The sequence below is a fragment of the Thunnus thynnus genome, chromosome 4, assembly GCF_963924715.1.
Source record: "Thunnus thynnus chromosome 4, fThuThy2.1, whole genome shotgun sequence".
In the NCBI taxonomy this organism is placed as follows: domain Eukaryota; kingdom Metazoa; phylum Chordata; class Actinopteri; order Scombriformes; family Scombridae; genus Thunnus; species Thunnus thynnus.
The window spans coordinates 23303974-23405281 of NC_089520.1; the positions used below are offsets into that span (position 1 = coordinate 23303974).

Sequence of the window (101308 nt, forward strand, 5' to 3'; positions counted from 1 at the left end):
AAACAGAGGCAAAATGCAACTTCAAAGCAACAGCGCGGTGTGCTTGGAGATGCTGGAAGTCACTGATTTAATCAATCACAATGATATGCCTGAAGTAAGAAATTAAATCATGTGAAACCATTTGAATGATCAACAAAAAGCCCTTCCTTTAACAAACACACAGACAGACGCACAGACAGTAACATACAGAGTTTATCTTGTTAAATGTAAAGGTTTGCCAGATTCTGCAGTGCTACGTCTACGGGACAAAGAGGAAACACAGCCAAACCCCCCCCCCCCCCAAAAAAATACTCAAGCAGCTGACTTTGCATTCATTTGGCTTTATCCTGAGACTCCATCACTGTGGCAGCCTATTAAAAATACAATAACACTAAAGGCATTAATGAGGTTTGTATTGAACTGCTGTACTCAGTCGTCAACCACGTACACACACACACACACACACAAACACACTGACAGAAAAATCCATCAGTAGCATTTCCTCTTTTTCCATCTTATCTCTAAATTGAGATTTGTCTTCAGTCGCTTCCTTTTCATAAGAAAGACATAAGATCCAGCACAATGTCCATAACTGCTCATGAGTGGCAGTTTAAAAAGATGAGGTGTTTGTCAGAAGGAGTGTATTTGTGAGTTGAGATGCAAAGACGCTGCACTTGTGTCACAGTGTAGAGGGTCTGGCCAAGCTCGGCTCCAGAGCGGCTGCTGCTGAGTTCACTGTTCCCAGACTACAGAACAAAACAAAGAATAACATCATTCTGTATCATCTGTTGACTTATTGACATGTAAAGACAAGAAGTTGGTTATTGAACTGACCTCTCTATAATACTGTTGTTACACTGTAGTTCCCTGACCAAAATTTCCATTTCTTCCTTTAGATGGTGCATCCTAGAACAAAGATAAATGTTATCAGGGCAACTGTCTCTATCTTGCACGCACACATGCACATGCACACGCACACACACACACACACACACACACACACAAAGTCACACCTGGATACCATCTGCTCCTTGTCCCTGGGTGCGATTGCAGGCTGCTGTCCTGCTCTCTTGGACTGCAGAGTGAACAGGTTTCTGTCCAGAGCCTGAGGTGGACATGTTGAGACATTACATCATCACATCACCGAGATGCTATGTGAGTGACATCACTAACATGACCACTGAAAAAAATACACTCACGAATCTATCGGACAAAAAAAAAAATTAAATAAAAAAGATATGTTAGTGGAATGCTAACAAGTGTATATTAAACTGCACGTGATTGTGCATAATGTTACAGTACAATCTTCCACAGACTAAAAAGGCACAGTGACCAGTTTCGACGGGGATAAAAATGAATTGTTTACCTTATTCTGGCGCTGCTCGCTCATCTCCAAGTCTGCCAACAAGCCTACGGAGAAAGAGCTGAAGTCCTGCAGTCTGGTCTGCATCTCCATTAAAACACTGCAAATACAGCAGGGACACTTTTCAGTAAGTCAAAGCTACCGTCTTTACAGTGCCAGTACCTGCTTGATTGGGAAAACAATTCAAAATGGTAAATTGTTAAATTTGTTAATTAAATGTGAACACTGAAATCTGACATGACCAATTATGAATTAGAAAAGGTGTGTTGACAACTAATCTGGATACATTATTAATAGCAATCAAATGAAACTAAATCTTCACCATAACCTTGGACAGTATATGAATTAGTAAGGCTTTAATTATTTGTTTGATTCAAAATTGGGGAATCCAATCATTTGTATCTGTTAAATATAGAGGTTTCTTAAAATTGGTGGAAAAAAGTTTAAAAAGGAATTACAATATATTTGGAAATTTGAGAAATAATGTATTTAGTGTTGATCATACTTACCAGGTCATATATGATATTAAAATTTAAAATATACACAATGTACATATATTTCCATGTACATTATCCACAGATCAATATGATGAAATAGTCTATTGTCTAGCTGATCAAAATTGAAAGGAAAGGCAAGATTTAGAAAGTAAAGTGTAACCAGATGTACAATCTCAATGTCACTGGGTAAACAAATGTGAAGTGAGATTAATGAAACAGACTACCAACTTAATCTGTTTTGAGAGGGACTGCTGAATAGCAATGTCCTACTGTCCTGTGTTAATCTTCTTCATGTAAGCCTCCATCATCTGTATGTGAATGGCTGTCGAACCAAACAAACAGTTATCTAACACAGGCGAAGTGACTCTGGTCCAAAGTTTACATGGTTTCTGGAGATCAAGGGCCCTTTCACACCGATCTTGTTTAGTCCAGACTTTAAAACTTTTCAGTTTGATCAGAACCAAAATTACAGGTGTGAAACCTCCCTCACACCATGGTCTGGACCAAACTGCACCGTGGTTCGGTTCATTTCTAGCGTGAAAACATTTTTTGGATGGTTCAGACTTTTGGACTAATTACAGGAAGTTCCGGCAGAGTATCGTCAGAAGTGGAAAAAGAAAAAATGAACCGCGGCAGCACATGGGGAGAGGAAGAGATCAAGTTATGAAAAGTAAACTTTCCAGGTATTTTTGGAGAGGATGAGAGAGAGAGGATATGACCGGACAGGAGAGCAATGCCACCTGAAGATAAAGTAGTGCCATAAAAATATTATTATAGTGGCAACTAAATGAATCTGTTCTTTCATTTTTCTACATTAATTCAAATGGTGATAGAAGGCTACCTGCCGAATTGACATTACATCTACATCACATGCACGCCCACCTACAAAACCAACAATGTCAAGTATAGGGGAAAGCAGCCCACGTAGGTGATGATAACAGGATGTAGGTATGTCTTGTAAACTTCTTTAGTGCGCTTGCATAATTGCCATGTGAAACCTAACCAAACAGGATCAAATGTATACAATGTAACAAAAACATGAACCTTGGTTTGGACTTTCAGGTGTGAAAAGGCCTTAAAAAAATCTGAGTTGAGAGCCTGCTCTGACCTGCTCCATGTCCTTGTTGAGGCCAAAAGCTCTTTGTATCTCTGCACACAGTCCTCTCTGAAGAGAGACTTCACTCGCTTAATGTGGGATGACAGGTGGATTCTGGGAAGGAAGAGTGACAAGCAGATTACAGGAGCTCAGAAGAACATCCTTTACTGGCTGGGTGAGCAGGACAGCAGCTGCGTGGACACATACTCACTTCTCAAACTTATGAATTTGCTCATCATTATAAGCCAGCTCTGAGGTGAAAATAAGAAATGAGTTAATGTCGGTAATGTAAACATGACAATGCACAAACAGAGCAATAAATATATAGTATATTAAACAAGAGAAGCACACATACTGCCGGTGAGTCTGTCTTTACGGTAGTGCTGATGAATTGCTGTTATCTTCTGGAGCAGCATCTCCATCTTCTGACAGCTGTAGGAGACAAGAGGTCAAACTTCAAACATCACAAACCAATGAGCCTAACCTGAAGCTGTGATTCCCTGCTTTCCTGGAGTACCTTTTGTCATTGGCCAGGGTCTCTGCTAGTTTGGCCTGTTCTATGTGCAGGTGATCCAGCCGGTTCTGAAACTCTTGGATGCCAGCAGTGTATATAGGCAGGTGCTCGTGGACCTGCAGGGACAATTGCCACAGACTCTGATACCAAATAAAACTTACTAACGATGACCAGTAAACTGATCTTCATGTGTTAAATGTGCAGTGCCCCTTTAAGGAGCTATGGGATACAAATGTGAAAAAAGCAACATCCAAAGCCCCTGTCCCACCATAAGCAGGTTTCTGTGATGCGGCTCCATGACGACACTCACCTGCTGCAGCTTGTGACTGTTATCAGCTGAACCTGGGTTTTCTGAAGGATAATGTTCTCTAAGAAACAAAAAGATATAACAGATTTGGAAGGAGAAAGGGAAAAAAACAGGAGGAAGTTATAGGGTTGGATTATGACAATACCAGAAATGTCAGAGACGTTTTTGTCAACAAATCTCAACAGATCTCAGAATCTATATTCATATAACAAAACCAAGTTTTAATGTTGACCAATTCAGTCTGTTGAGCCTCAAACAGAAACTATAGCAAGTGTGACATAAAAGATTCCCTTTATTAGCTTCAAAATGTGTGTAGATAAACTCACAGCATGTGAATCCTGTGTTCTGTGCTGAGACAGGACTGCAGTCTAATGGTGATCATTGCAATACTATGCATGGCCTCTCCGCACTCCCTGCGCAGCCTCATCCTGAGGAACGATACGAGCGTGAAAGAGGGAAACATGGAGGAGAAACGGAGGGAAGAAGAGTTTGACAAGAGTCATTACATAACCACTGAGATGCATCATTCAATTCAGTGAAAAAAAAAAAATCCTTCTTTGAGTATGTATGTCTCACATGTAGCTGTAGTATCCATGAAGTAGCTGCTCTCGATGTGTGTGCAGCAACTGTACTATCCTCAGATACTGGTGGACCACTCCCACTATTACCTACAAAGAAAAGGGGATTAAATGAGATAATGATGAGGGGTAGGAGGCTTATGATACATAAAATAAAGAAAAAAAAATAGTGTAACATGGGCACTACCTTGGAGAAGTTGTAGTCTGCTACAACGTCAAACTTGCATGGGATGACAGGAGTCTCTGCTACAGAGGAGAGAAGAAACAAATACCCCAAAAATGAATATTCATGTGTGTGTGTGTGGCTGCACATCAAAGGTTAAATCTGCACATATTCTATATTTTATTGTCATGAAATCCCATAAAAAGACGTACATGAGTCACACCGCTGCACTGGGTGACATGTTCCTTCATTATGATGAACATGGGCACTTTTACGTTTACTTCAAGTCAATCCCACATCATCATCATCATCATCCTGTTGTGGTAAATAATCACTGGAGCACCAAATCAGCTGCTGAAAATAGTCCCCAACAGATGCACTATTTACTATTGTTTGAGTAATGTTTGCTAAAAGCTACAGCGCCCAGCTGTTCAAGTAAATACATTTCAATTTTCTAAAACTGAGAGTATATGTAACCCCTTTTCAAAGACTTGTCTTCAAATATGCTGAAATTAAACAAAGTAAAGACGGGCTATCGAATTGTTGGTTGTGGTATTTTCATGGGATTTGTTGACAGTAATAAAACTATGGAATCATGCCAGCCTTATCCATTTATAATTGCAGCAGACATTATATGAAATATGATTAGTGGTTTTTTTTTAAAATTTTGTCTACATTTGGGATTGCCATAAAAATAAACCTGACTCAATACAACCAGTGGAAAACAGCTGATTCACAAAGATTCTTATTTCTTGTGTAAGTGAGTGAGTTTCTGGAAAACACCTCAGATCATCATATCACAACTCTTTCATATCTCCAAAGGGGAAGCAAAGAATTAAGAAGAGTAAAGCTCCAGAACTCAAAGATGTGTGTGCGTCTTTGTCTTACGTTCTCTGAATGGCAGGCTGGTGTTTGTTTCAAGCCCGTCACTGAGCAGAATAAGGGGCTGGTCAGGTGAAGTGCTCGGGAGGTTGACCACCTTCATACTGCCCTCCAGAGGAAGGTCATGGCCCAGATACAACAGATGTTGCTGCTGCACTCCTATACCAGTCTGAGCCGCCACCTCCTCGAAGAAGACTGACACACTGGGTGGATTGAGAGGAGAGAGAAAGTATTTTTGGCCATTAGACGCCTTTTTAAATTTCTGTTTTTTTAAGATCAGTATCATCAGTATCATCTTGCACTGCTCTGCACAAATTTACTGGTGCATCCACAATGACCAGCGCAGGTGGCTTTTAATTTGAAAATATGTTTGTGGAGATAATCAAAGTGTGATCGCAAAACTTATTCATGTGCAACGATGCATGGAAAGCCGGTGACCAACAAAATAAACACCACTAACTCTGTACTAAAAGAAAAGTAAAACTGAACATGTTTCATTATGTAACGGTTGCAATTAGTTTGTTTTACTACAGTTAATTAATTTTTATTTAATTTTTCTGTTTAAACCTTTCTATGGTTGCATAAACAATTCAACATAAATAATAATTCTACTTCAATGATTATCCAAATAGAGATGTGTGTTTTTAAATAAAAATTGAATTTTAATCTTAATCACCTCAATCAAATTTAACCTAATTATTTACAGCCATGATTCAGCTCACATCCCATCATGTTCCTCAAATGATCAAATACTATATATTTTCTCTATTATTAGTAACTCCATTCTTAGTTGAATGCTTATCTTACATTTGACTGTCAAAGCAGAAAGCATCCTGAACCCTTGGAAAGCAGACTATATATTACCTCTGCATAAAGGGGGTCAGCATTATCAGTTTAATCTGAAACGCCTTAACTTTATTGGATTTGATGAAAAGTCATGTAATTAGTTTGGTTATCTCAGTAATAGATCTAAAGCTGTAGTAGCTAATGGCCATAAGTCCAGTTTTATGAATGTGAACAAAGGTGTATGACAGAGCTTTATTTTAGGGCCTCTTTTATTCACAATTTTTATAAATGAATTAGGAGGAAACCTTAAGGGTAGAACTCATCTGTAAACAGATGACGCTATTCTCTATACAACAGCGCCCTCTGCTGCTCAAATGGCACAAAACATTCATTTTGACTTCTGTGTTGTACAGCAGCAAAAATACAAACCTGCCAGGACACTGCTTCAAGTCTGTTACATGGCATGAAACGCTCACATTTTAAACAGTCCTCTAATCTGTAGACTGCTTTATTGGTGTTTCATCAGAGTAATATGTGTGACAATACGCCTGTGCACACTTACGTGTTGTAATGGTGTATATAGATACTGTGTGCCATGGCCTGTTGCAGAGCAAAGAGGTGAACTGGCTGCCGCTGCAGTATGTCTGTGGTGGCTGTGAAGAACTGATCAAAACCCCAACACCTCTCCTGATCAGCCTCAAGTATACCTGCAAGCACAGGAACCAGCTGCACCCTCAGACCCCTACAGAGAGAGAGAGAGAGAGAGACAGATGTGATTAAGTAAAAATTAACATTATTAAATAATGACTGTGCATAATCATGTTCACACACTCTTTATGAAGTGACATACTGTGAAAGTTGGCAGCTGTGAGGTAGGTGGTAGCTCCACTCTATCGGTCCGTTATCAGCTCGTTGTATTCCAGCTATTGCCCCCATAGGTTTCTCTGTGGTTATCTTGTACCTACACAACAAAACACAGAAGCCAGGATAACGGATAATGGATGGACAGTCAAATTGAATAAACAACAGGCATCAAAACTTTTTTCTCTAAGGGCAGATTCTGAGCACAGTTAAAAAGCGAAGTGGTTCTTTTATTTACACAGAAAAAATGTTAATTAGTCTACTACTGACTGCAAGGTCGTATGCGTACATGGTGGGCTTGTTCCTGCGGGGTCCTCCAAACGGCGCAAAGGGGAGACTCCCAGTAGCAGCGTGGTAAAATGTCACACCAATACTCCACAGGTCTACACTCACTCCATAGGACTTCTGATGAGGCTTACGTAGCACTGCACGCTCATACATGTCTGGGTGCTACATAAATACACACACACACACACACACACACACACACACAGTAAGACACAAGCAAGTCTGCAGAGGTGGATATACAGTCGTTACACCCTCATATGTTAGCAGGTAGCAGATAAGATCTACCCTTGAGTATAATCTAAGTGTCAAATGAAAGCAATGTTTTTCACCACCCTGTATACTTTCCACAGGAACCTCTTTCTTGTTATCAGGGAAGCTCATATTAGAAATGACAGTATGCAGAAATGTAACAGAGAAATGTATAACTGCTTTAATGAATAGGCTTACACATGTCCTACTTTAAGAAAGACTGTAAGTAGGTAAGTATTTATATGTACTACATATACACTTTTATGACATATAATATATTCTTATTGTTTGTTGATGTGTCAAATTGTTCTCTATATGCATCATGTCCATGTTCAGTTATTTGATATCCTCAGAACTAATATGTTCATCATTGGTCCACTAGAGGGCTTCCTAGTGTCGTTAATGCAAATTGCTTTCTAGGTATCAAGATCTGGGCTTTACATGGCTTTTCTCACAAAGTCAGTTCAACACAGTCAAGTTGTCTTTGCTGTGAAACTTTACACTGGTGATCCTTAGCAACACAGGATTTTCAAATCAAGCTGGAGTAGATTCACATGCAATGATAGGGTTCATAACAAACCACCAATCACATGCAACAGATAGAGATTTAGATCCGGATGGAGGATAAGCAATATCTCAGTGAGGAAATAGGGCTTTTATAGTAGTAAAGGTAGCATGATTTAGTAGGTTATAGCTCATAAGCAGAGTATAAAAGGAAGAAACTGAATTAGTAGAAAAAATACAACTATAGTGATGGCACCCTTGACTGTAAAAATGGGCACAGTGGTGAAATGTATTACTAACATACATCTTTTATTATTATTATTGCCAAAAGAGGTTTCCCTGCAGGATAACTGCAGATAGAGAAGGTTAACTAATGTATAATAATTTTATAACTACCCATCATTAGGACACATTGAGCACACTTTTTATTCATGCACTATTATTTAAATTTCTTTTTCATTTGACTTTGATGTCTTTATTTATCTAGGGCATTAGTTGAGGATGAATACACTCTCAGCAACGCCCCCCTCCACCGAAGCAATAAAATAAATATATAAAATATAAAATAAAAAATAAATAATAAACAATAAAAAGACTTTCTGTTCATGAAGTCACCTCATGTTCTTCGAGGCAGCAGTAATAGAATATGAATACAATAGTCTGTGCAAAGGTTGGCTGTAAGCTAACCTGTAGTAATGATGATATAAGAGAACTCTTGGTGCACCATATGGTGGAGACAAATCTCAAAAACACAGCTGCTGAGACATTAAAGTGGTTTATGAAAATCTAATTTCCAACAGTGGGCATCGCTTTTGTTGTTTATCACCTTCACCCTGTGAGTTATGTTTCTGTGTAAGTTGTCAGATTTTTAATTAAATTTGGAGCAAAGTTAAGGGAAATTCTACTAGCAAAGCAGCAAAGGCTTTCAAGATTTTTTTTTTTTTTTACATCCTTTTCATGAATAATCTTATAGATTCTTCTTTTATTTTTACTATATTTAGTACATGTTATATTTGGATTAACCCCCCCAAAAAACATATTGAAAGGATTGTGCAGCTTTTGACAGTGATATGCACTCAACTACACTGTCAAAGTCACTTTACTGGAGGAAGTAATTTTTGACTGCACAGTGAAATTTATCAGTGTCCGTGTTTTCTTACCAGATACTCTTCAGTCCCATAGACCGACACAAACTTCTCATCATCCTCCAGCTCTCTTGCTGCTCCAAAGTCAGTCAGCTTATAAACAGATTTGCCGTCCTCCCCGACCTGACGCATGATGTTGCCTGGTTTAATGTCCCGGTGCACGACTCCGTTTTCTCGCAGGTGGTTCATTCCCTGCACTGAAAGAGCAGAGACAGAGGAATAATTCATTTTAGGTATATGAAGTTATTGAACAAAATTAGATACACACACCCACCGACACACTGCAAAACGGTGAGAAACTCTGTTTCACGCAGGCCAAAGGCGTTTTCTGGTTCCTCAAGCAGGCTGAGCAAACTTCCTCCTGAACAATATTCCATCACCAACACCTTCTGTTTAGAGGGAAGCTAGAAACAGAGAGAGGTTAAGAGGTGAGCCGCACTTCCCTATACTGCAAACATATTGGGATATATATATATATATACAGACACACATACATATACACACATGTTTTTTTTTTCAGTTTTTAATTTTTAATTTTGATGGACAGACTAGAGGAACAATAGAAACTAATCTGATCACAGTGTCTAAAAGTGTAAGACCAGGAGCTTAAATGCTATTCCTTGTAGATGTTAAATTATTATGGAATAAAGCTGGAGTCCTGTTTTACACAGTGATAATTACCTCATCTGACTGTGTTTTTCCCTTATCACTCCTTTTCATCGTAACCTTACCTCCTCCACAGTGTACAGCTTGACGATATTGCTGTGGTTGAGCTTCCGCAGCATTTCAAACTCTCTCATCTGGACCTCATGTGGGCGGTGGTAGCTGACTATGTTAAACACCTTGACGGCCACCAGCTCACCTGACCTCTGAACACACACAAAACATACGCACATTTCTATCAGCATTGACGAATCACAGCGTCATGTCAGAATGTCACACAGCACATACATCAGCACTTGAGTCTTATCACACATCCTGGTGTTGCCAGAAAGTAGGCCATCTGAAATTGTGGTGTGGTGGTGTGATGTAGATGAGCTTGGTGTAAAGCAACTTGATATAGTGCATTGTGATGATAAAATCATCCAGTGTGGCTACCTTGTTGCGTGCCTTGTAGACACTGGCAGTCGCCCCCTGACCAAGGACATCCTGTATAGACCAGAGGTAGTTTGTTGTACTGGCTGTAATTCCTGACATACTGGAGAAAAGAGAATAATTAGCACATAGAATTAGAAAAATATTAACAGAAACAGGAAGGAGACAAGTCCTTCTTTTTCTTTGTGTTCTTTTAGAGATAACAATGGACTCAAAGGCAAAGTAGGTAGTTAAACTACTATACATACTTACAACTTTAATTAGGAGGACAAAAATACCATGAAATACAGTGAAAAAAAGATCACAAACTCTGTTTACAATGACTAGACAAACTAAGTCCCCATAGAAATGAACAGTATGCTGTAATGATTTTCTTGAGCCACCATCACATATAAATCTCTTGACTTTCCACTTTAATAACACAACTAGCACATTCTGTTAGTGACTAACTTAACCTATAGCTTATTTAACCTAAGTGCTAGTTAAAGGTTCATTTAACCAGCTGAAATGTTAGCTGTATGTTAGCTTTGCCTGGACAGTAGCTGCAGTTAACAACTAGCAGTGTTTTTATCTAATTTAAGTGACTTTAAATCAGAAAAATTCCCTTACAAACCTTTCTGCTGAGCCTCTACTGGTTACGCAGGCTGCCGCAGCACAACAACCCGGCGTAACAATAAACGTTGGCGTTGTCAGTTACCGCACGAACAGCTCCGTGGATTTACCGTAAGTCTTTAACTTGTCAGAAAAACAAAACACGCCTACATCTGAGACGTCTTCCGCAGTGACAGAAAACGTTGCATATTTGCAGAAAGGCTGCTTTTCTGAACAGGTAAGGCCTGTTGTTGGAAATAATTACTATTTCCTTAAATGTCCTTCTAATGTGGATGAAGAGAGTTCACCAGTTTCTTTACAGGCAGCAGCTCGCAGCGCTGCTGTGCGATGGAGGAAGTGTCGGCTGCATACTGGGCGGAATATATGGCCTTAATTTGGAAGGCGGAAATGCAGCGACATGTGAACTTGAACGTTTCCGTCTGTGCCAAAAGGCAACAACCATGGCTTGAAACTAAAGCCAATGCGGAAATCCCTTATAAAGCAATCAGTGTTGCCAACTATTTTCAGTGGAAAGTAGCTAAAGCCTGCAGGAAAAGTCGCTAGATGATGTCACGTGCCATTTTGCATATCTGTGACGCAATGACGTAATTACACACATACAATATTTTAAAAAATCAAAATAAAATTAAGTTAAATTAAACTAAACTGTCTATAAATACCAATATCATTAGCTATTTTCTTTCAAGCAGCTCCTCAATGTGCATCTACATCTACCTCTAATATTAAAAAACTGTTTTATGCAGGCTGTTGTATCAATTCAGGCTGTTGTATCATGAATAGAAAGATGATCATGCACTGGAATACATCGGACTATTGTCACAATATTTCAGCAAATTTAATGTTACAAATTCAAAAATCCCACCTGTACAATACTATTAAAAACACGGAATGTTATTATAATCGTGGTATTTTCATATATTAAAGGTTCCCTTTACCACTGGCAACTGAAACCACATACTGATGCCTATTTTATAATAGTTTTAGAGGACTGACTGATATATATGACAAGAAAGGCAAAAGGTGCATGTGCAGCTTACACAAAAAATAAGAAATACACTGACTGGACTGTTGACCTTTGGGGGTTGTATTTTTCTCTGAGGCTGTTAAAACCTTATTGCTTTGTCATGCATCTTACAGACAGACTGGAAAACTTATACAGATTCTTATTTAAAATACCACACTGTGAAAATACTCCATTATAAGTAAAAGTCTTGCATTGAAGATATTTCTTAAGTAAAAGTACACTAATAGTAAAATGTAATCTATGTATCTATGTTTTACATAAATTACCTTTCTGTTGTAATGTCATATGTTACTGAATTCTCATTGTTAATGCATTTATGTGAAAGTAGCATTTTACTGTTGAAACTAGTTGAGATGGAGCAAATTTTAACTATTTTATGCACTGCTGGGTAGTTTAATCTATAAATATGCATCATATTTTATAAACTCATATGTTCCGTATGCAATCTGCAAAGTAAGCTTTAGTTACTTGTATTCACTACTAACTAAAGCTGTCAAGTATGTCAAATAAATGTAGTGAAATAAAATGTACAATGTGTCCCTCTGAAATTTGTACTTGTGTAAATGTACTTAGTTACATTCCACTCCTGCAGGCAGCCATACTTTGCTGTGAGATCCACAAGTTAAATGATTTTTCTAACTACTGTGAGTAAAATTCATGTATGTTCACGTATGATTTAGTATTTGTGTGTATTGACTGTCTGGTCTGTTTCTGCAGATACTGTACAGTATGTGTCTAAATGTTTGCCTGCGTGTCCGTTTTTAGTTGGCTGACAGGCTTTACATGTACCTGTACTCTGGTTGTGACCTGAGTTTTGTTTGAGGCTTCTCTTCTGTTTGTACAGCTTGAGTTGTTTTGTCATATATAATAGTGCCTACACTCTTGGTCCCTCACATAGTAATGCTTAAAAGTTTCTGTACTTTGAACAGACTCAAACTCTATCATATCATTTTTATTGACGTTTACATTGATGATTTTCTGAAATTGCAGTGTAATTTTTCTCTTTATTGTCAGAAACATCAAAGAATTCAAGAATCGTTATAGCAAGCAATGTTTATTAAAAAACAGATCTACTACAAGAACTACACATAGAATTATATAAGGCCTATTTGATTAAACTACTATTGCTATTACTGTACAATATTGTACCAAAAAAAGAGTGTACCTCTGTAATGTACAACATTGTATATACAAAGTACATCTGAACACAGGATTCTCCAGTAATACAGAGACAACTATAAATAGATTTGACATTACAGTCTTTTTTTTTAGTTCTGCTGTTTTCAAATGGACACAAAAATGCATATTTAACATTATTCAATTCTGACAAATCATCCCCACACAGTTAGTCCACACGCAAGCCAAGTTGTTCAAGTGCACGATGATTGATTTGAGATCGAAGAGGGTCCCAGTTCCCCCCTTGACGAAACAGGGGGAGCTGGGACAAAACACACCAACCACCCACATGCATGTCTGTATGTGTGTGAGTGCGCGAGTGTTGATAAGGTGAGTTAATCTCTCACCATCAACACACACACACACACACACAGTCACAGTCCCTCCAGTTGTCGAGATGAGGTAAGAGCAACACAAATACACCAGGTAATACACAAACAGTATACAGAAATAAAATAAAAAAACTAAAAAAAAAAAAACATTTACAGTTATAATTCATTACCTGGTAGAGAGCATACAGGAATGCAGTATGTTGTAATTCTGGGAGAGAGGTCGAGGAAGAGGGGAAAAGTGTGATAGAGTCTTAGGACGTCTGGGTAGAAGGAGTTCAATACTTTTTCTAGAATGTGAAATACAACACAAAAGACCCAGTTTACCCTGAATGGCATGTGTCCGCTTTTGAAGTCAGTGTTTTCAAAATTATTCACATATTCCCTAATTCATCATCAGATCTGATTTTTTGAAGGTACATATTAACAAATAATATCAGAAAAAGAAAATAAAAATGGCTCCTGTGGTGTAAGTCCTTGTATTTGGGCTTTATATATGGGTCAAACACAGGGAGTAGTGTATTCCCCTGTGTCTCCTTGTTGTTTTGTGGCATACCCTTATGATGGGTGGGCAGTGGTGGGGTGAGGTGCATACATACTCTACATCCACGCATGCTCCCACAGGCGCACACACCCAGACTGCTACACTATTCCACATTTTACCATAACAGATTCTGACCATTAATAAACAACGGGGAAGAAAAAAAAGTCCATAATAAAAGCACACTTTGCTTAAGAACGCGTCGGATGAGGTGGTTGGTTGTGCTTCTATCTAAAAACACACTCAGGAGGATCCTCAGCTCCATGCTTCCAGTTATCATCATGATTATTAAACATACATACACACCATTAGAATTAAACCCCTTTTACTGTAAAGTCTGAAGTATATAGTTAAAGGAGCAAGCTGTAACTTTTTTTTTTTTTTTTTTTTTTTTGAAGCTGACCTATAGCTGGTATTGCAGATACATAAACTTGATGCAATCAGCCAGCTTGCCATTGTGGCTGCTGTTTATGGCCCCAGCATGCAAGGAAAACCTGAAAGGCGTATTTAGCTGCCACAAAACTCCACACACACACACAGATTTGGAGAGAGTGTGCGTGTGTGTGTACAGTCCAACATTACACATAAAAATGCTGGGTTTCAGTGGTCCCCTACACACAGAGTAGAGCTGCAGGAGAGAAACAGCATAATGCCTCAAACTACCAGCTTTCATTATTTTTATTGCTATATGTGCATTTAAGAATTTCTGTTGGATGTTAGATTTTGGAGAGCACTGCTCCTGTCATACTCCTGTTGTGGTACTAGTTCTGAACAGTAATAATAATTAAAAAAAAAAAAAATCACCAACATATCTAGAGAACACTGGAGGAAGAGATAATATAAAGCTCTTGATCACATGACTTACACTGATATTTGGCCCAGTTTTCTTTCTTCCTTTCATCATCTCAAAAGTCCACCTTTATCTTCACTCTTCTGAAGCAGCAAGTCAGTGTTTCATTTGTACACAGAGTGAGAGCTTAACATTTCACAGTCTATTCTTAGGAATCAAACACTCCCTTCCAGCCCCGGTAGTCATGGGGTCATTAAAAAGGAAAAAAAAAAAAACGAAAACTGTCACGTCTACTATACAAAATCAAACAGTGCTTTTTTTTCCTCACTTAGATCTGTGTGTAAAGGCAAGTAACACTCTTGCACGCCCACTCAAACACAATTTCAAACATCACAAGCTAGTGTATGTAAGCTCCAGGTGCGATAGGTATGTAGGTGTCCATCCTGAGTCCTGTTCCCTTGGTAATGATTTTAAAATCCAGTGATCCCTGGAATCTCTGTGGTGGCAAAGAAAAACAAGTGTCTTTGAAGGGCAGAAAAAAACTGTTGACACTCTAAAGGGAACATGGCGTCTGAGAACTCGCCTGGACACCGTAAGTGAATGCTACACATGAGTAGTGGGTTAGGGGTCTTATGTGAAACAAACAAAGTGCTTCCAGCACCTGGTAGAAGAGCTGTAAGAATCTTAGTTTGTAAGAATCAGTATGGTGGTTCAGATTTGAGCTAGGGTGGTGGTGAGGAGGTCCTAAGCTGGGCAGGATTTGTCATTAGACTGGGGTGGAGGTGGAGGAGGAGGGGTGTGAGGGAGAGAATGTGTGTGGCCCGCAAGTGGAGGAGGAGGTGTAGGGGGCACAGTAGAGGTTGGGGAGCCCATGGCTGGACTGCCACTCCCTCCTCCGCTCTTTGGGAAAACTACCGGCTTGGGCCTCGTAGCTGGGGGGCGCAGCTCTCTAAAGGAAGGGACAGATGAGGAGAGGGAGGAGGAGGACAGAGAAGGAGACGTGGCAGAAGGCAGGGGGCTCCATGGCTGGCTCTTGGCGGGGCGGAAGGAGGAGGGTACGTCGCTAGCCGAGGAGGCGCTCCGCTGAAGTGGGTGGGCGTGTGAGGAGCCCCCCTCACTGTCCCGCAACAGACGGGAGTGGAGTGGACTGGAGGGCTCTGAGGCTCCTCCTCCTCCACCACCACCCACACCTTTCAGCTGCTCCAGTGTGTCCAGGACCACGTCAGGGGTGTGTGTATGTTTTGAGGTGCTCTGTCTCTCCAGCTCCCTGAGCTCACTTAGGGCAGAGCTCATTGCCTCGATATCCTGCAACACAGGAGGCAGACATTAAAGTTAGCATACTTTAGCATACACAAAAATGCAGACAAGGTGGTAAGTAACTGAACTGAGAGCTGTACCTGTGAGCTGTGCTCCACCTGGGCTATGACCTCCGGGTCCAGTGGTCTATGATTGCTGAAGCTCTTGGAGCGTCCTGCTGTAGTCGTCTTGCGTAACTGTGGGCTCTCCACCTAAATGTTCAAAATGACCTTGATTATATTTTCTCCCTAAATCAACTAAATATTCTATTTATTACATTAACTTGTATCTAAAAGATTTCACAGTACCTTGGTCTTGAGTGAGGAGTGGCGAGTGACTGAGTTGAGGATGCTGTGAGCGCTGACGGGTCGTTTGTCTCCAGTTTCTTTCACCAGAGCCCCGCCGACAGGAAGAGAAGCTGTTCTCACCCCTCCTCCCCCTCCTCCTCCTCCTCCACCTCCTCCCCCTCCACTGGCTCCTGGACTTGTACTTTCGCTCTCTGAGCCCCGGAATGTTCTTCGGATGCTCCCAGACTCCGGACGTTTCCTCATCCTGAATGAGAGAAACATTTCAGTAATGTTACATGTTTTGTGTCTAAATGGGTCAGTAAGAAGACAGTCCAGGACAAAAAAGTCTAAAAAAAAAACTACAACAGCAGCAGCAACAAAAACACTAACAAGAAACCAAAATCACAAACTAAAAAACAACTCTTTTGTTTAAGATTTTGGGTTTGGTTTCTTTTTTTGGCTTTTACACTTTTTGGACCCAAACTGATTTTCATATGTGAAAAATCTTATGACTATCTGCATTAGAAACTCACTTGTTCAGGTTAGCCAGGTATATGTCAGCCACATGAGCTCCAGTAGGAGATGCAGCACTGCCTCTAGTGGACACCCTCTCCTCCAGTAGGTCCCTGGAGTCCACATCAGGTTTTGGACTTCCCCGACCCCCATCAGACCTGAAACAATCAAACCTTAGTTTATAAATCATTGCTGTGCTCTATAAAGCCAACAGAGAAGGGACTGACTCACATACTGATGCATTACTTCTGAAAGACAAAGCTGACTGGTGCCATTTCACTTCTGATTAGCAATTATTGTCCAGGCTCTTGACTCATATCCAAACAGGCCACAGTAGAGTGGTCTAAGGAAGCACAAGCAGTAATGGAAGCTATCTTTCTGCAACAGGAAATGAATAATACAAACACTATTTCTGATAAACACTGTTTTACCCAGAAGAAAAGAAACAGAAACTTAAAGCAAAATTCCTGCATTTGTCATCCCTGGTGTTATTCCTGTATTTTTGTCCATTATGACTATGCGTCGAGGTAACTTTTTATTCACCACCTCTATTGTAGAGTAATGGGAGATGCAGTCTCTGTCAAGAATAAGAAAGGTTAGTACAAGGAGCATAAGCCTCCTACAGTTTTACAAAAAACTTAAAAGACAATTTCTGTTGAATCTAAGTATTCCCCTAAAAACCCATGGTGTAATAAACTGAATAGCTGCTGTAGAGCAATAAGAAAACTGGAACAACTGGAGTCTCCCTTTATCTTATAGTGACCTTCAATGGGTCACTATCAGGTCAGGGTGGCCATGTCATTTTAGTATTTCAGTTGGAATACTTGCAAACATAAACCATCCTCTTGCATTTGTTACTACCTCTCTAGTATGCACAAAAGCATAAATAATCCTCACTCTAATGTAAACAAACTACTGCACCCATATGGATATGGCAGTAAAAGTTGACCAGGAAGTTGATCTGCTGTCATTTCTAAAATGGCTATGGGGATTTCCAGAGGAACTTTGGGGTTTTTTTCCCCTAGTCATATTAATAAACAAATGTTTGAGATAAGTTCTGTTTTATTGTAGGTCCTTTGCCCTCTTGGACATCATTCTTGTCGATGCCATTTCCAGAAACTCAACAAAAGGGCCAGTGAGGAAAATATTATCATCATCAATATTCATATTAGAAAAAAATAAGAGACTAAAACCCAGGCAAACACTGGAATTTCCCTTCAAATGTTTTTCTGTTGCTTATGCAGATATTTGATCAAGATAAGCCATTGGAACACATCTTACATGTCTTGGACCACGATATACTGGTGTGGCACCAGTCCATCCACTCCGTTGTGTCGTCCCTCCCACCAGTCATCAGAAGCTCGGTGGAACAGAAGCAGGGAGGCACCCTTCTTGAATGATAGCTCCCGACTGGTGCGGCCAGAGTAGTCGAACCGAGCGATGGCTTCAATCGGGTCGGACTCTGAAACAGCCAAGGAGCCTGAGATTCAGAGAATGGTGGACAGACACAGGAAGTGACAGAGAAACAGAGGGGCGGCAACAAATAAGAGAGAAAAAGAAGGTGGTGGAGGAGAGGGGAAGCCAGATTAGTGCATAGCTGGTTAGTGCTGCTGTATTTGGTGACAGCACAAATGTTAAAAAACGGCTGAGCAGTAACAAAGCAGCATAAATAACAAGTTACAGGTAGCAGAATGTGAGCTGGTTTAAAAGGTTAAAGCCACAGTAACTGGTGAGAAAAGCAGGGTGAGATCTCATAAACTGGTGACAGACGGAAACTGGCTTCATCAAGTTAATTATGTATATGCAGTACATTTACTGTATTTACGTATATGTGTTTGTGCACGTGTGTGTGTGTTATGCACCATCTTCGCTGTTGTGGCTGACAGACACAGTGTCAGGTGCCGGTTCTTCCACAAGGGGGGGCTCACAGTGTGGACTGTCACTACAGTAGACACAGAGGGCAGATGGGGTTAAAAAGACAGAACTACAAGAGTCTTAGACTGACAACATGTGTTGATGACTCACAGCCTGAGCTCATATTCCTCAATTCAGTCACATAGGCTCATATGTACCACACCACCGCTAAACGCTGAGATCATGACCATCTTACAAACTTGTACAGTCCTTGACATAACAGTTTGAAAATGTAGCTGAGAGCACTGCAAGATCTAGAGATGAGTTTGGGTGTATCCAGGTTCATAGCCAGGATTTTATTTATGTTCTTGTTCTGTAAATTTTTGGTCCCAAAATGAAGATCTAAATGCTGTTTCAAAGCCTTCTCTACACTGCCAGGAATACAAGTGGAATAAATAGTGAATCCATCATGTCGCGATTTATTAATTTATTTTGTTGGCTTTAAGTAGTCTTTTTTTGCAGTATATTACTGGAATCAGTCAAATAAACACCCACCATGTGCATTTTTTTTTTTTTTAAAGTTGTAGAATGTAAACTCCTCTGTGGTAGCTATGGTTCTGAGTGCAACAAAGCCAAGCCAAGTCAGTGTGATGATATTTTTCTGTCTTCACTTTCCACAGCAGAGACTGAGAGCTTCGCCTCTTGTGTGGCTTACAGTCTTAACAACTACTCTGACTGGCAGTAATCATAATAACTGGTGCCGAGGCTTGTCGTTACAATAAAATTGAAAGTTGGCCCTTGAATGCGTTGTGGTGTGTGCTGTGCTCTCACAGGCTGATGTGGTCAGGCGGTACTTTAATCTCCTGTGTGAGGGAGGGTAAGCTGATCCTCGTGGCCCCCTGGCCCTGAGCAAGGCAGACAAGCTGAACCCCCAATCAATCCACGGCAGCCTCTAAATCAACCACCTGCCCGCCCTTTTTCTGGCCTCCTCGTCATCTCTGAGCCCCTTCTCTTCCCAAGCACTCACCAGAAGTCATCACCAGCTCCAGGGATGCTGTAGATGGGGCCCTGCAGGTCCTGCTGTCCAGGGAAGATGGTGTCGTGGTGGATGATGATGGTTTTAATGAGCTCGTTGACGTGGGCCTGGCAAGAGACCTGGTCGTGGCCCTCAGGGACAGACATCAGGGTGGGACCGAAACAGATGGCAAGGTTGTAGGGGTCCATCATGTTTTCCTCGCTGTACTGAGACAGGCTGGGGAGGAAGGGAAAGAAGAGTCATCTAGAGGGCATTATATCATCCATCTCTCTTAAAGATACACTAAACTGACTATGCACACAAACAACCATGAAATGTCATTTTTATCCTGCATTATCTGCAAATGCATAACTGTATGTGTCGGATTGCTTGAGGTCCAACAGTAAACTTCTAAGCAAGCATTAATACATCACTTCATTTGTGAGCTGTGGGGATGGAGAGACTCTGATGATGTGTGTGCGTGAGTGTTTCGGTGTGTGAGATGACGCAGGAGCATTGGGTTGACTGTAAATCACTTCACCAAAAGACGAAGCTCCTCTTCTGTCTCCACATGAGCTGTCTGGGACCACTTGGTTTACCCATGAGTCTCAAGTTTCAGGTCTCCCACATCCCATTTTCTTTTTTGTCTTTTGCTCCTTTTTGCTATGTAACTTTAATTAAAAGGCTTCGTTGTGGATTTTAGGGAGGGTCAGACAGCGTGGAACGTGTGTCTATAGTCAACCAATACTGCACCACACAACGTACACATGCAGAAAAAAGTGTTTTCGGATATTACTTTTGGATTAAAACCATCGCCCTGGATTAGTATGACTCAAGCCCTCCTATGGCTCCTAATGTACCCCCTGCTGTCAGAGTAGGGGGTGTCTCTATTTGAATTGCCTCCCCTGATGCTTATGCAAATACTCCCTCATGCACCAATGCTTTTTTGTGGAGTTTGTCGTCATCTTTTCAGAGAGCTTGGGTTTGTAGCTGATGCAAGCCCGTGCAGCTCATTGAGACACTATATGGGATGTTGGGCTAGATAAATAAACTTGACTAGAAGTGCGAAACTGAATCATTTCTCAGAGAAGAAGGCTTTCAGCTCCTTAAGGAATGACATGGTAGAAATACTCCCATTGGGGTTCTTCTTTGACTTTTCACAAAGGCGAAAGGATGTTTACATTTGGTGTATGAGAAGGCCAAATGAAGGCTTTTAACCACATCCTGGTGTTTATGAGACTATTTTTGTATTTATTTAACTGTGTGTGGGGCAATCATGACAGATAGGAAGAGCATGACGGCAGTTCTTAGCTGCTGAAAGGCGGCTTATCAAGCAGTTATTTTTATACATTGATTGAAGTTTCAGATTTTGTGCTCTTCACATGAAATTATGCATCATCTTGTATCAATCTTGGGCACAGGCAGTTTTAGAATGGCAGTCCTGCCAGAAACACCAGATTTGAAAAGTTCACACCATAATTTGTTTCCTAAAACTGCGTCAAAATGGTGTTGGTTGAATTCTGTGGTTGGTGTTAAGAACATAGTCTCATGTTTCTCTGTTGCAATGTTACTTTCCATCTCTCCGTTTTTCTAAGCTTCATGAATCATTCACTCCTGTTAAGCACCTATGCTATCACCATTTCTGAAATTTGTCACATGAAAATTGGCATATCTTGTCACTAAAGAACCTGCAGTTCAACAACCGTTATTTACCTATTTTGAATTTTATGCCTCGCCCTCAGGCCTGAGGATATTCTGAAACTCAAATATGTCATATGTCATGTTTTTTTTTTTTTCAGTCAGTCCAGGAAATACATGACTTATATAATAGCACTGCCTTGATTCAAGAACCATCTATAACCATTTTTTTTGGACACAACAACTACATATTGTTGATTACTTGCCCACTTTTCTTCTATTGTCTTTGTTAATGTGTCTTGCTACTCACTGGTTGAGGAAGGCGAACAGGTATCTCATGATAATGAGGGTTTTGCTTGGCAGAGACTGCAGAACTTTCTTAATGTGGACTGCTCGCTCCTGGAGGCTCTCCATCGCTGGAAAATAACACAGCCATGACACCCAGGGGATTACTCACACAATAAAACACATAAAAACACACACACACACAAATACACAAAGAGACAAAAAGGATGTGACACTTACACACACAGGATATGAGGTCATGGAAGACTTCCTTAGGGAAAAGGGCGTGGTCCAGTCCTCTAAAGTAGAGCTTGAGGACACCAGCAATCGAGTCCATGTCGTGGTCATTCTGGTCCCCTGCCAGCGGGTCCTCACCTACATCCGGACAAGAAGACGGTGGGGTGGGAGACGGAGGTCAAGATGGAAAAGAAAATAAAGAACTGGACATTCTGTTTAAAATGCTCATGTTTCCTGCCGGATTACAGTCTTACCTCTCTCAAATGCATTCTTGATGTCATTGACTTCCACCTGAGAGCCTGATACTCTGAAGATGCCCTCATGCTGCAGACCTGCACAGACATAAACACACATGATAGTTTTAATGAAAACCCCTTATTCATTCTCAGTATTATATAGTTTAATTGTATTTTGGTAGTTTCAAGTTAAGAAGTCCTGGTGAAATTCCAAATTTAATTTTATCCAGAACCAATCACACATGATACAACAATGTAACCAATCAGCGCACAGTAAAGGCTGCTGCTAAACCTATCACTTCACTGGAGAATTTCCTCACCATGGCGACTGATGAAGCGAATGCAGCTCTCGACCATCAGAGGAATGGCTTCACCTGATTCCTAAAATAGGGGGAGAGGAATTACTCCCGATAGAGGAAGACGGACAAAAGAGCTGTGTGGAAATACAGCACAGCACACTTCATGTCAGGAGAATTGTCGCACATACATCTGCACACGCACATGCATCGGTGCACACATTTAGGAAGAGTGGGTATCAGACATGGGGGAGAGAGGGTGGGTGTAGCTGTTGCTAGGAGACGGTGCTTTTCCCTTTTTCCCTTTGTTTGTTTGGGGGTTTCCAGAAATGTATCAGAGGTGAGGCTGTAAAATTTATGCTGGATGACAAATGTACACATTGATAATGTGAATCTCACTGTGGTTTTGATATGTTAAAAATCTGATTTGAAATCAATTGATGAATTGATTTCTCTGCAAAGTGAAAGTTGATAGCCACGACACAAGCCACCCACAAGGGGGGGCCACAAACATGAGATTCCCCAATGGAGCAGTTGCTTTTGATCATTATTGTGTTATTTCATATTGCATGAGAATGTACCAACAGATTGTACTGACTCTACTCTCGATGTAGATGTATATATGTGTGTATTTGATTATATTAATCTGAATTATGTGATAATAATGAAAGTGCTATCAACATCTACCAGAGGTGCCCATACATCCTGTGGGCGGAGGATACTGCGTGAAAACATGTGGCTCGAGTTAAAAACAAAGCTGCAGTGTCTCTGACTGTAAATCTTACAGCCACTCAGAAACAAACACAAACACACATGCACACACACTCATGACAGATATTACCTGCTTCCGTACTGTCGAGTTTCTCCGGCCACTACACAGAGGGAGAGAGGGGAGAGAAAGGAACGGCACTCTATCATTATGTCTCCAGAGAAAGTCTATTTATACACAGAACTCTGGTAACGCTCTATTTGTACACACAGACACATATGCACATGTGTTGAGAATATCTATAAACAGTGACAGGGAAAATAATACCCCTGGCTGCCAAGAAATCAGGCTTAAACACTGCTATGGTATATGTGTGTGAGAGAGAGCGAGTGTACTCGTGTGTGAGCCTACTTCCTTCCTTCACCACACCTACCTGGCAAGGCAACAGTCAGTCTTCTGACCTAAAGGAGGGAGAAACAGGAAGAGGGGGAGGGGAGAGAGGGTATGACAGTAAAGAGGGAGACAGAGATAAACAGTTATAGTACAAGCATGACACATGAGAGGACAACTTCAGGTGGACAGAAACAAGGAAACAAACTTCCCACTTAAAGTAGACACACACACACGATCTAAGGAAAGATTTTCCTATGAGGTTGTGGAAATGTGGATGCGTTCGGCCCTGAGGAACACCCCCCCCTCACACTTAAACACACAGCTGCATCCACATATGGTTACTGTCACTGTGACCTAGCCCTCCACACACACACACACAGCTAGTGACTATTAGATATATTAAACTCATTCTGCTTCCCTGCGTGGGTCCTGATGCGCCCCTCTACACCACTCATCTTTCAGATCTGGTCCCTATTCGCCTCTGGTCATCAGACCTTTCCTGAATCCACCTCCCTACAACTGGAGGGGGGGGGCTAATAACACATACACGAACGCACACACACACACACACAGACAGGATACAAGGACGATGTCTGAAAGGTATGAAGGACACTCTTGCAGTCCCACTCACTCTCTCCTAGGGTCTTCTGTATGAGGTCATGCTTGGCCTCCAGCTTGGTGATCAGGTTCCTGCCTTCCAGAAACTCCTTCAGCTTCTGCAACACACAAAGACAGACACCAGAGTCACAACGTGTGCAGATTATGCTCATATATAACTGCAGTAAGCCATACAGCTCTGTCACTTCAATCTGCCTTGGTCCCAATATTGCTCCAAAGTAATTATCTATGACCATAACTGGCACTGACCGTGAAGTAAAACTGCTCCGTCTCCTGCTGATTGGCCCGTCGCTTGGCAAGGCTGGGCTTGCTGAGATAGGATTCGCTGAAAGTTGACTTGACCGACTCCATGCTGTTGCTGTGGTGGAAGCACTCCGAGACGTCGTAGTCCTCCACCGTCACCATGTCTTGGATGGTGGACAGAGTGGCCTCCATAGTTTTCTTCACCTGATGGGCAGTAGAGAAGATGAGATAAGATGTACAACAAAGCTGTGGTTAACAGATCAGTGAATGGATAGAATGAAATATGAAGCTGAATGATTACGACAGAAGACAGATGACAGTTGTAATGGGTAGGAGATGAGTACAAAAATTAGAAGAAACAAAAAAGATATCTCACTTCTTCATTCTCAATCTTGAGTGTGGAGAGGCGGGACAGCAGCTGCTGACACCTCTGGAGCAGCTCACCTTCCAGTGGCTGTTGTGCACACATTACTCCCATCTATACATACACAGAACAATCATTAACATATTAAAATACTGATATTTAAAAATGTCCTCGCGCTGACACACACAAACACAAACAATGGCACTGTACCTGGTCTCCCATGTGGGACTGGAAGTCAAAGCGAGCTGGGGGGCAGAAGACATTGTTGTAGGTCTCCATCAGTTTCTGTTTGTCCCCATTGGGCTCCAGACTCTCAGCTGCTCCCTCCAGTGTCTCCAGACCAGTGTGTTTAGATGTCTCTACATTCTGTTCTGCAGATAAGTAGGTCCGCAGGGCGCGATGTAGGCTGGCATGGTAGCCAAGGTCACAGCACTGCACACACACACACACAAAAACATAAATAAATACATGCAGTCTGTAAGCATTGTTTTTGTAAGAAACTTAAGTGGAAAGAAATCATGTCAGAGTGATGCCCCTCATGTTTTGTCTCCCTGTGTTGACGTGTACTTTTAGTGCTACTAAAATGAGCTTAGTCAGTCGCGTTCACACTCTTTCACAACCACCAGTGTCTAGACTCCATCGGGGGGGATATTCCTGTACGGCTCATGGCATGACTACCCCCATATGACGATGATGTCATAATGGGGTCTAATGGCTGAAGATTCCTCACATATGTTTTCAAATTGTACACACTATATCAAAATATGCACACTATGAAAATGGGAATCTCTGTTCATCAGTTCTATTTATCTATCTATCTATTTTACTTCGCACCCTGTCAGGCACTGTCACCAGCACATACTCATTTTGTCAGACTGGTCTAAAGCAAAATTGTCTCAATTTTCTTTTATAAAAAACTACAATAGACAAGATTAATAACACAAGAAACTAATATTTGTAGTTAATACCATCGACAATTTATTAGAGCACCGTTTACTCAAGCAGTGTGTCAGTGCCATCAATCAGTGTGACAGAATGAACACTTCCTGTTGACTGGTCCATCAGTCAGCAGGCAGTGAAGTGTTATTATCCCGCAGGGAATGAACTCCGTGTTATCGAGATGTTTTGGCCACTTGCAGTCTACAGGGGGCCACAACATCACTCTAATCACAGGAGTGTTTGGAGGGGGAAAAAAAGACTAAGAAGAGAAAACATGGAGAGAGGATGTCCAGTCTGCTGCCTTCATTAAGAGCACTGAAGATAATGTGAAGAGACTGACCGAGGGGCCACCACTGGGTAGAACGCAGGGACACTGGGATACACACTCACACAACTACTGTATATACCCACACACAGGCACACAATCTGTCCACATATGTATGCTCCCACAGCATAACAGGATGTGTTTATACTCACGTCAATGATGTCTGAGAGGTCATGGATGTAATATTTGAAGACACAGCTGTTGGTGGCCTCAAGAGCAAGCAGGTACTCGTTTCTTGCCTTGATGGCCTTCAGCTTGTTCTCTGTGTACTTGGCTTGTCTCTGATTGGAGAGAGAGATATAGAAGAAACAGAGAGATTGCAAAAGAGACAGTGGAAAGAAATCAGGAGAAAAGCAAAGAAGAAGGGTAATGACAGGTAGAGAAAGGGGAAGGAAGGGAGAGGGATAATAGGTGTTAGAGTGAAACGCCTCAGTATTGATTGTGGATAATAAGATGTGGGGAACCGTGTTGCTGTGACAGGCCCCAGCTGTAGTAGACAAGGTTAGCAATAAGCCAGGCGTGCACTCATAAATCATTCATGAGACAGACACACACACACACACATCATAAGTCAGAGTGACAACAGGTGGAGCACTCTGAAACAGTCTTTCTCTCTCTGCTCGTTGCCCTCCATCTTCCCTCCCCCCACCTGCGCCGACCCTGCTCACCTTCTCCTTCATCTTCTCGATTTTTTTGACACTGGAGCGTCGGACGGGTTTCTCGTCGCTCTTGATGCTGGCCAGGGTGTCGGGCGAGCGCGGCGTCTGCCGGTCATCTTGTCGGCTGGAGCGTCCCATCTGCTTCTCCTCCTGCTTCTCTGCCTCCTTCAGCTTGGACTCGGCATTGATGCTGTCAGTGTTGTACATGTGGTACGTCTTCATCACCTGGGAACAAGATTTGCAGGAAAACATGAATGTTAGTTTTTTTCCCCCCCACTGTGTCTCTTCCTTTCCTGAGTTCTGGCTCTGGATCAAAAGTGTCATTATGCTAGTCAGCATCATGAAAAGAATGGAGTACTGCAGCACAATACGCAGACAGTTTTTTTGAGGTTTTTTTGGCAATCCCAAATATTGCAGGGAATGAGTCACACACAAGCAGCCTCCTCTACTGTACAAGACTGCTGTGCATGGACATGGGGGTACGACTTTAACATGAAGAGTTAAACACACATGAAACAAGTGTATGTGTGCAGTGTCAGCCTTATTCCGGTGACCACCACCAGAGCTATCATTATACTGTTCTCCTCAAAATACTGCAGTCAGACACACTGGGCTGTCTGCAAGGATGCATGTGAGCATGTGTGCGTCACTCAAACCAGATCTATTTCTATCACTTACTATATACTATAATTACAGTATGAGACTAACTTTTATGAGCCGTGGCTGCGCTGAAGCTATACTGTTCAATTCTGCTCAGAGCAGCACTGTAGTAAGAAACATTGCCCACACACACAGACGGACAGTGAAATACAATTTGATTTGGCAGTAGTATGGACATGTGTAACCAGACGCTATGATGCCCCTGACAGCGTGAGAAGACCAAAACAACAGACGGCCAGAACTGATGTCTGAAATTTCAGCAATCAAATCAGACTGCCCAACGTGTTTTTTTTCCTTTAAGCTATCCCCATTGAGCCATATAAGATGAAAGAGATTACAACACATTATTATGGATTCACATATTGTGGAGGTGTAATGGCAGTGGTTTCCCTTACCGTATAAAGCTCATTAAGAACTTTCATCAGGTCCTCTTGCAGCTGTACACCAACCTCTTTGCTCTGGAGAGACAAAAGTTAGATTAATGTGAATAAAGAGCTTTAGCCATTAGCTCCGTGTTGTTAATACCATTACTACCGTTAACCTACAACCAGTAACATCCATCCATACCCACTCAGCCATGTCGTTAACCAACTGCACCATCATCAGTCAAGACTAGAGTATCAAGCAGAACAGGAGTGAAGGAGTCCAGATAAATGAGCAAGGCAGTAGTGGTTGGACTTGATGGATGTGGGGTTAGAAGGGGAAGCTACAGATACTGATCTCTGCGTGATGGAAAGGAAGCAGAGGGAGCAAGACAGAGAAGGTAAGAAGACCAAAGAGCTAAAGGAAGAGGGCAAGATGATGAAGTTGCCAGAAACTACTGGTGACTGATGACTCCAAGCAACTCACAGATCAGTAAACATTATACACATTTGTGATTTGGGGGTATGTACAGTAAATCAAGTTTAACTTGAAAGCAGACAGGTAAGAGAAAGTAGGGGGCAAGCAAACGGGAAATTAAAAGAAGGAGAGAGAAAAAAAAGGAGAAAAAGTCAACTGAAAAAAAAATGGATAAGGAATGCAGAATGAAAGCAAGAACAGATTTTGCCAGCGCATGTTGAGCATCTGTCTTCTCCTGGAAGAGGGCACAGAAAGGGAGCGGGGCGGAGTGTAGTTGGGTATCAGGAGGTGAGCCAGTAAAAAAAAAAAAAAAAGTGAAGGATTGTAAGATGAAAGGTGTCTAATGCGGTAAAGGTGGAGACTTGCAGGTAAAAAGGAGGGAGAAGAACCAGTTTACATGGTGGCAGAGAGTGCTTGAGGGATTATAGAAGAAACTGAATCACAAATCGGGATGATTAACCTATTAGGTGGAATTACAGAGAGCAGAAAGGTCAGGAACAGAGGGGTGCGTGCTGTGGAGAAACAAAACGACAGGGAAGAGATTTAGGATACCGCAGCAAACGAAAGAGGTAACAGGATAAGTGAGGTCGCCCCACCTTCTTTCTTTAAAGTGCTGTAGGAGGCTCATATTAGGTGACAGCCAGCCAGACTACAGCCAATCAAAAAGCAATCAGCCATGGCTGAGCCCCCCTATCCATCAACTGTGGATCTTGACCTTTGGACTACTCATCTTGCCTGTGGTCGTCTGTCTGGCTCAGCGAGACCGCGCGGTAACACAGCTAACACGCTTCATTAGCCCTGACGTCTGTTGTCCGAGTTGAGACTGTGTACCCATCAATACTGTTTGACTCGTTAGCGCTTCCTTCCGACAGTTACTAGATCTCACACACACCCACAGTATCATTCTGAACTACTTTCAACAATGGATGGAAGTGTCTGAGATGAATGTGTTGACTTCTCTAATATGGGTTGTCTCCATGAGTTGTGTGTGTCATGGCCCCCTGGCACTGCTGCTGTTCATGCCACTGACTGGAAATGTTATAAATGAACTAATTATCTACTTAATTAGCCATCAGAGCCTTCTCTGTGTGTGTGTGTGCAGTATGTTTATGACCCAGACATGATGGAAACAGCCCTCATGCCAAAGTACAACTAGTGTTTGAGAAAGATAAAAATAGAAATAAACGTCCATGACCTGGCCAGCAGAGAAGAGAAGAAAAAGGGAGAAAGTGTGGTTTTTTGGACTGCTCTATCAGTCAGACAGTGATATGAGGGTAGACGTTTGTGTTCTCATCGCCTGCGATCAGACTGTAAATGTAGTTCAAAGACGACCTATCAGGTTGGAAATCAGCAGCCTCTGCCATGACATTCCAAACACAGACTGCTTCACTTTGCCTTCCAAACACACACACAGACTGATCTTACTTATACTTGCGAGGGCTTTCCACTGATAACATTCCTAAACCCTATCCATAGCCCTCCTCGACACAAGATTAACTTTGATCCTTACCTTAAACTTAACCCTTAATATTTTAACCCAAACCTCAGTCTAACTTTGAATCCGGACTGAAGCTGTATGAGCGCAGCCTTTGAAGTGGTAACAATCAGCCAAATTACCTCACCTTGCAGATATGTTATCCCTCTGAAACTCATACCGAAGATGAAAATTAAGATGAAAACGATGAAAATGCGTAAGATGTAAGAACACGCTGCATTCCTGCTTGTTGCTCTGCCCCTCTCAGCTTGTGTATTTGGTCTGTCTCCCCGACTGTCTCCTCGGGGAGGACTCAGACTTGGTATTTGTTCTACAAGGTCACAGTAAGCTCTGATCTCCAGAGAAATCTCTTCATCCCCTCTCTCTTTCCTCCCTTGTCCTCTCATGAAGCCCCCTCTGTCTATCAAGTTTAATTTTCTCTTTCTTTCCTTCCTTCAGGTCTCCTCTTTCTCTCCATCAGCGTGTTTTTATCTCGGACTAGCGAGGCAGAGATCAGAGGAGACAGGACTGAGGCTACTGTATGAAACGCAGACAGCATGAACTCTCCTGGACTGAGGTTCAGCTGACTTGCTGTCAGTCAATAAATCAAACAAGACAGACAAGAGATGATGGTAAGGAGGATGGACAGGGCAGAAATATTAATGGGTTTAACAAACTGGGCTGTTACTGATGTGATGTGAAAAAAACATGTGCTCAAACAATGATAATATTATCCAGAGGATGCTACCATTTAAAAAGACACAACCAACTTCACAAACTCACTCACATAAAATCTATTAAGTAAATTGTAAAGCAAATTTCACATAAAGTAATTAAAATTAAGGAGTATCTATGTACCAGTTACACCAAAAAATGATCACTACACTGCAGGTTCCATACTCAATCTTATTAGAAACGAAATCAACATCAAATCCATTAAGACAACCAATTAAAGTAAAGCCCTGCCGCGTTTGTTTGCTTTACCTTCTTGAAGAGGCGTCCTGAGTCCTCGCTGATCTGTGCGAAGCGGGGAATGATGTTGTTGAGGTAGAGGTCAGACAGAGTGGCGTGGTCGCGGCTCTCCCTCTTCACCTGAAGCAGCAACAGGTTCCAGCAGTTCACTGGAGATAAAATGCTCTGCTCCTTCCTACACAGAGAGAGAAAGCCAGAGCGAGTCTTAAAATTTACTCAAGGACCCCCCAAGCATATTTCAAATAAATGACAAGCATTAAGTCTCTTTCATCTTTTGAATCCCCCCCCCCCCCCCTTTCATCCTGCTGATAGACGCAGACACAGGCCTACTTCGTGCTAAATGTAGAGACAAGCACACTCTTCACACGCTGTTTTTTCATAAAGATGAAATAAGACATTAGAATAACCAACAGAAAGGGAGAGAATGCCCAGACAGATTTACGTACAAAACAGCCACCCTCCCTCTCTCCTTCTCTTACACTTACACACACACACACACACACACACACACACACAGTGTCAGTGAGCCAACCCAAACAGGGGATTCAGCCAGGGTACAAAACCCAGCAGGAAGAGGTTAGACTCCCCAACAAGCACAGCTGTCACAGAAAAGGAATAAGAGAAAAAAGGAGAAAGAGAAAAGAGAAAAAGAGACAGAGAGAGAATGAGTTTAAAGACTGTAATGATTTTACCAACAGTATAATAGCTCAATACTGTTTCATTGTCTTTGCTTCAAGTGCCCATAAAGCCATTACACAAATGCGAGGCTGTCAATGCTCTGGCTATATTACAACACAACCCCTTTCAGAGTGTGTGCACACAGTTTTGTGTGTGTGTGTGTGTATGTGTTTGTGTGTACAGTATGTGTTATGGATGATCCATGGATGATCTAGTGGGTAAAATGGATTATGAGTGAGTGTAAGTGGATGAAAGAAGGTCTTTCTTCCGTTAAGAGCAGCTTTGACTGGATAGAAAGAGCGAAGAGCTGCAAGGCATTTACATCACACACACACACAGACAGATAGAGGTCAGGAAAAGTAGAGCAGTGACCCAAGTATACACAAGGTCAGACAGACACAGAGAGTCTTTGACCGAAGGGTATAGAGTGAGGCTGGTGTCCGCGGGGAGATGTCTGTGTGTGTGGGTGTGTGGGGGATGGGGGGGCGCGGTGGCAGGAGTAGGATCTGATGAGATGAGTCATAAACAATGATGTGATATGCTGGTACTGGCTACCACTGGTCAGATGGTCAGATGACTAACACAATGTAATAACAATAACAATGTCAAGACAAAAGAAAAAAAAAAATTAACCTCCTACACATATTACAATGCTGAAATCCTGAAACTCATGGTGCATTGAGAAATGAGAAACAGTCATGTGGACACACGTGCATTTGTATCACTTTACTCCGACTTCTCTGTGCTGTCCGTTTCTTTTCCGGTGTGTCTGTCTTCACTGGTTGCACAACATTTTCCTTCACCAAAACAAGGCTGCAGTTCCTCTATTTGCTCAATCAACCAGCTTCCTTGCTTCCATGTGACATGTCACCCTTCACTGATCACCTAACTCTCTCTGACCCTCAGCTATCACAAGGTAAACACTGAAATGTCATTGGCTCCCAAAAGGTCACATGGTCTTCAGGTCGCGTGCTGCCGGCGACTCATGTTGGAGGGAAAATGCTAAATGGTCATGTATATTCAGGATCAAAGCACACAGCATTAAATGGAGCATCACTGCTCGCTGCTTTTACAACTGAAGCAAACTCAACAGTCACATTAAATATCAAGTATAAGAGTCATAAAAATAACTTTAGTATTGTCCCTTGATCAGTAACAATTGGATATCGATTTTTATTTTATCAACCCCGATTTCAGTGCTTCACTTCTCTTTATCAGTTCCTGTTCTTATTGAATACTTCTTCAAATATATAGCACATTATTTAAGTCAAAACAGAAACTAATGTGTGTTGAAAGCAAAGAAGTAAGATAAAGACAAACAGATATATAGACTTTATTGTCCCCCAGGGGGATGTTTGTTTCCAGAGTGTGCATTATGCATGCCTCCAGAAGTTAAACACACACATTGACATAAAACATCCAAAACAGTCTGTCTTAGTTCACTAAGGCATAGAGTGTTTTTGTGATTGTGAAAACAAAGATGAAGATATTATCCATCCTGCCAGGTTCAATGTTCACTCTTCGACACCAGTTGGTTATACTAGTACTAGCTGATTCAGGGGACTGATAACGACGACTTGGAAGATTAAAAATACTGTATTCTTATACATACTGCAGAAAATGCTACCTCCCTGCATGGAATTATTGTGACTTGCTGCTTATAATTTGCTGTATTAATACAGTTTTATAAAGTTTCGCACCACATTTTAAGTGTATTGATGCAGGTGAAGCCAGTGAGTAGACACTTTGCTTTCAGGAATCTACGAGTGGAGTCATTCAGCATGTTTCTTTATGAATCCCCAGTTGAGTGTCCCCAATTCAGAACTGATTACTGAGAAAAAGTGGTGTATGATTTTTCTCAGTACTTTCCAGTTCTATTAGAAACGTAAATATATAGAGGAAGAGTAGGGAAAAAGTACTGGTTAGGTTTAAATGAATACAGCCACAACAGATGCAAAACAGCAATTTTCAAGCCACGTGTGGTCATACGACCAATGTGATCTTTAGAATCAGATCCCAAAACCCACATCGAAATAATACGTAGCTGTAGCCATGGGTTGTGTAAGGGGCTGCAGCTTATTAACAGTGAGACTGGCCTAATATTTAGCATAAGGGTAGGCTTTGAATCAGTGTGCAGCTTGTGAGGGCCTCTCCATGTGACCAATCAGCCTGTCAGCCTCAGGGCACACACACACACACACACACACACACAAACACAAACAGACACATACACATGGACACACACAATACGGTTAAACCTAGTAACCCCCCACCATTGCTGTATGCAGTCTGCCAAATAGCAGGAATACCAGGGGTCTCCACGGGATCAACACACATACACAACCCTCACACCCCACATTGCTTGGAGCAGCATCAACGTTTGGCTGTACGGAGGAACAGCCACAGGCACACACATACACACACCTACATACAGACACACAAAAAAATACACACACATAACCGGAAAATAGCTGAAATTCCAACGTGGCACCCGGACTGAGCAGCAGCAGATGCAGGGGGAATGTTAAATACACAGATGTTGGAGGAAGAGAAAAGCAAAAAGAGAGTGGGAAAAGAGCAAAAAGAGAGATGGAAAGGAGAAGACAAACACTTGTCTGTCAGTAAGGTGTATTCTTTGTTGCCTTATCTGTATAGATTATGACGTGAACAAACCTACTGTAACAGCTGCAATAGCTGACCTGTTCAATACATTTTATTGTGTCCTTTGCCCCCCCCCCGCGCCCGCCTCTCCTCTGCTCTCCTTCCCTCCCCCAATGTGCAACACAGGGAAACACACACTCTGCAACTGTCTCAGCATTGATCTGAGCTGGAGGGGGTCTGTGTGTTGGGGTTTGTCCTCTTGGCTGGAGTGGGGTTTCGTTTAGAGGACTTATCGATCCCTTTTAGTCTGTGTGTGCCTCTGTGCGTGCGTGTGTGTGTGTGTGTGTGTGTGAGAGTGTGTGAGTGTGAGTATGCATGTGGGTTTGCCCCCAGCAGAGAAATTATCAGAGAGTGTCTCTGGAAAAGAACATGATGCATAAAGAAAGGAGAACGAAAACAGTGCAGGAAAAAAAGAAAGAGGAAGGGAGACAAAAGGGGAAACAAAAGGTGACTGTAGAGGAGGTCATGGTTTACAGGAAGTCAGAGAAAGATAGAGAAAGACAGAGATAGAGAGAGAGAGAGAGAGATAGAGAGACAGAGAGAGAGAGAGAGAGAGAGATAGAGAGAGAGAGAGAGAGAGAGAGAGAGAGAGAGAGAGAGAGAGAGAGAGAGAAGATGAGCAGAAGAGGAAAAAGTCCAGTCCTTCTCAACAGTTTTGGTAATACTGGAAGATCCAGTCTATCAGACGATCAGATGGTGTTTCCTCTGCAGTGATGGGCTAACAAAAAACTCCAAAAGGTGGTAACCAAACCTTTTATGTCTGCTGCTTGTCTATACCTACGATTACATTAACCTTAAAATAAATCTAAATTAATCTAAATAACCTGAACCTAAATCTAAATCTACGTAACATTAAATAAATTCAATGTTATGTAGACATGACAAGCTGTAAAGGTCTATGTGACAATTTGTGTTTTTGGCTATTAAAACAGATCTCCGTCGATCAGGTGATGCCAACCAGTTACAGACTTTCACATAAGATACACCTGGGTTTTCTTGCTCCCGCTCCTCAGCAAGCCACCCAGCTCCTCTGAGATGCACTGAAGGGATTGGAACATCCTCAGTGACGGTTGGTCTCTGACAATTTTTTAAGTCACAGGTTGGAAGAGGACGCGAGGAGGCATTAACAGCTAAATAACAAGGACACTCTGCCTCCACAGAATTTGTGAGTGTGTGGTTTATGATTAGCTAGCAGTTCAGTGAATCCTTCTTCCCCACAGGGAAACAGACCTCTCTCTCTCTCTGTCTCTCTCTCACCAAAATCTGCCAGATAAATTATACAAGAACACACCATGCTGCTAAAGCTGATGAGCTCCAGTGCATATTTGGATGCACCATATGTATCTCTGATGGAGTGAGTGGGAGAGAAAAAGAGAGAGACAGACACACAGTAGAGGAAGAGAAAGAGAGCAAGATCGGCCATCTTTGGTGAGAGAGAATCCCTGTTTGGGCAAGGTTATACACAGCAAGCTACTGCAAAATAGTCAGAGCACAAAATCCCCACCTGGCCATTTCTGGCTAAATTTGAAGTTACACACACAGTCTCATATGACCTCAAGGGTAACAGAATGAGCATGTTAATGAAATGTACAAGATATATAATTGGATCGAGCTGTTTCATTAGATCAAACTGAGAAGCAGTAAGTGAGATGTGAAGTCTTTGAGATATGCTTAAATGTAGGTCAGTACTTTACAGACTGGAACATACCAACATGACCTCACTACCCCTTTCAGCCATCCTTGTGTTTCATTTTCTTTGCCTGCCTCTACTTCTCTTTTCCCAGGAAGGAAGTCACCAGCAACCAAAAGGTTCTATGCTATTTAGACAGCTAAATAAAGAAAGTGTGCTTCTGCATATTTACATCTTACTTGGAAAAATTAAAAAATATTTGCTGTCTTTGGCAAAACTGATAAGATTGTGCACAACGACATCAGTTGTTACAGCACAGTGTGGTAGTGAACTATGAGTGCTTGTGACATACTTGAGTAGATGGTCCTTAGTGCTGCGTGTCTTGGTGAGGAACCTCTCTGCCAGCTTCTCCAGGTTGCGGCTGTAGTCCATCTCAATCTCTGCCTTCTTTCTGAAGAAGTCCTGCAAGTCCTGAAGCAGCTGCACCCTCAGTTCACACTGCTGGTCCAGACACTTGAGCTGCTCCACCAGCTGGGCGCGGATCTCTGCGGGGGTGGAAGGAAGAGTGACAGAGAGATAGAGATGAGTTTAACTTAATCATGGCAACCACAATCCAGGTGTTAGACACACTGAAGCCACAGAGGACGTCTTACGCAGAATGTTTGTTCCCCTGCACTTCTAAAATCAAAGGCCTCTTTCCTGTAAAAAAATTCTAGCTACATCCAATTATCCATACAACTAGGATGTAAGCTGCATACATTACAGTTGAAGATGCAGTGCTATTATTAAGATACGTGCCACAACAATGTGTAAGATATTAACGTCTTAAGCTCCAGTGAAAACACCTGGCAGAGCTGTAACACATCAGCCTGGAGTATTGGCTGGAATCCATTCCCCTCCCACCATGTATGTACATTACCACATTTTTATGCATGTGTGCATGTATATGCACAATCATCTATCCTCTTCCACACACAGAGATCTCCAGAGGCAGCCATTTATCCCAGCTTATCACTTTTCATTTTCCTCCTGCCTCCTTCCCCTCTCCCTCCTCCATGCTGCTCTCCAGTCTGGCCTCAAATTAATAGAGTGCACTCAGTACAGACACACTCAGTAACCATATTCAATCACTGGCTACAAAAAGTCCACTGGAGAGTCTTGCCCACTGCAGTTATAGAGGAGGACACACAAAGAGTCCACACGCACGCACTCACACGTACATACACACACACACCAAGGACACACACACACACACGACGATGATAAGCTGGATCAGTGCTGACAGCTGACAGATTAATGCTATGCTCTCATAGCTGCCTGCCAATGCTGAGTACGCCACACATACATCCTTTTAAAGAGTTAACAACACAAACACACGATTCTCCGATCTGTAACCTGTGCAGCTGCATCGTGGCTCTGTTTTAGGCTGGTGTACCACAGCTGTCCTACCTTTACAACGCTGGCTGTAGAGGAAGCGGATGGTTTTGGCCTCCATCCTGGCTTCAGTGCAGTATAGACTACCCTCACACACATACACTTATTAAAACACACACACGGGCTGGCAGAGAGTCAGTTGTCTGTCGAGCCGACAGCGACTGTTGATGCTGCCTTTGTGTTTTACAGCTGAGGGTGCAGTTTCTCATTACGACAAAGAGAAGTGGGATATCTAAATGTGTCTGTGACCACCCCGCTCCTCCCCCTCGTCTCCCACTTCTCTCTCTCTCTCCCTCTGCCATAAACACAGACCTAAACATGGTGCTACTAGCCGAAGCCAGTGTCCCTCTCACAGTCATTCTTCGCTGATTAAAAGGCCAGAGCGGAGGAGTTTTTGGCGTTGTGACGCTATGGCACAAAACACACACACATACGCAACAAATAAATGCATACACACAGTCTGTGTCTGAGCTAATGACCTGTTGTGGATATTTGCTTTGACAACATGTGTTATTGTCTCGTGGTCTGTGTGTATATGTATGTGTGTGTGTACACGTGTTTGTGTATAATTTGCTCATTGCACAGCGCTGTCAAATGACTCAGTTTCCTGCCTCTCAAGGCTGCGGCACGAAACCCCCGAGATGGCGGCCTTATAATTAGCCGGCCTGAGACGGCAACACACACACACCACATGCACAAACACCTCAACTGAAAACAAGCGCTCCCAAGATGGTGATAGAAGGCATAAGGTGATCAGTGTGGAAATGGCTTGAGGGGTGTAGGATACACAGAGCAGAAGAGGTGACAGCTGTCCCATGTGACCTCTGTGTTTAGAAAGCAGGTTTAATGGGGGTAAAATTAATCTAATAGAGAAGCTGTGCCCTAAGCCCCGAAACCCCTCTCGGGCCCCTAACAGTCACATTAGGATGAAGAGTGATTCTGACAGCACGCTCCATTTACAAAATATATGGCTGTGTGACTCAACCAAAGCTAACCTTGAGCTCTTCACACCATACCCTGTTGATATTGGCTGCTAAACTGGATTTCATGGAAGGATTTCTAAAAAAAAAAATTAAGTCTTTTAATCTTTGTCCATCTAGACGCTGTTATCGCCAACAGGAGAGGAGTGTTAGCTGAGAGACAGGGAGCTTGGTACAGCAAAGAGGAGAGAAACTGTCAGAAAAGATCGATGTAGGTCTTCCTCTCAGTCTCGTCCCTCTGTAATGGTCATCATCCAGTGAGCCAGTGAGAAGTGGGATGTGAACTGGAATGTGACGCCTCCAAACCCCCCCCCCCCCCCCCTCCAGACAGCCCAGTCACATTTTCCAGGCAGATGAGAGCAGGTCTTGTAATCAGGCTCTGGGATTCTACTTTACTGATGCTCTCCATTCTCTTTTCCCTTCCTCCTCCTCCTCCTCCTCCTCCTCCACTTTCTCTGTCTGTAGTGCTGAGGGGCTGTCTGGCTCTGTCTGCACTGGCCTCACATTTTTCACCAGTTCCACCAACACCACAATCAAACATAAAACTATTGGCAATAGGAGATGGTTGCTAATCTTTGGAGCATGTCCCTGTACTTATCTACATATAGAGGGCATGCACGTGATGTCACAGTACACTAAAATCACCATGGTCACTCGTAACAACATCTGCCATACTTCACATGGAAAGAAACTGATCAAGCTGACAAATCCAGCTTTCAAGTAAAACCTACGTGCCTATAGGCTTTATTTAGTGTAATGGTACATCCTTGGTGTAAAACTACATACAGTATAACTAGATACATACATGTGCACATACAGTATGTGTCATTAAACTCTATTTCTGGCTATAATTCAATATCCACAGACAACTGACAGTGACTGCATGTTGCACGGATCACTGTTGATGTTGATACTAATGTCCTTTACTTTTTCAAGAACTTCGTTTTTATCGCAGCTCACTACCCATTCATAGCAGCCACCTGTTTGTTTTGCATGCATCAGTGTAGGTGAGGGGGGTGATATTATGCCGGCGTGTATCCTGCATATATCTGAGTTTACAAATGAGCATGAAACGGCAGTAATCTGAGATGTTTTTTTTCCCCTCAAACCATTTCACCCAAAACTGCTCCTCCCTATCATCCATTATTGATTAGTTTGCTTATTCTGACCCAGAGGAAGGAAGACTAAAATAGAGAGTTGATGGATTGAGACAGAGTAACCACACTATAATGGCATTTCCACCATGGTCAATGCCTGCTGGGGTTTTTTGGGGGTTTTTTTTTGCAGTGGGCTGAGGGTGAAGGCAGCTGCCTCAAATCAAACCAGTCTGACAAGTCATCACATTCAAAACGTGTGGATAGATAATCACAAGGAAATGTAACTGGAAAAGGAAATAATGCCACAGCCAAAAACAGCAAAACCAGTCACATAATCCTTGAGTCCCATTTTGCCAATGCATAAAGTGAAGCCCACAACTCATGTTTTTCCTGCAATAACCTTTTGTAGTGAAAGTTAGTTTTTGCAGGAAATACAGCACCAGCTTCAGGCTGTTTTTTTGGTAGCTGACAGAAGTGATGGTTGCCCTGGATGCTCTTCTGAGCTGGCCTAGATACAGGAGTCACACATACTGCTGCGAGTACTCATTATACCTGAGAACACCCTGGGCTATGGGCACAACACACACACACACTCTTATAGTGATGTGACACAGAAAGTCCAAGCTGTCACTCTGAGCTGTTTTGATGGCAGCTATCCAGCCCAGTCTTGGAAGCCCCACCCTAGATCTGTCTTCCTCTATTACTGGATTTGATGGTAGAGACACACACACACACACACGTATATGCATGTACACGCATGGCAACTGTTTACAAGTAGACATGATGGATATTCGAGAAAAAGCTTGAACTAGCTGGATGGAGTGGGTGAAGGATGACAAGGCTGTTCATTTAAAAGATAATTCCAGTTTCTTGCAACATGGGTCTTGTGTTCACAGTTTCAACCATCATTCCTGTCTGTAATAATAAGCCTTTAAAACAGCTTTCTTGTGCCATGACATGACCTTTCAGGCGCACTCACATTCACCTTTTACCTCCTCGATAAATGGTTTAACTGACTGGGTAAACTGTTGGCTTGTTTACTTGTTTTTTTGTCTGACTACTCATGCTTCTGTACAATGTTATCTTAACTGATTGAAATGATGGCCACAGCTACAAATTAACACCCAAGTTTAAAAAAAAAAAAAAAAACAGGATTATCCTTTAAAACCAAGCCTCTCTGCCAGCGCTGGGGTGAGTGCCCAAAACCTGTGCCAGGTAATCAGTGAAAGCAGCGGGAAAACAAGAACACACATACACCAGTTAACTACTTCCGTGAAATCCAAGACACCCAACCAGGAGATCTAGCTAGTGGCGAGGTAGAATATTACCCATTCTTCTTATTTCATTTGTGTGTGTGTGTGTGAGCACGCGCACATGATGTGTTTATGCAGTAAGGCCTGGTCTTTGTTGCTCCAGGGGCTGATACTGCAGTACAGAGCGGCAGAGAGGAGGGAGGGGAGCAGAAGAGGGTGGTAATGGTTTTGAGTTGTACCACTGTGAGCTCATACTATTGTCCTCAGAAGAATGAAAGAAGCAGAAAGAAAAGGAGAAAGAACAGAGAGCAGTGTAAAGAGTGAGTAAAGGAGGTGGGGGGGCACTGCGTCATTCTGAATAATATGTCCATTCATCCCAGTACACACAGGAAGAGAGGACAGAGAGACAGGAAGTCAGTCGGACCAGTTCATTGCCAGCAGGGAGCACACGGGAGGGGAAGGTCATACTAAAACAACTACAGGAAGCGTGTTTGTGTGTGTGTGTGTGTGTGTGTGTGTGTGTGTGTGTGTGTGTGTGTGTGTGTGTGTGTGTAAAGACGGAGTGCTGCAGGATGGGGGGTTGGCCTGAGGTGTGTGTGAGTGTGTGTGTATATCTCCAAATGAAAGGGCTTGAAGAAAAACAGGCAGCTGTGGAGTTCACCAATATAACCCTCCAAACCTGAAACCAGGCAGGAAAAGAGAGCAGAGGGAGAGAGGCTGGAAAGGAGAAACTGGGCCAGGGGTTTGCAGGTTGAAGAGGGGGAGAGTGTGTGTGTGTGTGTGTGTGTGTGTATGGATGGTGGGGCTACGGGACGTGATTTTCAGGCAGTTGTATAGGTCGGTAGTCTGAAGCCTCAGGTTGCAGGTAGTATTTCCTAATAAGATTCTTCAGCAGGGTGGAATCTATTAGTTCCAGACATGCCTGCCTAACACTGCTTCAACATACACACACACACATACACACACACACACACACATACACACACACACACACATGCATGCACAAGTGAGTGAGGAGGGGAGTAGAGGAAGAGATAGAATTACAGTACAGTAAGTGTTGGAGGGAAAACTATTGCTGGAATGGAAATATTCCAGCCAATGTCTTTTCCTTGGGTCTGGACCTTTCCTCTGAAAACAAACACACACACGGACACACACTAAAACTTATATAGGCATTTCCTCTCTCACCCAGAGCCTGAAACCTTTAGGAAAAGCAGTGTCGTCTTTAGACGGCAACTTAACAAGCTTAGTGACTTTTAGACATGGAAAACCCGGCTAAAGCCAAACCACGGCAGACCTGCTCTGTGTGGCAGAGGAGGGGAGAGCTAAAAAGACGAGCAGAGAGCAGAGGGTTTTAGAGAAATAAGGGCTCCTCTGTGCTACAGCTGGGCATAAATAAGTAAAGGAGGAGTGAAAGTTATTTAGTCTTTCTGGTACTTTAAAAGTTTCACTTTTGACCCGAGACAATAATGGAGAACAGAGTACTAAGGGATGCTTTCAGTCAGGCAAGGAAGCAAGCCTCTGACCATTCAGCTTTCAGTTGTCTCTCACACACACACACACACACACACACACACACACACACACGCAAACAAACAAACAAACACTCCACATGCAGTAATTAAACCAATGACGATGAAGGAAATGCAAAATGGTTTGTGAAAACAGATATAAAAGATCACAATATGAGTTTCAGGAAATGAGATTAGACATCAAATCAGAAATGTTCCAACTATTTCAAGAGACAGACTTCCTAAAAATGTTAAAATATTTTGGGGCCTACTAATAAATCTTGTTCCCCTCCCCCCAAAGTATAAGCTAAGTGTGGGAATCACTATTTCTTGTCCATGTTGGACACTTCATGATAGCAATGAGGACAGAGTGAGGAGGCCGGGTGAGCGGAGACAGAGAAAAGGAGGTGACAGGGAGGGAGAGGGGGAGTTATTGTGGGGGTGGGGTACTCAGTGGGGGTACATTCCTCCGCACTACTCTGCACCTCTCCGTCCAGATCAGGAAGTCATTAACCCTTTACTAGTTAGAGAGGTGCTTTATCTGCAGCTGGAAGAGCACAGCAACAGGAAAGGGAGAGGAAGATGAGAAGTGTGTGTGTGTGAGAATGTTGATGTGTGTGAATGTGTTGATGCATCTGTGGCCCACAGTCGGACCCATGTGGGCTCTCGTTGGGGTTCCTTGCACTAGTTGAGCTGGGAGCACAGGTCAGGGGTCAGGGGTTGCAAAGCTACTGGAGGAGGTCAGTCTCCCATGTCAACCAACTGGTGGAAAACATCAACAACAATAGAACTAGAAGTAGTTTCAACTATTCCTGCAGCCTGAGTGTAGTTTTCTACCAAATCACCGTCTCTTCTGGTATAAATATCATCACTCTTTCCAGGAATGTAATCTAAGTAAAACACTTACCCCTCCTGACACCCTCTCCAGCCATCACATTGTTGCAGTTTCATTTGGCAGACGCTTTTATCCAAAGCGACGTACACATGAGAGTTAATACAACACACAATACATCACACGCTCTGATTCCTGTCGTATGGTGGCAGAGGGTTTGCAGGGTTGGGGATTGGGGGTGGGGTGGGGTTCCCTATGCATAATGAAAAAGGCCGCTTATCAAAAGTTAACTAGCTCCTCACCCATTTACAGCCTCAGTCTGCTCTACTAACCCAGTCTGGAAAAGGCACTCATGGGGTGTGTGTAGGGGGAGGGGGTGCGTCTCACACAGATGCAGGGACTGTAGATGGATTCAAGGACTTCAAATGAAATTAGGGCTACGACTAATGATTATTTTCATTATGAATCAATCTGTCGACTATGTGTCAACCAATAAATGAAACATTTAGTCTATAAAATGCCGGAAAATAGGGATTGTTTATGAGGAAAAAGAGATTTATGACAATATAAAACTGAGAAATGTAGCAAATCCTCACATTTGAGAAGCTGGAACCAGAAAATGTTTCACATTTTCCCTCTTAGATCACATAAACAACTAACCAATAGTCAAAATTGTTTTTCAGTGTATTTAGTAATCAATTAGTTGACTGTTTCTGCACAAATTGAGATCACATTATTTTACAATTCATCGGCATGATTTGAAACAGCCCCTCCCAAACTGCAGGCTTCTAGGCTAATGTGTGTGTGTGTGTGGTGTGTGTCTGCGTATTCCACCCTCAAGGGTACCATCCACCTGGTGTCACCTCTATTTCCTGTCTCTGCCGGACACAGCCATCTGGGCTTCAGTCTGTTCCAACAGGCTTCATTTCTGTCTCTCTCTCCATCTCATTTGCTGTGCCTCTCTCTCTCTCTCTCTCTCTCTCTCTCTTTCTCTCTCTGATACACACACACACACACACACACACACACACACACACAGTTCGCAGTACGGATGCAAACCATGACCGTGTAGTGATCTACGCCATCTGTCTGAGAAAGTACGGAGAGGTAAGAGACAAAAACGTGCACACATATTATACCATCCTGGACCAGCAGGAGAGACAATATTAATCTGAGCTGTCCCACTGTGTTTGTGTGTATGTATATGTGTGTGTATGCACTCTTTCCAGTGTTTCCAAATGGCCAGTGCATAACACCCCTCTTAATCAGCTTAGCAGCAAGTCAGGGGATTTGACTAATCCACAACACAAGCATGGGAAGGAGCCTGCTGAGTGTGTGTCTGTCTGTCTGACTGACAGACAGTGTGCGTAGTAAGTTAAGCCAACCTCAACAGTGTTAGACAGCAGTCTCTCTAAGCATCAAGCATTACGAGAATCATCCAAGACATGGGACTACTTTCAAATAGCGACGGATGGGTGTGAACCTCTTTCATGTGCAGACAAATCATCTGGTGGGTAAAGGGTCATTCACATCTTTATTAACACTTGTCATAATTCCAGCGAATGAATGACGGTTTGTAACTCCCTACATCTAGATTAAACAGTCCCTCAGTCATCCCCTCTATTTTTCTTCCCCTCATCTTTCTGTCTCTCCGCTGTCAGAATTAGATCGGTCAGCACCAATGATTCATGGGGACCTTGAGGGCTGTGTGTGCATGCATTTAAAGCCCACTTCCCCGGGGAAGCGTCAGCGGTCTGAAGCCTAACACAGTGTGTAATAGCCTCCCTTTATCATCTAATAGTTGTGCAGGACAGCTTCAGTCACACAGAAAACTGTACACACACACCCACAAAGACGTCTCTCTCCCCAGTGGGAGAGAGATGCATGTGTACGTGACAACTGAACTGGCATGTGTGTCCTTATGCAGCAAACCCTTATCACTGCATTCCAAGAGACATCAGTGGCACGCCGAAAATGGCCGAGGGAAAACGGTAGAGATGGAGATAGAGGGTATAGTGAGAGTTGAGAGGAGGGGGCGGGCAGCGGCAGCGCGAGTTAAAGGCTGTATCTGCTGATGGCTGCCGATCCTTATCTGAGTGCCAGTGGAAGGCAGCGAGGCTGGGGGGGGGGGGGGGGGGGGGGGGGGGGAGCAGGGGAATATGTTCCATCAGACAAAGGATGAGACCCAGAACAGCAGTCGATAACATGAGATACTATCACCGCATCCAGCTCGAGGTCATGTTGTCGCTGTCATCAGGTACAACCTTCTTCCCAGACATGGGAGGAGAGGACTGAGGAGAGACTTTTATGGGGCATGCGCACAAGAAATAGTGATGCAGTGAAAGGAGTGCCAAGCACATGCAGATGTATCTGACTTTAATATAGTCAGCGTGTGTCCAGAAGTGTGTACCTGTGTGTTTTGAATCCTGTGAATCCAGACATACTGTCTGTCTCATCTTGCATGAACTCATTTAACATCTGCTGCTACCGCTTTCTTGAGGAAGATTAAAAGATAATTGGAGAACAATTGTATCACTGTTGAAACTATTAGGCAATTAATTAGTTCAACAACAGAGACTCGACAAACAATTTTGATAATTGATTATTTGGTTAGGGTTGATTTATCAATCAATCTTTTCTGTGTTTCACATCACTGCACGTTCAATATCTTTAGGTTTTGACTGTTGGTGACACACACAAAAAACACATACCTACAGTATTGACCTGTAAAAACTTGCTTGTGTGTGCTAGGAAAGTACAAGTTGTACAATAAAGCTAAGCTTATGCTGGAGATAAAAGCTGCAGGTCATAATTAGAGTAACAGTGAGTGTAGTAAGTGAGAACCAGACAGGTACAGTGTTTGGCTGTCATTCCTTCGTCACTGAAGGCAGAAAGAGCTGAATCAGGATCAGCCTATGCAGCAACTGCAATCTCCTCCTCCCCCCCCGCCTCCACTAACCCGCTGTTCCAGAGGTATAACTCATTCTCATGCCTGCTAATGTGTGTATGTGTGCACATGTTTGCACACCATGGAGAAGTGGCCTTGCTGTGTAATGAGTCTTGCACAGGCACAGCTCAGAGAGCCAGGGTTTCCAGCAGTGACAGGCTAGCCAATGAAATATGGCCACCATTTCAACCAGGCGACAGTCTCTCACAACAACCCTCGGAGATATACCAAGCCTGGGTACAGCTAAGATGAGCAAACAAGATCCACAGCCCCACCCTATCTAACCCCCGCCACATGGAGAATTTAGTGCTGCGGTATATACTATCACTGAGAACTGCAGAGCTAATAGAGCCATAAGTATGATTTCAGTGCTACTATGCAGTTTACTCATTTACTTTTTCCACAGTGAAGATCACATTCAGCCTGCTAGTTAAATTCTTCCTCGCTTGCAATCCCACCCGCTCACATACCCACCCAGGCATCTGTCTGACTGCTGCAGAGACATGGGGGGGGGGGGGGGGGGGGGGGGGGGCAGGGGGGAGAGAAAGTGGGCCAAGCTGCATGAAGTGGCTCCCAGGGAGGAGGACAACGCAACACTTCAGCACAACAAACCCCTGCAATAGAAATTTGTTGAACTACACAAGGGACTCGACTGGGAAAAAACTCTTTCTGCTCCACTTTCTTTTACTCTCTCTCTCTCTCTCTGCAGCACTTTTGGGTCTTTACTCTTCAGCTGTTTTTACATTTAGTTCCTTTTTGTCTTTTACAAAACAACCATACTCTCTTGAGGTGAACCAACAAGAGGAGCGAGAAAAGAAGCCTAATGTTTTTCTTGCTGTCACTTTGTCTTCTTTCTGATGGCATCTTTAACACCAAGCAAAAAGTCATTAACTGGCTGAGTTAGAGCATGTTATGAGCTCTATTGGTCAACAACAAAAACTTCCATCATTGACAAGAAGGCCTGACTATAATTTCCCTTTCATTCCACTAGAATAGAATAAAAGTGCTGCGTGAAACTTACACTTTCACTTCCAAGTTGGACAATTACATGAATTGAATTTCTTCACATACGCTTTATCAAATTTACAAACACTCACTAAGAGGTAATAAATAAAATGTACAATAAATTTTAGATGATTTTGTTGTTGTCATGTGAGGGCATAATGAGATGCATGCAGCATCAAGTGGGTTGCATTATCCAATCAGCAATAAAGACTTTTTACGGACTGCAGATACATACACCTCTACTGGTTTAGTTTACGGTTAATTTAATACTGCAGCTACTGTTTAAAGTCGCTTTCTCTTATTCACCTTCAAACACGAAGACTGGGTCCTTCATTTTTACTACTGAGAGGGGTCTTAAGCTGTGATGATCACATTCAACAGGACATAATGTGATCACAGTAATCCTCAGACAAAAGTAATTACTAGAGGAAGTGTCACAGGTGTAGCTGTATATAACAGCAACTAATATACAGTAGTGACACACTGTCTGAACTGCTGCAACTTGGGACACAGAGATATCATGGGTCATCACGTTCGGTGCAATGGAGTCCACATGAGATTAATATGTATGCTTGGTATAAAAAAGGGGGGAAGCATGAAAGAGAACTCAGGTCATTGTTCAGTTCAGCACACTCTTAGGTTAAAGCCTGCTTTCTATCCTGACTCTTTTCATTGGAGCTTAGCCCTTTAATGAATATTTTGGGCTTCAAGTCACAGTAGGAAAAGTAGGAAAATGAGCTTATAGAAAATGCATAAGACAGCTCATTTCATTTCAGCAGGCTTAATAACAGTAACAGTACAACAGATTACACTCATCAGTGTCTGCATGCTAGTTGGACAAACTCATTTCAAACCAATTATTTATATATTTTTTTTTTAAATTAAATGATACGTCCCTGCATAATAGGTGTACCAAAGTGAATAATATGACCAAAATCTATTGTTTAAATTGGGCTGAGCAGCTGCCCGAGTGAAGCAGGGTTGAGAATTAGCGCACCTCGGTGTTTTTTAAATCCTCTAACAGGATGAGCTGCAGCATAGACACACACTATTAAACTTCATGAGGTTGTATCAGAGATTACCTCTTCGCTTAGCAGCCTGACATCACTGAAATAAAAGAAAAGCACAGGGCCTGGAACTTGCATAAAGACCTGGCCTGCAGTGTAAAAAAACAGGATATCGTTACACTTTTCACACTACTTTACAGCTTGGTATTCTGCGACAGCATGAAGCCAGTAAAATGTCGGTAAAAAGTACAAAACCAGACATGAGGTTTGGCTTGTGTTTTTGCTTTCTGATAGCAAGTTTCAGTTGCTTTAATATGAGCATTTCTTTGCACAAATGTATGAATTTGGAAGTAAGAAACTGACACCGATTGTTGCCTACACCGGCATATACCAGCATATCAGCAAGAGCCTCCTGTAAAGCAGGTGTGTGATTTAGTGTACGCTCATTTAGTGGGTTTCATTTAGTGGGACACTAAATTAATCTCTCTGCAGCAGGGCGAATCGAGGTCAGTTTGAGCTCACTGCCCAAATAACTCTCTATGTCCTTGTATAGTTTAGTGTTACAGGCTGCATGTTTTCCGCAATGCAGAATACTGAAGTAAGCCTTGAGCAAATCTTACCAGTGCTTGGAAAGTTAAAACTGGAACAACAACACTCTTGTCAGATATGGGACTTGATCAAAATAAACTACTTCATCCAGAATTCTCAGAGGATGTGTTTGTGAACCACTGCAGGACGAGGAACGCTCACCTGAGGTCAGCCCGGGGACACCCTGACACACAATAAACACAGCCTTTGTGCCGGTCAAACACACAAACACATACACGCCATTGTTTTGCATTCTCACACATAACAGCCTACTTTGCAAGCGTTACATACCACCCGCATGACTGTCCCTATAGCTCAAATATCAACATCTCATGGGTCAAAACAGGCATCTTCACAGTCTGATGATCGCCACAGTCAGCTAAGAACAAACTATAGGCAATGCTCCTGGCTGCAGCCTGACTCGCATTATGACAGACTCTACTAACATACCATTTACTGAACCAAATGAGTGCTAGTTTAACCGGTAGTACCAGTCATGTTTCGTATTCAATGAGGCGACCATGTTGGCGCTATGGGGCCCCACCGCAGAGGGCTCCATCAAAGAAATGCAAAGTCATCAAATGTTGATGAGCCTGGCTCAACTTTTGCCGCAGACCAGTACGTCATTCAGTAATGCATTGTGTTGGCAAGTTAAAATACACTGTAGTATTGTGCCAGTTCTTCCATTTACCTCCTACACAAAGTGACAGAAGAAAATTAATGCTGCCATGATACATTTCTAGCGCTGTAAAATCTTCCTTCAAAAAAAGGAGAATAGCCTGCTTGGCAAGTGTTTTTTGGCTTCTCATAAGCCTTAAAACTCATAGAAGTATTATTAAAACAGGACTTCCTGGTTTATATTTCACCTTCTCACCTGTACCTGCAACAACATGCTCACACCTACACAGCCCCTTGTGTTTATTTAAAGCAGTGCTGTTGTCAGTCTGAACACAGCTTAAATGATTAAGTAGACACAGTTAACTCAGAAGGCCTGTGTTCAATCTTCATTGACAAGCGAGCAAGGATTCATCGGAATGTGCATGACCAAGATGATGAATAGAGAGTAGCTGCTCTCTAGCTAACCCTGAGCTTTGACCTCCCTGAGGAGGAGGGTCAAGGATGAGACAAATATCTACTTCTGGAAGCATCGGACTATCAGATTAAAAAGTCTGACGTCCTCTTCCTGACAGCCCTATGGCAGGCCCTGTGGTTAAGTCTTCTACTCTCAATCTTTCTGCCCTTTGACACCATAGGAGCCTGGTGTCTGGTGAGTCTTGGACACATGATAGAAAACAAAGCTATCTGTACTCGGTAACGGACAGCCCTGATACCGAGAGAATACGCCTCTCCAATGAGTGGAGAGTGGAACACAGGGTCGATGACTCTTCACAGCGTGTGTGTCCTATTCTGTGTGTATGTGTCAGAGAGAGGACGTGTCGGAATCAGTGCAAAACAATAGAGTGCTGCAGTGTGGGCGGCCACACCCTTTCCTCCTAGCTCCCCTCCACGGCCTCCTCTCCGGCCCCTCAAAACTGCCTCAAAGAGGTTTTAAAAGAAAGGGACAGAGGAGAGAGAAGAAAGGGAGTGGACACACCAGGAATGAAATCTTTTATATATGGAAAAAAAAAAAATCTGAAGTAAAAGAGTAGGGGAAACGGGAGGAAGCGCAAAGAAAATATAGACACTAACTAGTGCGAGAAAGAGTGAGAGGTTTGACAGGTTCTCAGCTCCAGTAATGGAAACATGACAGAGAGCAGAGAGAGACAAAGTGGGCAGGAATGAGCAGATTGGGGGAGGGGGTAAGAGAAACAAAATGGGGGCATAAAAACAGTCTAACAGGAGGCAGATAAATACTGAGAGGAATCTAGCGGGAGAGAAAGGGAGAAAACGCATCGCTATGTGTAGCACTGTGTTCTGCAATGTGTTGCTGAATTATTGATGCTGCCTCAGAGTTGAAGGGCGCGAAGAGGGAGCACTTTCACACGCAGCGTAACGTCTGCATCATAAACATGCATTCACACATACGCGGAATTGTCAGACTTTGGTAAATACATCTACATAGATCGTTCCCTCTTGACAGCAGGCTTGAGAGTCGTCAGCAGGTCCCCAGACAGTGTCTATGGCTGGTAGGGAACAGAAGAGGTCTAAGGTCATAGCAGACCAGAGGGAGACATGTGGCGCACACCTGTCCTAAACTTGCCTCAGTAGACTCACGCACGCAGATCATCGGGAGACAGAAACGAGCTAAAAGGAGACAAGCAAGGTGGTCATTAGTGCTGTTTATTGTTTGACAATTTGAAAGACTACAAAGAGCTCTCTTCTTGCTTTCCTTTATCCCTTCCCTGCCTGTGTTTTTCTCTCTCCCCGGCTGGCTCTCTTTCTTATCCGCAGAGGAAGCCTGTTTGATCTAGGAGAGTCCTGCTGTTCTGACTCTTCAGCTCCCAGACATCAGCTGTACACTCCTCTCTCACTCACTAAATAAGAAAGCTCCCTCCTTTTTTTTTTTTTTCCAATGCTCCTTCACACACACACACACACACAAAAAAAGAAAATCACAGACTCTCCCTCCCTCCTCTCCCAGCAAGAAATCGGACACATTCTCCCTCTTGTACCAAAGACAACAAAATAATTCACGAATTCAAAATGGCCTCTGTACCGTACAGTAGAAGCTGTGCTGAGGCCAGCTGTACCGTGTGTGTTTGGATGCATGTAGAATTTAAGCTATGACAGCGATGTATTTCACTCAAAGGACAGTGGCCATCATTGTCATCTGCAGCAGGAGCGGGACACAATGGAGAGGGATACAGCTAGGGACCTGACTCACACATACTGTAAGCCTTCCTGGCCATTATGGGTAACAAAGACACTGAAAACAATGGGCATTAAGTGTCAGCGTGTTGTGCAGAGATACAATAGCTGCATTAATAAAGGGCTGCCATGCAAAAACATTACGGTAATTTTGTTTTTCTTTCTTTTTAATGGAATTCAGTGTGTTTTTTTTGGCACGTCTTAGCTCATTAACTACAGTATTGACATGTTTTTGGATGCTGAAATTCAATCATTCATTTCTTGCATTATAATTATAATCTTTTAAGCAATAGTTTGATACCAGGGGGGAAACAGCTAGCCTTGCTCTGTCTACCGGCACCTCTAAAACTCACTAATAAACACATTATATCTCATATCTTTAAATTCAAACAAAAATCAAAACATAAAAACATCTTTAGTCTTCTTTATTACAACAATAAAAAGTTTGCTCATTAGTTTTGCAGTGCTGTAAACAGATACACATAATGCTCTTCTCCATTGCATTCGTGACAGAGTAGCCACTCTAAATGTGTTTGCTGCCCCTAATACTCGAGTCGTTTCGAACAAAACTCTGCGACCTGTACAATTAAAAACGCCCTTGCTGGAACCACCAGTAACCACAGGTGTTGCTGAATAAACCAGTACAGAAATCTTAAGGATTGCTGCTCAAGGGCTCCACCAACATCATACGTTTTCAAAACAGATCCTACTTGCCGCTGCACTGATTGTGACAATTCATCCAGTTTGATTTTGGCATGGACAGAAGTTGTTTACACTGACATTTTGCTGCTGATAGGACATTTTCAGAAGTTATGTACAACTGATGATAAAATGAATATGTAAGACAAAGACACCCACAGTGATTCAATAAAAGCTCAGCTCCAGCAGTGGGAATCCACCACTCCAGACTGGGAAAGTCTTTCCTCTACATTCCTCAGAGGGAATACCACCAGCACATGACAAGAGCCCTACTCACACTCAGCCACTTAGCCTGCTGCCTCCCACTGCAACCTTTACACACAGAGAATGTCTGTGTGTATGTGCATATGTGTCATAGACAGCAACCTTTAACACGCAACACTGCCCTCAGAAAGAAAGAAATCACAGAGAGAAAGGGAGTGGGAGAAGAAAGATTTGGGGGAGAGAAAAAAAAAAAAAAAAAAAAAAAGAGTGATGGGGGGCACCAGAACATGTTTGTGTCAAGCGACTATGCCATCAGTGTGATGACATGATTGATGGTGAGGGTCTTTGTGCTAAAGGGCATCCCCTTCTCTACCCTCTTTTCTTCTCCATCACCTCAATACTGAAGGCTCCTCGCTGTGTTTTTTCCAAGAAAAACCACTTGGTCTAACTCAACTTACAGCTCAGCACAAGTCTAAGCAGATGTCTACTTTCTAACAAAATGACTAGACAGAGTGTGCCGCAGTGTGTATAATCTATATGGAAAGCATACTTCATCTCCACACCAACCCATGTCCTGCATGGGCTACTGCACAACAGGAATTAGTATGTGTGTGTGCATGTATAAGGGGAGGGATGTTCCCATTTCCACTCTGTTTGAAGCACATGGACTGAGTCGGAATGTGAAGGGGGAGGGGGTCTTCAGAGGGAGGGTTGAGGGGAGAGGCGAAGGCTGTAATCTGAGAGGGGTATCCCACAGTGCAGGCCAGCACATGGTCTATACAATCTACTGTGGGCCTGGCCAGCGCACAGGGAGAGGGACACTGACAGAAAAGTTTTCCCTTTCAATCACAGGCCTGAGTAGAGCGATACAATAGTGCCTCGTAGGTGTCGCCATATCAAAATGTACCAACGGATGATGATGACGACATACGATGGTGTCATTGCTTCACCTGTTGAAAAACATCTAGCTTCAGTTATTACATAGCTTAGCTTAGCTAATTTTGAACCTCAACTCAATACGCTGCTACATTGTGCATATGTGAAAATATAGTGTGGTTTGTACTCCAGTTATTAAAAAATTATACCAGATATGTCCTTGAACACATTACTTCATTCTGTTGTCAGTGATGATGGAATACTACTGGATTGTTATTCATTAGGCGCTCTGTAAACTCTGCTTTGCCGTCTTGCTCAATTAAAATACTTTTACCGTGACTGTTTTGGAATTCATAATGACAGTTTTGTTCTGTGTACTCACACCACAAAACATCTAAACGCTCCTGTATTGTGGGATTCTTGCTAACAGCCTCCAACTCTGATATTGGCACGCATAACCAATACTCTTCGGAAGTGGTGATTGTACACGGCTCGTCTAAGATTAGATTTCAGTGTGAAAACAAAAACAAAGAAAGAAGTATTTAATTAAAATGTCCCTTACGTTTTGTCCATACATTAAAATACTTAATATACTGCAATTGTTGGAATCTCATATCACATTTATAAAGACCAGCTCCAGTTTGGATTGTAAATGCATTACACTGTATTTACTGTGGTTCCAACACACGGATATCACTGCACCAGGTATATGACAACTTGAGTGGCTGTTGATTCAATATTGAATGAACACATCACTAATACTGTGTCAACAAAAACTGAAGCCTCACAGAGGTATGATTTATTGCAGGGCTATTGTATTGAATGACATTAGACAGTACAGGTGAACTTAACAAAAAGCTCACTCAGTTTATGTGTTTGTCTTCAGTATCAGCTGACAATAGTGTCACAATTGTCACTTAGCGGTCGGTTAGATGAAATCTATCACGCAGCATCATGGCAGAGATGCAAACACTACCTGTTGTCTTCGTACATGACAGGTTCAGAGAAATACTTTGACAGTACAGTATATTCCGCAGCCTCAGGACACGCTAAAACATGCATGAGTGAGGAGCACATATCAGCATGTTTTTCACACAGACACTGTTTCCCCCTGGCCACACTCAGTGAGCAGCAGAACAAGAGAAAGAGTAGGCTAACAGGCGCCTGCAAACCAGGGTGATAAATATCAGGCCTGAGGTATGTGCTGCTGCTTCTCAACAGCTCCAGCACGAGGTCTGCTGCAGGTAAACCACATTTTCAGGTTGGGCTCATCAACATCAGACATGGCACCAGCACTGACATGTCAATCCAACACACACAAATACAGTACTGCATCCAAAAAAAAAGGCAAGCAATCCAACATAGTCATGCAACCACACCCTCCAACACGTACTGATATGAGACTGGAGACGAGTATGTACATGAGGCACATCCTCTGAACGCGTGTTTAACTCATGTTTGACATTCATATGAAACTGCTGTCACTAGTCGTCTTCTCCTTGTCACCATTCACAGAAACTCAAACTCGGCAAATAAAAGGTTCCTTACACATCAATCGTTAAATACATTTAGTTTACATAATTTAAAGTTATAATTCAGTTCCAGTTCTCTCTACAAACTCATACACTCTGTGCACTGTCTGTCTTTCTGTTTGTGTCTCCTTCTTGCTCTTTCCATAGGTCATTGTTTAATGTTCTTTAAATATCAAAAACATTAGATTAAATCACATTTCCTCATAGATTCACTTGTTTATCAAAGTCAGATAGTGCCGGATTCATGCTCAGCGAGCAGTGAAACCAACAAGAGTGCCCTTGAAGCCATTCAGATCAATGCAAGTTTGACTGTCATCACTGTGTCAGGTATGACATTTAGCCTTTATTGCTTTTGTTCTGCACACACGCAGTCCTGTTTCCTTGTTTGTACACAGCAGGGCCGCCTATTAAAAGTTCGCCTGCATGGATGAGTGAAAAGGAAGACGACAGAAGGAAGCTGGATCTCCACATCAACTTCCTGCTGCTCCATAACCAGCTAACAGTGACCTGAATGTAACCTCCAGCTAAGGTCAACATGTTAGCGGTACACACACCCAAACATCACCCGCACAGCCAACATGCTGTTTAAGTGATGAGTGTGTGGTTGTATGTAGAGCCAGTGCATCTGGTTTGAGTGTGAAGTGAAGGAATATCAGGGGCCCAAAGAAGGGAAAAGAGGGTCTGACTCTTCCTGCTTTTTCAGGATCAAAAAGCAGAGGATGCTGAGAGTGTGTGCTGTTTTTATCATCCTATTGTACAAAAAGTGTGTGTGTGTGAGGTGACTGTGGGAAAGAAAACTACAGCATTCTCACATTCAAAGTAAGGTTTAAAGTAAAGCTAGAACTCAGCACTTTAAACGAGCCTCTCTCCGAGGCGGCGTGAGTACGGCAACAAGCACAGGGAGAGTATGGGAGAAAATCTCCACCAGAGCAGCTTTGATGCTGGGAACAACTAAAATAGAACTGGTGCATCCACATAGCAACCAGGGGGAAGAACACCGTGTCCTCACACACATTTATGCACAAGAAAAGAGGAGAGAAAGCAAGAGGCGGTGTGTGTGAGAGTGTGTGTGTGTGTATGTGTGTGTGTGTACTGCAGATTCAGCTGAGAAGGGTTGATGAATGGCTTCATTAAAACAGCATTAGCAGAGGTGTGAACCCGAATGGTGAGTGCCAACATGCAGTGATTGCTCAGTTCCAACACACACACACAAACACACACACACACATAAACTTGTCACAATACTGAAATTCTCTCTTTGATACCAGCACAACCCACCCATCCTCTTATCACTTGGTTGCTACTCATTTACAGTGTTTGATATTTATGCGACTTTACAACACGACCTCAGGCTTTCATAAATATCAAGCTTAAAGTGACAAACCAAATTATTTTCAGGAAACAACAGTGACAGTTCAGAATTGCCTTTAATCAAACTGCTCTTCCCTTCATCTCAGCATACCACCCCACAGCCTGAGGGAGATGAAGAAACAGCAGCGGTGACACCATGGAGCAAGAAAGCGATGAAAAGGAGGAATAAAAGGGGGTAGAGAAGAGCAAATAAGGAGAACAGGAATGCAAAGCAAAACCCAAAAAAAAAAAAAAACCTGAAAAGACCATAGTCTTCAGGTTCAAAATTGAATTGAAGTGTGTGCGTATGTGTATAGTGCTAACCTGATTAGCCAGACATGGGAGACAAATCTACATTATTCTTTCTCATTTTCCCTCTGCTCCTCACAAACCCAGAAAAATGGGGGCAATTCAGTAACCCTAGCAACCAACTCTGCCTACGTGCAGAGGGAAGCTGCTGATGGAGGGGGGGAAGGAGAGAGGAAGAGAGAGAGGAGACGGAGATGAGGAGTGAAAAGGCTAATATAAGTGCATACTGTACACACAGAATTGAGCAGATGGATCCTACAGTCTAGTAGTAGCGGGGTTTCTTCCCTCCTTTATACCACTCAAAAATTCTCTTCTATTCAGGCCTCCTCTTGCATGTTTCCCAGAACCCTCCTCCTGCCCCCCCCCCCCCTCCCTCCTTCCCTTCTTTTCCCTCCTTGGTCAGGCTCCTTTGCTTTTTCTCCTCCTGCTCTCTGGCCACGTATGAGGGCTGTTCAAACACAACCTGTTTCCTCTGGTGTCCCGCGGGAGCATTGTCCAACCTTTCTACTGTTGTGTTTTCTCTCTCTTTCCCTTCGCTCTGCCTCTCTCTCCTATTTATTTACAGCTGGATGTCTGCTCTATTGATTGTTTTAGAGGATATGAGTGGGATTTGTCGTTGCCCTGCTCGGCTTTATATAGATCCCTCTGTTCTTAAAGATGTTCTCATCATCACACACAGACACACAAACATCCTCTCTCAGCTGGTTGTGAGTCAGTGTCCGGTGTAGAAGCTCATGTATGCACGCACAATATATGTTTCACAAAGGCTGAAATTATAAAGTGAGGATTATTGGTTAAAACTGTCGTAGGAGGCAGTGTGTGTCACGTTTCATCACGACTGACATCTTGAGAGAGAGGAAGGAGAGAGAGAAAGAGAGAAAAAAAAAGAGTGACAGAAAAGAGAAGGGGAGAAAGAAGGAGTGAGAAAAACAGAGCGTTTGAGTTGAAGACCAGCGGTTCTTTTCACAATGGTCTGATTGTTCATTGGATGTAGGCTGAGAGAAAGAGAAAGATTGAAAAAGAGGGAGAGGGAGTAGGGGATTGACAGAGAGTGTGTGAAGGGGGGAAGGCCAAAGCACGGTTCTGCTTTTTACATTCTTACACACTCTCACCGGTTGCTCTGCTGTTGCTGTGTGTGTGTGTGTGTGTGTGTCAGATAAAGAAAGTGAAATTTGAATGAGGCACCCTGACAGAGGTCAAGACCTCTTTATTAACTATGGGCTCAGGTCACACACACTTTAAAGGTGCAGTGTGTCGAATTTAGTGGCATCTAGAGGAACAGGCAGAAATGGAATGTAATATTCATTAGTATGTTTTAATTATAGTATAATCACCTGAAAATATGAATCGCTGTGTTTTCATTACCTTAGAATGAACCCTTTATATCTACATAGGGAGCAGGTCTTCTTCCACAGAGCCCGCCATGTTGCACTGCCATGTTTCTACAGTAGCCCAGAATGGACAAACCAAATGCTGGCTCTAGAGAGGGCCTTTTGTGTTTTTCACAAATTTCACAGCCACCGTAGTTTCTCCTACACGCTTGGAAGGGGAGGGGGAGGCGAGGGGTATTCAGTTGGTTGCAATCTGCAGCCTCACCGCTAGCTGCCTCTAAATCCTACACACTGGTCCTTTAAGTTGGATAATGTGAGATGACAAAAATGTGTCCACCATCAGATTTTGCTGTGTACTTTATTCCCAGCTAGCTATCCCTTAAATGTATCTGGTTGTTTTAGGCCATTGCAGCGAATCAATGAGAAAAACTGCTTCAATACCTAATATCCAGTTTCCCCCTTTTATTTCCCCCAGGTAGTTTTAATGTTGGAAAATTCATCTTATTCCACTCTGTCTGACTGCATGATATATTGTGTGTCAGCTTGTTCCATCACTGAATTGAAGCAAAATGATTTTTAAACTGAGTGAAATAGTCATACCTCATCCTCCTTGTTTTTTATGGTTGAATCGTTCCATCAAATGGAAATATTCTAGATGTCTTGTTCATCATTTTAGACACATTTCCTTAAAATTAAGCTCGACAGATATGGTATCTTCGGAAACTTTGGGAATCATCTCCATTAGAAATGAAAAACGTTTTGTGGGTTTGAACAATGTTTGGCTCGACCTCATGCATTTGTAATGACTGACCCACCTGTAGGACAGTTTAAGAGACTAAAAAATACTGAATTAACAGGATTTTTGTATCAAGGTAATTAAATAACTTAATTGGTGAGGTGTTTAAATCACTCATCCCATGTGGTTGTTTTATCTGTACAATGCTTCACAAGCAAATTTCTAGAAAGTTTACAAGAGCACGAGATATACTTTTATTGGGGACATAAAATCACATGTACTGTAATAATTTTTATGCATATCACCCACTCCTACTCCAACACACACACACACACACAGGCAAGAGAGCAATAACCTCCTCTCCACCACAACACTACTCAACTTCACCATCCCACAGAAACCAACTGTCTGAGTGGAATTTTACAGTTGACATTATGCAAAAAACCCACAGAAGGTAACTACAAAGTCTTCCAGGCTGAAGAGGTTTGTGTTTTGTGTGTGTGTATATGTGGTGTGTGTGTGTGTGTGTGTGTATTTTGCATGAATAAATTTGACATCAGCTTCATTGTATTTCAAAATGTCAGCACAAGAGGCAATCCTTTGACTGGGCATACAAATCAAGTTCATGTGGGTGCACACACACACACACACACACATATACATACACACTTCTACATCAAAAGGAGGAACACCTGAAAGGAGGGAGGGGAGATTTCAGCCAATCTCAACATGTCTCTGTGCTGAAGGCCTCATAAAAGGGGTGGCAGCCAGAGTGTCAGGATTAGCCAACCAGGGCAGACAGAACATATGTTGCCCAATCAGAGCATCTGGAACATCTGGCACCAATGAGCAGCAGTCATCGTGCAGCTGAACTCTGACCTTACCCACTTGGCTCCACCGGCTGCGTTTTTCTTCTCACATGTTTATTTCTCTTCATCATTCACTCTCCACCCCTCTCAATCTATTCCTTCATCTCTCTGTCACTGACATTAATCAAGCAATTGTGTGTAGCATCTGATATGCCAGGTGGGTGTTGATGTATGACTGTACCAGCTCATCTGCATATTATGCTGGTAGAAGCTACACTTATCATAGCAGACATCCTTCTTTTTTAGCTCTCATCTATTGACTGTATACAGACTGTGGGAGAGTAGGCACGGGTGGATTAGACGTCTAAATCCAAATCGCAATAATACACTCAGACTTGTAAGCAGCGCTCTGTGTATGTGTGCACCCACACTGAAGGAGGCCAACTCAGCACTTACGGCTTTAGTAAATTTAGCACTGTGTTGTTGTTTTTTTCCTCTCAGGTGCCACAGCAGCTTTGGAGTGAATTATCATATCGAATACTGAAGAATGAGGAAGTGGATAGGTAGAAGGGAACAGAAAATCAATGAGTGTTTTCAACCACATCGTGTCGGTTGCTGACACAGCACATGGCGAACGCCACTGTGTACACACACAAACCGAAAAGATGGTGGGACACCTGGTATAGAGCACATTGTTTTATTGTGATTTTATAAGGGAACAGAGGATATCCACTTCTTCAAAATCTCTAACTTTATCTCACAGATCCTCTCTAATCTAATAGGCAAGTGTATTGACTGCAGAGCTGAAAATCCTAACACCCTGAACACAGTCGCAATGTGTGTTGTGTGTGTGTGTGAAAGGCAGTTGATTCCTTTGCCCAGACACAAAGCCGTGGGCCTAAACAGGAAGCATCACACACTCCCTGTACAATCTGTGTGTGTTTGAGCCTGACTCCTGAACCTCAGTTTCACACTAACATCCTTCCTGACTGATTATTTTAAGCTCCGTCAGCAATTTTAATTCAGCTCACAATATAAACACATACTGACACTGATCTGCCGCCCCCCCCCTCCTCTCCTCTCCGCTCCACACGCTGACAGACCTCCACCCACTTGTACAGTGCGTAGTGAGTAAATGATGTCGTTCAGAGTTGTGGGATTGACTTGTGGTTGGTAATTGCACCACTGGACTCAGTCAATACAGTCCAGCTCTAATTGACAAGGAGTTGTTAAAAAGATCACACATGCGCAAAGTCCTAAAAGTACCTTTGATTGATTAGCTTAAAGATGTCTTCCCACATCCTTCCAACCACACGGCCGATGTTTTCTGCTGTGAAGTCAACCACAGAAAGAGGGGTCCGTGTTGCAATAACAATCATGCTGTATCCATCTTCCCTCGGTTTGATCATTTCTCTATTCTTACAGCCTCCTGCTATCCACGTAGTAGTTGATTTAACTGTTAAAAGCTGTTAATAAATGAAAAACAGAGCCTCCCTGCCACTCATGTCTGAGGACCCTTCTGCAGTGTCCCTGCTCCTCCTGATCAAATGTCAATCAATCAAACAAACACAACACACTCTCAAACAGAAACATTCAGCTCAGGTTGATAGCCTCACATATACGCATGCACAGACCCATAAGCCTGCTTGCGGACAAACCTACTGCTGTGTCACCACCTTTTCTATTGTGTGCTAGTGAAAGCAGGCATTTATCCTAAATCATGTTTCTCTGGCTGCCTTGTAAATGTGCAGCTTAGTAACGTACACGTAGGCAGACAGTTTTATTTTTATTGCCACAGGCACACATCCCTCCTCAGGGAGACCGATCAACATCATATCGGCAGAGCTGAATGAGTTTATTAGCCAGTCTGGAAAATTATAATAGTCTCCAAACATCCGTTTGGAAATACTGCTTGTGGACGCCTCTTTGTGCTTGTATGTCTGTGTGTGCTGAGCATAAAAATCAATACAAGTTATTCAGCACACCATCAGATTGGATGGTCATACATACAGTATCTCACTATATATTTCTCTGACAGACCACAAAAACACCATAATCAATACGTTTTATCAGTGGCTACAGTGGTAGTTTTTTTGCAAAGGCAGCCATTTATTAATGTTCCCAGATGGTTAAAACACTGACAGATGCTGAAGCACTGAGCCAAAATGAACTTGAAAAATGAAACATGTGTCAGATGTTTTTTAAGACTCAGCACTGCCGAGTTTTCCACTAAAATGTTTCCCATTGCCTGAATTAAAGACTTCAATTTAAAGAGTATGGCGAGCTCGCTGATTGGTGAACGAGGGATGTTGATAGCTGCTCGATGTGCATTGACTGAATAAAAGGCTGCACACGCTGTATGGAGACTGTAATTGTGACAAAGCTCACAGTCTTTCTAAAAGCAAAGTAGCTTTCTGGATTCAATTCCAAATAAGTGCTCTGTGAACTACGAATGTTAGGTGATAAGCTCATTCCTTAACTCCACTTCAGCGCCGTGTATAACCATTTACATCTGTGTTCGAACATTCCTACGCTTTTTATATTGTGCCCCACACACACACACACACACACACACACACACACACACACACACACACACACACACACACACACACACACACTTTCTCTTTCAGGCTTTTTAGTATCTCTCTCTCTTTTCTTTCTGGCTCTCTTTTGCTTTCTTTCTTTGTTCCTCTCTTTGGCATTCATGCTTTCATTTTTCAGTCACTCTGTGTCACTGTCTCGTTCATACACACATACACTGATACACACATGCACACTCTCTCACACACACCCTTTTACTGCGCAGTAGGAACATTCCTTGCATCAGCCAGAATCCCATATTAGAGTATCAGCACTCTGCCTGTGAGAAATAACGCAGACTGAGAAAAAGATGGTGGTATTCAAGCGTTAGTGTGCATGTATGTGTGTTTCTGTAGGTGTGTGTATTTAGAAAAGCAATATCCTTTAGTTCCCATGTCAACAGGTAAGAAGACAGTGTCCAATAACATCCCTGCACCTACTTAGTGGAATTGTTTAACATTAACTTTGCAGTTTTTTTTTACTACAAGAAAGGTACAGAAGGTAGACAAAACAACACAGATGCATCATGAGAAATACCTTAAATTGCAGTGTAGTTTCAAAGTTTAAAAACATGAAACAACAAGGCCAAAATATCTCAGGAATCTGTTCTGAATACCTAAATGTGTGTAGAACAAGAATACAAATCCAACACTATTGTGAAAGTGGTACAATATTGCTACAGCAGAATTTAATGGTGATAACAGAGAATGATGATGATGCTGTGCCATTGTTCATTGGAACAATGGCACAGCATCATCATCATCATTCACAGCACAGCCAAACAAAACACCAAATTACAGACATTAATGTGGCTATGAGTCTTAAAAATCATCAGGACAAATGCTTAAACCCTAATATGACCAACCTTTGTGTTTCAGACAGACTGTTTTATTCACAGTCTGTCTGAATGTGTGCGTCATGTGTCGTCCCCTCATGCTGCAGAGCTTTATGAATGTGAGCCATGAGAAGATTTGCATTTATTTTTCCCTGTGTTGCTGCAGTGTATGGCTGCAGCATGTAAAGACTATTCCTGCTGCCTGATTAGAGCAGAGCAGACCTATTCAAGATTTGGGGAAACAAGACAAACACGTGTTTAGGAAATATAGGGAGACAGAGACGTGACACGTATAGCTGCCTCATGTATTTCTGCTTTATACCCTCTATTAGAGAATCTCTAACAGCAGCGTGCAGGGTAATGACAGACTGTCTGTGTCTCTCAGGGCAGGCAAGACTGCTGGGAATGTCACAGTAGAAACTCAACATCTGGAGACGCCTCCACACAGATGGAAAAAACACACACACCTCAAACAGTTATGTGGATGCACAGGTTTACCCTTTCATCTGTTCCATTCCAGATAGGGGAATGAGGAAAAACCGTGGACAGACAGAGCAAGAAAAGGAGTGATAGCACAACACAGCTGTTCACCAGGGAGCACTGAAGTAACTGACAGGAGGAATCAATGCCAAGGGTCGATGGACAAACATTAAGTCCACAGTCTGACAAACACGGCAGACAGCCCTCACAATGCAGCATGGACAGAAAGCCTTTACACAGGCTGCCAAGCATAAACAGCAGTAAACAGCGGCCCACCGGGACATTGAAACAACAGCGCTAATGTCACTGTGGTGACAGCCAAAGGAGTTTCCAGATAAGCAGGTAAACAAGAGGAAGCAGTTAAAAAAGAAGTGGTAAACAGTGAGCAGAGCCAAACCAACATGGACTACCTGTTAGGATATGAGACCACATCAACCCCCTGCCCAAACTCCTAAGTGCACTATGCAGATGAGTGACAAATTAAAATAAAAACCTGGATAGGAGACACATAATAAATGCAGACGCCTCCTTCCACACAGGGCACGGTGGGGGAGGTGGAGGGGGGCACTGAATGGTTTTATGGGCATGAAAGTGACGTGAATCATATGCTGTGGTCTACACAGTCATCAAATCCCAACCCAAATGAACACCTATGGGAGATTTTGGAATGACAAGTTGGTCAGCGCTCTCCACCATCATCATCATGACACAAAATGAGGCAATATCTTTTGGAAAAACGGTGTTCATCCTTCCAGTAGAAAGCAGATACTTGCCACGGGACATTACAACCTTTCTGGAGGCTTGTAGGGGCCCAACACCTTCCTCTGGCACTTCATGTTGGTTTTATCTTTAATTTGTCACCTATCTGTATATTGACACCAGCACTTCCAGTTTGACAACATAGATATTTATGATAACGCTCTCCACAACTCCTTTCTCTAACAAAATCGCAGCATGAGGCAGCGTCTCCACGGGTGGACAGGAGGGCTACAAGGGTGGCAGTTTTGGAGACAAGGATGGGAAGAAGATGAGCGTCCTGTTCTTAAACAGACATGAGAAGCGGGTGAGGATGAGGAAGGTAATGGCCCATTTTATCTGGTGATCTGGCATTGTAGCAACAGTGGAAACAGGCTGTTCATGAGGAGGGCAATATCCTGTCCTGTCTTTCCCCTTCCTGCCACCTCTGTGCTTTTCACAACCCTCCCAAACCCTACCCACCACAGTACCAATAGATCTGATAAGCACTCACTGTCACTCTGACTGACAGTGCCAAGCTGAATACGGTGTGCCTGCCTGATCCACAAACACACCAATCAGCCAATAAACAGTTAACAACTGAACACCCCTCTCTAACCACTACAATCTGCTCTCCCACCCCTACTGCTCTCTCATGTCCTTGATCATCGGTAGGGGCGACACCAATAAACTGTGATCAATGGGAAAGCCTTTAGCACAAATTGATCATTTAATTGCAATCTGCATTGAAACCACACACACACACACACACACACACACACACACACACACACACACACGAACACACATTTGCAGCATGAGCGGACGGCAGCGCACACCAGCAGCACAGACATGCAGGAGACAGACAGAGAGGGAGAGAAAACGCCCTGCCTTGTTCCATGTCGAAACCCCAGCCCTCTGGGTAGTCTACCCCACCAACACACACTCCACTTTAACATAAGCTTTTCTTCTAAAACCATATAGAACACACATCTGGACAAAAACACTGATTTCTGGGCGTTTTTTTCCTGTCTTTGTTGGCCATCTGTGTGCTGCATTAAAGCCGAGAGACCACACGCTTGAAGACACGCTGATCATGATGATCTATTCATGATTGCTTTTAGCAATCTATTATTGATCTGCCAATGCCGCATTATGATAATTAAACTTCATAAATGGTGAAATAAAAGAGAGAGCGACCCTGATAGGATAGGAGAGGCGAGGAAAGAGAAAACCATGCAATCAGCCAGTGAAGGAAAACACATTATATAGTAACAAAGCACGGATCTCTGAATACATCGATGTAGCTCGTCTTATCTTTTAACACGTGAGGAGCTTTACAAAAAAAGTTTTACCTTTAACTTGAGTTTCATATTCGGCCACTATCTCCTTGTCCTTTCGGAATTTCGCCGGAGACGTCATGGCTGAGTTCGGAGATCAAACCACTTGCCCTCGTCGCGAAGTCAATTTTGTCTCAATCAATCAATAAATCAGCAGTAGAGGAGGAGGGAGGGGAGAAGGATGCCACGCTGGAAGAGATTTTGAAAGGAAAAAAGAGAGCCCAGATGAGAGATTGCAGCTCCTCAGTGTGCCCGCGGGTCTGTATTGTCTCCCTGTCTCTGTTCACTCGGGGCGCATTGTGAGTTTGGCGCTGCTGCTGCTGCTGCTGCTGCTGCTTCTGCTGCTGCTGCTCTATGTTCCCATCCGCCGCCGCGCCTCACCGCCTCCTCAAAACCGGTTATGGTGCAAACAACTTCAAGTGGAAAGAGATTCATCCCCCCCTTACAAAAAACAGTGATAACTTGTCGGGCACTTTTAAAAGTTTCTTAGGGTTTTTTTTGCCCCAGGAGCGGGTCTCTGTGTAGCAGCTGCCCGTCCGCCTGTCTAAACTAAACTGCTCTCCTCCCCCCCCCTGAAGCGAGAGAGAGGAGGAACCGAGTGGAGATGGAGGGGCTGGCTGCTGGTCAGCCCCAGTGCGCAGGACAGGCATGTATGCAAACACACACACACACATAGTGTTCATGTGGGTACATAAACCACAATTGCTATTATTTGCAGAAACTCAAGAAAGACATTGATAAAAGTTGTACCTTTTGTGGGGAAGCCCAAAGAAACGCTGGCACATTTATTTTGGTCTTGCCCGCATACAAAACAACTGTAGAGTAAACTGTGACGATTTATTGCTGATCATATCTACCCTCACTTTTTTATTACTTTGGAAAAATGTATTTTTGGAGTCATATGACAGGAATCTCTCTGTTCTATTTGATTCATTTGCTTACTATTATGACCAAATTTTATATTCACAAATCCAAATCTTCGTCTTAAGCAAGACGACAAACTTTCCAGAGCTGACTGTCCATATCAAACAACACAATTCAATATCTCAATGTACAAACAAAAAAAGCTGTTAAAACGTATAACCACTGTAAGTTTTCCAAGATATCTGTTTAACTCTTGTTTTTGTTGTTGTTGTTGTTGTTGTTGTTTATTACAACGTTTAGTCTCCCTGGCGTATTTGTGATTGTAGACTCAAATTGTATACACGAGGTGCTGTAAACTTGTTGTACACGCTACTTGTTTCAATAAAGCTGTTTTAAAAAAAGATTTTTAAAAAAACACAATTTCTGCAAAACAGACCATAACATGTCCCATAGATATGTATGTCGTGTAACAGGTGATTATATAGCCTAGTTATATTCATATTGGACAACAGCAGGTTTAATAACTATGGATGATAGGCCAACTGCAATGTGAGGATTGTATATTCCAGAGTGGGTTAGCTAATTCAACACTCAAAGTTACTTTTCAAGAGTATAACGTTATTGACAGGCAACAATGTGTCTTATGTTCTCATGCATGCATTTAGTATTTACTAAACAAAAACAGCAAATTATCATCAGCTGTAGCTGGATAGAAATGTAACTGTTAGTCCAAAACTGACTAACCTTAGCTTTTTTGCAAACTAACAATACCATAACTCTAGCTGTCTATACGCACTGATAATATTATTTACAACAATGGAAATGCATTAACCTTGTCTTTCATTTCGACGATAACACCTCATTTAAACTTTCTTCTTGTACGTCAAAGCAGCAACTTTTTTTTCATCGACGACACCGCACACAGCCCCGCCTAATTTTACAGGACAGAGCTAAACTTCCCACATCACGATTGGTCGAACGGAATTTGAATGACGTGCATTTGCACCAATAGGCTTCCAGGACCTTCGAACGTGGGGTTTTCAACTCAAATTTACAACCAATTAAATTCCAAACTTTCGTGACGAAGGTGTCCAATGGTGTCGGCCACTGTGGAGTGTGTATCCAATCAGTGTCAGGTCTGGGGTCTTTTAAAGATAGTTTCAGGAAGTGCCTTTAAATATCAGGAAGTTGTAAACAAAGCTGACAGCTATTGAGTTAGCTGTTAACTACACCTGAATGGATGCTGAGCCGGTCGTGTAAATCAGGCTAGGTATTCGTCGATAAAGTGTATTTACCATTAACCCAACTGACCATCTTTTTTAACATAGAAATCGGTCCGTGAAAATAGATATTATATATTTCCGTGCGTTTGTTCAAGAAGCTAACGTTAGCTGCCTTCCGTTTTCTCGATAGGAAAGGGCTAATGTTTGCACAAGGACGGCAGAGCTAGCGTTAACGCTTGCGAAGTTAAATCGATCATTATTGTCCCGACTTGGACGGATAGTGATCAGCATTCGTGTCGGATTCTGTTTTTTCCTGCCGCATATTTGCTGTCTGCGGGCAGAAAGAGCGAGACTTCCTCCATTTTAGCAGCACAACCATGTCTACATCAAACGCCAATTTCAAAAACAAGTGTGTGACCCAGGTGAATTGCATATTTTGTGACAGTTTGCTCTGCACGAGAGGCATGAAAGCAGTGCTTCTTGCAGACACCGAGGTTGAGCTGTTCTCCACTGATATACCACCCAACAGGTAAGAGCTGATCTAGATAGCAATGCTGCTGGCCTTTGTTTATGTCTGTTGTTGTTGCCAGGGCAAGATCTACTGTTGATAACTGACATCTAACTGTTTATTTGGTGCAAAGAGTGACACAATATTTGAACCCAGACTATGATTAACAGGGTTTGTTGCATGAAAATATGAAATGAGTATGGGTTTTAACCTTTCACGGCCGTGTTTGTTTCTCGTTGCACGCACCCTCCCACCCAAGAACTGTTGACTTTGTGGCCAGCTGCTACTCGACTGAAAGCTGCAAATGCAAACTGAGAGACATCGCATGTCTCAAGTGGTATGTAAGCTCTTCTGTACCCTGCAGCGTTTGCTTTAGGAAGAACATCTGCTGATGTGAAAAGCACAACCTTCCCAGTTAGCACAGCATAACAAGTAGGTGTTGCACATGTAGCTGTTTTCCATTTAACAACGTTTTAAATTGTCTGCTAGTCTGGTTCTTATTTTCTTGATTGTTAAGTTGGTCTATGAAACATCAGAAAATAGTGAAAATGCCCCTCCCCCCCAATCTTCATATGTCTTGTTTTGTCAACCAACAGTTTTAAAATTCATAATATTCCATCTCCAATTACATAAAATTGAGAAAATCTGCAAATAATTGCATTTGAGAGGCTGGAATCAGACAATGTTTGATATTTTTACTTAAACCATGTCTTAAACAATGAATTTATTATCAAAATAGTTACTAGTTAACTTTCACTTTGACAGAATGACTGTCTCATTACATTTGTTGTTCAAATTCAATTCTGTCATTTGGCATTTATTTTACATTTGAGCCTAAAGCAGAGCTTGGTGTGAGTTAGGCTTTATGGAGTCTCTTTTGTATTCCCGGGCCTTTGTTGTTGTACACAGCTCGAAAACAAACATCTGTTAGATAATAGACACCCACTAGTGGAGTTAGCACTTTTCAGAAGTGCCCACAGTAAAGTGCTGACACACGTTTCTTCTTTATTCTCTCTCCCAGTGGTAATGTTGTGGGCTATCATGTTGTGGCCCCCTGTAAACCCTGCCTGCTTTCCTGTAACAACGGCCATTTCTGGATGTTCAATAGTGATGCCGTGTCTACTCTTAACAGACTGGATGCGACAGGTCCGTAAAGCTCCTCTTGATCACACTCAAATTCAAAAATCAGTTGTAATTCTTTGCAGTTTTACTTTGTCAAATGTGATTAATAAGCCTGGTGTCTGCAGGTCTGAATCTGCTCCTGTGGGGAGATCTTCCTGAGCTGGATGACAGTGAGAATGAGGAATCAGAAAGCCCATCAGAGGAGGAGTGCATTAGGTAGAGAGGGAAATGGACAACTTGAGAGACCTGGAGCACCAACGTTTGGAGAGGTGGAACTAAACGAGTGTACAAACCATGCTGAGACAGGAGAGAAAAGAGAGGCCTTAAAGGGTCATTTAACAGTGAATGGCATATCGGCTGTTTACACTTGGTATTAAAATGCGTTTCAGTGATCCGAACACAAGTGGACAGCCGAGACAAATCGCCGTTCACACCTGTGTCTTACATATGTCTCCAAAGTGTCCAGCTAACCACTTGTGTTTAGATTTTGTTACTGCCTGCGTCATTTCTGCTAGAAGGTCAAAGGGCCCCACAAACAGTTATTACATCAGTCTGTCACCACACAAGCGCCAGATTTGTTTTGCACGGGCTAGCTAAGAAAAATGGAAAAAAAGAAAAATGTTTCAAGAACTAATATACATGTATGGACTATTCCTGAGATCAACAAGACAAAGTCATTTGGCACGCTGTCACCAAAACACCCACCACGTCCTGCATTAATGACATATTTTCCTGTTACGTCCTTGTCAGGACGCATCAGGATGCATTAACGTTTACACTACAAAAGATATGTGGTAAAATGCGTCCCAGACCACCTCGGCAAATGGTTTGAGTGAGCGGATCACAATGCGTCTTGGTGGTCATTTCCACTTGTACTTAGTGCTTTCCACTTGTGATCCAATCGCCCAAGACGCATTTTAAAACCAAGTGTAAACAGGGTCATAGGACAGAAAAGTGCCGCTGTACTGCTCTACATTAAAATAATATGCACTTCTGGCCACACCCTAATCAGTGATGTTACAGCAGGTGTTTTGCTTCTAACAGCTGATGGAAAACACCTGCTATGACATCACTGATTGCGGTCTGGCCAGAAACGCAACACGCTCCTAACTCGCAGACGACAGCACAGCGGTTGTTTTTGTCCCTACATAATTCAGTGTTGAATTACTCTTTAACCAGTGACCATGCCTTCCCCACCACTCTTCACTGTTAAAAGCACAGACGCACACGTTGCCACACATATTCTTTTCTCTCTTATTTGTGTATTTTGCGTGGACTATATAAAACGTGGCTGAAGTAGACTGAAAATAACAGACTCCTTCATCTTGTGCAATTCTACCTTTCATCACAGAGTCTCCACTGAGCTCATGGTTTTGATCAGCCTTATGAAAAGCTGAGACTGTGGTTTGATAAGTCGATAAGTCGATGGAACTTAACCAGTGAATGCTGTGCTTTTTCACGCTGTTTCTGTTAAGTCCAGTTTTATTACAAGGCAACCACAATTCGCCTACCTTCTTTTTAATGGCAGTTATAATCTGTTCATTGAAGACGCTGTAATAAGCAAAAAAAAACTCACATTAACAGTCATGTTTGTTAAAAGCTTGTATTCTCTCCGTGTGGCTGGGTGCTGACTGAAAGTTTGAGGGCTTTTTTTGAATCCCATATATTGGAGAAATAGCACAATTATTAAATGATATCTATAAGTTCCTTGCTTTTAAGGGCGTATTTGATATAGATTACCTTATACGATCTGACGCTCTATCAGTGATATGTTTTGATATGCTAATAGTGTTTGTTACACACCTGACAGCAGCAGTATGTGTTTAACACCCAGATGAATCTGACTGTAGCAGTATCTGATACTAACATACTAACTTATGCATAGGGTGTGCCTCCGTAAAGGCCTGGAGCAGCTGAATTTAAAGATGATTTTTTTTTTTTTTTTTTTTAACTCATAGGTGAAGTGATGAGTTCTCAGATTGATGATATTGGAAAGCTAGAATGGACATTTACAAAGGTGCACTTTTGCGACATTCTTCCATGCGGATCTTTTAAGCAAAATTAGAAAAACAGGAGTTCTAAGTGGATTTCCGTGGGTGTCCGTGCTCTGTTTTGTTACACAACTGTTCAGTTTTGTATATAGCAGCATAATTGTAGCACCTGAAGAGAGGGAAAAAAAAAAGTCAACTCCAAAGAATCATGGAACATATCAATATTTATTGAATTTATAGATGCTACTCCTCAAAAGAGATAAGTTATGTCATTTCGAGCCAGTTTACGGAATGGCATTTCACATTTTTAAGTTATTTGTTCTGAAGTTGAGCTTAAATCAGTGCAGCTGACCGCTAAACTCTCAACCCTCAGTATTCTATCGGCCTTACTCATGATGTGATTGCTTACAATGAACCTATGTCAAGCTGTGGACTCCAGGTAGATGCTGTATGTTAGTTGGTCATCATCACCAACTGACCAGGCCTTCTGCTCAGCCCTTTGTGCCAGACACAAGCTTCATCCTCTAGTCTCAAGGGACTTCACTCACATCGGTCCTTTTTATGGCAGTGCCATCCTTTGAGCTCTTGTTATTTCACTGCTGTGCCCTGCTAATACTATGATCCAGTCTTAAAGTCAACTGTCCTTCTGTGAGTGAATGAGTTTTGCCTGTATTATCGGCAAACATTATCGAAAAAGCAAAACGCAAGAATGTAGCTTCTTAATTGAAGGAAAAGGATAAAGGAAGTGTTTGGGGTTTTTTTGTTGTTTTTTTTTTTTTTTTACATGAATTGGCCTCTATGCTCATCTATGCTGTAGCCTTTAGTTATGGAATATACACATAGGAGGGGAAACTTTGTCCAGAATTTCATGTCCTTCACCTTAAAGTTATAACTGACAGCCTGCTACACTTGCACACCAAATACTGTCTTTGTGGTAAACTGATAGGATACAGTATATCAGTCAGATATTTATTAAATCCACAAACCAAATATCTATAACCACATACTTCCTTTTTTTTTTTGTTTACAAACTTTGTTTACAAATGCATCGGTTTGTATTGTGCTATAGTACTTATGTTTTTGTTCATGTATTTAATATTTCATTTGTGATGTAGTGCTTTGTTTTGTATGTGAAAGGTTGGATGTGTACAGTTTTACCTCATGAAGGTATCACTTGCGAGCTTCCTCTGGCTAGGACAATTATTAAATGATGATAATCAAAAAAAAAAAAAAAATTAAATGGCTGTTTCTGATGTGAATGACTTTGATTAACATGCCCTGCTGAAAATGTATATTTTGGAATTGCACTGAAACTGCATTGGTAGTTTGAAAAACTGATTTGTTGTTTTGTATGCTTGTTAAATTAATAAACTTTTTTTTTTCAAAATATCTTAATTTTCTACTTCTGTTGTCATATCTGAGAAGCCTTTTTTATTGTATTTACTTTCATATATATATATGTGTGTGTGTGTGTGTGTGTGTGTGTGTCCCAATTTGCTTCCACCTCTGTTGCTTACTCCAGCTACACTGCTGAGCATTTTGGGAAAAGTTCCAGAAAATCATATTTGTATGCTTTTATCTTGTTTTCAAATACTTCTCATCACACTGCATGACACAGAAGATCATGTTATGTGAGTAAGAGGAAAAATGCCATTACCAAATGCTGTAAACTTTGCTAACTTTGTTAAGAGCTATATTTTACTTTCCAAGTGTAACATCATTAACACATGACCCTGAGTTCTCTCTCATTCATAGTGCACAGATGACAGGAAATGTATCAAATTCTCAAGTCACTTTTATTCATAACCCCCAAATCACAAGTTAGTCTCAAGAGAGCTTTCCTGCCTGAATAACATACAAAACAAACAATACAAAAATGAACACATAAACTTGGAGAAACTTCAGGAAGAGCGAAAGGAGAGATCCCTCCTGCAGGATGGACAGACATGCAATATGTGCCATGTTTCGAGTAGACAGAAGCAGCACTAGTATTACATTAAAAAAAAAGTATAATATAGAAGAAATGAATGAACACTTAAGAAACTAGGTAATCCTCTAGTGAATGATGTTTTAAGCCTGCATCACTTTGTGTTCTCTGTTTTGGCTCTCAGACAGTACCCATGTTCCTGTGTTGTATTAGGGTGTGTGTCTGTGTGTACTCTAATGGGGGAGTTGCTCTATCATCAGTGTCATTCAAAAGGCTGTGCAGCTCTGATGATGGCAAAAGGAGAAAAAATGACTTTAACCTAAAATACTTGCAATCTGTGTGTGTTTTTAGAGCATCATCTGATTTTACCTAATTTGTCCTTATGTGCACTGTGTTCTTTTCAGAACTGAGCGTGGAGTTTCGAAACTTCACATGTGGCAAGAAAACTAAACCTTTTTTGGAGTGATCTGACTGAAGTTTGGTCATTTGTTTTTTTCATACCTTCTTGAAAAGCATTTTTGCTGCTGCTGTTTGGACTTGCACAGGGCAATTTAGGTAGTGATGGCAAAAAGAAAGAAAAAGAAACAGCAACAAATAGTTGTGGCTTGCCCTGTTTTCACATGTTGTTGTAGCATTTGCCCAAATTACAAATCATGCCCACACATCAGCTTTATGTTTGTTTTATCTGATACCACTTCATGAGCTGTCACAGCCTGTTGCTTTCTGTGCAACTTCTCCACAGAGATCCAAATATCAGGGGACAGGAAACAAGGGTTCCTCCTGTAATAGGGAACTAAAAAACCTCTCAACTAACTGTCAATGAACCCTCACAATACCCAGTGGTCAACAGGAGAGGACTGGTTGCTCTAGGCAGCGAAGATGTGTGTATGTGTGTAAAAAAGCAACAGAATGAATGTGAAACAGGGTGTTGCTGAATAAAAGAATGTATGCATAACGCTCAGTGCATGATTACTTTCCCTTGACAAATAAGGGATCAATTAGACCCATTATGCTTTCTCTCTGCCTCAGTGACAACCAAGCTGAGTAATCAAGCAAAGAACAACTTGCAAATACACGCCTAACAGGTATCCAACTCATATAAACAACACAGAGAGGCATGATAAAGTAGCTATGAATGGTCAAGTGAAATATGTGACATGTTGTCAATAATGATGAATAATTTTCTGTTTTTCAAGTGCAAACATTCAGAAAATGTGGTTTTGAGGGGTAAAATCACTTCATATAATGGTTCGGAATTACAGGAAAGTTTTTTATACAGTAATACAGTAATGAGTGAGTAAGCTTAGTTTTGGAAATCAATAAAAAAATAATTGTATTGGCTTCCATGATCTCAACAATATCACTTATTAACAGAATACACCTGTTATCTGTTCCCTACCTGGGGTTGGGGCTCCTCAAGGGGCTGCAGGATAAATCTGGGGAGTCCCAAGTTGATTAACAAGGCTGGTAATCAAAAAAATAAACATATTCAGCCACACAAATAATCTTTTTTTTGTTTTTTTGTTGGTAAATAAAGTTTCTTCATGTGTCTAAAACCTATTCAAATTAAACAATTAGAGAAGGGAACATCAGTCTTTGGTTGACCTGCTTGCAATTCATAGACATACACAATAATGAAAGAAACGTCTTAAAAAGATGCGTGTATTGACAGACAAACAGATTGTCAGGCCAGCGAACAGGTTGACTATCCTTGCGTCACGCAGATGGCGGTGAGCTGAGGAAGGAAACCAAGCAGACAGGTATGGAGTTAACGTGACAGCTGTTTGATTGAAGAGTGTGTTTAGAGTCTGGTGAATGCTGGACAGGTGTGTGGAACATATAGCAGCTAAATGTGCAGGTGTAAGATTGTTTTTTACATAAACAGCTGCCAGACACATGTCATGGAGTGGGGCTAATGTTTCCTTGAGTGCAGTTAATTCAATTAGCCCCACCAGTTTAGGACAGTGGGTTTAATGGGCTGATTGAAACTGACACTCAGGTGCATTCTACAATAATTCTGATGTCCACTAGCATTATTTTATTTTATTTTTTTTAAATGACAGCATGTTCATAGACTCATTTACTAATTAAGAAAACATGGAGATTGACCTTTTTTTCTTTCACAGTAGAATTTGAACTTTAATTGCAGGAAGCAACGGTGTAACTAAAAACATAAACAACGACTCTGTTATGTTTATGTCAGCGAGCAAGCATGGAACTGGAACAACTAATGGGATGGGGCCATAATTAATGTTATCAATTACACCTGTGATTTTCCTGTCATGACATGTCCATATGTCTGATGTAAAAAAAAAAAAAAAAAAAAAGCAGGAAGGTTACCACTCAAATATTCAGTGCCTCAGGTTAAACTAAAACAAATAGAGAAGGTTCATATTGCTTAATCAAAAACGCTCAAGGATGTAATTAAATAAACATTAATCAAAATCTTTCCAAATGAAAGAACATGATCCTTGCTGCAAATCATACATTTTACAGTTTTTTGATGCTGAGTAATGACAACATGATAAAATTTATGTCAATGGATTCGTTAAAGCCAAATTCAAACATAACTCATTAATATGAGGAAAAACATAGGAGAAAGAATTCCTCTTGTTTTTAATAATGGGTTGATTAGACTTTTGCTCAGGTAAGACTTCTTTGGAGCGATACTGGGAATAACGTCAGGTCACCAGACAATAATAAAGATGTAATTTGTCCCATCCTAACTGGTGGAACAAAACTAACTGGTGCGTATGATGGCTGCAACTAAAATCAACAGCATCTGGATACTAACAAAGACAGAAGCAACTACTTAGTTAAATACGCAGACTTAATAATATTCAAATATTCAGTAGTACTTCATTACAGTAATCCAGTATACATGTCCGGTATCTCCTGATGACTGCAGTAAAAACTCTCATAGAGCACTCTGGCGCTCTCTGTTGGATGTGATGTACAATAACACACACAGAAGGATCAACAGACACAACCTAGTCCAAATACATAAATAATATAAGAATCTCATTCACATGGACCAGCTGACCTCTGGTGGGTCATCTTAAATTCAAGTTTAGTTTTTAGTTTTTTTCATTTGTTAAGAGTTATGCACTTGTAAACATTTATTTTACATTACAGACAGTTAAGGCACCTAGAATAAAGCTTAAAAAAGAAACACACTTGTGTCTCTGTGGAATACACAGGGCTCTGTTCAATGGTAGGTGCTGACCATTATGTGTTTTCATTGACCTGCATGTAAGCTGAACGTGTGGCTTTTGTATGTTCTCATCACCACTGTTGTGACCTGTAAGAAAAGATTTTCTTGATATGACTGTGGTTAATGTTAGCCACAGGGATTATGGTGAAAAGTCAGGTTGTCATGGTTACATATGCCCAAACATTTTGGTCCTCTGCTAAAGATTGAATAGGTGGGGGACTTTTCCATTATTTTAAATAATAGAATAAAACATCTATTAAGTAAATTACAAATAAATAAACATAAAAAGAGAAAATCATAGGGACTCTTAGGCAGAGATAGATATTGTAATATAATGAGATGAACAAATAGAAACATATTACTGGTAAATGGTGGAACAAGAATTAAATGTTTGAATAAATGAGGAGGGGAAAAATTAATGGTGAAATTTCCAAATTATTTTTCCTTCATATTTACTTGTGTAATAATTAACAGGTTTTCATCTTTGTATTATTCAATTATTATTATATTTATTATAATAAAATATTATAATTAAGTCGATTCATCCTTCACAGATAGAAGGCTGGAACAGAAAAAAGACAGCATTTTAATTGAAGAGGAGCGGTTTTATTCTCTCTCTACAGAATAATTGTTTTATTAACAAGTTAATACTGAACAGTTTTGTTATGTAGTCAGAACTACCCCATATAATTCTTTTTTTCATCTGCAATTATATATGACACAAAACCAAAGAAAAGAGAGAGGGAACATTATCGGTCCAAACGTGGACGAAAGTGATCCTAGAACATTGATGAAGGATCTCCTGCTTCTTAGTAACTTTATGAAACTCACTCAGAAAAGGCAATGTGATCACTCAAGGCTAGCAACTTGAACATTCATCACAGATGAGAAAAATGCAGCAGCTCATTCTGTAGATGGTAGAACCTAAGCAGATAAAACAAAATATCACAGAAGTAGTGATAAGCATTGTGAAAAAGAAGGAAAAAAAAAAAACAAATACACACAAAACATGTAATATCTGTGAGACACAACAGTCTGAAAAAAGGGGAAGGATAGTTGAAGAGAGAGCAGAAATTGCTGCTTGTGACTTTGCACAACCAAGAACAGAGTTCTAATTCGTCAGGTCCCAGTGCTTCTTGTGTCAACAAAAACACCTTTAAATATTCAAATGCAATTTTATGAAAGTCAAAATGAAATATAACACCCTTTATTAAACAATATAAATCTTCTTAAATCAAGAAAACATGCACGCCTGACTCCAGTGAGCTCAGCAGAACCACATAAATACCACAGTAGCACAACATAATATGCAATATTTACCAAAACACTTGACATGCATATTTAAAAAGCTTGACTTATAGAAAAATAAGCATTTTGTGTATTTCTACATTGATTATTATTATTATATTTGCCTTTTTTGCTGCAGTGTTGACAAAAAACAGCAATGCAATCAAATCATGAACAGATAAAACTAGTCTCTGTATTAAAAGGCCAATTACTGCATTTTTTGCTTACATTTGGATCATCGATTGTACCTTTAAGGCTCATTAAGCAATAATCTGATACTCTGGTTTCCAAACAAATTGCTCTTTGCAAGCTGCTCTTCTTGACACTAGATGGTGTAGTTGTACCATTTATGGAAGCTACCATTGGGCGATCTGGGCAGGGTGAAAGCCAGATACAATACCTCAATGTTACAGATACATATTGGAGTAAAGACAATGGTGAGTACAACAATTAACTGTGAAAAAGTGTATATTTATATTTTCTGTTTCACTAATGGTAATTTTTTTTTTCATTTTTGGAATGACAAAGCCTTAAGGCACAGAGGAATCATGCTTTTTCTTACTGGTGACTAAAATGAATGTGACTAAAATCAACAGCATCTTGATACTGAAAAAGAAAGAAAAGGTTTTGTATTTTGTAAATTTTTGTTAAAATTTCACTCAAGTACCAAAAAACAACATCCAGTCCCAGTTTATTTCATGCATATGACAGCTCTGATAAAAGACTGTAAGTTTATAATTTCCTTTTCTCATGGAATAAATACTTCTGTATTTAAATACTCCATGTACATGCCATTATTAGCTACTTGCTAAGACAGATAAAATGGGTTGCCATCAAATTAGAGGTCACTTTGATCATCAGAGGGAACAGAATATTTTATAAGAAATATAAGGAGGTTCATAAAAGCTCTGCAGTCTGTCATGGTCATCTGCTGATAATAGACCTAAAAGGCTAGGCTAATGTCCAGCTTTGCCTGATTATGCATATTAATGACACCTCAAGAATTCATCACAAAAATCTTTTTTTCAGTGGGTGAAGGGGGCAAACGGTAATAAATGGATAAATTTATTCATTTTAGGAATAATCCCTTTAATCAAGAGAGGAAACTTTCATGAGACTGGTAGGCCAGGCTGCTTGAATTCTTAAATAATTAAAGTAAATCTATTTTATACGTAATATGATCACTTAACCACGAAAAACAACAAATCCTTTAGGAGCTAATGAGCCCATAAGCTTGAGAACATTAGCTTTATAATTAAGCGATAATAAAAACAATTGCTTTTCCATATTCAGTCTGGGGAAACAGAACTGCAGGTGCCATACGCAGCAGTGCAGGTTTTAAACAACTGGGCTGCCTACTAGCCTGGCATTACACTCTGAGGCAAGCTGCACTGGGCTTTTGTTGAAGTGCTCAAGATAACACAAAGAAAACTTCAAACAGGCTTCTTATTGTGTTCTATTCTTCTGGGCAAGCTGATTACAGTTAGGGATAAAAGTTGTTCCTATACAGTAAACTAATGCGGAGAATCAGAGAGCACTAATTAAGTCATGGGGGATCCAAGGCGGTCGGCATGGATGTGCTCCCCAATGCCCAGACCACAGGGGTTTAGTGGGAACTTTACAGCCCAACAGCAGACAGCATCAAACGTGTTTATTGTCAGCTGAATGTCCGGTAGAGGCATGAACCACTGGATCTGCAAAGCCACCTGGGAAAAAAAAAGCAGAAGCTGTAGCTTCTTAGCCTGAGTACTGATAGGCTCGTCTGTTCCCCTCTTTTCTTCCCTCTATCTCACTGCCCCTAGCAGAGCTTAGAAAGTTGCTCCAAATGCCATCTTTGTCTGAAGCAAACACAGCCATCGACCATGTATCAAAGCACAAAGTCTCTTAGTTTTTTTTTTTTTGTATTGTCCCATGTTCACAGAAGTGGTGTAAAGTGTCTCTATCAAGAGATGAACCTAAGCAAGTCAATACACAATATTTATATATATTACACTCAAATTCAGAATTTGTGCTTTAACCTTTTGGTCAAATTTGGTGGTCACAATAAAAAAAACTGAACTGCTTTTTATTTTCTTCATTGCAATGAAAATTAGACAGTGTGAAAGAACCTTTAGACCTTTAATATCCTCTATAAAATCAGACAAATGACCTTATCTTTCAGCTCAGTGTCAGTGTGTTACGTCTGATTTTCATAAATAAACTGATGTAGATTCAATAGAATGGATATAACCAACTATGTTTGAGTGGAGATGTTGCATACTTCATGATCACAGCGCTGAATAGCCACAGTTGAAGCATCATCGCTACTGTTTGTTCTATGACCTCGGTAGACCATGAAGAGATTGAACTTGTAAAATTGTGTGTGCAAGTATTTGTATATGTGTGTGTGTGTGTGTGTGTGTGTGTGCATACTGTGAGATTAAAGGATGCTATAATGCAAGTATGTATATTAGGTGTATGGAATTTACTGATCATTTCTTTGCATTTGTATACCTAACACTGACTGGAAACACACACAGACACACACACAGACACACACACACACACACACACACACACACACACACACACACACACACACACACACACACACACACACACACACACGCACTCACACTCACTGAATTTAAAGTGTTTGGTTCTAGCATCTTTTCGCTTTTCTTTTCATGGTGCTGGTTTTGTAATTTGTCCTTGTGTTAGCCCGGCCTTTATGTGCTCTTGTATTTCCTGCATGCATCATTCTTTGATCATTCTTTTATACTTCTAAACACTCTGCCTGTCTCATATTCTCCCCTGCACATTCTCTATATTTTTAAATATAGAAATTTAATATTTTAAAACTGATTTAAAGCTCTGCAAAGGCCTCGCCTGTCATTCCGTCCAACATCAACCCCTGGAGGAACAAAAATGTTTAAACATAATTGCACATCTGCAGTTGCTTGTTTTCTCCCTCCGACCATGTTTATTTGATTTAATCCCTCACTCTTTGTTGTATTAATAAGAATTATTCAACCACAGATGTATTCTTTTTGCATCTTAAAAGACATTATGTATGAATGAGAGTAACTTCTGGAGCAGGGAAAAAGTCAGTTGGGAGATTATTAACAACAATTTAAACAAAACGTTGCTGTGGTTTTTATTAGTGTAGCGATGTCTTGCAAGATTTAACTGTTTTGTTGTGGCGCACACACACACACACACACACACACACACACACACACACACACACACACACACACACACACACACACACACACACACATGCACGCAGACACACTCTTTTCTTAACTCCTTTTCTCATTATTGGGAGGGCCTGTCCCACTGCCTGTAGCCACCTGCAAATTACAATTTAGTACTCCAAGAGTTAAGACTGTGTTCTTTCAGCCCATTCATTGTGTGTGTGTTTGTGTGTTTGTGTGTGCGTGTGTGTGTGTGTGTGTGCCTCTGTGTGTGTCGGGGGAGGGGTAGAGAGAGTCTGGTAGAAAACCTTTAATCCGGGTGCTGTCAGGCCCAAACCCGGCTTGACGTCCCATTGATGTGGAACAGAACAAAACACAGGGCCCCTTGCTAAGCTCCCACTAGCTACACACACACACACACACACACACACACACACACACACACACACACACGCACACACACACACCGGGCCCCTCTCTAAAGCCCCCAGCCTGGGCCCCTGCTCCCTAACTGGGAAGGGCATTCCTCAGCCTATGCACACACGCGTGTGCATACGCAAACTCACTCACACTCTCACACGCACACACTGACACACACACACTGAACTGAAAGAACACAATCTTAACTCTTTGAGTGCTGTGTTGTAATTTGCAGGTGGTAACAGCTTAAGGGTCTGTCTCTCTCCCCCTCTCTCTCTTTCTCTCTCTCTCCTATTGGGTATGTATCCATTCATTTCTATATATAAACCCTGTGTGTGTGTGTGTGTGTGTGTGTGTGTTTGAGGGAGATGGTAGGGGGAAGGATTTTAGAGTGCATCCGCCAACAATCTGTTCGATTTGTAGACACATGTGTACACTACACACACACACACACACACACACACACACACACACACACACACACACACACAGATCATATACAGGTTAGTGAGATGCTGGGATACGGTTAACAGAAGCCAGATGCTCCAGTGTGAGTTGGCAGTAATGAAAGTGTGTATCTGTGGTGACAACAAACAGTTATTATTGTCCTGCTGTTTGGACAGCTCCCAGCCTGAAGCATCTCTGTTTACTATTAGCTTAAAGAAGGAGAAACACAAAGAAGGAGACAGAGAGCAGAGACACAGAGTCAAAGGCAGGTCCCGGAGGATACGGAAAGTGACTTATATTAGAATAAACATGAGTTTTTGTTAATGGGGTGGAACTGTCTTTGATATTAGTGTTTACATTTCTGTTGTTCTCTAAGTGGCCAGCAGGTGGGGGTGTGAGCAGCCAGCATTCATGGAGCAGAACGTCTTGGTCCAACTTTGACCTAATGTTGGCCTTAAGCAGTCTGGTTCATCAGTTTAGTTCCTGTCTGTCCCGCTAGAATTGAACTAAAGCTGGTGGTCCTGAGTGGTTCAATTTTAGGTCTGAGTTGGCTGCCACAGGTTATCACTTTGCACTGGGAGCCCAGCCAAACACTTAAAATAACCTCTAGGATATAAGGAAGCCATACACCCACTGTATGAAAAATATCCCCACCTGTGGGCACGCACACCCGGTCATACCTACTGGGTCAGCCTGTTTCCCCCCTTCACCTTCTCCAAAACTAAAATCACTCCTCGGTTTCCGCTGTGAAATTACAGAGATCTTTATTCCCCGGCGCTGGAATTCTGCCGCTTCCGTTTTGGAATGTCAGAGCAGCTCACTCGCCATTTGTTGGGGCTGGGCTGCCGTCCAGAGAGGCCTGAGCAGTCCCAACCAAAATGTTTTTATTGACGGCAGAAAGCAGTCGGGCCGACAGCACCGATTGGCTGTAATTGGTCGGCAAGTCAGTGGTGTGTTTGAAAAACCCTATGTAAAGTGGCAGCCTTTAAAAGCACACACACACACACACGTGCACACAAACACACACATACGCCCACCCCTGTTTCTCCCCTCCCGTCGCCTTAAGAGAAGCCAGATGGGCCACGGGGAAGCAATCACCCCTCTATTTGTCTTGGTGCTGATCAGGTTAGTGAAGTGTTCTCAGGCCTGGCCAGGAGTCCACACACTGCTGCCTGTTGTGCCAGTGGCTCGCTGCACTACACGGCTCCAGGCCAACCGGCCGGTCACACCGCTGTGGTAATGTCAATATGGTAAACAGCAGCACAGTGAGAGGGGAGAAATGCTCCATCACCAGCACAGGGGCAATAAAAGGCAGAAATTATGACAGAAGACTGGGCCCAGTTTAACACCAGCGCTCTACCTGCTGCTAAGTAGCTGACTGAGCTAATGTATAAATATGAGGGTCAGCGAGGAAGCTAGTAGCTAACATCTTTCATCTGTTGATATGGACACCACCATTTAGGGCTGGGTCAATGGATGGGAGGTGTGGAGGCAGCAGTGTGTGTGTGTGTGTATGTGTGGAGAACATTCCACCCATTGAATACACAGATGGTTTGGTTTAGAGCAATGAAATGAGCACCAGACACAGAGCAATGACAGTGAACGAAAGCCTCAATGATGCACACACACACACACACACACAGACACACACACACACACACGTAGCCCTGACTGCATGGGTTAATCGAGTGACGGAATCCAGAAGGAATTTACTCAAGGACGCAGGGAGTGAACTGTTAGGTAGCCTCTAAACTGCCCTGCAGAAACTCCAAGAGCACTGCTCAGTTTTTTTTCCCCATTCTGACGCATCTAAAGCTTCTTAATGGGAGCACGACGGAGGATGAACGCTGTGTGAACGGAGATGAATGAAGAAAATGAGAGACACCAATATCAAAAAGACAAAAAGATGGTCAATGAGGAAGAGACGGTACACCAGGCCAGAGTGGGAATGTCAGTGAGAGTCCTTTGGCGGAGAAACCTGATCCCATCCCGACTTTGCACACCTCCTGATTGGCTGGCCCTCTCATGAACCCTGACCCCTGATCTTGTCTGGGGCTTGTGACCTTGAGTGAAGTACAGGCAGAGCATCACGTCTCCTCCCAGAACTCTCGTCTGCGCTATTTCTCCATTCTCTCTCTTTCTCCCTTGGCTTTTCCTCTCTGCCCATTCGTCTCTAGCGAGAGAGGGCCGGTGGGGAGGAGATGGAGAGCAGAAATGTCAGCGAGACATTAAACAGAGTGCGTCTGTGTGTGCTCTCATAGTCCAACCTGTCTGATTTCCCTCTCCTACGTCCCCCCCCCACTTCCCTCCCCCTCCCCCTCTTCCTCCTCCTCACGTCTCCTCTATATACGCTTCTCCACTGCGCAATAAATTCATCCTCTCTTCTCCAAATCTCCAAATATCTTTGTCTTCTTTGCTCCATCAACACTCTTATCACTATTTCTGCAGATCCCGTCTGCCTCCCTTTGCCCTCATATATGGTTTATTACACCCCGTGTCAAGGCCAGTAACACCAGTAATTCCAATAAAATGATTGTATTTTAGTGTACTTTGGCAAAAATTCTGTGGCTGAAGAGGGAAATACCAACCTTTTTTTTTTTTTTTTTTTTTTTTACTGTTTAGCTTTCTATAGATCAGCAAGTCAACCTAAATGAGCTTTAGTTCAAATAAACAAGCTTGAGTTCATTCAATTCAAATTAAAAATGCTTCAAATCACCAAACCACCACACAAACTTTTAGTGACATGAGTGTATAATTATGTGTGAATGAAAAAAAGCTTTGTTTCAGTTTATGAGGAAAGCTAAAATCCAAATTAGTTTAATTTTGTGGCAGATAGGACTAATCCAACTTTATAAATCCACAAGGATGTCAATTAAATTTTTCTCTGTTTAAGCTAAATAAATTAAATATATATTATTATATTTAATAATAAGGTTCATTGTCAATTGACCTTTATATTTTAGTGGCAACAAAAACTCTTTTCTGTCATTTCTGTCAAATAAATGCTCATCGAAACAGTCGTCCAACAGTGCTTGAAGCATTGATCCCATCCTCCCCTCTCCTCCCCTCTCTTCTCCTCTCCTCTCCTCTCCTCTCCTCTCCTCTCCTCTCCTCTCCTCTCCTCTCCTCTCACATGTGGATGCCTACATGCGGAGCTGGCAGGCGCACACAGAAGTCTCTCTGTGCTGTCCCAGGACAGAACATGGCAGCAGAGCGCGGCCGAGCACAGCAGAGTGGTGTTTATTTTATTGGATGTTTATTTCGCTCTGTAAAACATGCCACTCAGGGACCTTGTGGAGCGATGTACTCAAACCCCTTTCTCTCTCGCTCCTCTCTCTCTCTCCCAGTGTAAACAGTGTGTATATTGGGAGTGTTTCCTTCACTAGTCTGTGTAGATGTGTAATCCATCCAGTCAGACATTGTAAACAAGATCTCTACATGTTTATAAATACTGCCCAACCACTCTAATGAATTTATGGTAATGCCTTGTTCTACTGCTTCTGCTGTGTGTATCTCTGTGTGTGTGTGTGTGTGTGAATGCTCATGTGTGCAAGGTGTGAGTGTGCATGTATTACACTGGTAAAAGAATTCTGCACACATTTTACTGGTTTCTGATGTTTCTGGAGGAGGTTTTATTTCCTGTTGCGAACAGCCTGGTTAAAAGCTTAAAACCTGCGAGAGCCTTGAGCAGGGAGTGACTGTTATGAACCAGTGTGCCACAGTGCGAAGTCCATTAGCAAACCAATCCTTTTTTTTTTTTTTTACCTCAGCTCAACTCACCACAGCAAGATATGATCTCTTAATAATGAGGAATATGTGTTATATTCTCTGAGAAGTTTGTTCCATTGATTTTGACTTGATGATTCTTTAAACACATGGCAGAGACAGCCACTGCTACTGGAAACGTGTGCACATTATTAAACTCGCCCTTAACTTAATGTTGAGTCTTATTTCACCACATTTCCTCATTTGAGAAAAAAAAATAGAGACATAAACCTTAATTTTTGTTGGCATGGAAGAGCAAACCAGTCAATTACTTATTGGATAAGTGGGAATGACTGTGTTTTTATTTTCCGTACGCAGTGTGAAAGTCTGCTATGATGCAGTTTTTAAATGCAGCTGTGACTCAGATGTTCCAACTAATGTTTAAAACACTGGGCAGTGACAACAGATGGATTGGCAGCTACAATAACACAACATCTGCTGTATTCCAGTGTCATGCTCGGTTGATTGTCTGCAACCAAGAACTTAATTAGCATGTAACAAGCCTGCCCACCTTTACAGCCCCTTTACACTGTATTATTTTGGGCTCTGCCAGATGAAGTTGACAGTTGTGAGAGACATGTGGTGAAATCTTTGGTTGTACTTTAAAAACAGTGGTCTTAGATGATACTGTGATTTCGAGCTGTAGCTGTTCAAAATTTTGACAGTGTCAGAAATGTAGGACCAAAATCCCACAATGGATTGCTGTAATGATCCAAACCAACCAACAGAGAATAAAGCTAGCTAGCATAATGCTACCATTAAAAACATACACTCACTTTGCAGAATTGGCATTCGATTTTTTAAAAAAAAACAACATTTTCCATTCCTTCTTTTCAAACATAACTTATGTTTAAGAAATTAGTAATTAATGATTTGTTACCAGTTTTGTGCTAATGGAGTTAATAAGCTCCTGAAGAAAGTGGTCAGTATGTCGATTCACAGATATTAATGAACTAATCATTTCCTAATGATTCATTAATACAGTATCCTTCAGTCTTTTCTCTGGTAACTTCTCATTATCTGCTGTATAATCTTGATTCAAAGTTATTCTTACTGACAATTCATCATTCATCAATTGCTGGTGGGTGTTCCTCACTCGTTCCATTTAGTTTGTTTTCTATTTACATAATCTGTTTGTTTTCTATTTACATAATAAAACTACGATTTCATTCATTTCACATTGTGACATGCCTCAAAACTGATATCGTAGAGTCTGACACAGATTGTGACCAAAATTTTATTAGAACCATCATACACAATGAATGCTCTATGGACCCAAAAATTAGAAACTTACATAGGAAAGAATGGGGTGCCATCTTGGGACAAAGTATCCAGTTCTCTTAATACACCCATAATTCAAGCTAATGAATGTTCCTACAACCTATGAATGTCACTTTATTTAACCAGTTGTTGTCGCTGGATAAAATAGGGCACATGTCATTAAACAGCCAGTTTTCTCCTGATATATGATAAGCTTTACATGAATATCAGCATCATCACTGACTGAAGACGCAACCATAATGAAGATGGACAACACTCATTCTCTCAAACCTAATCTAAAGCATGTATCTACTGGTGTGCAGGTAAGTGGGCTTAAGCAGAAATCTATTCACTGGCTCCTATTGCACGTTACATGTCTTTTGTTGATTTGATTATTTTGTGTGTATAAATACACGTATGTGAGTGTGCATGCGTGTGTGTGTGTCTGTTGTGCTCAGACTAAGCCATCATGGCTACCCCTCATCAGGCCCGACAGGTGTTATTACACTGAAATGAGAGCAGTGATGTATGCATCTGTAATGTGGACCTGTCCTCTTCTGCTTGATGGAACTTGACGCCTCTCATTATCGTGACACGTCTGAGAAAAGAACAAAGCACCAGCACTTCGCCCCGAATGCTGCTCATAAGGCATCGGGAAGAACTGTAAGCACATTTTATGAAGACATTGACAGAAAGTGACACATTACATTTAAGAATTCCTTCAAAGTGCGAACAAATCTGGTGTCACTTCTATTTTGTGAAGGAAAAATGGGGTTCCTGTTGCAAATTGCACTGTTTAAGCACTTAAAGTCCCTCTCTCGTTGTAACCAAATTGTGTGCTGAGTTTGACACTTGAAGGCAGGTTTCACAATCATCTGAGTTTATCTGCACTCACCTTAAATCTCGTTTACCGCGTGCACATTCAAGCATGATTTTGTGGCATCACAACCAGTTTAAAAGCCAGTTGTGGTCAAACATGCAACTTACTCAATGATGTAGATGTAGAATGATGTAGAAAATTGAAACCTCCAGCTCACATACATCGATAATGAACTTTTCAGTGAAGTGGGAAACATCTTTTATCCAGCAGTTGAACTTTGGATTTAAAAATATTTGTATGTTCATAGATTCTGGATTTTTTTGAGAGAGAAGGTGTAGATATAATTTTATTCAACTTTTTATTGAGGTAAATTAACTTTTTTGTAGAAAAACCAGATGAGACATTTAAGTCGAGAATGGAGTGATAATGATAACACAATGCATTTGATTTAGATTTGACTTTCAAAACAGTGTCACCAGCCGATTATATCCAGCAATAAAAAGTCCAGAAACTAAAGGTAGTTAAAATATACATATCTTATAAATTCTATTTGACAATATCCATATTAAAATAACAAATAAATCACTGCCCTATTTTCTTAACATTAAAACAGAGATAGAAAACAATCAGCTCCTCTGCTTCTCACACAAAAATGACTATAACATCGACAAATCTGAGTGAAAAAGATTCCCCTCAATCTGATTGGACGCAAAGCATTCCAGCTAAGGTGATATTTGCCATATTGTTTACTGTATCAGAATATTGACTCACAGGCTTGTAAGCAATCTGTTTACTTTTCTTTGCGTACCACCTTGAAGGAAACTTTTTATTCTGTTCACACGTCTCAGTTACTGATTTGTATAAAAAGCAAAGCGCTTTCTTGCATTATTTTGTTGTTAATTAATAAAGCTTTTATATGGTGTTGTCAAATCCAGTGGTTGTTGTGCCACGGAGACTGTGGAATTAACAGGTTTTTGTTCTTGCGGCAGCACCAAACTCGACTGCCACGCCGCTGTGATCACACACAATGAGCAGTGATAAAATAAAAGACAACGATAAAGGCATCCTTTTGTCACTCGAGGAGGAGAAAGAAAAGGGGGAAAAAACAAAAGAAACAACAAACTAAATACAGCCTCTATACAAAGTGCTCATTTTTATCCAGGAGATGTTTGGCCCTGGGGAGAGGGTCATTTCTCTCCCTTACCTCAACTATTTGTTGGCATGTCAGTGGAGGATTTGTGTGAGTGTGAGTGGGCTGGCTGGTATATTTATTTGTACTTTTACTGTGTTTACTCATTCTGTTTGTTCTATCTGCATGTGAATTATCTATTTTGATTTGCTTCTTGTGCTTTCATTCCTTGTCAACATGCTGTTTAAGGCAATTTCTGATACTGATTCTTGTTGATCAGCATGTAAAACAGGCAGAGGTGCTATCTTAAATATGTCACACAAAATGTCCTGCAGTTGCTTCCAGTTTAACAGTGGATTAAGCAGTGTCCATACACTTTATCTCCATGTATTTTCTGAACATCTAAACACTTATGATTGCCAAACCAGAATCATGTACAACTCTGCCTGAACATCTGTCTCATTTGAATTCAGTCCAACTAACTTTATTCGCAGGAAAACAGATGTGATGGCTTTGTTGTGTGATTTTTAACAGGGTGAAAACAGGGTGAAGAGGCCATGTTATGATCACACGTGGTTAATGATTGAAAAGCAGCATCTCATCGAGAAAATGTTCAACGATTGAGAAGTCTGACTTGTGGATTTGCAGCTCAAGGGAAAATTGCATGGAGAAATAAATTCTTCAATTGTTAATTTCCATGTTTTAACTTGACGTGAATGAGATGTGGATAAAGAGTCATTCACAGAAGTTGATTGCTGCCCTCACTTTGTACAGGTATGACTCGTCCATCATTTCATCTTTCACTCACTCATCTTTGCAGGCGCCCCACAGGAATGCGCACTCTCCCTCTCTCTTTCCTCTACTCCCATGATACCTATTCATCAAGCTGCTTTCACTTTTGAACAGTAGCACCTGAATGACACAGCAGAGAGCTTGCTTCATTGTTTTCTGTCATAAATCAAGAGTTGAACCTGACTGACACTTTGGAGCAATAGATTTTCAAGGGAAACAGCTGAAAACCTTTTACTGTGTAATGTGGAACTATATCTCATTGCAGCAACTGATAAAGTTCAGTATCTCTTGTTGGACAATTCTATAACTCAAACCACAACTTTTATACACTTATTATACAATTAGTGTATTATATCTGTAGAAGTTGTTAAATTTGACTACCTTCTTTTTATCTGCGATTGAGTTTTTTACAATGTGAGATGGGATTTTGACAACAAGATTTAAGACTTTATAATAAGACAGGACAGAGGAAATGGAAAAATACAAGTGGTAAGGCTTCATAGCATGCGCTGCTGCATGAAGGATGTCCTCAAACCATTGCTTGGGTGGTTGACCAATTCTGATAAGATGGAGGATGTCCATTATGATTACATAATGGCAACACTCTAGGTAAACACTTCAAGCAACACTCTGAGTAAAGTTTTTCAATCATATTTAGACTCGTCGGTCTGATAATGCATTGTGAGTATGTTGCTGTTTCCCTCAGAGATGGCTCGGGTGAATAGCATGAAAGGACAGCTCAAGTGTATTAGCGAATAAAGTGTACACATTTTATTACCCTTCATCCCTTTATCTGTGGATGTGAAAGGGTCTATTCACTCGGCTGGGCTTATGCGGTGCACGAACAAGCAGCCAGTCCCATGTGTGCTGGCTGAGTTTGTCCATGTTCGCTCCAACAATTGAGAGGGACAAAGGTGAACCAACTGATTTGTTGCAGTCGCTAAAATAATAGAGCAATTTCTTTCCTTAATGCTCATGGTCTGCTGTTGACTCACACACTCACACACACCCACACACACACACACACAGATGGCCAGGTCTGCTGAGAACAGGCTGTTCGCTCAAATCGTCCTCAAACAATGAAGTGCAGAACAGATCACATCAATCTCTCTCAAGAGAAATATTAGTTTCCCCCCACCTTCCTTCCCCCCACCCACACATACTGGAGGAGGCTGGGGTATGTGTTTTTGTGCATGCGCTTGAGTGTGTGTGTATGTGATCTGTGCACGTGTGCGACGGCGTGCAGTGAGCGAGACAGCGGGGAGAAAAAAAAGATACATTTTCAACTTGTCTCAAATTTACCTCGAGTCCCCCATGAGGCTCGCAGTGCTGGTGAAAATAGTCGGTGAGATTCCGCTGCCATGACCGTCCCAGCAAAACATAAAACAACCTCTAACTGGCAACTCGCTGCACATCAATTACACCTTTATTTGTTGGCTGGGGGTCGAGTGAAAGAGGCCTTATGTTCGCAGCAGCTTAAAAAGGGATTTTACTGCAACAGCAGTGCAATGATTTATACTTTTTTGCCTTTTTTTTATAGTAACACTATCAACCTAAAATACATTAAATAAGTCATATGCTTCCACCGTTGAATGCCACTTGAAAAGGCAGGATGCTACATGAGATGTTGGCAACATCAGAACTAGAAATTACTTTTGAAAATTTGAAAGAGACAATTAAGAAGACTGACTGATAAGGCATGTTTTAAAGCAGGGTTTAAAGAAGTTTCTCTTTTTGGTGAAGTTTTAATATGTTTTTTTTTTTAAGTTTTAAGAAAGGCATTTCACTCTCTGCCTCTCTCTCCCACCCCCACTAATCTCTGTATATTAGCTCTCAGGAAGGGAAAGCTCTCTCGGTGTGTTCTGGCTGTTTTAATATCTGTCAGCTTCATCCTGTGCTCCATCCCTCTGCTTCCTCCTCTCTTATTTTGGCTCTCTGTTTCCTCCTGTCTTCATATTTCACTCCTTTGTTTGACTCCACTGTCCCCGTCTCCGTTCACTCTATCAGTCCTCGTCAGTGACTGGCCGCGTACAACGTGTGCAAATGTGTGTGTGTGTCTGTGTATTTTTGAGACGGATGATGAGGTCTTACGCCATTTACTGCGTTGTCTTGGCATTCCTCATTTCACCCGGTGCTTTTTGTCAGAGCAACCCAGGTTTCTTGACACTCTGTATAAACACACTGATTACAGCTAGAGCTATGGGACTTGTGTGCGTGTGTGTGTGTGTGCATGCATGCATGCATGTGTGTGTGTGTGTGTGTGTGTGACTGATGCCTAGTGTGCACCTGTGTTTCAATGTTAACTCTGCTGCAACATCTTTCAACAGGCCATCTATTCAATTACATTTGTTTCAAAACATCTTATGTGCAAAGATACACCTTTTATCAAGTGAAATTCCAAGAATGTGTAATTAACTTACAGGCTGCATAAAATACACCCACCCACATAACACCCTTTGATATCCATTACTGTCAAGATTGAATTGACAACATGCCCTTGGGAAATTGATTGGATAAATGCATAATGAAACATTCTTTCAACTAAATCAAAAAGGAATCAAACATTTCTCTGTAGAAAATAAATGTTGTGCTAAGTTGACGATTTGCTACAGAGCAACTCAAGTAGTTGATACAAGGTAGTTCATATACAGTATATAAATACATACATACATACACACACACACACACACACACACATATATATATATATTTATATATATATATATATGTAAATATATATATAAGCTGCAAAACTCCTTGACACTGTCGACCTTGCTCTGCCAATTATTGTTCCAAAGAGAAGACACCTCAGCGATCGAAGCACTATTTATGTGAAACAGTGTGTCTAGTCAACTTAACACATTTAATTAGAAATACAACTAACATGTATGAGAAAATGCTTCATCAATGTAACTATATGTGAGAACATACTAAGGTATTAATGCAGTGACCAAAATACTTTCCACTTTTTCCACCTGAGATGACAGCCATTTTTTATTGATTGTAGAATTTGTATTTACATTTTCATACATACATTTTAAGCTTTTTTCCCAGATTTATTGTTTTACATTATACTTTAGGGACATACTTTATTGCAGGACTTTTGGTATGTAAAATAGGGGCATGTATGCAATTTAAAGTGGTAATCCATGTGCTCCTTAATTTGATTTTGATGACATCTTGGTTGCTAAGCAGTCATTTGCTGTTTTTGCTGTTTTTTTCCCCTTTTTTTGGCACTGTGCTTTTTGGAAGGAAGAGACCTGTTTTAGTACTGGTACTGTTGTTTTCCCTTGTATTTTCTGTTGAACTATGAGGTTCTGTTGGTGCCATTTTTTCTTTTTTCACTGAACATGTTTTCCTTGTTTTTGTTCAGCCTAACTACCCATCTCTCCTTCTGTTAATTCACCGCAAACTGCTGCTGTGGCTGCTGAAACACATCATCTTGTGTGCAGAAGAAAACTTATACTGCAAAGACTTACTCAACCCTGCATGTGTAGCAACCGCAGTCACTAAAGCCTTTATGGACTGGTTGTAGGTTGAATCAGTAGTAACTGGAGAATTATTCACTGTATATGAAAATATTTTAAACTATAATCATAAGCCCACATACTGTAATAGTGAAGCAGCACTCAAGTGCTTCCATCTCAACTCAGCCCTAAAGGAACAATAGCTGACTAAACTGTTTTAGCATCTCTGACCTCATTACCTGTGCCTTGCCCCCATAAAAATAAAGATCTTTTAATCTTTTAAATATATGCTGAGAGCAGGCATGCTGATGATGGATACTTACTCTTCACTCGCAGGGCAATATGCAATTGACTGCCTGTACTGTGCTGTGTACATCAACTCTGGACATTTTTACCTGTGCAGAAACTACTGTGAAGTCAATTTCTAACACAGGTGCAATGAGTTCTGTTATGTTCCATTCTGCTGATGTGTTCGCTGTGGACTTTGTCTCTGGGCGGTAGCGCGACATTACAGTTGACACCCCATCATTACCACGGTAGTGAGATATTTTGTGGTCTGTAGCTATGACGGATCATATAAATAGACATTAACAAACTGAATAATCAAACTACAACAACTGTATTTTACTATACACACACTATTTAAACAATAATCAGTGTTCACTGAGTGTTTAGAAAGGTACATTAGTAATCTGAGACTGATTATGTTTAACTTTCAGTAGCTTATTATGTTTTATAAGCAGTTATTGGTCAGCTCTGAGACATTTTTGGACTGATCTGCCCAACCCTTTATATCACCTTGAATGGGTTTATTCCGCACACCTTCCTGTTTGTTGATGTTGGCAGAGCTTTCACTTCAGATGGCCAGCCAAACACACAGAGCAACTACTGTATGAACGGCTTATATTCATAGACCATCATCCATTCTACATATCTGTGGTAGCTGTTGTACTCCTATTGAAATTCAGAGTGCTTTTCTGCTTTTGATTGTGAAACCTGAAAGTCCAAGGTGGAACTAATTCTTTCAGCCTTGTTAGCGAAGGCTGCCGCACTTTGTTTGTGTGGTGCAGAAATGTGTCTTTACCTCCTAAAGCTCGCCTATTCTCATCTCTCTATTTGCTTTTATGTCTCAAGTACATTATTTTGTTATTATTATTAACCAAAAAAGCCGGTCTCTCTCTCTCTCTCTCTCTCTCTGTCTCTTTCTCTCTCTCTCTCTCTCTTGCTTGCAGGAGTGCGGAAATTGAATATTGCATTTCAAAGTCAATTTCCACGATGGGATTACGCAAATCAGCCTCTCCCTGTTTCACCCTTTTGATTCCATTCATCTCTCATTCATCCTCCTCCACCTTGATGCATCTCTTCATTTGCTGTGGTTTACTCTATTCATTTGAAGACATCTTTTTTTCACGCTCAACAGCCCGACTCATGTTTTTCCACTTTGCATTGTTACGTTGCCCCTGGCCAAACTGTGTGTGTGTGTGTGTGTGCATACAGTATACAAATTTCTTGTCCAGGTCTTTTCAACTGAAAAGAAGGATAAAAAAACAACCCTAAAAGCAATTACTCCTCTAAAATGTAATGCTTTTGGTCAATGCAATTTCACTTTTAGAATTGTGAGTTATTTATTTATCTTTCTATCTATTCATTTGTATATATCACCTTGAAATAGGGGAAATTTGTGAAATTGTGCCTGTGAAGTGAATTAGGAGAGGAAGACTTGGGTGAACAAAGGCACACATTAACACCCCACAACCCCACCTCACCCTGAGTCAACCTGTCTGTCTCTTACCATTACTGCAGCATACTCACTGAAAGAATCCTGCACAGTGGTTAATAGATTTCTTGTCACAACACTCTTCTGTTTGGATTTTGGACAACAATAAAAAGTAGGTGTAAGAGTAAACACATGACAGTCTGCAGGACTAGAGCATGCATACTGGAGATGAAGGATGATTAGTCAGGAGCTGAATGATGTTGCTCATTTTCTGTTGCAAATTGTAGTTCAAATGTTCAGAGTTTATATTCAAGTGTACTCCGTGGCTCCGGGGCCAATCCAAAGTAGTAGAGTCACTTTTTACCTCAGAAAAAATACTATATTTTAGAGAAAAAACAAGCAAAAAAAACCCCAAAACTGACACATCTTTAGCTTTTGTTCTCAGTGGTTACAGCCATGTGCTCCGGTCAGTAACTGGAAGGTGTTGTTGTAGTAACCTGAAGCGGCAGCTAACGCCCTATGCACCAGACACATTTAATCAACCCTCATTTTCAGGCACGACACGCTCACACAGTATACCTACAGAGAAAAGAGATCGTAAAGGAATGCTTTGGAAGAGTGGACTTTTGATGCATCAAATTCTGTGAACATAGACACCAAAAGTCACACATGTGTTCTTGGTTATAGAAAGAAGTCAAACAGCGTTGTTTGGAAATGAGAATTTGTCGGAGTTCTAAAGGTTAATGATGATGAATGTTTGTTTTATCAGTCAATATTTGGAGACTATATACACAAAATATGATTCAAAAATCTCTCCAGGTACTAATGAATGTGATGGACATCAGACAGCTGTAAACACCGTATTGCAGTAAATGAACAAAATGATAAGATAAAATAAAACAGAAATACTATACTATAAACAGATATGACCAAACCTGATGTATACAAGTTTAACTATGAACTGTGGATGACTTTGGTGTCCACAAGTATATGTTTATTGATATATTACAAGCAAAACTACTAGGTAAAAGTAAGGGAAAAAATTGCAAAAATGGAAGGGAAGGGGCTTTCAACATAATTAGTTTATATTAGTTGATTAAATGTGGTATAATGGAAATAATAATAATAAAACAATTGTTTAAAAGCATATTCTCCAGCAAACTTTGTGTTTTGTAAATGCTGGCTTTTCTCTAACGTTCACCTGTGAAGCAAACAAAATATGAAACTCTTGCCTAACTGGCCGTCTGCCACTCTTCACCCTCCCTCTACTCCTCTCATCGCTGCTTTCTTCATTTTCTGCACCTCTCCAGACGGCATCTCTCACCCGCTCCACTTTCCTCTCTGCTTGTTTACAGTAAGCAGGTCCTAGCAGGATGGTTTTACCTTTTATGGCCATTCTTCATCCACGGTAAAAGTGCACTAATACAACGGCATGTTACCCAACTCCCCCCTCCTTATTCTGACCTCCTGGATGGGGTACCGGGGTGGGTGGACTGTGTGCATGTGTGTGTGTGTATGTGTGTGTGTGCAGACTGTGAAGCATTCGATTTCTGATGTGTGGTAAAAGCACCTTTTTTAAAAAATGTCTCACATGTCTACTGTCTACATAGACAGATAATGGCTGAGGTGTCTGGCTGTATAAAAAGCTCCTCTCACAAGTGTTTAGGTTAGACAGGGGGTCCCTGACACACACACACACACACACAGACAAAGCAGGCAGGTGTTATTGAGTAAGACCTGGTGAGAGGGGTGAGGGGGTGAGGGAGCATCCCTCCCTCCAAATGCTCTTTGAAAAGACTATAGTTAAACAAGCTATAGGAAAATTATTGCTGACCCCTTCCATGTCCTGTATTCAGAATACGAACTGCTCCCATCAGTTAGACGCTACGGGGTTTCAATTAAATACAGGAAATGATGCCTGAATAGCTATAAAAACTCTTTCATCCCTCTATCAGTGAATCTCCTAAACTCAAGATATAAGGAGGGTGTGAAATGAGGGGCTGTGATGCATGTATTTGAATGCACTTTATATCTGCAATTGTCTGTGCTATGCACTTTATGTCTGTTACTGCACTATAATTGTATGTATTTTTTATGTGGCAGCCTTTATGTCCATGACAAATTTCCCTTGGGACAAATAAACTAATCTTGATCTTGACCTGTTGTGAACACATCCACACATTCAATGCAGGAATGAGCGCGAGTAGAAGAGAAAGAGATGACATATGGCATTGTGCAGGCATAGTGGGCACGGATGGGAAATGTCATGTTTCAAAGCAATGTTAATTAATATGTGAAGACAGCATTAACTCCTTTTCATACTTAAGCTCTGTAATTCCACCCTACACAGTGTAGCATCAATTAAAACCCTTCAGACCTTCTCCACTGGTGCTCTTTGCTCCACGTCAAGGCCGGCATGTTGGCGGGAACCATCTAAGAGATTTCTCACTGTCCCTAAGAGCTACAAACACTTCTAATAAAAGTCATTCAAAAAATAAGGGCTTATGTATGTGTATGTGGATGTGTAAGTGTATGTGTAAAGTGTATGTGTATATGTGAGTTTGTGTGTCTGTTTGAGGCCTATGTGCAGCAGCAGGGACTTAAGTTAGCCACAGGGTGTGTGCTGGGATCTTACCTCCATTGGTTATGAAATGTCAACGTGTACGTGTGTGTCTGAGTGTGTGTGTGTGTATGTGGCTCTGGAATGCCAGTGTTAAGGGCCTGAGAAACAGCCATGTACAAACAAACATAGGCTCGTCTTTCCCTGTTGCCCTCCTCTGGTCCCTATCACTCACATGAATACACACACGTACACACACACACACACACACATTCACAGACACAGTGTGGTTGCATGGGAGCGGTGTTTATTGTCTCAGTGTTAACTAACGTTGCTGCCATATCTGGCCCCTGTAATTAGATTTACCTTTCCTTGTTTTTCTTTCCTTTCATTCAGCCCTTTCCTGCCTTTTGCTTTCTCTCTCTCTCTCTCTCTCGCTCTCTCCATCAAAGTGGTTTTTTCTTCCATGAGCGGGCCAGCTCATAGGGAAGGGATGAGGAGGGTGAGGAGGAGAGGAAAGGAGAAGATCCCGGTCTCACCTCTCCTCTGTTGCTCATTATTTTATTTTAATTTTTCATCCTGTTTTTTCCCCTGCCTCCAGTCGATCACCTCGGAGAGATCCCCTCACATCAGATTCCCTGCTTCATTTCTGTGGGAATAGCAGCACTCTGTGGCTCCTCCCAGAGCGCTGCCGGTGGGATCTGCTTTCCTGAGGTATGTCTCACCCTTACCTGCAGGGGTGGTATACCTTGCTCTAGGGCGCACATAGACACAAAAAACATAAACATACAGTTAAATTTCAGGGGTGAACAGGCACTCAATGGGTCCCTCTTGGTCCCTACTGTGAGTGCAATATCTCCATGGTGCAGCTGAAAGATGTTAGTGTGTGTTTTCCCCACAGAGCCGAGGTTGCAACCTACTGTCAAGGGATATATTGTGATTTCTCTATTGTTGTTTTGCCTTTTATCTGTTCCCTCCTTCCATTATGTCTCTCTTCTCTTCACCAACTGGTCCCCTATGGTTTGAGATGGGGAGACAAACATACACTTATAGACAAGCACTCATAGAAACATCCACATAGCAATTGTAAACCAAAATGTTTATTGCAATACTCATTATCTTATGACACATGCCCAGGAGAGAACACTTACACAAAGTTTTGTTTAAAGTAAACGGTATGTCTGTGTGTGTGTGTGTGTGTGTGTGTTTCTGTTTGTGTGCATGGGCTGCTGATTTTAGCAACACTCTTTTTTAGTGACACAGTCTCTTAGTTCTGTTTTGGAAAGAAAAACTAAAAATGTCCCAGTGCTGGTGGAAGTGACCCCACAGTGCCAGCTGTAAACTCCTCTTATGGTAGTGTTATGGTCATGTGTACTGTGTGTGTATGTCTACGTGGGCTATGCCACTTTGTTTTCCCCTCTAGATTTAAAGCCTTACATGGAGACAAACAGACACCAGAAGCTACATGGAAGTTCCCCAGACAGGTTTTTGTTGTGTATGCATATGTGTGTGCGTATGTCTTTCTGCGTCTGTGTGTACACAAACCTTCGAGGCCCATGGGTGAAGGCTACCATATCAAAGGTTCAGTGAGCCGGGATTAAATATCACTCCCCCGCTGAAGAAGGTTTGGTCCTGTTTAGAAGTGACAACAATAGGTGGCAGAACATTAGACTGTCACTAGAGGGGCGAAATCCGGCCCGCTATGCCCTGAAGTACATGGGTTTTAATCTTTTCAGTTTAAATTTGATGGGCCTGCAGCTGCCAAAAATGAGCATCTGTCACATTTTCCTCTTACCTTTTTACTTTTTTCCTGCTATTTTTGCCTGTCCTGCTCTTGTTTTTATCTGTCTTTGAATGCTGAGACACATGTTTGGAAATGAAAGACAGGAGAGTTGAGTGCAAGAGGGAATAAAAAAGAAAAATACTCAACTGCCCCCCTTCTCTCACTCCCTCGCCTCCCCCTCCTCCTCCTCAGCCCTCCCCTCCAGGGAATGTTTTGGGGCCCAGCTCATATTTTGTTTGCACAATGCATTCCTGCAGGCTCTTTATTTATGTCAATCTTCCTTTTGATCAGAGTCCGGTTACCACCGGTTACCCACTCGCTGCTCCTGTGAGTGAAGGAACCCACCTGTGATGCAGGACTGTGTATTTGTGTGTGTCTGCAGGAGTCTGGGGCCTTCGTTCCAGGGCAAGTTTACCGTCAATTAATATGGCTAAATGATTCCCTCACATGGTAAAGTATTTATGTAAGGTGATCTGGCTGGTGGCGGAGCCCAGGACATCTGGCTGTGATCTACGCCACAGATGGTCCTACCTGCTCACACACTATGCTACACACACACACAGGCACACAAAGAGTCTGGAGGTGGAGAGGTGAGGTAGATGTTTTGTGTGTGTATTGAACTGTGTGTGCATGTGCTGTGCATTTTAGGCTTTACTGCCCGACTGCCGCTGCTAAAAAGGAAATGGTGAAGTCAAGCCTTTCAATGGGATGCACACACACACTGCTGAGAGAAGAGGTCACGCATGCTTGACTTCTGGGCTTTGGTTTGGAGAACTAGAGCTTTGAGTATTTACAAAGAAGGGTGATGAACAAATACACATAAAAATAACATATTTTACTTGGCAAACGTGAAGAGCATATACTTCATATAGGATTCTGCATCTAGTCCAAAAGAAAATGAAAAAAAGAATGAAATGAAAAAAGATTAACAAGGAGGAAACATATAAAAACAGCATGCAACATGAAAACTGATCTAAACAAACAAACCTTCTTGCATCATTTCATTTAACCATTCATATTGCTGTATGAATGATCTGCTGCAAAGGTTTCCATAATTGATTTTTTACCTGTAAAGTTTATGATCTGTCACTGACTGCTATGGTTTCCAGAATTTACCTTGACCTGCTCGCTGTTTCAAAATGTCTGAGTGGCGTCTTGTACAGTAATCTCATTGTGAGAAGAGAATAATTCAGGTTTAAGAGTAAGAACACCTTGTCACCATCACATGAGGCGAAGGACATATTGTTACCACCATCATTAATCATCATTATCATTTTCATCATCATGAAATGTCCTGCATAAAGCAGTAACATGGAGCAGAGCAACTCTCAGAATCAACTGTCAAAAGAACAGATGTTAGGTGTTTGGACATTCACTTGCTTTTCATGCTGTCTGTTTTTTTTCTACCCCACGAGGATAACCATGTTTCATTTTTGTAGTGTGGACTGTTACAAGATGCTCTGCTGTCAACTACTGCAATAGTCCTTGATTTGTCCCTCATAGTTCACCATAAGCTGGACAATTCTATCTCGACTTAGGTTTACAAGCTGTGATTTATACATTACCTTGCGAGGCAGCTGGATTTGTGAGATCACGACATAACGAGATCACGCAAGAATCCTTCTTGTCAGGCTTCAAGTAATGTGCTTGGTTAATCACCAGTGGTTCATCCAATCACCTGCCAAGTATTTTTTGAAAGTGCCTGCCCTTTTCCAAACAGTTTCCAAAGATGACTTCTCAGATGGTTCTGTGTAACAAACCATCTGGTGTGTTAGGTTAATTTATACATGGAAAAGGGACTTTTTTTTGGCCCCCTCGGCTCCTAAAAGCAGTGGGTGATTACATTTAAAATATAGTAAATAAAAATATGTTTTTACACAGTGCCAGATATGTATAGTCATTAATATATAATTTGATGTATTAGAAATAAAATTTCCAAAATTGAGTATAGGTAAATATATATACAGTATGTGAAGATAAACATGTATGTGAGATTAAAGTAAGTTCAGGTCTACACTCCCTCCCGCCCACTATGCTCTGCCAACGAAAGGCACCTGGTACCACCACCACAACAGGGCCCTAAGTCACTAGCTAGGCTCTTCTCCTCTGTAGTTCCCCGGTGGTGGAACGAGTTACCAAACTCTGTTTGACTCTATGCACTCTAATCATTGCCTTGTTGCACTGCCTGTTGGCATCTATGTCCTATTGGGCCCAAACTTAAGGTTTATGGCACTTACTCATGTTGTTGTCTCCTGACTAGATCCTTGCTTGTGTTGTATCAGTCTCATATGTACGTCGCTTTGGATAAAAGCGTCTGCTAAATGAAATGTAATGTAATGTAATGTAAAAGTAATATGATATATATTACTGAAAACTGAAAAATAAAATGAGTCAATTAATTGAAAATAAAAAAACACATGAGTATTACAGGACTATGGTTTGCTAATTTCTGTTTTTTACTTGAGGATGTAGTTGGTCCATCTTTTAACCTACTTTACTACTGTTTGTATGTGATGTTTGTAGTTGTTTCACATCTCAAGTAGCATAAAAACAATCTCTGGAGGTTCTGTATGAAGCTGAATCACATTTAAATGTGCATTCATGTACTGATAATGAGCTTTATCTCTCTTTATGTGGAACAATAAATAAAAGTCATCATAAATAGAATAATTAAGCTTTCCAAATGATGGGTATCCACTTACACTTATTGTGATCTAATATCTAAAGAAAGCTAAATGTATGAAGAATAATACATGAAACGTGAACATATACAATATTTGTAATCGTATATTCCATTAAATGTTATGCAGTGTTTGATTATATATGTTGTTTGCTTGGTGCTGCCATGTCGGTGCTCTAATATTACCCAGACTAATTCTTGAACATTTGAATAGAATCTGAATAGAATACAAGGTTTCCCAAATCCTGCTAAAACTTAAGAAGGAAAAGTG

The 101308-nt window shown here is 41.6% G+C and overlaps 3 protein-coding genes across 7 annotated transcripts; 1 reads left to right on the forward strand and 2 right to left on the reverse strand.

Moving 5' to 3' along the window:
- Nucleotides 1-300: 300 nt before the first annotated feature.
- Nucleotides 301-11351, reverse strand: ikbke (inhibitor of nuclear factor kappa B kinase subunit epsilon). Its single transcript, XM_067587728.1, has 21 exons — nt 10921-11351; nt 10311-10410; nt 9944-10081; nt 9487-9616; nt 9228-9409; nt 7316-7476; nt 7016-7126; nt 6728-6907; nt 5386-5582; nt 4522-4580; nt 4333-4424; nt 4083-4184; nt 3760-3817; nt 3453-3565; nt 3291-3367; nt 3147-3186; nt 2948-3049; nt 1346-1442; nt 993-1084; nt 814-885; nt 301-725 (listed from the first exon to the last, which is right to left on the reverse strand). The coding sequence occupies exons 2-21, from the start codon at nt 10407-10409 to the stop codon at nt 659-661; spliced, it is 2169 nt and encodes a 722-aa protein (XP_067443829.1). The 5' UTR covers nt 10410; nt 10921-11351; the 3' UTR covers nt 301-658.
- Nucleotides 11352-12981: 1630 nt separating this feature from the next.
- Nucleotides 12982-66685, reverse strand: srgap2 (SLIT-ROBO Rho GTPase activating protein 2). Of its 4 annotated transcripts, XM_067587725.1 has the most exons (24): nt 66579-66685; nt 64898-65071; nt 35954-36146; nt 30645-30807; nt 27742-27804; nt 26696-26911; nt 26180-26308; nt 24974-25195; nt 24776-24877; nt 24406-24603; nt 24170-24254; nt 23579-23606; nt 23278-23308; nt 22461-22521; nt 22159-22236; nt 21908-22042; nt 21693-21798; nt 19757-19981; nt 18738-18817; nt 18157-18355; nt 16896-17033; nt 16384-16627; nt 16177-16287; nt 12982-16084 (listed from the first exon to the last, which is right to left on the reverse strand). In XM_067587725.1, the coding sequence occupies exons 2-24, from the start codon at nt 64962-64964 to the stop codon at nt 15524-15526; spliced, it is 3435 nt and encodes a 1144-aa protein (XP_067443826.1). In that variant the 5' UTR covers nt 64965-65071; nt 66579-66685; the 3' UTR covers nt 12982-15523. The 4 variants fall into 4 exon arrangements, with proteins under 4 accessions (XP_067443826.1, XP_067443827.1, XP_067443825.1 ...); XM_067587726.1 differs by lacking the exon at nt 66579-66685 and having other exon boundaries at nt 18157-18337; nt 64898-65479; XM_067587724.1 differs by lacking the exon at nt 66579-66685 and having other exon boundaries at nt 64898-65479.
- A 104-nt stretch (nt 66686-66789) lies between these two features.
- Nucleotides 66790-71980, forward strand: fam72a (family with sequence similarity 72 member A). Of its 2 annotated transcripts, XM_067587730.1 has the most exons (5): nt 66790-67016; nt 67415-67498; nt 67737-67814; nt 68499-68623; nt 68725-71980. In XM_067587730.1, the coding sequence occupies exons 2-5, from the start codon at nt 67434-67436 to the stop codon at nt 68817-68819; spliced, it is 363 nt and encodes a 120-aa protein (XP_067443831.1). In that variant the 5' UTR covers nt 66790-67016; nt 67415-67433; the 3' UTR covers nt 68820-71980. The 2 variants fall into 2 exon arrangements, with proteins under 2 accessions (XP_067443831.1, XP_067443830.1); XM_067587729.1 differs by having other exon boundaries at nt 66792-67498.
- The last annotated feature ends 29328 nt before the right edge of the window (nt 71981-101308 follow it).

What these genes read in the sequence shown, in the direction of transcription:
- srgap2 (XM_067587725.1), bottom strand. Translation starts at nt 64,964, where the DNA reads ATGACGTCTCCGGCGAAATTCCGAAAGGACAAGGAGATAGTGGCCGAA. An exon ending in ACTAAGGACCATCTACTCAA is followed by an intron (nt 30,808 to 35,953) that starts GTATGTCACAAG and finishes CTCTCTGTGTAG; the next exon opens with GAAGGAGCAGAGCATTTTAT. An exon ending in CTGTTCGCCTTCCTCAACCA is followed by an intron (nt 19,982 to 21,692) that starts GTGAGTAGCAAG and finishes CTTCCTCCCCAG; the next exon opens with CCTGTCTCAGTACAGCGAGG.
- ikbke (XM_067587728.1), bottom strand. Translation starts at nt 10,409, where the DNA reads ATGTCAGGAATTACAGCCAGTACAACAAACTACCTCTGGTCTATACAG. An exon ending in CGCAGGAACAAGCCCACCAT is followed by an intron (nt 7,127 to 7,315) that starts GTACGCATACGA and finishes TTTGTTGTGTAG; the next exon opens with GTACAAGATAACCACAGAGA. An exon ending in TATATACACCATTACAACAC is followed by an intron (nt 5,583 to 6,727) that starts GTAAGTGTGCAC and finishes CAATCCACCCAG; the next exon opens with TGTGTCAGTCTTCTTCGAGG.
- fam72a (XM_067587729.1), top strand. Translation starts at nt 67,347, where the DNA reads ATGTCTACATCAAACGCCAATTTCAAAAACAAGTGTGTGACCCAGGTG. An exon ending in ACTGATATACCACCCAACAG is followed by an intron (nt 67,499 to 67,736) that starts GTAAGAGCTGAT and finishes CTCCCACCCAAG; the next exon opens with AACTGTTGACTTTGTGGCCA. An exon ending in TAACAGACTGGATGCGACAG is followed by an intron (nt 68,624 to 68,724) that starts GTCCGTAAAGCT and finishes TGGTGTCTGCAG; the next exon opens with GTCTGAATCTGCTCCTGTGG.